At 41.0% G+C, this 144,179-nt stretch overlaps 3 protein-coding genes across 11 annotated transcripts in view; 2 read left to right on the top strand and 1 right to left on the bottom strand.

Moving 5' to 3' along the window:
• PDE7A (phosphodiesterase 7A) overlaps positions 1 to 17,036 on the top strand; it is a 130,905-nt gene extending 113,869 nt beyond the window's left edge. For 3 of the 5 annotated variants that reach the window (XM_034763004.1, XM_034763006.1, XM_034763003.1), the window contains 7 exons: positions 48 to 148; positions 1,227 to 1,358; positions 1,637 to 1,728; positions 2,379 to 2,523; positions 4,688 to 4,784; positions 7,299 to 7,379; positions 15,274 to 17,036. In XM_034763004.1, the coding sequence (XP_034618895.1) occupies positions 48 to 148; positions 1,227 to 1,358; positions 1,637 to 1,728; positions 2,379 to 2,523; positions 4,688 to 4,784; positions 7,299 to 7,379; positions 15,274 to 15,485 (860 nt within the window). In that variant the 3' untranslated portion in view covers positions 15,486 to 17,036. Of the gene's footprint in view, positions 1 to 47; positions 149 to 1,226; positions 1,359 to 1,636; positions 1,729 to 2,378; positions 2,524 to 4,687; positions 4,785 to 7,298; positions 7,380 to 7,583; positions 7,645 to 15,273 lie in introns of all 5 variants that reach the window. The other 2 variants (XM_034763005.1, XM_034763007.1) reach the window with 2 other exon arrangements.
• A 9,720-nt stretch (positions 17,037 to 26,756) lies between these two features.
• MTFR1 (mitochondrial fission regulator 1) lies at positions 26,757 to 62,955 on the bottom strand. Of its 2 annotated transcripts, XM_034762997.1 has the most exons (8): positions 62,735 to 62,955; positions 53,152 to 53,295; positions 50,727 to 50,825; positions 45,879 to 45,997; positions 40,806 to 41,047; positions 38,282 to 38,528; positions 37,919 to 38,087; positions 26,757 to 28,644 (listed from the first exon to the last, which is right to left on the bottom strand). In XM_034762997.1, exons 2-8 carry the CDS (start codon positions 53,215 to 53,217, stop codon positions 28,585 to 28,587), a joined length of 1,002 nt encoding a protein of 333 aa, XP_034618888.1. In that variant the 5' UTR covers positions 53,218 to 53,295; positions 62,735 to 62,955; the 3' UTR covers positions 26,757 to 28,584. The 2 variants fall into 2 exon arrangements, with proteins under 2 accessions (XP_034618888.1, XP_034618889.1); XM_034762998.1 differs by lacking the exons at positions 53,152 to 53,295; positions 62,735 to 62,955 and adding an exon at positions 48,053 to 48,092 and having other exon boundaries at positions 50,727 to 50,815.
• Positions 62,956 to 63,142: 187 nt separating this feature from the next.
• Positions 63,143 to 109,534, top strand: ARMC1 (armadillo repeat containing 1). Of its 4 annotated transcripts, XM_034762999.1 has the most exons (8): positions 63,143 to 63,266; positions 65,512 to 65,669; positions 72,166 to 72,355; positions 78,245 to 78,336; positions 101,775 to 101,964; positions 106,475 to 106,591; positions 106,696 to 106,770; positions 107,336 to 107,527. In XM_034762999.1, the coding sequence occupies exons 2-8, from the start codon at positions 65,647 to 65,649 to the stop codon at positions 107,525 to 107,527; spliced, it is 879 nt and encodes a 292-aa protein (XP_034618890.1). In that variant the 5' UTR covers positions 63,143 to 63,266; positions 65,512 to 65,646. The 4 variants fall into 4 exon arrangements, with proteins under 4 accessions (XP_034618890.1, XP_034618891.1, XP_034618892.1 ...); XM_034763000.1 differs by lacking the exon at positions 63,143 to 63,266 and having other exon boundaries at positions 65,647 to 65,669; positions 107,336 to 109,534; XM_034763001.1 differs by lacking the exons at positions 63,143 to 63,266; positions 65,512 to 65,669 and adding an exon at positions 67,580 to 67,741.
• The last annotated feature ends 34,645 nt before the right edge of the window (positions 109,535 to 144,179 follow it).

The following is a 144,179-nucleotide window of genomic DNA, read 5'->3' as shown; positions in this document are numbered from 1 at the left end:
AAAATTGCCATTTTAATTAAACCCAGATGTTTGTTTTCTTTATATAGTTATGGTTCAAGAAGATTATCATAGTCAAAACCCTTATCATAATGCAGTTCATGCTGCAGATGTGACTCAGGCCATGCACTGTTATTTAGAAGAACCTAAGGTAATTTGTTTTACGTAACGTGTAAAAGTACAACTATAATGTTTGTATTTTTCTTAATGTTCTGTAAAACCATAAAGATTTTAAGCTACTGGGAAAAAAAAACTTTGCTCCAAGAAGTATGCACATCATTGAGTCAGAAGCTGGAGACCCAAATAACTCAGTTTTTCAAAAGCTGATATATCACTTATGCTTAGTTCACCTTGGATACTAATGAACAAATCTCCTCTGCCAGATGCAGGTTGTAGCAATGTACAAGAGTTGTCTGTCCTTTCTTTTTTCTAAAATGCACATTATGAAAGGGAGATATCTAGCAAAGAGAGTTCTACGTTAGGAGCTGAGCAAAGCTAACAGTTGTCAGAGGTGACTTGAATTGCTGGTACTCAGGTATAGGCTACACTCTAAACAGGAAATTTCAGGGGAAAATACAACTTTCTGATTAGATTAGAGAAGATCCATGGTGTACTGTAGCCAGTTGGAAACCAGCTATCTAGTTCAACACTGATTTTTTTATTGGTTTGGTTTATTCTTGTATAGTAATAGTGGTCTACACTACTCTTGCACAAAGTGACAGAGTCCTGTGGCACCTTATAGACTAACAGATGCATTGGAGCATAAGCTTTTGTGGGTGAATACCCACTTTGTCAGATGCAAGGATTTTTAATTTAAACAGGGATTTTGAAATACTCTCTGGTTGGTAATGGAGTAGCTAACAATTTGAGTGACAGTTCTAACTACCATAAATATTTAAATAGTTATTGCATCTATCTAGATATTATTGATAAGGTCAGATTAAATTGATCTTGAGCCTTTAACTCCTGTAGAGTAATTACTCCTGGATTTCCCTGTACCATGGTTGCTATTAAACTTTAAAAAAAAAAAAAGTTCTACTAGTACCCTCACCCCGTTCTCCGCATTCACCTTTCTGTGATGGTGCACTTCCTTCAAAGCACTGTATGAAAGATGAAATTGATTGGTCATTTTTGGGACCTTTTTCCAGGGACTGAAAGCTATGGAAAGCCAATCAGAATATTTTCACCTGTGAATGTTCCCATGAATAATACTGTTACATTTATTACAGCTTTCCAAATCTCTAACTCCATGGGATGTTCTGCTCAGTTTAATTGCAGCTGTCACACATGATTTGGATCATCCAGGTGTTAATCAGCCTTTCCTTATTAAAACAAACCATTACTTAGCAACTTTATATAAGGTAAGTGAAAATATCATACTTATCAGAACCAGGTTTGAGTATCTTTTCAGTATAGAAGAATTATATTAACAGTGAAATTGCTAATGTACTCATTTAATGGTAGACTTGAACCTAGGATGTTTATCCCATTGAGTGAAAACAATAAATACAAGCTATTAACATAATAGAAGTGTTAAAAAGTTTGAAAATCATGAACTTTTTAAGAGGCATATAGACTGTAGTGTAAGACTAATCAAATCTTTTAAAATAACAGCAATAATTTTGTTTCTGTTTTGCAGAATATCTCAGTATTAGAAAACCACCACTGGAGATCAGCAGTGGGGTTGTTGAGAGAGTCTGGTTTATTTGCACATATGTCATTAGAAAACAGGTATGTATTTTTTATACAGAGAGTATACACTATATGAAGTTACACAAAATGTATTATCCATGGCATCAGACAACTTTGTAAACAAGTGTTCTGTTAAAATATTACATAGCAATTCATAATCCTAGCTGAATATTCAGATCATTTAAAGATTTAATGGGTGCTATGAGCCTTGCAGGAACAGTTAATTATTCAGTATACTGCTTGGAAACTAGTATTTATTGTGAACACTGTGTGATGGAAGTGTATTCATTATACAAACATTTGATTAGATTGAAAGAAAATATTGACTGACTAGTAAGAGATAATTGTATTCTGTGACCTAAACAGTAACTCATGTTCTGTATTTTTAAATTGCAGCTCTTTTCATCTTCTTTAACAATAGCTAGAATAATTTAGCTTACAAATATTTGCAGTAGGTTTCTCTCTTCCTGAGAGCTACCTGTGAAATTTCAGAGTATTTTTATAAATATTGTAGTTTTAAAACATTTTATATAAACATTTGAAAGTGCTGCACTTACCGCCGTCATGGCGTACAGTTTATGTATACATTCGTATACAGTTGCTACATTCAACTTAAATGTGTCAATATGATGCCTAATTTTTTTCCTCATATTTTCGTGTCTTTGGGTATTTTATATCACTAATTTCAGGAAGCTGATGGAAAGTCAGATAGGTGCTCTGATTCTTGCCACAGACATAAGTCGGCAAAATGAATACCTATCCCTGTTTAGAACCCATTTGGACAGAGGAGACCTATGTTTAGAGGAGGCAGACCATCGCCACTTCATTTTACAGGTGACTGTTTCGAAAGTTTCAGAAGTAAATTGCTTCAAATATCGTACTTTTTTTTCCTCCCAGGAAAATGGTCTTCATCTGCCATGGGTGACCAGTGAAGAGGGGATGTTTTTATTCTTTAGTTGTGCTTAGTGTGCACAAGGCCTGCTTACACAATGAGATGGAGTACCAGCAAGACCTGCTGAGGCTCCACAAGATCCTCACTCTGTAGAGGGCAAAACTAGCCCTTTCTGCCTGCACATGTTAGAGAGGAGCTTTCTCAATGAAGCAGAGGAAGGAGCAGATGAGTCAGAAGCAGAGGAGGGGGAATTAGAAATGGAGGTTAAGGTTTTCAGTTTGTCACTGATCCCAGCAATCAGAAACTGGGTTAACAAATCTTCCATTGAGGTGCAAGTTTTTTGCTCCTCCCTCTAATGAAAATCCCTAAGAGACTGGTTAAGACTGTTTTAGAGTTAGCTTTGGGTCCCTTGATCAATACTCTAAGGTATATTGTGGGGTACTGCTGTATTGTTATGAAGCCTTGGTTTGTGCTGTAAGATACCTCTTGATAGGGAGGCATACAGAAGGCTAAAACACTTCCTTTGAGAAAGAGGAACATTAAACTGTTAGAGTGCAGAAATCCTGTGATTTCAATTGGTCATCCTGTCTACAAAAGTCAATGAATAGTAAGAACCCAGTGTTTGACCTGTCCTGACCAAGCCATAAACAACAAATTTTCTGTTCAGTGGGGACTTATATTTTGTTTTTCAAGAATAAGTAATGCAAGGAAGTAAACTGAACTATAAAAAGCGACAAAGAGTTCTGTGGCATCTTATAGACTAACAGAAGTATTGGCGCATAAGCTTTTGTGGATGAATACCCACTTTGTCAGATGCAGATAAGGTGCCACAGGACTCTTTGTCGCTTTTTACAGATCCAGACTAGCACGGCTACCCCTCTGATACTAAACTGAACTATATTAACTCAGTCCTACTAGGATCTCTGGCATTGAAACTATGCTATCAGTTAATTCTTTAAAATGTCTTATTGCAGTTATAAAATGGGGTGCGGGGATGTGAAATGGCTTTAAGATAGTGTTTTCCTAACAGATAACTTAATTTTTGGTTAGATTTAATTTAAAATAAATACTGTTTTGTAATTTTATTTTGTATTTAAATGTCTTTATATTGAATGTTCTGCATACAGTGCCCTTGAGAGGTACTTTGTATTTAACTCTCATTCACTTTGTCCAGGATAGACGTCTGTTTGCCTTCAGTTTTACTTAGCTCTGTTCATGACCTCTTATAATTCTCCAAATAGCATTCTGTTAGTGTACTATGGTTAAGGCTAAGATTTTGTCACTGATATTTTTAGTAAAAGTCACAGACAGGTCACGGGCAAAACACAAAAAGTCACGGAAGCCGTAACCTGTCCCTAACTTTTGCTAAAATTATACCTGACAAAATGGGGATCTGCGGATCCCCACACTACTTCAAGTGGGGCAGCTGCAGGGACTAGGAGCTGCCTGTAGCAGCTGGGGGCTGCGGGGTGCCCTGCTACCTGCAGCTCCGGGCGTCCCTCGCTGCCCGCCGGGGCTGGGAGCTTGGGGATTCCCTGCCACCCCCAGTGTCCGGGAGCTCGGGGGTTCCCTGCCATCCCCAGCAGCCAGGAGCTCGGGGGTTCCCCCATAGTGCTGCCCTGGGCGTCAGGTGGTTCCTCCACCACCGCCACCAGTGGCAGAGAGCTCGGGGGTTTCCCCGGTGGCGGCAGGGAGTTCGTGGGGGTCCCCCACTGCTGCTCTCCAGGAGCTCAGGGGGTTCCCCACCATCCCCGGCGGGAGGGAGCTGCAGGGGCCACCACAGGCGGCAGGGGTACCCCACAGCTTCCTGCCCCAGCGGGGGACCCTGCAGCTCCCAACCATCTCAGGCTGAAGTCACGGAGGACGCTGGAATTCACGTATTCTGACTTCGGCGACCTATGTGACTAAATTGCAGCCTTAACTATGGTATATAATTTTAGAGTGAAATGCAAGTGGTTGGGTTTGTTACCCTGATTAGAAAAATGCATGAGACGTTATGGAATACAGTAGTAGCGACTCTAGAAATTATGCTGCTTTTTTGTATTCATGTTTTTGCATGTAGAAAAAAATTGAAAGTAGTGTAACCCAGTATATGTAATTCACTAGATGGCTTTGAAGTGTGCTGATATTTGTAATCCATGCCGGACCTGGGAACTGAGCAAGCAATGGAGTGAAAAAGTAACAGAGGAATTCTTCCATCAAGGCAAGTAAAAGAATAGAAATAGTCTAATCTCATACCAATGAATGTGTAAATGTATCATAAAATGAATATCTGAGAGTCATAGTGACTTTGTGAGATGAAGAGCTATAAATTTAGGCCTAAAGGAGGATTCAAATAATCCTTTTCTTCTGTTGGCTACATTCTTGAAAGAGGCTGCTGCTTCTACTAACAGCTGATGAAGAATCTGCTTTAACTCAGTACACCCAAAAGTTTCAGATTCTAGTTGAAATGTATTCCTCACTATTAAAGATACTTTAAATGAAGGATTGCCTGTTTTGTGTGTGTGTGTGTGTGTGTGTGTGTGTGTGTGTATATATATATATAGGGCTGTCAAGCGATTAAAAAAATTAATCATGATTAATCACATAATTAATCACTCTGTTAATAATGAAATACCATTTATATAAATATTTTTGGATGTTTTCCACATTTTCAAATATATTAATATCAATTACAACACAGAATATAAAGTGTACAGTGCTCACTTTATATTTATTTTTAAATATAAATATTAGCCCTGTAAAAATAAAAGAAATAGTATTTTTAATTCCCTTAATACAAGTACTATTGTGCAGTCTCTTTATCAGGAAAGTTGAACTTATAAATATAGAATTATGTACAAAACATAAATGCATTCAAAAATAAAACAATGTAAAACTTTCGAGCCTACAAGTCGACTCAGTCCTACTTCTTGTTCAGCCAATCACTCAGACAAAGAAGTTTGTTTACATTTGCAGGAGATAATGCTGCCTGCTCCTTGTTTACAATGTCACCTGAAAGTGAGAACAGGCATTCTCATGGCACTGTTGTAGCTGGCGTTGCAAGATATTTATGTGCCGGATGCGCTAAAGATTTATATGTCCCTTCATGCTTCAGCCACCATTCCAGAGGACTTGTGTCCATGCTGATGACTGGTTCTGTTCGATAACAGGCCAAAGCAGAGTGGACTGACATGTTCATTTTCATCATCTCAGTCAGATGCCATCAGCAGAAGGTTGATTTTATTTTTTGGTAGTTCGAGTTCTGTAGTTTCCGCATCAGAGTGTTGCTCTTGTAAGACTTCAAAAGCGTGCTGTACGCCCCGTCCCTCTCAGATTTTGGAAGGCACTTCAGATTCTTAAACCTTGGGTCGAGTGCTGTAGCTATCTTTAAAAATCTCACATTGGCACCTTCTTTGTGTTTTGTCAGATCTGCAGTGAAAGTGTTCTTAAAACGAACAACATGTGCTGGGTCATCATCCGAGACTGCTATAACATGAAATATATGGCAGAATGTGGGTAAAACATAGAGCGGTAGACATACAATTCTCCCCCAAGGAGTTCAGTCACAAATTTAATTAACGCATTATTTTTTTAACAAACATCATCAGCATGGAAGCATGTCCTCTGGAATGGTGGCCAAAGCATGAATGGGCATACGAATATTTAGCATATCTGGCACATAAATACCTTGCAATGCCGGCTACAAAAGTGCCATGCGAACATCTGTTCTCACTTTCAGGTGACATTGTAAATAAGAAGTAGGCATTATATCCCATAAATGTAAACAAATTTGTTTGTCTTAGTGATTGGCTGAACAAGAAGTAGGACTGAGTGGACTTGTAGGCTCTAAAGTAGGGGTCAGCAGCCTTTCAGAAGTGGTGTGCTAAGTCTTCATTTATTCACTCTGATTTAAAGTTTCGCCTGCCAGTAATACATTTTAACATTTTTAGAAGGTCTCTCTCTATAATATATAACTAAACTATTTTTGTATGTAAAGTAAATAAGGTTTTTAAAATGTTTAAGAAGCTTCATTTAAAATTACATTAAAATGCAGAGCCCCCTAGTCCGGTGGCCAGGACTCAGGCAGTGTGAGTGCCACTGAAAATCAGCTCACGTGCTGCCTTTTGCATGCGTGCCATAGGTTGCCGACCCCTGCTCTAAAGTTTTGCATTGTTTTGTTTTTGTGTGCAGTAATGTCACACACAAAAAAATCTACATTTGTGCTTTCACGATAAAGAGATTGCACTTACCGTACTTGTATGAGATGAATTGAAAAATACAATTTATTTTGTTTATCATTTTTACAGTGCAAATATTTGTAATAAAATTATATAAAGCACTGTACACTTTGTATGCTGTATTGTAATTGAAATCAGTCTATTTGAAAATGTAGAAAAACATCTAAAATATTTAATAAATTTAGTATTCAATTGTGTAACAATGCAATTAAAACTGCAATTAATTAATCGTGATTAATTTTTTTGAATTGTGCGAGTTAACTGCAATTAATTGACAGCCCTAATATTTATATCTGCTCTTATATTGGATTATATTTTTGCAGAATGCATTTTAAAAGTAAAGATTCAGTTGTAATACATAGAATCTATTCTCTCAAGGTGACTTGCCTTCCTTGAATGGTTGCCTAAAACAGATTTGGTTGTGTATATTATGAATTAACAATTCCAGAATGCTTACAGTTAAAAATTACTTTTCTAAGTAATTGTTCTCTCTTTAGGAGATGTTGAAAAAAAATATCACTTGGGTGTGAGTCCACTGTGTGATCGACAGTCAGAAACCATTGCCAACATCCAGATTGGTAACTACAAATATATGTATATGAACAGTTTAAAATCTTTCAGTGGTTCCCTTTAATGACAATTTTTAGAGGAAGGAAAGCTATCTTTGCCTATAAATCTTAAAATTTGCACTTTATTTGTCTTCTTTTTTGTGTTCATTTGGCAATGCTCCTTCACCACGAGCAATTTTTTTCTTTGCTTTAAAATTTTTCCTTTGAATTTAGTACTCGTGAAAGGTGCTCGATTGATAGTCCTGGAGACTGAAGTCCTGTATCCATAGAGCAGGTACAGCATAGGCAGCAGCAATGCAGCCTTTCCCATACTACTTCTCCAATGTGCCTTAATCCTAACCTGGAATGACAAACTCCAGAGTTAGAGGACATTTCATTCACCTACCCATTCAGTCCTTGGTGCCTCTAGTGAAGCTGCCAGTTGACTTAGCCTTTTGGAATGTGGACACCTATTCACTGGGAACTGGTTTAAAGATAGTCTTAAAGCACAAAAATTTCATGTAGGCCAATGGACAGCTGTTAGATTATTTTTGATCACTGCCAGCCTGGGCTAGATTTATACCAGGGACAGAAGTGAAAGGATTTTCCCATTAATAAACATTGACTTTTTTCAAAAAAAGTTTTCTTTTCGTATAGATTGAATGGGAATGAATGAAAAATTATGTTCTACTATATTAAGCAGATAAATAAATTTTAACCTCAGTCATAATTTGAATTTTTTTATTTCATATAAAATTGGAAATGTAAAAAAAATTGTGACTTTGGTTCTCACAAATTATACTAAATTACATCAATTATAACCAATCAGATTGCTGAATAGCTGACCATAATTTTGATTTTTTAAAAAATATATATATATTTTTTTAAATAAGGCAAAAGTATAGTTCTTCTTCGAGTGCTTGCTCATATCCATTCCATTAGGTGTGCGCGCGCCGCGTGCACGATCGTCGGAAGATTTTTACCCTAGCAACACCGGCGGGTCGGCTGTGGAGCCCCCTAGAGTGGCGCCTTCATGGCGCTGAATATATACCCCAGCCGACCCGGCGCCCCCTCAGTTCCTTCTTACCGCCCCTGACGGTCGTTGGAACTGTGGAGCACGGCGTAGCTGTTCTCCACTCTCCCTAGCTTACTTGATCATTCAGAGTTATAGTTATAGTTGTAGTTCTAGTGTTTATAGTTAAATAGTTTTTAAAGTTGTTATAGTTGTATTGTAGTTCAGGGGGTTAAGGGGGTCGTCTCCCCCTTTCTCCCCCGGCCGCGGGCCCGGGCTCATGCCCAACGCTCCCGGCTTCAAGCAGTGCGCCTCCTGCGCTAAGCCTATGCCAACGAGCGACCCTCATGACTCCTGTTTGAAGTGCCTGGGAGAGTCCCACCAAACAGACAAATGCAAGATCTGTAAGGCCTTCAAACCAAGAACCAAGAAGGAGCGGGACTTTCGGCTCAGGCAACTCTTAATGGAGGTGGCACTTAGCCCGGACACTCCTTCCACGGGCCAGACTTCGGTGCCTAGCACTTCGGTGCGCAGTGCCCCGGCGGCACCGGCTATGACGACCACACGAGTGGCGTCAGATAAGCCTCCCCGGCACCGGACCTCGTCGGCACCGCAAACACAGCAAGTGCCGCGGCGCCGGTCATTATCCCCAGGGCATAAAAAAGCCCATAAGACGGGGACGTCCGCGCCGAAGACACCGGCTCCCCCAGTGCCGGGGGTAGAGCCGCGTCCGCCGATGGAGCATCGGAAACAGGCTCCTCCAGCACCGTCGACTCCGGCGCCGAGGCCGTCGAGTCCGGTGCAAATAGCGTCTCCACCGAGGCCGGCGGTGATACAGTGTCTCCCGTCGACTCCAGAGACCTTCGCGGCGGCGAGAGACTTGATAGCTCTCACGGAGCCGGCACCGCCTCAACCACCGGCACCGACTGCACCGTTGACTCGCCCGGTACAGTCAAGAGGGAAACCTGCCTTGATGCGCCCTCCATCACAAGGGCTGGAACCTCGGCGCCGATCCAGGTCCCGAAGCAGGTCCCCACGCCGCTCGCAGTCCCGGCACCGAACGTCTCGGCACCGGTCGTACTCGCGGTCAAGATCTTCTTCGCGGCACCGCTCTACGTCTCGGCACCGATATGATCGTCGGCACCGGTCAACGTCGAGACATAGTTCTCGGCACCGCCACGCTCGACGCTCGACGCCGAGGGGCCGATCCCGGCACCGGGCATACTCTAGGTCCTCGTCGAGGTCCAGATCCGATTCCCGGCACCGACGAGGTCATCGGCACCGGTCGCGGTCCCGGCACCGATCGCCGGCACCGCACAGAGATAGATCATCTCCGGACCGGCACCGTGCGGCACCGCAGACCACGGGGATCATTCCATCTTTCACGGCACCGCCATGGCCGTCAAGATCAGCGTCTCGATCCTCAGAGGACCTGTCGAGATCGGCATACCCCCCTCAGGGGCAGGCCGAGGAACGAGACTTGGGCCATTGGCAGGAGAGGGCAGAGGACCACCCTCATGGACCATCTCACTGGTCGTTTTGGACCCCGTGGGCGTACCACCAGGAGCAAGGGGCTCCGTTACCATCGACCTCTCGCTCGGGTCACTCGGTCAGAAGGGCCCCAGAATCCACCATCTCTCGGCCTCCGCCTGGAGGCGTAGAGGCTTCTGTGTCCACACCACCCGACACCGTGGACCCAAGTGCCGGTGATGCTCCGACCCAAGACCAGGGGGACCGGGACCCCCCCTTGGATTCACTACCACCAGAGGCGTCCTCCTCCTCCTCTCCGGATGAGGCAGTGGCGGGCACTTCATGCACGGGTCCCCCTCCGATAGATCTTCGGGCTCATCAAGATCTCCTGCGCAGAATGGCCCGTAACATGGACCTGCAGACGGAGGAGATAGTGGAGGTGCACGACCCGATCGTGAACATCCTTGGATCGGATGCCCCTTCGAGGGTGGCGTTACCCTTGATCCGCACGATCCAAACGAACGCGGATACGATATGGCAGACTCCTGCCTCCATTCCACCCACTGCGAGAGGGGTGGAAAGGAAATACTTTGTCCCATCTAAAGACTATGGGTATTTGTACACACACCCCCAACCGTGCTCACTGGTGGTGGAATCAGTGAATGCACGAGAGCGCCACGGCCAGCAGGCTGCAGCGCCAAAATCAAAAGAGGCTAAGCGGCTTGATCTGTTCGGCCGTAAGGTTTACTCAGCCGGAGGGCTACAACTTAGAGCGGCGAATCAACAAGCGCTACTGAGCCGCTACAATTTCAACTCCTGGAACTCTATGGGGAAGTTTAAGGAGTTGATTCCCCAAGAGTCCAGGGAAGAGTTTGGAGCCATGGTTGAGGAGGGTAAGAAGGTGGCTCGGACCTCCTTACAGGCCTCCCTGGACATAGCGGACTCGGCCGCAAGGACCCTGGCCACAGGTATCGCTATGCGTAGGACCTCCTGGCTCCAAGTTTCGGGTTTGCCCCCTGAATTACAGCAGACCCTACAGGATTTGCCCTTTGAAGGACAGGGGCTGTTCTCGGAGAAGACGGACTCTCGATTACAGAGCCTCAAAGACTCCAGGACAATCATGCGCTCCTTGGGGATGCATGTTGCGGGTCCCCAGCGCAGACCATTTAGGCCCCAGCCTCAACGGTTTTACCCCCCTCCACCTCGTCAGAGACAGGACCCTGCCAGAAGGCGAGGGCGAGGTGGTAGGAGAAGATGGGCTGGCCCTCAACCTGGTCAAAACCAAGGGCCACCAAGACCACCTTCAGGTCCGAGACAGAACTTTTGAAGGTGCGGTCGAGGACGGCGCCCCAGTCATCCCCCAGGATCCAGCTCCCTCCTTTCGGGATCGCCTCTCCCACTTCCACCGTGCTTGGTCCCTTATAACTTCGGACCGTTGGGTCCTCCGCACGGTGGAGAGGGGATACGCTATCCAGTTTTCTTCTATCCCCCCCTCCCACCCCCCTTCCCCGTCCCTCTTCAGGGACCCTTCTCACGAGCAACTTCTTATGCAGGAGGTTTCTACGCTCCTGGCCATGGGGGCTATAGAGGAGGTTCCGATAGAGTTAAGGGGCAGGGGATTTTATTCCCGTTACTTCCTGATCCCCAAGTCCAAAGGAGGTCTGCGGCCCATCTTGGACTTGCGCGGACTCAACAAATTCGTAGTAAAGTTGAAGTTCCGCATGGTCTCTTTGGGGGCCATCATCCCTTCCCTCGATCCTGGAGACTGGTTCGCCGCCCTCGACATGAAAGACGCATACTTTCATATCTCAATTTACCCACCTCACAGACGTTTCCTGCGATTCGTGGTAAACACGGTGCACTACCAATTTACAGTACTTCCCTTCGGCCTATCCTCGGCCCCAAGGGTGTTCACGAAATGTATGGCGGTCGTGGCAGCGTACCTTCGTCGGCAAGGGATACAGGTGTTCCCGTACCTAGACGACTGGCTGGTGCGCGGTCGCACCAAGGAGCAAGTTCAAGCTTACGTCCACAAAATAGTGCACACATTCAGCGAGTTGGGCATCCTACTCAACAAGGACAAATCCACTCTAGAACCTACCCAGAGAATAGAATTCATCGGCGCAGTTCTAGACTCCAGTCGTGCACAAGCCATCCTGCCAGACAATCGCTTTGGCACCATCACGAACCTCATTCAAGGGCTCAAGGCCTTCCCAACTACCACGGTGAGGTCGTGCCTCACCCTGCTGGGTCACATGGCTTCCTGCACGTACGTAACCAGGCATGCCAGACTTCGACTTCGCCCGCTTCAAACTTGGGTGTCATCAATATACCGTCCACATCGGGACAGCCTGAACATGGTGGTCACGGTCCCGAACTCGATCCTGGCCTCCCTCACCTGGTGGCTAGATCACAATGTGGTCTGCGAGGGGATGCCATTTCACGCCCCACAACCCTCCCTGCACCTGGTCACAGACGCGTCATCTCTGGGGTGGGGCGCCCATCTCAACAAACACCATACCCAGGGCCTGTGGACTGCATCCCAGTTAGCCCTACACATCAATGTTCGGGAACTGATGGCGGTACGCCTGGCGTGCCAGGCATTCCTCAGTCTCCTACGTGGCCGCTGTGTGTTAGTTCTCATCGACAACACCACGGCCATGTTCTACATCAACAAACAAGGAGGAGCACGTTCGTCAATTCTATGCCAAGAGGCCATTCGCCTGTGGGACTTCTGCATCGCCCACTCAATCCATCTCACGGCATCGTTCCTCCCTGGAGTCCAGAACACTCTAGCGGACCGGCTCAGCAGGTCCTTCCAAACGCACGAGTGGTCTATCCGTCCGGACATCATACATTCCATCTTCCAGAGGTGGGGGTTTCCCCAGATAGACCTGTTTGCATCTCGAGACAACAGGAAGTGCCACGTGTTCTGCTCCCTACAAGGTCGAGCTCCGGGCTCCCTCTCGGACGCCTTTCTGCTTCCCTGGAAAGACCACCTGTTTTATGCCTTCCCTCCGTTTCCTCTGGTCCACAAGGTACTGCTCAAACTGCGCAGAGACCAGGCACGGGTAATTCTGATCGCTCCTGCGTGGCCGAGACAACATTGGTACACCACACTGTTGGAGCTCTCGGTTCAGACACCGATCCCGCTTCCGTTGGATCCGGATCTCATCTCTCAGGACCACGGCCGGTTGCGTCACCCCGACCTCCAATCACTCCACCTCACGGCGTGGCTGCTCCATGGTTCACCCAGGCAGAGCAGCAATGCTCGCACTCTGTGCAACAGATTCTACTGAGCAGTAGGAAGCCCTCAACACGGACCACGTACCTGGCCAAATGGAAGCGGTTCTCCTGTTGGTGCGAACAACGAGCCACATCCCCGTTGCAGGCACCCATTCCCCTCATTTTGGACTATCTCCTCTCCCTAAAACAACAGGGGTTGGCGATTTCCTCAATTAGAGTTCACCTGGCCGCTATATCGGCCTTTCACCCAGGGGAACTCGCGTCCTCGGTATTCTCTAACCCGATGGTCGTTAGATTCCTCAAGGGCTTAGACCGGACGTACCCTCAACATCGTCAGCCCGTCCCGACGTGGGACCTCAACCTGGTTCTCTCCAAGCTCACAGGTCCTCCATTCGAACCACTAGCCACCTCTTCACTTTTGTACCTATCCTGGAAGACAGCCTTCCTCGTAGCCATCACCTCAGCAAGGCGCGTTTCTGAACTCAGGGCGCTTACATCCGAGCCCCCCTATACAGTTTTCCATAAGGATAAAGTGCAGCTTCGTCCACATCCTGCCTTTCTCCCTAAGGTGGTTTCTCCTTTTCATATCAACCAGGACATATTTCTCCCGGTCTTTTATCCCAAACCACATGCCACTCGCCAGGACCAACGTTTGCATTCCCTGGACGTACGAAGGGCCCTGGCCTTCTATATTGACCGCACAAAGCACTTTAGAAAGACGACGCAACTCTTCGTTGCAGTGGCCGACCGAATGAAAGGCTCACCGGTTTCCTCACAATGCCTATCCTCCTGGATTACGTCTTGCATCCGGACTTGCTATGACCTGGCAGGTGTCTCAGCACCACACCTCACCGCTCACTCCACGAGGGCCCAAGCCTCCTCGACTGCTTTCCTGGCACATGTTCCGATACAGGACATTTGTAGAGCGGCGGTTTGGTCATCAGTCCACACGTTTACAGCTCACTATGCACTAGTGCAGCAGTCCAGGGACGATGCTGCCTTCGGATCAGCGGTTTTGCACACAGCAATGTCTCACTCCGACCCCACCACCTAAGTTGGGCTTGGGAGTCACCTAATGGAATGGATATGAGCAAGCACTCGAAGAAGAAAAGACGGTTACTCACCGTTGTAACTGTTGTTCTTCGAGATGTGTTGCTCATATCCATTCCAAACCCGCCCCCCGTCCCCGCTGTCGGAGTAGCCGGCAAGAAGGAACTGAGGGGGCGCCGGGTCGGCTGGGGTATATATTCAGCGCCATGAAGGCGCCACTCTAGGGGGCTCCACAGCCGACCCGCCGGTGTTGCTAGGGTAAAAATCTTCCGACGATCGTGCACGCGGCGCGCGCACACCTAATGGAATGGATATGAGCAACACATCTCGAAGAACAACAGTTACAACGGTGAGTAACCGTCTTTTCTGGCAACCTTATCTTTAAATTTTTGTTTGCGTATATAGAGCCAGATTTTTAAAGGTATTTAGGCATCTCACAGCCATTGAAATCAATGGGAGTTAGGCACCTGAATACCCTTAAAAATCTTAGACATAGACAAAATACTGTTGTGTGTGTGTGTATATAGGGCAGTTGCTTATTTCAAGCTATCTCATTTGCTGCACAACACTGGGAGCCCTTTAAATTGTGGAGGCCATTAGTGATCGTTGCCTTGAATTAGACACAAATTTGCCTGGTCATACTTCAATACACTTAACTGGTCTAGTGATGCCGAGGGAATTTGAATGTGTATTTTCTTTGTAACACAACTCAACTTGTTTGTAGGATAATTTATTATATATGAGCTTGTGTCTGTTAGACTTTCAGGCTTTTTAGTCTAGTTTATGTGGCTTAATTCAAATCTGATGGTTGATTTCCTCCTTTTTCTCCTCTCCAACAGTTTTTTCCCTTTATTTCTCCACTACCCCAAAAGGGAACAAATGAGATTCATCAGCTACTTCTTAATACGATATTATGCTATCCTTTTGACTGTCAAACCTGTAACATTTCTATAGATTACACTTCTATATTTTAATAAAGTGTCATAGTGTTAGAAATATTGAAAGATGACGCTTTTTAGGTACAAGTTGGAGAAGAGTTGCTAATGCATTGTTAATCTTTTATAGCACTTCCTAAATCCTTTAAAACCTTTACATTAAAAATGCATATTCTTTCCTGTTTTTAATCTAAAGCTTTCTTCTTTAAAGGTTTTATGACCTACTTAGTGGAGCCATTATTTTCAGAGTGGGCCCGGTTTTCAAATACCAGGTTATCACAGACGATGCTTGGTCATCTGGGACTGAATAAAGCTAGTTGGAAGGGACTGCAAAGAGAACAGTCGAGCAGTGGTGATGATACTGATCCTGCATTTGAGGAAATGGACTCAGATGTATTATCTCAGGAAACTCGATTGTCTTGACCCCAGAATCTGCATGACAAAATTGCCTCTTACGTAGGTATCTGCACAAGGGGGTTTGAGGAAAAACTTGTTATGACTGCTCAAGGTTCAGTGTAAATGATGCCAGCATTATTTATTTCCAAGTTTTCCTTTACAGATCACTTGAACCCAATTTTTATTTACAAGATTGGAACATAGAGCAATATGCATATGCCTCAGTTGGCTTTTGTTTGGAACCTTGAATATGCAAAGCACAGCAGTGACTGAATCTTGAAGGAACAATACAAGGTGCCACATGGTTTTTTTTAAAAAGTTTGAAATAAGGTCTTCAGAACTGAGACTTGATATGAACTATTCCATTTTCTTGGGATTTAGCAAGTCTTACATAAACATGTTCAAAGCATACCTTCCATTCAGTCCTTGTTTAAAATATGGAAATGTGAAGTGCCCATCCTCTGCTGCCTCTGGCAAGACTTGATGTTTACAAATGTACTCTGAAACTATTGGTTCCAGACTTATCTTTACGCATGGCTGTGAAAGAACCACTAACTTTGGGTTTTCTTTTAGAAAAAGAAAAGAAAAGGTCAAATTTGAGACTGCAGCATTTTTTCCTTTGGATGCCAGAAAAGACTCCATTTGTCATTATTTTGTTTGTGCACTGGGAACTGAGCGTTCATCATAGAGCACAGCCAGGCTTTACTCCAGTGCTGTATGGGAATGCAGTTTTTGAAAATGCTTCTGAATTTGCAGAGTAGGGGGTGGGTGGGGGGAACACTGTCCCTAACTGTGTTGCAATTCTGCAGTGAAAATGTTGCATGTTGTTTTCACTATTGTACATTTGAACTGCATATGCAAGAAAAAGGTATAATGTCTATAAACACCATATTCAACTCAGGGTATTTGCCAATCTGAAATAAAGTGGGATGGGAACTGTGTCCTTCCGAACAAGGGTACAAATGCCCCTTTCGCTGCAGTGTGTATGTACGTGTGGGTGTGAGAGTGTTTGGGGTTATGTGGGGAGGGAGTGGGAAGGGTTTCAACTGCAACATTTTTTATTTATTCTTTTAGAATGTGACAGTGTAATGAACAGCCACATTGGAGGGAACTGTAACAAATTGCTACAGATGCCTTAAACTATGCACAAAGCTAAGTGACCAAATTTGTTTTTGATTGAAAAAAGTGCATTGTTTACTTATTCCTCCCTCTACTGAAACATTACCCATTTACGGGTTTTTGATGTGAAAAGGAGAAATGTTTTTAAGGATAAAATTTAAGGACTAATTTTAAACTTCAAACATTCCATTTTTGTAATCTGTTTTACATTGTTTTAAGTACAGTAAGCACAACTGTTATAGAGTTTAAGAGAAACCGGTGCTTTCTTTTAGTTCATTTGTATTTCCCGTGTTATTTCTGTAAAAGACTGTTTATTAATTCTGTTTACAGTTTGTTGCAACAGCCATTTTTGGGAGAGAGCTTCAGTGTAAAGCCACTTGTAAAGGCTTTACCATACTCATTTTAATATGTGCTTGTTGCTCTTAACTTTTGATGAATAAAAAATAACTTTTCACATTATGCTCTTGTACATGTGAGTCTGTTATTATGGAGAAGTAGTTAAGCTTGCAATTAACTTCCATTATAAAACCTTATTTTAACCCCATTATATGTATTTTAAAATGTTTGTCCCGCAAATTGTCAAACTTACTCACTTCTGCAACTTTTGCCTGCAGTTAGAACTAGAGCTCACTTAAAAATGATCCTGACTTGTGTGTTTGTCTCCCTCTAGGTTAAAAGTGGCTTGTTATCCCTTCAAATTCTCCACATTTTGTTAAATTTCCCTAAAATCACTGTCCATTTGTAAAAAGAACAGGAGTACTTGTGGCACCTTAGAGACTAACAAATTTATAAATTTATAAATTTGTTAGTCTCTAAGGTGCCACAAGTACTCCTGTTCTTTTTGCGGATACAGACTAACACGGCTGCTACTCTGAAACCTGTCCATTTGTACGCTCCCTTGGACTGGGGAAGAACATGCACAGGTCTTGAATTCTAGAACCACCATTTCTAATGTAAAGCCTTAACAGATCCTCCTGCCAGATCCCACACCGCCACTCTTACAGGGGTTGTTACAGTATCATCCACTAAGGTATGTTGGACATGCTACTGATGGCATTTAACTAAATTGTTAAAGATTGATTTCCTTTTGTCTAAATAACAAACCCACTATAGACCCCACCCCCATCCCTTTTTCTCTCACACACACACACACACACACTCTCACACACACACAAACTTCTTGTTAGTCGCACTTTTCTCATTTTCTCCAGTTGCTACTCAAAATGTTGTTGATTTAAAGCAGTGGTCATCAACTGGTCGATCCTCTAGGATCGAGCAGTGGATTGCGATCTCCGATGGTGCAGTGGGGCAGCTGCTAAGACAGGCTCCCTGCCTGCCCTTGCCCCACGCCGCTCCCGGAAGCGTGGAGTTGTGTCCAATGGGAGCTGTGGAGGCAGTGCTTGTAGAGAGGGGCAGTGGCGCGTTGGCTCCTTCCGGGAGTGGTGTGGGGCCGGGGTAGGCAGAGAGCCTGCCTTAGCCTTGCTGCGCCGCTGACCGGGAGCCGCCGGAGGTAAGTGCTGCCCGGCGGGAGACAGCATCCCAACTCCCAGCCCTGAGCCCCCTCCTGGAGCCGGCACCCCAAGCCCCCTCCTGCACCCCAACCCCCAGCCCTGACCCCTCTTCCCAGAGCCAGCACCCTGTACCCCCTCCTGCACCCCAACACTCTGCCCCAGCCTGGAGCTCCTCCTGCACCCAAACTCCCTCCCAGAGCCCACATCTTGCACCCCTTCCTGCACCCCAACACTCTGCCTCAGCCCGGAGCCCCCTCCTGCACCCAAATTCCCTCCCTGAGCTTGCACCCCGCACCCCATCCCTCTGCCCCCTCCCACACTGCGAACCCCTCGGCCCCAGCCCAGAGCCCACACCTCCTCCCAAACCCCTACCCCAGCCCGGTGAAAGTGAGGGTGGGGGAGAGCGAGTGACAGAGAGAGGCGGGGATGGAGTGAGTGGGGCGGGGCTTTGGGGAAGGGGTGGGGTAGATCCTGGGTTGCCCTTAAATTTAAAAAGTGATCTTGGGCATAAAAAGATTGGAGACCACTGATTTACATTTTGTAAATGGGAAGCAAAATGAACTGTGGCTTGTGTTCAACAACAATCCAGATAAGAATTACCAGGAACTTCGAATGTACTTTAGACAAGTTAAAGTTGGGCCATGGAATATAGTTCAGTGGCACATACCAAAATATATCACCACATCATTTATGACATATTTAATTGTTTCTTGTAATTTGAGTAATGTGAAAGACATAATAATGGCTGATTCATCATGTTGCTTTGTGATGTGCTGTCTAAAAACCAGAGATGTTTAAAAAGGATGTTATAATTAGAGCTGGTCAAGAACTTTTTGAAATGCTTTTAGTTGGAAAATGATGACTTGTCTAAATGAAAATTTTGAGGATATGTATTTTTAAATGAAACTTCCATTGGGAAGGTTTCTTTCACAATGGAATTTCTGATCAATTCCAGAATGAGTATATTCCTACCCCAGAATATCCAATAACACAGTGGTTAGGGCACTTACCAGGGATATGCGGGAGACTCAGGTTTAAGTTCCTGCTCTGCCTGATTTAGATTAGGGACTTGAACATGGGTCTCCCACATCTCTGCTGAGTGCTCTAACCACTGGGCTATGGTTATTACTGGGTGGGATCTATGTTTTTCAATGAAAAACCTCAAAGGGTCTCAGTTTTATTCTGCATCAGACTGAAAACAAATGTCAAAACCAAGTTTTTTGCAAAATGGATTTTTGTTTTCTGGCCACCCTTAGTTATAATAGAATATTTTAGGTTTTCTTAGGCATTTATTTTACTATAGAGTCCAGAAATACTTCAGGTAAGCCTATTAGGCTTGAAGTAAATGTTCACTAAGTGAAATTTGCATGTGGTACTTCAAATACCAATTTTTAGGAAGGTGGTATATGAACCAGTAAAGTTTAGGAACCACTGATTTTCAACATTGAGTGACCTGAAGAGAATTTTTTAATGGCATTGCTGTTTACTTCATGATTAAAAGGGGAATGGAGAGAGTATTTTTTTAACCTAAGGAAGGTCTGTTTTTTCCTGGAGATCTCTGACAATGTGCACTGAAATCTCGCCTTCACATTGTTTCTGCCCACTGTTGATTAGTCATTAGAGTTAAAAAGTGCTTGCGAAAAAGCTATTTGAAAGTGAGACACAACACTGAGCAATTCAAAGGAAGGAAAGCTTACTTACCTTACAGTAACTTGATTTCTTCAAGATGTTTTGTCCCTATGGATGCTCTACCATAGCTTGCATGCACACCCATGTACTCTCTACCGGAGAATGCAGAGCAGTTTCTGCGGGCCTGCAGACACAGCAGCACCTTGTGCCTCCAATGAGGGCATGTAAGGAGGCATGTTGGACCCACCACCACTCAGTTCCTTTTTGACCACGAAGTAGAGCCTCCACAGCAAAGGGGAAAGAGGGCAGGGAGGTGGAACACCCATAGGGACAAAACACCTCAAAGAACTCAAATTACTGTAAGGCAAGTAACCTTTCTGAGTATATGTTCCTATGGGTGCTCCACTGTATGAGACTCCCAGGCAGTAACTCAGTGAGGAGGTTCGACTGTTCAAAGGACTGCCAAAAGTAGTATCATCCCTGGAAGCAGGTAAGATGGCGTAATGCTTGGCAAAGGTAAGGATAAAAGACCTAGTTGCAGTCCTACAGATTTCTGTTATGGGATTGTCTTTTAGTAGAGCTATAGATACGGACTGGGCTCTAATGGAGTGCACTGTTACTCTGAGGAGGGCTATATCCCAGCAGATTTGTAACAGGGTAAAATGCAACCCAAACCCCACTTTGACTGTCTTTGAGTGGAATTGGGTTGTCCCTTCATCCTCTCTGCAAATTATACAAATAATCTAGGAGAGGCCTGGAAGGCCTTAGTTCTGTCAAGGTACATGGTGAGAGTCCTTCTGACATCTAGTGTATGTAGGCTGCCTCCTCTCTGGAGGCGTGAGGCTTTGAGTAAAGTACTTATAGATGGATCTCTTGATTAATATGGAATTACAAAGAGACCTTAGGGAGGAAGCGAGGATGGGGACACAGCATAATCTTGTCTTTATAGAAGGTGGTTAATGGCAAGTCTCCCGTTAGAGCAGGGTCTGTCACTTTTCAAGCTGAAGTGATAGCTGTATGTAACCAAGTCTAAGGGAGAAGTGGAGGAGAAAACAGGCAGTCATTGTTTCAAATGAAGGTTTCTTCAGGCCACTGAAAATCAAATTAAGGTCCCACTGGGTGGCCAGGGGCCATACCGGGGAAACAAGTTGTGTAAGCCCTCGAGGAATTTGGAACTAGTGGGAAGTGCAAAAACTGAGATGCTATCGATAGGCAACTGGAAGGCTGTGATAGCAGCCAAATGTACTCTGACTGAGCTCATTGATAGACTTCGTCTTCAAATTAAACAGGTAAGTACAGGATTCTGGAGAGCAGAATGTCTGATGCTTGAGAATAGTGAAGAGAACACCAGAAATTGAAGCGTTTCCACTTTTGAAGGTAAGTTTCGCAAGTACTAGGTTTCCTGATAGGAGAACTGACTGGATCTTATCCAAACAGGTTAGCGCCATCCTCGAGAATCATCTAGGAACCATGCGCTCAGGTTCAGGAAAAAGGGGTTGGGATGGATCAGGGTCTCAGAGTTCTGTGACAGGAGATCCTTCATGAGATGAACTCAGAGAAGCACTGCCAGAAGGAGGTTTGAGTACACACTTACCTTGGCCAGGAGAGTGCTACAAGGATAATCATTGTTCTTACTTGTCACAGTTTGAGTAAGGTTTTGAGAATCAGAGGTAGAGGTGGGTAAGCATATGGCAGGATATGGGGCTATGGTGTTATCAGGGCATCTCCCAATGAATTGTGACTGTTTCCTCCCTTGGAGCAGAAAAGGCAACATTTTGCATTGCATGGAGAAGCAAAGAGGTATGCCTCTGGGAGACCTCAGGTTTGGCAGATGCGATGGAAGACAGAATTGTTGAACTCACATCTGTGGTCCTGCTGGAAGTTCCTGCTCAGGAGGCCTGGGAGATCTGGAGGCCTTTTGACTCGCTGTCAACTCAACACTGTGGCTATTGGCGCTCTTCACCCTCTCAGTTTTTACCCACCCTTTAACTGCCCAATTCTGGAAGGCCCATTCAACCTGTCGCTCCTCAGTGGGACCTCAATCTAGTCCTTGTGTCATGAATGAACTCTCCCTTTGTGAACCCCTGGCCTCCTGCCCCCTTTCTCTTCTTTCCATAAAATTGCCTTCCTGGTGGCTATCACCTCTGCAAGGAGGGTTGACGAACTGGGAGCCAGGAAGGCAAACCTCCCTTTCACCACATTTCATAAGGATAAAGTTTTGCTGCGCTTCCATCCCATTTCTATTGAATGTGGTTTCTTGCTTCCACCTCAACTAACCCATACATTTGCCAACCTCCTTTCCTAAACGACATGCATCGAATGAGGAAAGGCAGTTTCACTCCCTTGTTGTCCAGAGGGTCTTGACCTTTTACCTACAAAGGAGGAAGCTCTCGCAAAAGTCTTCCAGACTATAGCAGAAAGAATTAAAGAACAGGCCATCTCCACCCAGAGAAGCTCAAAGTGGGCCTCAGGGTCCATTATGCTCTGCTATCAACTATTAGGACGGTTCCCACCAGATGGGATCTGAGCCCATTCCACGAGAGCGCAGGCATTAAGTACCATGGTGTTTCATGACGAGTCCCTAGCAGACATATGTAAGGTGGCCATGTAGAGTTTAGTACACACCTTTTCTGCTCATTATGCTCTAGTGCATGATTCTGTTTGGCACAGCAGTTCTCCCTTCCACAGTTCCATCATCTTCCTTGCACTCTCCTCCTACCTAGGTACTGCTTATTAATCACCCTCAATGAAATACAATAAGGACCATCACTCAAAGAAGCAGGGGCGGTTACTTACCTGTAACTGGAAGTTCTTCAAGACATGTGGTCCCTATCTGTATTCCACTTCCAACCTCCTTCCTCAGTTCAGGAGAAGGAACTGAAGATGCGGTCAGTCCACCCTGCCCTTTGTTGTCTCAGGTGAAAATACGAGGCAATGCAAGGGCGCATGCATGGATCAACAAATGCTACTACTCTGAAAAGCTCTGACTCCGGCACATGGTGCTGGTGCATAGCCCTTGGTGGAATAGAGAGAGAGAGACCATACATCTCAAAGAACCTTCAGTTACAGGCAACCTTCCGTCTCTGTCCCTTCCTCTCTTGCATTCATGGCCTGATCTGGAAGATGTGCTTAGAGCGCACACAAACCAGCACAAAAGATGCTGGAGGAGGTGGTGCACTCTGCCTTTACTTTTATCACAGTGATTAGCATGCTAAGAGGCTGAAGACTGAGGTTCAAATTCCCACCATGTCTGATGTGGAATAGGGTCTCCCACCTTCCAGGAGAGTGCCCTAACTCCTGGGCTCTGGGGTATTCTGGAGCTGGTTTCTGTGTCTCCTGTTGGAGGTGCCCCACTGCATATACTTTGGTCTCTGGCCCAATGAATATTCAGAGTAACTGGTGGTTAGGGTGCTCAGCTGAGACCCCCCTGATTCAATGAATAGTTATTTATACATAGTGGAACGGTTTCACTGACCAATGTGAGCCCAGAATACTTCTCTGCCAAGTACCCTAGCCACTGGACAATGAAGTGGGAGACCCAAGTTCTAATCCGTTCTCTATGGTGCACAGTAGGGGGGGGAACGTCAACCTGGATCTCCCACATGGTGAGTGAGTGAGGGGGACAGTTTACATACTTAACTCCCATAGAGGGTTCATGACTCTGAATACCAAGTGGAGGGAGATGGCTCCCTGTTGCCAAGACTTATGCTTCTAAATCCCTTTGAGTGGTGGGTCTTATGCTACACCCCTCTCCTTGGCATTTCCTAGTATTTGGCTTAGGCAGCTCCTTGCTCAGCAGGCTAGCTTTTGTGAACCCTATTCTTAGCAGCCTAGATCTCCCCATGCATTGTATAAAGAAGCTGGGTGCTTAACTCAAGGATGTGAATGGTAATAGGTGCCAAAAAGGTAAGTAAGTGCTACAACACTTAGTACCTCACTTCCCCTTTCTGAATCCCCTGTTCAGTTTTTATCCTAAGACAGTTTATTTCCAATCTCCCCCCAATTAAGTTGTTAAGTTCCAGTAGTACTAAGGGAAGCTTTTTTCCAACTCTAGAAGGAGTGTAGTCTTTTACCCATTTGAAACTGGAAACAGGCCCAAACAAAACCTTGATTCCAAACTTCCCAATGGGCTAAGCTAATGATTCTCATACTTCAGTGAGCTGCAACCCCCTTCTGACAAAAAAATTACTACATGACCCTGGGTGTGGCAGGCCCCCAAGCCCTGGCACCCTGAGGGGGGAGGGAGTGAGGCAAAGTGCAAGAGGTTCAGCCCTGGGCTGGGGGAAGCACTGTAATCTGAGCCCTGCTGCTGAAGCCTGGACCCCAGCAAGTCTAACGGTGGTCCCAGCAACCCCATTAAAATGGGGTCACAATCCACTTTGGGGTCCCAACCCACAGTTTGAGAACTGCTGGGCTAATGCCAAACACCAGATCCAGTTGCCCCTAAGCTTTGGAAAATTTGCATGTAGAGCTAAATCCAAGCTTTAGATATAAGGCGGTATCTCTGTATGGTGAGGTCCATAGTGAATTTCCTTAATTTGAACTCTCATACTTAATGCTTAGCTCTGACTCTGTCACACTTGCTTGTATATGTATCACTGTGTGAGGGGGAAGGATGTAAAAGCAGGGAATACAAGTCTAGGCTTTGTTAGTTTTGTGCTTGACTCTAGGCATAGAACCCATTTGCTGTTTGATCATAGAGGAAGTCACTTGCCAATGATGCACCTTCCTCAGTTGTAGATGAGTGTGTGAAAAATAGCACCTTACATTTGATTGCAAAAAAAACATGAGTTACGGTTCAGGAGTGGGGGGGCACCTGTAGCTTCCTTTGAAACCACCAGTCCAGCCTTCGATGTAGTGGAAGGACAGCTTTCAGTACTTTGAAAATCCCAGCCTAAAATTTTTATTATAGCCCTCAGTTAACTAATCTAAACAAACAAGTTAACTGGACTTGTTTGGTGGAAGGGAAGGTTCAGAGTTCAGTTTTGACCCCTAAGCCTTGTCTCTGTGCATTACAAGTGCAAAACATTTAAATGCCCTTTTGTAAACTTTCATCATGTTAGTTACATGTGCTATAGGTTGAATAAATTGTGATTACAACTGAAATATCTCATTTGACAATTTGATTCTCATGGGTTATGAAATTAGTAAGGTAGGAACCATGTTACAAACCTTAAGATACTGTTTCCCTAGGCAATGCAAGATGAAGGTAAATATTAACCTGATTTTGGTGGGTGTGAGGAAGCAAAATGCAAGGTTAACAATATGGACTAGCTTCATAATGGGATATAGGCATTACAGTGCCTAACTTGTAGGCACCTAGAAAAACACTGGGATTCCTAAAGTCTAGGTTAGACACCTGGAAGCCACCACGATAGGCAGCTGCCTGCCTGAACTACTCAGTGAGAGATGCTGACTAGAGCTATGTTTCCTAAGCCCTGCCCCGCGCCTGGAGTCAGGCACATTTTTTTGGAGGGGGGGGGGGCGGGAGGGAGAAGGGTGGAAATAAGGAGGATTGCTGCCCACCTTAACTTAACCTAGTTGTCAGAGCATTCCCCCTGTATGTGCAAGGCCTGGGTTGATTCCTGCCTGCAGAGGGAGAAAAGATCTGAGCAGGGGTCTTTCACCTCTCAGTGCCCTAACCATTTGAGAATGACCTAGTCTGCCATGGGTCTTCCTCAAATCTCTGGTTGAAGCTGTTCTACTGTGTATAAATACATACTCACTGGACTAGGGGAACTGGCTCCTGGGTCACCCACCTGGGAGTGTCCTAACCACCAGCATTACTCATTCTCTTCTTTCTCTGGCCCCATGACTTTATACACCCTGGACAGTTTCAACAGGAGAGCATGAGGAAGACCTACATCAGAATAACCCACTTTCTGGAGAGGTTGGAGATAAACTGTTCAAATCCTTCTTTTCCCCATAGCCCCCTCCAATCAGGTAGAGGGGGAAATTGAGCTATACAGTCCTGCAGGAGTGATCTAACTACTGGGCTCACAAGCATGTCCTCCCAGAGTCTGAATGGGCCCTGAACTGCTAGGTGGCCTCAGAGCATGCCTTCTGGATTGGGCCCTGCAGATGAATGCTTATCTTCCCCTGCTTTGTGGATCATGCCAGGGCATAAGTGTCTGGCTGCCTAGAATGAGGCACCAGTGCACATACCCAGATGCAAAAACTTAAGAACTTTTTCAACAAAAATTTAGGCACTGAGTTTAGGTGCCAAAACACACGGGATTTGTGAGTTCCGGGGGCACTTAAGTGCTGGATGGAAGAGATAGAATGATCCATTGAAAGGTACCTTGGATTGTATAGCATTGGTTAGAACCTGCTTACTTGCAAACCTCTACATGTGTCAAGCCAAGAAAAACAGGCTAACCCACCTGAAAGCTTGGTTACTGACGAGTATGAGGGGTCTGGAAGAAAAAAAAGTCTTGTGGAGGAGGAGAAGAAGGAAATGCTAAGCAAGGTTATTGAGGAATGGATCTCTGAACTCCTCTACATAACTAAGAGGAAGGAAGTCTGGAAGAATCCATACTTAGGCACCAAGAGTAAAAATGAAGTATCCTTTGCTCACTTGCTTCCACAACTCCACTGCTTGAACAGAACAAGCACCTGCACTTTAAATTAAAATACTCACACAGCTTTTCCCAGACTATTTCCACCATGCTGCTGTGCAGGAGTAGCGTTTTTCACAACATACACTCTAATGCTGTGACATAGGAGTAAAGTGCAATACTGGAGCTGGATACTTTTAAATATCCTAGGAGGATGCACCTAGACTCCCTTCAGATCTCTACCACTTCTGAATTTGTTTTCAACTGACCATTTTCCCCTCAGCCAGCCAACTAATGCACATGTGATCAAGGCAGACACTGCCAAAGTCAAGTCAGCATTTTGTTTTTTTCTATTTTGTACATCTCAGTGTAGCAGTAAATACAAATAACTCTTTGGAGACCAAGTAATGTGACTTTGGAAAAAAATACTGTTCAAGTATTTAGAAGAACAAAGAGCAATTTTTAGTTAAAACATTTATCCATTTTTTTTTTACTTTAACAGCTTTGTAAATAATACAGCACTTTCAAGTATTACATCAGAAATAAAGTCCTTGTTGATCATACTATTTAAATCTCAATTTGTTAATACTGACTAGCATGCTTTATACATCTTCAATAACTTATATCAAAGTGGCTCTTGGTGGATGGAAAATGCTGCACTTTTCCAGTAGTTGAAGAAAAAAAAAAATGAAGTTTCAAGAACAAGCACTTGCATCACAACTCCAGTAGCCAACTGTTCCTTTAGAATGAGATTGCTGACCCACCTTCTCTACTTGTATTTATCCACATTAAAAAAAAAACTTGCTGTCAGTTTACTTGATATGTAGCCAAGCTAGTTCTGGTGTGTTCCTGCTTGTTAGTCCTGTGAATGCCAGAATGTTTTCTACCCAATTTTTCAACACCTGAGAAAACTGGATTGCATTTGTGTACAAAAAGACTCATATTGTTTCCCCCTGATGATCCACCTTGGTGCTGATCACGCAGGACAAAGCTGCAATATAAAAAGGTGCCTAGAGGATTTCCCTAGGTGATCTTCAGGTGACCCAGCCTGTCTAGGATCTCCTAAACCAGTGCTTCCCTGGAGCTAGTGCAGGGATTGTAGTCAGGATATTCCTGCCTGCTGAAATATTACCTTGGGGCCATGGGCAGTTAAGCACAAATAAGGGTAGCCTTCAGTCTCTTCTGCTTTATGCTGGGGGCTTACCCAGCACAAGACCTCCCCATTAACTGTGTAGAGGGTAAAGACATCTCTCCTGTGTGTCAAGCACTCCCCAGCTGCAACTGAGATCAGGGCCTCCGAAAGCAGTAAGATTTTACTGACAAACACCCTATAGTTCATTTATAAGCACTCCATTTCTTCTCATCTCTACTACTTTGTAACTTCCCAGACTTCCACATTTGCTCACTCAAACACATACCCTGACATTCTGTCTGAAGTACTTTAATCTACACTGCTATTCTACCCTATTTCACACACATTGCTCTACCTGTTGACAGAGAACTGAACCTGAAGCTAGCTGTGGCCAGTTGCTCAAGATGATCAAGTTCACCTTTAAGGCACTATACATATAGGGGGGGACTGGAGGGAGGAAAATGGAACATTCTGCATTGAGAGAAGGGCAGTCTCAGTTGAGAAATCTTGCTCTTTTTGAAATGCTCTATTCCATACCACTCAGCTTCGTAACAAGTAAAATCAGTGAAGCTTATTAGAGATTATCTGTTTCTCCTTCATTATTAACTAAACATACCCCTGCATGAGCTGTTTATGCTTTTCAGGCTAAAACCAGCGAAAGCTGTGTTAAACTAATGAGATCTCATTTGGAACAGAAGTTGCTAGTCTCAAACTAAATGCTGCAGTGCAAGAAACTTGTTACATCAGGTATTACATGAGAGGTAAATGACTGACAGTAACTTGACAGTACTTCATTCCCATTATTATCATTTACACAAACTGTCCGAAGACTGTCAGTCATACATATAAAAACATTTGTACAGATAAATTAGTGTTAAAATAAAACTACCACAGAAAAGTCTTAGTATTTTAGGTATTGAAAGCTAGATTTTAAAGTTTATAGGTTTAAAAACTTGTACGGTCTCTCAACTCAACCCCCTTGTTAAAAGTCACATAAGGACAAATACCTCTAGAATTCAACATGTAAAACAAAGGCACTATGTTTTTATAATTTTAGGTCAGTATTTTTTTTTTGGTTGGTTTTGTAGGAGGGCACTAAATACCAAGAGACACTTACTACATAGAATTGATTTCTAATAAAAGTAGCTGAATAGTCTCTTGTAGTGATATAAAAGTAGTTAAGATTTTTCAATTAAAGTCTTCATTTTTCCTGTAGGCTTCAGCATGTGTGGTCCAAACTGAAAATGAAAAACAAGTATGTTACAATATGTACAGATCCGGAAATTGTAGCATCATTTTATAATCCAAATTCATAAGTGCCCCGGGAACTCAAGCAGAGGCCACCCATCATTTGTCTGCTTTGCCTTGGTGCCATGGATGCAAACTGGATTTGATTTAGATGAATCTTACCCACAAAGTAACTAGAAATTGTCTCACAGGGGAAAACTCATATCAGGAACCAAGTGAAGTTACTCAGATTAACCAGATGACTCCGCTCCCAGAACAAGTCTGCTGACTGAGACTTTTCCTGCACCACAGAATCCACAAAGGCACTCTTGCCATCAGTGCTAACAATCTCATCTGTTGCAAGTCCTCTGTAAATCACGTATAATGAAATGTGAGGACCAGACTTGGGGGGGGGGGGGGGGGAGGGGGGGGGGGGGGGGAAAAGGCTGCCTACGGTTAAAAATGTTATTAGACCACAACTAGTATTTGTCACCACCACAACATTCTCTATCAAAGGCTTCCAGCAACTCTCCGGTTCCATTAGCCTCTGACGTTTACTATCCAATCAAGTCCCTTGCCCCAACAAAAGATGGACCACAATCTCAAAGTGGAAGTAGTAATGAACATTCCATGCCACAAGTCATATATTAACTCATGATTTTCTCTCAAGTCTTGTGAGATTTGTTCTCTTAAAATTCCCAACTTCTGGAGGCAAGTAATCAAGTAAGAATCTCAGCCCTTGTTACAAAAAAATATAGCCCTCATGGTTGTAGTAAAGAACCTGCAAATGTTACCTGAATGCACCCCAAAAACTCAAGCCAGAAAACAAAAAAACAACCTTTAAGTCACCTGATTTTTGAATGCTTATGGTTGGTAATCTAGTTCTTCCCCAATCAGACCCAGAACACATCCAGCTGTATGAGTAAGGTTATTATACTTTCTACCTCTTTTGCTATTTGTCTTCCCAGCTGAGTGAAGTGCAAGAGATTAATCTGATTATTTATTTGTTCTTTTCTGGCCCACAATGCTCAGTGACTGTTTACCAGACTGTAGGCAAAGTTTATTGCCCAGCAAAACTGAATTTCACGGGAATAAAAAGGGGAAACATGAAAGGATTCCTATTCTAAGTTTTGTAACTAGAAATGCTGATAGATGCATTGCATGAACTACTTGAAACTGATCGTGGGAGAAAACCCCTTTTACGTCAATCTTTTTTAAACACAACTTAATGAGTTTTCCCAGCACCATGTTTAAATTTATTTATTTTTAAAATGGAACCCGGTTGCCTTTTAAAGTCTTAGTGATATGTGGAAGCAGAGAAAGAACTGACAGGAAGGGGATTGCAATGCATGACTGTTAGCCTGACTCTTGCTAACAAACTGTAACCCTAATAACGCGAGATTTGTAGAAGCGAGGAGTGTGTGAGGCGAGTGGGAAAGAACTGTGTGAGAAGTTGTTGCGATCTTGTGTAGATAACGTGTAGATAATATGGAATGTAGACTAAGTGAGCAAAACAAGATATCAGAATGACCTATGTATAAACAAAATGCAGTTGTTGCTCATTGTAACCAAAGGTATAAATGTTTGCTGTAATTGTTTACCTGTTGAGAGACCTGTTTAGCTCTCTCCCTCTATGCAATCGATAGAGAGGAAAATAAAGCATCTGACTCGCTGTACCCAATCAAAAAGTGAGAACTCTGTTATTCTCTGACAATTTGGGGGCTCTTCTGGGATGGCAACACCCGCAGAGGCACCGGCAGCTGCTATGGATCATTCCCCTTCGAATCCCATGGCGCCACAATAGAGGTAGGAGACCTTTTGAAATCTCTATTGGGGTGTCGGAGGAGGACTGTCCGTGGGGCCATCAGTCCCTGTTGGGCTCACGCCATCCGAACTTATTGACTGTGCAGCAAGGTCAGATGCAGAGCGGTTCTGGGGAATTGTTTTGCCGCCCCCAATAAGGTAGTTGTATGCGGTTCTGGGGACCTGTTAGTTTGGCCGCCCCCATATGCATAAGAGAGATGCATAGGTATGCACCGGTTCTGAGGGGTTTTTACCGCCTCAAGAGGGGTTGTTACCACCTCATAGTGTAGATGCATCGTGGTACCTGGAAATAGAGACCTTGGTGTGTGTGTGTACACCAGTGTGAATTGAGAGTTACCGGAAGACGCCCAGAGTACTCTGTGAAGTCTTTTGGCTCGTGACCAGAACTACTCTAATGCAAGCCCGGTAACTAGAGGATCTTTTAGGAGATCCGACCCACAGTGGGCTAACTCGGCCTGGCATTGTCCGGCGAGGAAGCTACCTGGGTCTAGGAGTGTGTGAACCCATCTTCCCTCCCCTTTCCCCTCTGTGTGAGCCACTGACAGTCTGATCATCTCACTGGATGCAACGAGAGTAAGCGGCGCCGTCTCTCTGAGACTAGCCGACGCTCTTTGCTGAAGGGAGGTGTAGGAGGGTCGTGGCCATCCTCGTTAGCCTCTCCTGTGTGAGTGCCCTGTAGGGAGAGATCCTTAGTTTATGTGCCGCTAGTGCGGACAGGGCATCCCCCCTGTATGTGTGTGATTGGAAAATGGGTGGGGGACAGTCTAAGCATTCCCTCCCACCCCCTAAGGGTACCCCAGCTTATTTCATGTACGTACATTACGGTCTGACAACCTGCAGGTATTTAGATAATTGGAATCTTTTACACACAAGCGAATCCATCTAAACAATGCCCACTATTGTTTAGTACCTTCAATCTAAATAAGATCATACATCTCAGAGGAGCTTTTAATCACCAAAAAGCCTCTGACACACAATGGGAGCAATTTGTCTATTGAGGAAAGGAACGGGTTAATTTGAAATTCAGCTAAAGAGAAAGTTGATCTGCGTTCAAGATCAAGAATCAACGCAGACCAGGCTAAGTACAAAGAAAAACTGATTTCGGCCCCAGCTGGCTGTGAAAAAAAATAGACAGAGTCAAACCAAAGGCAATACAAGTTACAGTATTGAGATTACATTTGCAAAGCTTAACTGTCCAGTGAGATCCAACAGTCTGCCTTTGTGACTCTGGAGCCGGCGTGGTTTGGGGACACTGAAGAAGCCACAGGCAGCCGGCCTGGACTGGAATCTCTGAAAAGACACCCCAGGAGACCCCAGGGCGTAAAAGAACTGCCCTCCCAAGAGAGGAAGCAAGTTGGAGATTGCACAGCGCCTTCTCTGAACGTTATACACAGACGTGGCCAGTCTGGATGTACGTGTGTGAGTATGAAAGTGCGCCTACTCTCAGATGCAGTAAGTCTGAGAACCGGAGAGGGGTTTAGCATTCCGCTCTCCACCTCGGTTGACCGGGAAGGGTGTCAGGTGGATCTACCCCAGTCGTAGCAGGACTGGACAATAGAGAAGTTGGAGTAATGGGAAGAGTTGTGTACTTGATAACTAGAATTGAGTAATTAAGAGCATAGATCATGAACCAGGCAGCAACTCAAACCTACGCCCAGGGCAAGTTGCAAGCCTTGAGACAGGACTATGCAGAAAAGGAAGCACTGGCTAAGCAAGTACCGGTCCTTCAGGGACTTGTCAAAATTTAATTATTTGTGCTCAATATATGCTGTAACAGCAGCGTGTTTGCCACAAGAGAAAATTTAATAGTTAAACGCCAATGGGCCATGCGTTTTGCCCAAGTGGTAAGCCTCACGAGGGAGGATTTGGGTAGCCTTGTGAGTAAGAATGTTTAAGGACGAGACCAGGAAGGGTGGGGGCTAGTTGAGAAGCCCACCCTCCTAGCTAAACTGGTAGTGGAACAAGCAGCTGCCCATGGAAGGGACGGTTCAGCGAGAAAAGCAGGATCAGGCCCAAGCGGGCAGGCAACAGAGAGATTGGAAAACAGGTTGGAAACTTTGAGGGTATAGTGGAAGAAAAGGAGAGTGAGAAGTTAACTCTGTAGTTGCTAGAGGGAATCAAGCAGTGAAACTTGGTAGGAATGTCTGTAAGTAATCCAGGCAAGAGGTTATTTAAGTGGAATTCAGAGTAACAGCCGTGTTAGTCTGTATCCGCAAAAAGAAGAACAGGAGTACTTGTGGCACCTTAGAGACTAACAAATTTATTAGAGCATAAGCTTTCGTGGACTACAGCCCACTTCTTCGGATGCATATAGAATGGAACATATATTGAGGAGATATATATACACACACATACAGAGAGCATAAACAGGTGGGAGTTGTCTTACCAACTCTGAGAGGCCAATTAATTAAGAGAAAAAAAAAAAAAAAACTTTTGAAGTGATAATCAAGCTAGCCCAGTACAGACAGTTTGATAATAAGTGTGAGAGTACTTACAAGGGGAGATAGAGTCAATGTTTGTAATGGCTCAGCCATTCCCAGTCCTTATTCAAACCGGAGTTGATTGTGTCTAGTTTGCATATCAATTCTAGCTCTGCAGTCTCTCTTTGGAGTCTGTTTTTGAAGTTTTTCTGTTGTAATATAGCCACCCGCAGGTCTGTCACTGAATGACCAGACAGGTTAAAGTGTTCTCCCACTGGTTTTTGAGTATTTTGATTCCTGATGTCAGATTTGTGTCCATTAATTCTTTTGCGTAGAGACTGTCCGGTTTGGCCAATGTACATGGCAGAGGGGCATTGCTGGCACATGATGGCATATATCACATTGGTATATCTCCTCAATATATGTTCCATTCTATATGCATCCGAAGAAGTGGGCTGTAGTCCACGAAAGCTTATGCTCTAATAAATTTGTTAGTCTCTAAGGTGCCACAAGTACTCCTGTTCTTCTTTAAGTGGAATTATTAGACTACGAAAACCTTAGTCTAATTTGCTGAAGAACACTCCTGCTGTGTACAATCTGTGTTTTATAAGTTTGAGATGAATTGGTATTGTTTTAAAGTTGCAAAACTGAGAATACTTTTGCCAGACACAGGAAACTAGTGTTGTTCAAGGTATTTAGCATTTAATCCTTAAGGTGACTTAATGCTTTACAAGATTTAAAATGTTTTAATTAAAAACCAAAGGTTGTGGCTGCAGCAGGGTAGTCAAAGCCAGGAGAATAAAAGATTTGAATTTGTTTTTGGGTAACAAAATAGCAGATAAAAGATCTGGTAGAGAGAAAGAAGGACAGTGCCCCTGACTCTGTATGGTCGAACTGTTTTACTAGGGGTGCATGGAGATTTTGTAAGCACAAAAGAAATTTTTACACCTTGTGTAGAAATTGATGCTGCTAGTGTTGTGGAAATTGAATTGTGGAGAGGATGTGCATTTTCTCCAGAACATATGCAGTGTATATTGTAGTAGAGGTAAAAAATGCAAACCTACCAAAATAGGTTGTGTTGTCTTTTTCAGATCACTGTGTGTTTGAAAACAGGAGTTAAAAGTTAATTGTGTCCTTTTTAAGTAAGAGTCTTTAAGCTGTGGATAGCTTTGGATCCAGAAGCAAGCCAGAAAGCATCTGTACTAATGCAAATTATCTACCTGATAAGTAGATAAACAAATACAAGGAAATATGGGGTAATTCCTCTGTTTTGCCTAAAATCAACAAGAGTATTTGTATATAAAGGAAATATTTTAAGCAATGACTGACTGCCCAGAAGGGGTAGACCTCTGTTCTTTTGTCTTTCAGATCAGAGAAAACAGATGCCAGCTGAACAGCATTCAACATACCATGCATTTACTGGTACAATAGGAATTATTTTTGTGTTCTATGTCCTGTCTTGTGGTGTTTGTCATGTGGCCAGAATTGTTGTGTTTAATGTTTTTATAAGACAGTCTAGTTCAAAATTAAATAGAAGGGTTAAATCAAAAAGCAGATACTTGTTTTATTCAACTTGGAATACAAAATGTTTGGATAAATCAGGAAAATGTGATATACTAAAGTCTAATACATTTGCTTAAGTAAGAAAAAGAAACTTCATTGGCCAGATTTTTTTAATTGAAAAATTGTTGTTAAAATTTGCATACCAACAGTCTTTGGAAGCAAGGACATGGAAGGTTAACCCACTCCCCATATTGCACATGGGATCCTTCTGGCTACCTCAGATTTCTAGCCAGAGGTCTGGGGAGGGAGGAAAGCTATTGGACACCAGAGGTTGTACCAAGTGGACGCCTCAAAAGTGGGTGTGCTTGTCCTGGTTTGTTGCTCCAAAGCTCTGTAATAAAGTTATTTTACTGGAAGGGTGTATATGGCATACATTGAATAAGACTAATGTACTGTATAATGGCAATGTGTATGTGTTCATTGTTGGGAAAAGGTGTGTGAGTGAAGAGTGGAAGTTTCCTTTGTAGGTTAAAAGAAGCCAAGAAGGGAAGAAGGAAAAAGAACAGAACGAGTTAACTGGAAAAAATAGCTAGCAAGCTCAGTCCAAAGATAAGACGCTGGCCCCATCCAAGGACACTGCCCACAGCTAAGACTTGGCTGACAGCCAAGAAAAGGGGGACCTGAATGTGCCCAAGCAACTATGAGATCTGCAAAACACTGCCAGGCATTAATGAAATGTGTTAGGTTTCTTTTCTCATGGATAAAGGAAGTGCTACCAAAAGACCCTAGTAGCCCTGCCATTCATTGAAACCAGGAGACTGAGTCTACGTTAACCACCAACACCACTGTGAAGTGCCAAGGACTGCCTACCTGGACCCATGCTTCGCACTGGAAAAAGACCCCTCCACCTCAGGAGGACTCTCCGACTGATGATAAGCCTATTTCTCCTTCTAGCTCTGCTGTGCCTTCTGGACAGCAGGAAAAAAAGGCAGGGGGGGGACACTGAAGTGCTAGTAACTTCTCCTTTGTATGATGCTGAACCATGACTGTTTCAGGAAAAGAGAAGAAGGAACACTTGCTTCATTGAAACCACAAAAGTCCAGGGATTCCTGACTACAAAAGACATTAAGAACTGACCCTGGTGAAGAAACAAAGCATTACACACTGGCAGAAAGAAACTTGTGGGACCCATGCTTGGGAATGTGGTATTGATTGGATTTTTGGGGTTTATTCTACAGGCTGCGCCCTGTGTTTTGGATAAGTCCTTCAGCATGGATTGCCCTCCCTAATTGGATTTTAAATGATAACTACCAAAGGCACCTTGCCGCCATTGCCCCGCCATCTCCTCCATTACACTATTACCCCTGTAACACATCCAAATACAGACAATGCCATATATTTGATAATGCCATTGGCCAAGGCTTTCACACTTTAGTGATTTATTTAAATATTGTTTGGAAAAAAAAATATTTTTAAAGGTTCAGGATATCCCATATAAGCGAACAATTGAATGGAAAACAAATGGATCAGTGGCGATAGAAATACATGATATCACTACCAGTGAACCCCAAGAATCTGTAATTGCAATTGATGGGTTCTATAGTGAAGTAGATATGATGGCTGTTCCTGGAATTTGCAGTGTATTAAATGAGAGAGGCCCTTATTGTTATTTGGTCACCTAATTAGTGAACAATTAAACGAATACCCAAGGAGTTTGTTTTGCCACTGGACATTTTAACTGCATAGAAATTATTCCAGTGACTAATAATGTGACCTGTACCTTATTGCAAGACACCCCTTCTTATGCCATTAATATCATGCCTCACGGAAATACATAAAGGTGTTCAACCAACAGATGTGGTATAGTACTACACCAAAGAGAGATGTATTAGGATATCAATGGACTGTGATTAACACTATACCAAGGACTGTTAAATTTTATTGCCCTTATCCAGTTTCCAGATCACCTCTACATACCCAAATTGTTCAAAGAGGGCTGCCATTAGATTAACACAACAGAGGGCTTGGGCTATTTCCTCTTAAAAGAAGAGAGACATGACCGGATCCCTTTGGGATGATGCCAATAGTGCAGCAGCAGTTTGGAATATTTTTAAGAACCAAGAACATGATGAGAAATTGGGGCAACTAGAGAAGACCACTAGCCTTATTTCTGGGGCACAGCTAACCCAGGTACAGGCTGGAGTTGGTGAGTTACATGTTATCTCCGCCCTTAGTTCTATGACCCAGAAGTTGCTGACAGAGATGGTATTGAATATCATTGAGGCTGGGACGGCATTAAAGTGGGATCTAGCATATTCAGAAATTCAGGATTTCCTGAATGACCAGGTAATGGCCATTCGGAATGATCTAGAGCATCAGACTTGGCCCACTGCCCTTACAGACACATCAGGAGTACCATCTGATCTGTGGCCATGGAGACATACTTGGAGACTTTCTGGGTGGAAGTGCGGACATTCACAGTGCTCCTTCCAAGCATATGGACCGGTTGGGGGGTTGTGGGCTCCCACATACCGAATCCTGCCAGGTCCATGGGGAGGATGCATGTGGGATTGGGTAATTCACCGAGACATCTGGGAAATTAGACTACCTGGTATGCCCAATCGATTTTTAGTCAGTGCTCCTGGGATTACACCTGACATTTGGATGGGGTTAGGGAGTCAATGGACATTTTGTCCATTAGAACCCCCACAGCTTCAATGTATTCGTAAACTGAAGCCAGGAGAAGTTGTTACTGTTCATGTCTACGTTTGCTGGAAGGATAGGGGACAAGGAACTACCCTGACAAGACACTTACTTTTTTTAAGCTAATGATAGCTGTGTGTATATTAAAACCACCACATTGCAAGACATACATTTTAATCTCATTACCACTGCAGGCAATCATATTATTTACTGGCCTGCAGATAGAATTTTGCAAGTAGCCCTTAGGTTCCAGATACCCTTTAATTGGACTAGTTTAGTGCCTGATCAATTTCAGAATTTGCTTTCACTGTTACCAGAGGTTCAGAGAATCTTTGAAATACAAGGGCAAATTCACATGCTTCAATATATATATTAAATTGTCCACCTATTCCCAATAGGCACATGCAGTATTGCCAACACTAAGCATTCAAAAATCACAAGTCAGGCCCCAAAGTCATTTAACACACACAAACAGAAAAAGCACACAAACATTTCAGGTTGCCTTTGATGTAAATCCTTATGGTTGGTATTTTATGGATTCTCTCTACAACTATGAGGGCTCAAAACTTTCATTTAAAAAAAAAAATGAAGTCTCTCATATAAAGTCCTAGCTCCTGGATACACAAATACTCAGATTTATAATACAAAAGAATGAGAATTGGCTACATTGCCCATGTCTATGTTGCAATTTGTGGCACACCTGGGAATGCTTATTGGGGTTTTGTGGAGATGGAGATGGTCTGACAGCCATCTAAGGTTTCTGAAGAGATATTTACATTGAAGTCAATGTATTTAGGACTGAACCCTATGATGTGTCAAAAATTTCAATACTCACCTGCATCATTTCTGACGTTGCCTTTGTTTCAGACTCTGGAATCTGTTTTTCAGTTTCACTTTGGTTATCACTTCTGTATCGATAAGCAAATTTCTTTTTGAGAGCTTCAGCTATTAGTGCTACGGGATCAGTCGGGTCAGGTGATTTGCATTTTGTGCCTTCCACTGGTCTTCAAAGGGAAAGGGAAACTAACAGTCACACAGCAAGTCTTTAGAATGAAGTTAGAGCATCTTTGCATTCCTGTGTTGCCTTTCAAATGCTAGATCAGCAACAGTCCAAAATTCAAATGTTTCTCCATGAAAACAACTGAGTAAGGCTTTACACTTTGCATTAATAAAATTACACAAGTTATTGTGTACTCACCTTTTCACTGCACGGAGTTTGACACTGTTCATGTCTTTGAGGATCTCTAGCATGTTTGGTATTTCAGGCTTCTTTGGACCATTATCTATCGAAGTCTGCCCTGCATTTATTTTCTTGCCTTTCCGCTCCTTAATGAGATCAATAGCAGACATACTCCGATGTACCCCAGAAGGTGGAAGAGGCGGTGGAGGAGGAGGAGGTGGTGGTGGCGCTGGTGAAGGAGCTGATGCAGTAGGACTTAATCCAGCTAAAACATACCAAGACATTCATTCCCAGTAAGAACTAAATGCCCTTTTAAAGAAAGCTTGGTACATCAAGTGTTTTGAAAAGGAACAGATTTACTGCATATCAATTTATTTTTCCTCAAAAGGTTCTTGTCACAAGACTACTGGCCCGGTTTAAGTCCTAAACCACCTAAAAATGAGAGCATTAAAACCACCTCAGCTAATTACTGTTCCAAAAGGATGTTCAGTTCCCAGTTGAGATACTAACAGCAGATGCACATCCGTGTCAAACCTACAAAACTTGTTCAACACCAGGATCTGTTTCCACCAACTCTGCCCCCTTTTGGGGTCTATCAGTATTTCATGATGCTTGGAGATTGCCTTTCAAACTAAGTTACATTCTTAAGGAAGCCACTGTGCCTGGAAGAAGTCACTGTTTAGAAATAAATTACACACATTAAACAACAGTTTGGCCAGACAACAGCAATGAATGCATCCCAAGTAAAAATTCTAATTATACTTGTCATTTGTCAAGACAAGATTCTAAATGAAATTGCTTATTGACTGTAATCACAACCCCTATATAAGCAGTAGTTATTTGTGCTAATTATTTTCAGAAATGAAAGACTTCTCACATAAGAGTCTTAAACTTGAATGGCAGAGTTCAAAAAGTTGTGTGAATCCCAGTTAAAAAGTCTTCACCTTGTTTCTGTTACCACCCCTGTTTTTCTTTGTTTTTTGAAAGCCTTCCTAAGACTCAAGAGCAGAATCTGGCGACTGTCTGAACCAATTAGTTTGTAACAAAAAGCTTAAATTAAAGCTTCTTGCACACTTTAGGTGAATATTAAGTCAGTATTACAGGAGTCACCAAAGATATTACACTGGTCCTGGCAGAGAGAACTTCACAAATGTTTTGTTTCTAAAAAAAGACTATGGAATTTTCAGTCACTGACTCTGCTCATGCAAATCGGGACCTTATTTTTATTTAACAAAAATCTTCACCCACCCACCCTTAATCTTAAAAGTGAACCAAACCAACTATCTGGGACAGACAGATGTATAACGTTGACATTTAAAGTAGTTGCCATATTCTACCAGAAGAGGGGGGTAGAGGAAAACGCTATTTAAACTGAAATCTAGATTGGAAGCCCTCTAATGAACAGAAGGAAAAATCACACCTACAAAAATATTAATCAAGGACATTTGCTATTTAGGTCATTATTAGCATTTTAGCAATTTGGTATGTTTAGAAGTGTGTTAATTTCAAGCTACTGTTGCTTTCAAAAAGGAGGAATAGAACTGAATTATCTTTCAAACTATTTCAGTGCACTGAGTTAATGGCACATATAGTGGTCACATTATTTCCCTATTCACTCACAGATTTGGATACTGAACTACAACCTCTTCAGGAGAGCCAGCATTCATGATATAATGGTTAAAGCCCAGGAGAGAATCAGTATACCTATTCCCAGCTTTCCCATGCACTTGCTAGGTGACTGCGGCCAAGCCACTTAACCTCCATTGCAGTTTCTCACCCTTCATTCCTATCTGTAAGGGGTACAGAATAGGCCCTACTATCCTTGTGAGCTGCAACAATTCAAGTTTGTAAAGCATGCCAAGTATCTCAGTGGAAGGTGCTATATAATACAAAGTATTGTTGGGGGTCGGAGGGATGCGGACTGAGGTTAGGACATTCACTATCAGAGGCCCTGTATGATTTTTAGCTTCCATCTGAACAGAAATTGGCACCCAAGAGCCTTCCGACCAACATCTGATCCCAAGAATGGCTCCTGTAACAATTCAAGTCTTTCCTCCTGCCCCAAAGCTCTTGTGTGTTATTGCACTGACCAATATGAGCCCATTTTCATGTAGAGGATTTAATTTGTGAACTTCTGCCGCAGAGACAAGGGAGTCAATGGTATTAGAAGCCAATGCTAAGAAATAAGCAGCCACTGTAACAAGTTACAATTCTCTGAAGAGTACCAGGTCTGTTATAAGCTCTGAGAAGATATCACAAGTACTGTGCTTATTTATTCTTAGTCATGTAATAAGCATTGAAGTTTGTTAGAGATTTCTGCTGACAAACATTTCCAGCTACATGTTGTTACTGTTTCATAAGCCATTTGAAATATGTATTGTATTCCAAAAGCATAATTAGTATCTCAGTGACACTAGACCTCATGACATATCATTACTGACCTCACAAAACTGACTTCAGTATACCTACACGTCGGGCAATCAGTTTTAAAGGAGCAGATTCCTTTTAGCTAATTTGATATGAAAGTGAGAGAGTTTAATACCTGCTGGCAGATTCTGCTGTTCTTGCAAGATTACAATTTTGGCTATTTGTGCCCTTAAACTGGCAAGTTCATTTTCTAGAGCATTAATCTTTTGCAGAGCTTCATCATTCTTGGTCACCACAACCTTGGCGGCTGGCTCTTCTTGTAATAGGTTTGGTAAGGATACTTGTCTACTTGGTGGTCTTCCAGAGCAATATGGTTCATGTGGAAGAGGTGGAGCCGATTTTGACCAAACTTCTGATCTGTAACAAAGCAACACAATTGTCACACAGGACTGGTCTGTAGTAAGTGCTTGTACCAAGCAGCTAAGAGGAGAAAGCAAAACAGTTAAGTGTAAGCATTGAGCCAAACATTAAGACTTGACCTTAAAACCAAACTACTTACTTTTGGCCTTTTAAGAAGAAACCAAAAAACCCTTAGGTAAACATCATCTCCCTCTTCCCACAATGGAATACTTGCAAGTAATGTCTGGCAGAATCTGACTCAGATCCCTAAAACCTAAAGTTGAAGTGGCATTGGTTTTTTTTAAGCGGGGAGAAAGGGAATGCTGCCTCAGAAACACTGAGAGCCTAGTAGCACTACAGACATTTATTTACTAGTAATTATGGTATACAAGTTAGATAAGTGACAAAGAGCTTGATATGAACACATTCCACCTTTGGTTTAATAGTGTGATTAAGAGAACAAACATTTAAGCTAAGGCAAGATTCAGGCTAGATATCAGGAAGGGCTTATCATCAAAGTAATTAGTATGTGAATCGACCTAACAAAATAGTAAATACTACTGTTAAAAGGGACACTATCAAGTTAAGTTAGGCCCAAAATTAAGGTTTGGTAAAAGTAAGCTTTTATTAATAAACCAAGAGAGACCTGTTTTATAAAAGCTTTGTGTGATTAAAAAGCTTTCCAATGGAATTTACACATGTTCCCCTGCAGTGTTTACAACCTGATATTGCAGCACTAATGTACTGCACAATAATTTAAGATGAAAAAGCATACTTAGAATACTTTCAGTTAAATCTGAAGTGTTAAATTACGAGCAAGACAAATTTTAGCAACCCCACGGGTTAGACTAAAAAGTTAGAGATAATAGGGTTTTTGACATTCAGTGTATAAAATAATCTTATCTAGTATATTACTCAGCTCTTGGCAGGACAATCTGAAACTCTATAGGTATAAATACACCTCTACCCCGACATAACGTGACCCGATATACCATGGTAAAGCAGTGCTCCGCGGGGGCGGGGCTGCGCACTCCGGTGGATCAAAGCAAGTTCGATATAACGCGGTTAGTTTTTTTGGCTCCCGAGGACAGCGTTCTATCGGGGTAGAGGCGTACTAATTTTTCTAGCTCCAATTTGTTTTTCCTTTAAATGCCGTGTGCCAGCAGTTACTTCTAAGTTTTCACATTTATTTGCTTTGATGTTGGAATGAAGCTTCTTTAAAAACTTGCCCATCACTGACAATTTTAGATTTTTTCCACCTCTGAGAATTCTTTTGTATGCAATTTGTTCCCTTTTGAGATGGAATAGCTTTCCATGGTCTACAAAGTCCACTTTCCACCTATACTGTCCCGCTGCATGGACAACCCTAGTTTGATAGATTCTTCAGATTCTTGTTCTCAAATTGTCAAAGGGCATGAAGCTTTGCAGCAAAGTTTAATGTTACAAAAGCTGTTTAGTAGGAGAATCATGTATCATTATAACAACAACAGGGGAGAAGAGAAGTCTCATGCACTAAAAAATTTTTATATATATGAGTCTCTGCCTTCATGGCATGAAACCAGTAAAGGAATGAAAACACAGACTATGTTTGCTGCATTCCATCTTGTACCTTGCAAAGAAACCCAAAATATTTTAACACCGTGATATTAAAATATAGGAAGTTTCAAGATCTGAAGTTATCAAATAAGCAGGAAAGCTAGATACCAAGGTACCAGAAATGTTGTTCAAGGCCATAGTACAACTAATGCTAATTACTGAGCTAGAGGATTACAAGAATGAACTAAGATACTGTAGCTGCAGAAGAAATACCCATATATTTAACTAACTCCCACTTGAATTCTTACAATTCCTCAAGCATATCAGGATATTGGGTTTCTGTGGCACTGCTTGGGGTCAAACACTGAGGCAAGAATTTTGAATAGAAATATGACTTTTGGAAATACTTCATCTGCAGAATGTGCTTTGAGTTACACAATTCATGGCCCTGGCTTAATCACCATTTCAGTTGTACTCTTATAGTAGTATTGGCTGGCCAACCAATATATCTGCAGCACTTGCTCCTATTTAAATGGAGAGAACCCATACATGAGATTCTTAGGGTCTTTTGAGGTTAAAAGGGGCCCATTAGGATCTTACCTCCTGCGTAACAGGCCATAGAATTTCACCCACCCAGGGATAACAGGCAAACAAGGTGGAAGTTGCAGGCTTTGCAGCTAGTCCATCCTTCATAGAAAAGTAAATTAACTGCAGACAAAAGAATCCCCAATTGCTGTTTATTGCAATATCTGTAATTCATATTATATCTGTATGTTTAATACTATTGAGAAGTGCTGTATTGACAGCAATGGAAACAACATCCACAGAAGACATACTGCCTAGACAGGAGCAGGTGCAGTTTTTTGGGATTCATGGATGTCTGTCCACCCAGAGCTGTACTAAGACAAAACACTCCTCCTTTCATTCAGCATTTGAACTGGTGACCCAGAGGTGGGGAGGTTTCAAATCCTATTACCAGCCATCCGCAAGACCCAGTTCCTGCCTGTTTAATATTATTACTTTGACGTTTGAACTGGGGACCACTACTTTACAGATTGCACATTTTATGTTAATAGTTTTAGGACTGTTCTTATTTTTAAGGTAATGCAAATTAAAATAAATAAATGCTGTATCCTCCCAGGACAGAATGCAGGATTTTCATAGGGTTCCTGGAACCATAAATCCTGGGTAGCAACTTGGATTTATTCCCGAGGACCCTGTCCCCTTGGTTCCCCTCACAGCTTTTAAAGCTTCATTTTGTATTGCAAAAGAACAGTTGAACACTAGCTATGTACAACTGGAATGTGAAGTATTTATTCGACATAATTAATCCATACTGATAAAATATCTGCTTAAGAGTCAACATATCTCAGTGTCGTAGGTGATGAATCTCATTGTCTGGCCTGGGGCTATTATTGCCAAGTTATTTTTACTTCCTTCAGTGCTGACTTAAATCATGCCACTGAATTTTTGAATTAACAGCAGTTTATTCACACAGATTAAATGAGACATTCAATAATACTTCAAATTGATTTGTTTCTTTAAAAAGCTTATTTAAATACTGTTGAAAAGGGGCTTTATATTATAGGTACATTAATGCACAGTAAGTTTATTGAAATGTATTTGTTTCAGTAGAACATTTGGAATTTACCACTTGAAAAATACAGGTCTGAAATGTGACTGTAGCATTCAGTGTACAGGGGAACAAAATGATGTGCAGTTTAGTTCTGCAAGGATGTTAATAAATCTATTTTTGACAGTGTAGATAAAGTTGATCTCATCCTCTGTAAGCGTGTGTATGTATTTGCATAGGCATATAAGCCTGCATAGTGGACTACTTGTTAAGGATTTTATGGGAAGTAGATCTTGCAAATAAATATCTTTATTTATGTGGGCTTCTTGGACCAGGGATTGCCCTTATAGAGTGTTTGAAAGCACCTACTGGACATTACTGTAATTAATGTTAAATATTTCACACATACAAGTAACAAGCCAAATTTAAGACCCTGCCTAATGAAGTAATTTTTAGAACTACCCTGTAAACTCACGGTTTGCTATCCAACTATCAACTTCTGAGTTCAAGGAGAAGACCACTTTACATGATGATCTTAGCGAGTTCTCCCCAAATAGCAATCTTAACTAACAATACCCAAGTCCCACAACAATCTATAGGTGCTTCCTTGAAGCAAAGAGCTAGTCTTCCCATTGACACTATACAGCTGAATGACTGTATAACTCAGCTCTTACACAGGAGTTGAACAGCCACTCCTTGTGCTGGAATGCACCTAATCAAAGGGGATTTAGCTCTGAAAAGTCAAGTTGATGGATTTCTGCTACTCCCTTTTGAGTTACTGAAAACAGTGGCTTGCAACCATATTCCTATTATGCAATATTTCACTATAGCAAGTTGTGTTGGAGGGCACTGAGGTCATCACTAAATGCATGCTTTTAAAATAGGTGTCCTTTGGAGGAACCTACTACATCTGTGAATACCAAAGCCATCAATCAGGGCCCTCATATGCTCCCTACTTAAAGTAAACAGAAACCTTGTCTATTCTAGAAAGCTTATGCCACTGAAGCCTGCACCAGCATAACTAAACCAGTGCAAACTGTAATAATAGACGTCCACATTAGCTATCTCATTCCAGGCGTATTCAGAGCACTATACCCATAAAAACACTCCCTGCCCATTGCAGTAGTACCTGTCCGATAGCTATAGGTGCGGCTCTCTATTCACTGCCTACCCATTTTCATGCTTATAAAAATTAAATACAAAATGCAAGAGAGTGTGTGTGTGTGTTTGTTTTACAAGTAAAAGTGTCTCTGCTCTGCACTGCAGAGCCTTAACCAGAATGGTCAGTAGAGGTAGGTCAGATATTGTGAGACATCACCAGAAGGATCAATTGCCCTAATGCAGCTTGTTTAGCACTGTGATCCCACAGAGACATGGTTCAGGACCAGCAGCGATAACCCCTGCTCAAGCAAGTGCAGCAACAAAAAAAAAAAACAAGAGTGCTGACAATGGTCCCATATCACAGTGAGAATTTGTGTGGGGACACATCAGTGATATGGGCGCCTGCAATGCTAGAATTATCTAGTGCAGAACCTTCCTTCCCTGGATCAAAGTCCCATATCCGCTCTCAAATTTTGGTCCTTTCATTCATAATCCTGTTAACCTGACTTCAGTTCCTTCCCTCCATTTCCTCCACAATACTGAAATGCTTGCACACCTATAGTGTTAAATACGCTAGATAGCAAGTGCTACGATTTGAGGGGAACCTATGATGAAATCAAGGAGATTTAACAAACATACCTGAGCCTTGTAGAGACTTCACCTTCTTCTTGAGCAACCCATCTCACATCTGCAAAAGAGGCTACTGAGTCTTCTCTGAGCTGCTTAGAATGGTTTCCTTCTGCAGAGTGAGAGGTAACCTAGAATTTTAAAGACAAAATTGCATTTTTTAAAAGTTAATAAGGGATTGTTGCTTTTGAAAGCACTCTCCAACCTATTTTACAGTTGTATTTGAAAGAGTACAATAGCTTGATACTGCATGTAGCTATTAAGAATACACACAAGACACTAGGGATCTTAGCATACTTGGCACTATCTAAGATAGTATCCAAAGCCCACTGAAGTCAATAAAAACAAAGAGGAGTTCATGTGGCACCTTAGAGACTAACACATTTATTTGGGCATAAGCTTTCGTGGGCCCACAAAAACTTATGCCCAAATAAATGTGTTAGTCTCTAAGGTGCCACATGAACTCCTCTCTGTTTTTGCTGATACAGAATAACACAGCTACCATTCTGAACCTGTCACTGAAGTCAATGACTTCCATTGGATCACGCCCCTTGTTTTTACAGAGATTATTTTTGCTATTTAAAAGGTTTAAAGGTTTAAAAGGCAAGTTTCCTAGAGTATATAACCAACTTATTTAGCACTATAAAGCCAATGTAAGTTATTTGTTATATAGGAGATAAGCAACAAAGTATTTCACTTGCACAGGTAGTCAAAGTATTCTAAGTCTACAAACAGTCACCACTCAATTAATTATACTAAATCAAACGTTTTAATAGGGTCACTAGAACTTCCTATTTTGATCAGATTTATTTAATGTAATTTATTTTGAAAGTGAAATATTATGGTACTCGCCCCTTCCACCTTTCAAAACTGATGTTCTCTCTGCAAATGTCAGGGCTTGAAAGAAGTTAGTATTTACATGCCCACTGCAGAAATTAGAAAACTGAAAACAACTGGCACAAGTGAACAAGTTACTGATACTTCCCAGTCCAACAAATACAAGTCTTTTCGTACAAGAGGGAGGGAAGAGACGGGAGGGAATGGGGACACGACACTAAGGTTTTAATGAATTGTCTGTCCCTGTGAGCCCCGTACCAAACAAATTCAAACTGCTTATAAAATAGGTTCTGTTGTATTGCCTTATTAAGCTGCGACATTATAGGTTACTCAATATTATGAGCCTCGCATACAAATATGGAAAGTCAACTGCATCTGCCATTACTTGTTTTTTTAATTCCAGTGAAATCATCCGAGACCACTAGAAAGGAAAGCTACTGCAATAGCTAACCCCTAAGACAGGGGTGGGCAAACTTTTTGGCCCGAGGGCCACATCGGTGTTGCGAAACTGTATGGAGGGCCAGGTAGGAAAGGCTGTGCCCCCCGAAACAAACAGCCTGGCCCCTGCCCCCTATCTGCCCCCTCCCACATCCTACCCCCTGACTGCCCACCTCAGAATCCCCCACCCATCCAACCCCCACTGCTCCTTATCTCCTGGCTGCCCCCTCCCAGGATCCCCCACCCCTAACTGCCCCCCCGGGATCCCACCCCCTATCCAACCCCCTGTTCCCTGTCCCCTGACTGCTCCCCCAGAACCTCCACCCCATTCAACTGCCCCCTGTCCCCTGACTGCCCGCCGGAACCTCCTGCCCCTTATCCAACCCACCCACCCCTGCTCCCTTACCATGCTGCTCAGAGCAGCAGGAGCTCACAGCCCCACCGCCCGGCTGGAGCCAGCCATGCCACCCGTGCTGCCCGACAGGAGCGGCGTGCTAAAGCACTGGCAGCACAGCAAGGTGAGGCTGCGGGGGAGGGAGGACAGCAGGGGAGGGGCCAGGGCTAGCCTCCCCGGCCAGGAGTTCAAGGGCCAGGGGGGAACGGTCCTCCAGGCCGGATGTGGCCCGCAGGCTGTAGTTTGCCCACCTCTGCCCTAAGATATTAAACCCTCAAATAAAAATTTAGGCTATGTCAGTCTCTACTGTTTTAAGATTGGTGGAATAAAAGCTTGTCATGTGGTAAAGCACATATGAACAAGGCAGTAACATATCTCCAACCTGTTTATCAGAAGTTCAAGGTGAAATGAAGACTTGTAGAAAATATGGGTTATGGTTCTTAGCTGGAGTTAAGACACACTGATTATAGGCATGCACTAATGGCTGAAGCAATTAATTAAAAAAAAATTAACTTACAGCAGGTTCAGTGCATGTTCCTTTCATACTATAGCTAATGCTAGCAGGAAAGAAAAAAAGGGAGAGAGATATCTATAGGAAAGTTTCAGCATAGCAACAGTCTCAAAGGAAAACAGTCAAGACAGATGCTGAAAAGAACACTCAGAATTCCATCTTTTGAGTCAAACACATAGAAAACATACTTATGCATCTCTAACACGTTGGACAAGAGCAAAAGGCTTGTATACAGTGCTTTAAACAAACAACTTTAATGGGATTTAAGGTTTAATTTGTTGACTAAAGCTCAGGTATTTACAAGATTTCAAAGTCAGTTCACTAGAACAGTTGTGCTTCTACTTCTTCAGATCATCATCTTTCATTCACTGTATTATCACAATCAGATTTATATACTAAAGGTAAATACAAATTTTAAACTTGAGTGACTTTATTCCTGAAGTAGTTTATTCTTCAAAATGTCTGGGAAATGCCAAACACTTCATTAATAATAATGCAAAGTCTAGATTGAGATATTAATATTTGATTCATATAAGAAGCAGGAAAGTCAAGTTAGGGCTCCTACAGGCATAGTGTTATTGTAAGAAGACAATACAAGACACAGGGTTTTCTCTCACGCTACAAGAAATGAAGTTATCTGGCTAATAAAATGGTAAGGAACTTACTTTCTCTTTAATAGCAGAGGGAGATCTTCCTATCAACATCACACATGAAATTAACTCCTATGCTATTAAAGAAAATTAGAGAAGCAAATATACACCTCTACCCCACTATAATGTGACCCAATATAATACAGGTTCGCATATAGCGCGGTAGCAGCTGGGCTCCGGCGGCGCTTTAAACGGTCTGGGGCTCCAGCTGCCGTGGGGAGCCCCGGGCCGTTTAAATCACCACTGGAGCCCTGCCGCTGCTACCCCGGGGCTGCCGCAGCAGGGCTCGGCCGATGATTTAAAGGGCCTGGGGCTCCCCGTGGCCGGAGCCCCGGGCTCTTTAAATGACTGCTGGAGCCCTGCCGCCACTACCCTGATATAATGGGGTTTCACCTATAACGCGGTAGGGATTTTTGGCTCCCCACGACCACGTTATAGCAGGGTAGAGGTGTAATTTAAGTCAGGGGTTCTCAAACTGGAGGTCAGGACCTCTCAGGGGGTCGCGAGGTTATTAAATGGGGGGTCGTGAGCTGTCAGCCTCCACCCCAAACCCCGCTTTGTCTCCAGCATTTATAATGGTGTTAAATATATAAAAACATTTTAATTTATAAGGGGGGATTGCACTCAGAGGCTTGCTATCTGAAAGGAGTCACCAGGCCAAAAGTTTGAGAACCACTGTTTTAAGAAGTGAAAAGCCTACATTTGTTTGCATTACCAAGCCTTAAAATGGACACATTTCCCAATCAGCAAACTTTTTACACAAAGCCTTCTTCCCCTCTTCCCACATCTCTCAAAAAAGATTGATGCGGTTTCTTTCTCAGCTCAAGAATTGCAGCCCCTCCAAATTATCCTATTTGGAAACTTTTCTTTGCTATCCAGAACAGAGTTTTAGAAAGCATGTGTTGCAGTTTCTGTATTTTCCATCTGTTTCAGAAAGACTTGTTACAACACAAGGAGGAGGAAATAACCACCTCTTGTTTATGTCATTACCACCACCCCTAACTTTCTAATCTGTTCACATAAGAAGTGCACAATTCAGAGTGCAGCACAGAATTTGACATTCTTTTACCTACACAGTTCAAGTCTATATTTAAAGACTAAACAAATAGCGAGCTCACACTATCTTGTTTACCGTGTTCACCTTCAGAGAATTTGTATCATGTGCATAAGCAACATGTATTTACTTTCCACTCATTCTTAAGTAACATTGTTTGCACTTCCACTACTCAGGTTTATCAGTTAAAAATGGCGTTGGAAGTTATTTCTGATGTTACTTATTTTTTGTCCACAGCGGAGTTTGCTTTTTCCTTTTGTAACCAAACACGTCTCTTGCCTTGGAAGAAAGCAGTCAAGAATGTCAAGCTGTTAAGTTTTCCTGAAGAGGTTTTTTGTTTTGTTTTTTTAAAAGAGCAACATACAATAAATTGTAGTCTCTTCTGTGGTGAATGCCCCAGACAATAAAGGCATTCAGGAAATTATGAACTTGCCTTTTACATCCTTAGAAGTCAACCCAGAGGACTCCCACTTTTGTGATGAGCTATCATACCCTGCAGTAGCAATTTTACCACAGCTCCACTACCACAGAACATCAGATTGGAGCAGGCCAGTTGAAGTAGGGCTCTTTGAAATACTGCTTAGTTTTAAAAGCAGTGACCATTTTACAGACAAAGCTCTACAAGAGCCACATAGTGCTATTTTACAAATTAACATTCTTACAGGCTGGATGAAGTCTGTTGGAAGTTTCATGGTGTAACAGCAATGTAACATTTGCTGGGGTATCAATAGAAACTGAAGAGACTAGACTTTGGCAAGACATGGGGTAGACAGTGAGGAGGAGGGAGGAAAACTCTCTTTGGTATGAACGAGGGGCCTCTTCTACTCTGCTTATTTGAAGCATCCAAGACAACCTACACATTTAGTTTTAAATGCACCTGCAAATCAACTTTAAAGTCCTCTAACACAAAACAAATGCCATAGAGAAAAATGGAAAAGTATTTTAAGAAGGATTTTAAACTGTGCAGAATTCCTACCTGAAACTGAACTCTTGGGCACTGGATAAGAGAGAGGTTAGTACCAATTTTCCTTACAATACTTCGAGATGAACCATAAGACTTGCCTGACCAGAGCACCTGAAGAAAAAAAATTAGGTGAACTGTTATAGTATTTGTTAGATCATTTACCCAATAATTTTATTGTATCTTAATTGTATATTTTGCTCCATCCAGCAATATTTGTACTGTAAAATGTTTAAGTGTACACATACCAAAATTACATATTCCCCTGCAGCATGGAAGACATGCTATGCACTCAAATTCATACTGGTCACCCACACTATTTTGAAAGTCATATTTTAACTTGCTTGCATCAGCACAAATAATTGATTTTAAGTATTTGCAGCATGTTCAGTGCTATTCAAAGACAGTCTTCTGCCCTAAGGAATTCACATTCTATGTGACAGACCTCAAGTCACAACACATTGAAACACTCAGAACAGAGCTATTTTTACTTTTTTTTTTAAATAGATGAAGGATGTTAACTTGGGGAGGAAAAAGAATTTGAAGTAGGTCAAATACCTTGTTCCAAGACATGGACAAAACCAGAGTTTAATAATTATAAAAAACTCTAGAGTTATCCCTAGCTCTGTTTCCCAGCACATTCTCTTTCTTACCTTAGAATGAAAGCTCTTTGGGCCAGGGACTGCCTTTACTTGTGTATCATATAGCACAAGGCACACTGATGCTGCTAGGATCACTACCAATTAGCAGCAAGTGGCCAAGCAGATTGGCCAAGCAGTTGTGGGATTCCTTTACAGTTTATGAAAAAAAAAATGGCAAGCAGGTGATGGGAAGGGAAGGAGAAAAGACTTCTAGGAAGAGAACAGGATGCTTCCAATCATGACAAGTCTCTCATCATACCTAGTGAACATGAAGGTGTGCATAGTATTTCAGCACATCTGTTCATTTGAACTGCTTTCTGCTGCAGTTTAATCAGGTTTCTTCCTTTTGTATTCTTCCATGGGGACTTTGCATTGGTTTGATTCAACAATATTCTATATTGTTAAAAAAAGAAGATGACCAGACCTTTTAAAATATTCCAAGGAGGTGGAATATTTTCAATTTATAGCAATAAAAGTCCTTATGTCCAAAACCACATGCAGGATTCTGAGCAAACAAAAAGTCACAAGTACAATAAAGCTTTCTGCTTCCCATCAGAGAGTGCAGCTCTGCTGCTCTTGCACATAGCACAGCCTTCAAAAAGAGAAACAGGGACAACAAAATTAGGATCACAGTAGTTTTGAGGTGCTTTGCTGGTGGCTTGGAAATTATGTCAGGAATAAGAATATGTTATAGGCTCCTGGAAGGAGGGAAAGGAGAGAAAGGTTACAATGAAACAGGAAATTTTATGGGGTGTGGAGGAGGGGCAAAGGGGAAAAGTATATGGTGTGGTTGGCTGGCTGGCTGATTGACAGCATGTGCAAAACAAGGTCAAGAATGGTCTCTATCACCATTGCCCCTCCCTTGAGGTGGGGAAAGGTTTTGGGATAGATGAAGCCAGAAGAGTACCACTTCTGCAGCTCTCAGACCTACTAGAATGGGAGAAAGGGATGTTACTGAACAGACTACAGATATGTCTACACGGCAGCAGTGAGTCTGAGCTCAGGTCTACAGACTCAGGCTCATGCTACAGCAGTAAAAAAAATCATGCAGACGTTCTTGCACTCTGAAACCCAACCACTTTCCTGGGCTTCAGAGCCTGAACATCTCACATGGCTATTTTTAGCATCTCAGGGCTTGTCTACACTAGCACTTTACAGTGCTGCAACTTCCTCATTCAGGGGTGTGAAAAAACACCCCCCTGAGCGCTGCAAGTTTCAGTGCTGTAAAGTGCCATTGTAGACAGAGCACCAGCTATTCTCTTCGTGAGGGTGGTTTTTTTACCTCAGAGAGCTCTCCCAGCGCTATGCCGCGACTACAAGCCACGTTAAAGCACGGCTACAGTAGCGCTTTAACATTGCCAGTGAAGACATGCCCTTAGTAAGAGCCTGAGTCTGTAGTCCAGAGCTCAGACTCATTGCTGCAGGTATTTTTTTTTTGACATGTAGACATACCCTCAAAGATCTGCTAAGTACCACTGTGTTTACAAGCATTTCAGGAATTAATTTGTGCACTCTGAATGGCAAGGTTACATTATAAGTTATATATTTTGTCATTAAAGCCAGCAGGAATGCAACAGCCTGTTTTAACTTTTTATATAGCAACTATGATCATATACCCAAGCATTAAGTTTCATAACCTTATGCCAGTCAAGTTAGATCAATTAATGTAAGAATTATACCAACATGGCATAAAATTTTAAATGTAGTCCCATATGCTCTCAGTGTGAACTCTATATTTAAGTGGATTACATTTGAAATATTTGAACTCGATAGAATTTCAGTGAAGCTGAAACACTTACTGATTCCATGTTTAGTCCAACTTGTGCAAAAGCCATCCTAATTACACGTTTAATCCAGCAGATCATCTGGAGTGGCAAAAAGTCTTCACAAACTGGTATTTAAACCTTCCAAACCTCCCGGGCTGCTGAGGTTCCATAGTCCCTCTGAAATAAAAGGCAAACATTGTAAAAGGCTTTCTTGAAGTCCAGTTCCAACGATGATCAGTACAAATTGTCTCTGAATGCAGACTTTTTCAGCAACAACTGTTCCCGGTACTTTCACAATAGCCACTTCTTCTATATAGTTCTAGATTTTAAAAATTATATACATGTCACATTTAAGGTACTAAAACTGCTGTTGCAGAATGCAGTAACCGTTTCCATGGCTTTACTTCAGCAATAAGCAGGAGAAGGTCCTAAACATAATTATCTGATAGTTAGTAAGTGAGCAAGGGTCACTTGGGAACATCTGTAAACAACGAATAGCATTTTGGACACCATCAGCTTAAAAATAACATCTGTCAAATCCCTTCCCTAGTAAGTGTTACAACTAAGATTACAGTAAATAGATTAGAGAAACAAGTATTTATCCTCACAATCTTGTTTACTGTGTTACTCTGTGTTGTTTTAAGTTTGCTTCAAAGGCCAGAGTAGAAGATGAACAAAAGTCCAACCCAAACCTCATTCTTTTATCACAGAAGTGTTTGTGCTGTCACTCAACAATAATTAGTTATCACTGTAGATTCAGGATCATTTTTAGCTTCATCTGACAGTTTATATGCAGAGTCTAAGTCACTGAATCATCCTGAACTGGAATATTGTAGTATGAACTATACATATTGATTTGTTGGAAGCTAGTAAAATTCCTTAGTCACCATCTAAAAAAAATTAAAAAAAAATGCTTAAGTAATGGGAAAGAAATGATATGCAGGAAATATGCTCAAGTCAGAGGATTAGAAGAGACCTGAGAATGCCTGCAAGCATTACAACAGTTAGGACTGCCAGTGTTTCCATTACAAACATGTTTTTTTCCCCAACACAGTTTACAACTCCAATGCCAAGTTTCCATATGGAGTTATTACCAAGAACTCAGCTCTAAAGATTTTTTTAAGGCGAGGTTAAAAAAGCTGGTTTGACTGAGTTCCTCACCACCACCACAAGTAGCTTAGATGTTTAAGATTTTTTTAGCGCTTGGAAAGAAATTAAAGTTTGATAGGTCTGCTGTAGAATAATTGTTCTATTTAGAGAAGTTGGCTATTCATAATTCAGGGTGTAAGCACTTTGGTTTTAAGCAATGTCTAGATCAGTGATACTCAGACCTCAGTGGTTCAGGAGCCACATTAGCGATCAATGTTACTCAAAAGAACCACAGTAGTGTGAATTCATTGTTTTATTTACTATTTTACATATTCATAATTATCACAGCAAAGTGACTGACCAAGTTTTATTAACCAATTGCCATTGATAAAATAACATAGTAAAAGCATGCTGATTAATAGTTAAATCACACAATGTTTTAATATCACATGTTACAAAGAGCCACAGGAGACACATTAAAGAGCCACTTGCAGCACTCAAGCCTCAGTCTGAGTATCACCAGTTTAGATACTTAATAAGGCATTCTAGGGTTGAGGGTACCAATTTCACATCATTTAATTCCCTGCTAAAGAAGGTCTTGATCTGGCTCTCTCAGAAGTTAATGCAAATTGTGCCATTTACATCAACAGAATCAGAACCATTAAAGCATGAAAGTCTGTTTCAGATGTACTGCATGCTAGCATTGAGTATCCCTCTCTAGAACACTACATTAACCCAGAACAGACAGTCTTAATGTTTTCATAATCTCCAATTAAGATGTCATCTAAGACAAAATACTCAAAAAATATTTCACCTTGATGTTTTTATGAGATCCATTTGTTTTCTAGAGTTATCACAACCACCCTAAAGACATTTGTTTTACCTAGATTCTACTGCACTCGACCCTTCTTCATACCATTTATGAAGAAGGGTAGAGTGCAGTAGAATCACAACCCTTCCACAATCTACTTATATCCCAAGAATTAATCCTCAATGAAATTGCTAGACAGCAATAATGGAAATTCCTAGAATGTGTCTCACCTGTACTTTATGTAGCTGCCAAATTTCAGAAGGAGAAATTCAACATTTGTTCATTTTACCAACCCTAGCAAAAATCTTAATTTGAAATATCTTGCTGCTACTTAAAGTATTATCCTAAAGAACAAAAGTTACTTAGCACAGTTTTCTATCTTATCTTTTCTCTTGAATCTACAGACATGGATAATATTTAATGCTGACATACCTATCAGCATGACCAAGTGACAGTCACCTCCTAAATGTAGGTTACAGTTTAGAAACGCCTGCTGCCAAGTGCCTAAGAAATAAAAGTAATACACTGAGAGTCTACTCGACTTACCCTTCATGAGAGGAGAAACTTAAGCAACCTGTTTTTACAGACTTTGGGTGTTCATTTAAAAAGTTTCTAGCTTTTATGTCTGCTCATAGCTTTCTCAAAGAAGTGAAGAGAGACTGGTCAGTCTGACAAAGGGCATTCACAACCTTGGGGACTGCAGATAAACTGACAAGAATCATGTCAATTTTTCCTTTATATTTACAGTAATTCAGAATACTGCAATACCACTGCTGTCAGATGCAGCACTTCATTGGTAGTTATTAATTCAGGTTGTGAATGCTATAAGCAGGTTGTCTCAGAGAAGGAAGACTCTTAACAGAACTGGGAGAGAATTAATGCAGATTAATATCCCACCCCAACTAAGTAAATTTGGAGGGAAAGAGGGAAATTCTCCCCCTCTTCCACACAACAGCAGGAACTCCTCCTTTATAGACACCTGATTAGCCAGAAACTGACACAATGTTCAGTGACCCTATCCTGGAAGGAAATCCAGACACACTTCTACTCCCCAGGGAGGGCTGTATTTTTCACACGAGCCTTGCTATGCGCCGCTTCCCACATTTTTCACATTTGCCTTTATATCAGACACTGATTTATAAGTTAGGGAAATAATACTGATTATTTAATAACAAGCTAGAGGAGTAAATCTAAAAGCACTTTTCAGATTCAAACAGAAAACAATGAACCATGGAGAAAAGTTATAATGAAACACTCAACCAAGCCCTTACAGTGCTACACAGAAATGGAGAGAAGAAAAAAAAATTAAAACAGACACGAACTTGACAGACACATTTATGAAAAAAGTAGCTTCAAGTCTTTTATCTATCCAAGTCTCTGTCCACAGTTGTCATTTTCCACCTTTTAAAGTGAAATAGTCACATTTTCCTTCCTAAAAAATGTTCCCCTCACACCCATTTATGTGAAAGCTATGCAGGAAACAGAAGAAACTGACTACATACAATCAATTTACTGTATTTGTATAAAGTGTTGTCAAATGCACAAATTAAACAAAAAGAAAAAAAATAGAGGAAAACCTCTCTAATCCCTTATAGAGAACAGAGGTGTTACTTGAAGGTATAAGATTAAGAGAAATATGATCTTGAAGAAGGCAGTCTCCCTTTAAAGCAGACACCTTAAAAATCAGGTTTACCCACTTTAGCAGGAATGCATGTCTGCAGTTGTTAATGCTGGCACATGCCCTAACAACATCTGATGAAATGACACCTATAAAAGCAAGTACACCTCTACCCCAATATAACGCAACCCGATATAACATGAATTCAGATATAACGCGGTAAAGCAGTGCTCCGAGGGGGCTGCGTACTCCGGCAGATCAAAGCAAGCTCAATATAATGCGGTTTCTCCTATAACGCAGTAAGATTTTTTGGCTCCCGAGGACAGCGTTATATCGGGGTAGAGGTGTATACCGAGGTCATGTCTACCTCGGGAACTATAGCAGCTTACCTACAGCGCCGTAGCTATGCCACATAACCCCATAAGGCAGACACTGCCTACAGCAGCAGATGGGGTTTTCCTGTAGGAACATCACCTCCCCAAGAGATGATAGCTAGGTCAACAGAAGAATGCTTCCATGAACTTAGCTGTGTCTATACTAGGAGTTAGGTCTGCATAGCTACGGTGCTTGGGGGTATGGATTTTTCCACACTCATGAGCACCGTAGCTACATTTACCTAAATCAGGGGTCGGCAACCTCTGGCACGCGGCTCGCCAGGGTAAGCAAGTTTGGCAGGTTTGGCCGATCGCTGCTCCCACCGGCTGCGGTTTGCCGTCCCAGGCCAATGGGGGTGGCAGGAAGCCACGGTCAGCACATCCCTCACCTGCGCCGCTTCCTTCAGCCCCCATTGGCATGGGATGCCGAACCTGCTGACGCGGCAGGTAAACAAACTGGCCCGGCCCGCCAGGGTGCTTACCCTGGCGAGCCATGTGCCAGAGGTTGCCGACCCCTGACCTAAATTTTAAGCGTAAACCAGGCCTGAGTGTCAAAGAAAGAACAATATTTCAGACAAAAAACTCACTGCAGCAGTAAACTAAAGAGCCATCAAGAATCTTTTAATGTAGGACCAGCTTGAAGACTATCCATTTCCCAAACTAGTGCAGACTAGATATTTATAAAGGGTGACATGACTGGTAGGCAGAGGTTGCACAGTCACTACTAGGATCTATTTATATCTGAGCACCAGAGTAACAGTCTTGGTGTCTACTTATACTCTAGTTTCCAGAGAGATTCCAACCAATAAAAACAAGTGTTCCAATATATTTTAAACAGTAAGATATTTATGTTAAAGTTTTATAAAAGAGAAGCATAACAGTCATGTTAGTGTACCTCAAAGTACAGAAGAATGACAGTGTCATATTTTGCTAGCTACAAAGAGCGATTTAAAGAAAAACCCATATGAATTTAGAAGTTTGACCACTTGTCTTCAGAAGTATCTGCTCATCACAGATCTAAACTTTGCTATCTGATGTTGATAAAGAGACTCCTCCTCTTGCTTTTACACTCAAGTGCATCTGTTTTTTCCAAACACAACAGAACTACAATTCAATTTCTGCAGTTAACTAATGATCTATAAATTACCACCACACCATGTTGCGAGATCATACAAAACATGCCACAATCATTTTCCACTTGCAATAACTTAGTCATTACTTTGAAATCTATATGAACTGGACTGGAATCAAGCTAGTGAAAGCCCTCATATCCTGTTACGAATCTCAAGTCACCTAGCTTCCATATCTGAATTGTGCTAGATGCAGTCACATGTAGTGCTTACATATGGCAAACTGAAATAAAACACTGCTATCTGCATACAAGGTTCCAGATGTCCTCAGACAGGAAAAATGACTGTGCCTGCAACCTCCTACTTTGGAATGCTTTTGTAACATAAGAACGGCCCTACTGGGTCAGACCAAAGGTCCATCTAGCCCAGTGTCCTGTCTTCTGACAGTGGCCAGTGCCAGGTGCCCCAGAGGGAATGAACAGAACAGGTAATCATCAAGTGATCCATCCCCGGTCGCTCATTCCCAGCTTCTGGCAAACAGAGGCTAGGGACACCATTCCTGCCCATCCTGGCTAATAGCCATTGATGGACTGATCCTCCATGAATTTACCTAATTCTTTTTTGAACCCTGTTATGGTCTTGGCCTTCACAACATCCTCTGGCAAGGAGTCCCACAGGTTGATTGTCCCTTGTGTGAAGAAATATTTCCTTTTATTTGTTTTAAACCTGCTGCCTATTAATTTCATTTGGTGATCCCTAGTTCTTTTGTTATGAGTAGTAGTAAACAACACTTCCTTATTTACTTTCTCTACACCAGTCATGATTTTATAGACCTCAATCATATCTCCCCTTAGCCGTCTCTTTTCCAAGCTAAAAAGTCCCAGTCTTATTAATCTCTCCTGATGCAGAAGCTGTTCCATACCCCTAATCATTGTTGTTGCCCTTTTCTGAACCTTTTCTAATTCTAATATATCTTTTTTGAGATGGGGCGACCACATCTGCACTCGGTATTCAAGATGTGAAAGTACCATGGATTTATATAGAGGCAACATGATATTTTCTCTCCTATTATCTATCTCTTTCTTAATTATTCTGCTTTTTTGACTTCCGCTGCAAACTGAGTGGATGTTTTCAGAGAACTAGCCACAATGACTCCAAGATCTCTTTCTTGAGTGGTAACAGCTAATTTAGACCCCATCATTTTATATGTATAGTTAGGATTATGTTTTCCAATGTGCATTACTTTGCATTTATCAACATTAAATTTCATCTGCCATTTTGTTGCCCAGTCACCCAATTTTGAGAGATCATTCTGAGGCTCTTTGCAGTCTGCCTGGGTCTTAACTATCTTTAGTAATTTTGTATCATATGCAAATTTTGCCACCTCACTGTTTACACCTTTTTCCAGATCATTTATGAATATGTTGAATAGGACTGGTCCCAGAACAGACCCCTGCGGGACACCACTATTTACCTCTCTCCATTCTGAAAACTGACCATTTATACCTCCACTTTGTTTCCTATCTTTTAACCAGTTACCAATCCATGAGAGCACCTTCCCTCCTATCCCATGGCAGATTACTTTGCGTAAGAGCCTTTGGTGAGGGACCTTGTCAAAGGCTTTCTGAAAATCCAAGTACACTATATTCACTGGATCCCCTTGGTCAACATGCTTGTTGACCCCCTCAAAGAATTCTAGTAGCTCGGTGAGGCATGATTTCCCTTTACAAAAACCATGTTGACTCTTCCTCAACAAATTATGTTCATCTATATGTCTGACAATATTGTTCTTTATTATAGTTTCAACAGTTTGCTTGGTACATAAGTCAGGGTTACAGGCCTGTAATTGCCAGGATCACATCTGGAGCCCTTTTTAAAAATTGGCGTCACATTAGCTATCCTCCAGTCATCTGGTACAGAAGCTGATGTAAATGATATATGTTACAGACTACAGCAGTTAGTAGTTTTGCAATTTCACATTTTAGTTTCTTCAGAACTCTTGGGTGAATACTCTCTGGTCCTGGTGACTTACTGCTGTTTAATTTATCAATTTGTTCCAAAACCTCCTCTAATGATACCTCAATCTGGAACAGTCCCTCAGATCTGTCACCTAAAAAGAATGACTCAGGTTTGGGAATCTCCTTCACATCCTCAGCCATGAAGACCGATGCAAAGAATTCATTTAGTTTCTCCCCAATGGCCTTATCGTGCTCGAGTGATACTTTAGCACCTCAATCGTCCAGTAGCCCCACTAGTTGTTTAGAAAGCTTCCTGCTTCTGATGTACTTACTTTTTGAGTCTTTGGCTAACTGTTCCTCAAATTCTTTTTTGGCCTTCCTAATTGTATTTTTACACTTCATTTGCCAGTATTTATGCACCTTTCTATTTTCCTAATAAGGATTTAACTTCCATTTTTTAAAGGATGCCTTTTTGCCTCACTGCTTTTTTTACTTTGTTGTTTAGCCACAGTGGCTCGTTTTTGGTTCTCTTACAATGTTTTATTAATTTGGGGTATACATTTAAGTTGAGCCTCTATTATGGTGTCTTTAAAAAGTTTCCATGCAGCTTGCAGAGATTTCACTTTTGGTACTGTACCCTTTAATTTCTGTTTAACTAACCTCCTCATTTTTGTGTAGTTCCCCTTTCTGAAATTAAATGCTACAGGGTTGGGCCGCTGTGGTGTTTTTCCTGTCACAGGTATATTAAATTTAATTATATTATAGTCACTATTACCAAGCGGTCCAGCTATATTCACCTCTTGGACCAGATCCTGTGCTCCACTTAGGACTAAATCAAGAATTGCCTCTCCTCTGGTGGGTTCCAGGACCACTTGCCCCAAGAAGCAGTTATTTAAGATGTCAAGACACTTTGGCCTGGTCTACACTGGGGGGAAGGGGGGGCGAAAGAGGGGAAATTGATCAAAGACACACAACTTCAGTTACGAGAATAGCGTAGCTGAAGTCGACATATCTTAGATCGAATTAAAATTACTTACTTCGCATCCTCACGGCATGGGATTGATGGCTGCGGCTCCCCAGTCGACTTTGCTTCTGCCTCTCGCACTGCTGGAGTTCAGCAGTCGACAGGAATCGATTTATCACGTCTACGCTACATGTGATAAATCGATCCCTGATAGATCGATCGCTACCCACCAATGCGGCGGGTAGTGTAGACATACCCTATATCTCTGCATCCCATCCTGAGGTGACATGTACCCAGTCAATAAGGGGACAATTGAAATCCCACATTATTATTAATTATTATTGAGTTTTTTATTTTAATAGCTTTTCTAATCTCCCTGAGCATTTCACAGTCACTATCACCATCCTGGTCAGGTGGTCGGTAATATATCCCTACCGCTATATTCTTATTAGAGCATGGAATTTCTATCCATAAAGATTCTATGGCACAGTTTGATTCATTTAAAAAAAGAACAGGAGTATTTGTGGCACCTTAGAGACTAACAAATTTGATTCATTTATGATTTTTACTTTATTTGATTCTACGCTTTCTTTCACATATAATGCCTTTCACTTATTTCCCTTCCTTCCTTCAAAGGCCTCCTTAGAACTTGCAGATGTTATTCAAGGTTATTACTTTTTTAAAATATTAACAGTTACCTACAATCTCGTACTTGTATCTGATTTAGATTGCAAGGTCTCTATGGCAGTGACCACATGACCCCGCTCCGCCTACACAGTGACACAGAGCTCTCTGTCAACACTCATGGGATCAGCAAAGTGGGAAGGCAAAGAAGATCCGTAACTCTAGTAAGCAAAGAAGCAATAGGAATTTAGGAAGACAACTGGTGTGTATGCCTGTATTAAACACTGTTCATCCAGGATCGCCTTTAGGTCCCATTCATCCTAAGGCTGGAGCTGTAATAGCAACAGCCATGCTTGAAGCAGGGGCTCCCTAGAGTTGCAGGTGAAGTTCGTTTCTAGTCTGCCGTCCTGACCAGCTGATCAGAAAGGCAAACATCAGGCAGGCTCCAGTGAGCTGAGGCTACACGTGGCTGTTACTAGCACCGATGGGCTCTGCTATGGCTCACACAGGGACGCACTATGGGAGGGCAGAAGCCGCAGACGCTCCCCGTGCTAACAGTTACTGGTAAGGGCGGGGTCCCATGTAAGTGCCGTCAGCCAAGGAGCGCGCCTTGGGCCACGGAAGCGGGGGACCCCCGCGCACATCCTCCGAGGGCCCCTCTGGCTCGGAGTTTACCCTCCCCCCGGTTCGCCTGACCTGAAGGATCCGCCCGCCGGGGGCAGAAAGAGGGGCTTGGGGCGGGAGGTCTGCTCGGACCCAGGCAGGCCAAGGAGCGTGTGGTAGGGGACCAGTGCAGGGGGTACGGACCCGGCTCCCCCCGCCGCTCAGCGGGAGGGAGAGTCTGTGGGGAGGGGATCGGCACTCAGACTGAGCTCCGAACCGAGCTGCCCGCCCTTGCACCAGTACCCGGCTGTACCGCGTCCCCACCACCTCCGTGGCTCCGGGCCCTGATGCCCCGCGGCTGCTTCCCGCGAACGCGCCGCGCCCCCCGGACCATCAGGCTCCCGGCCCCGGCAGCGTGTGCGGACTCTCGGGAGCGGGAGTCACACACCGACCCCGAGAGGTCCCCGCACAGCTGGCCGCGCCCAATAACCCCGCCCAGACTCACCAGCTCCCTAGCCAGGGCCCCTGCGCTCACTCGCCGGTCACCGGCTCCTCGGGTCCAGCGGCTCAGGCTCCACTCAGAGCTCCGCCCTCTCCGCACAGCCAATCCCGAGCCGTACAGGCACAGTACTGACCAATCACCGCCGCGCCTGCGAGAGGCGGGACCTAACCTGCACCTCATTCGTGGGACAGGGCGCCGCGGCCTAACCGGCAGCCGCCGGCCTCGGGTCTGGGTGTGACGAGTTGCCCCCGCCCACGCCCTGTGATTGAAGGGCGCCTGCCAAGAGCCAAATCCGTGACGTCGTCTCCTGGGCGGTCCGGCAAGTCTTGATTGGTTGTTCAGCCTGTGCGCGCGGGCCTGAGATCCTGTACGCAGGGCTGACATGCTGCTGGCCTCGGTGAAGGATTCAAGGGCAAATCACCCATTGGGGGTGGCACCGACACAGAGATCCCTGCGGGCACATGGACCTTGTTGCCTGTTTGGTCCTGTCCCCGCCTGTCGGATCAGCTTCGCTCTGGGACTAGTTCTGCTGCGGGTTGGTCTCCTCCAGCGCTGGGTGCTGTTGTGTTTGGGTTTCCAGCACGGCACAAAAAAAATTATTTTTTAAAAAGTCAGTGAATGGTTTATTCTAAACCCATAACATATTTCTCTTCGTCTTATTATTATTTTAACAAAAGATTAATCTGGGGGCTAAAATTAATCCCTCCCTTTCGCTATTCATGGTTTGCGTGCACAGAAAAGCAAAGCATTTTGTCCGCTCTGTAACTGTATGGCTCATTGGCATGGTGTGACACTGGGTTTGTACCACAGGAAGCCTGGTTGAGCTTATCCTTTTTTCTGACTACTATTGAATACATCCCTGCGTGGGATGATTTATATATCCATTAGTTGGTGAGAAACGGCATGCATGCATGTTTGTTATAAATTAAAGGAGGCTGATCTATATGGGTAGCAAAAAAATCTATTCCTGACCCTTCTAAAAGCTCTTGTGATAGATATTTAACTGCATGTGATATCTTTAGGGACCGTGTTTATGTATGTATCACTGTGAGCATTATATGCAACTGCAGGGCAGGAGGGTGACCACAGCTCCTCTAAGAAATAAAAACAGCAGGGAGTGATTAAATTGAGTCATAGACTCATAGAAGATTAGGGTTGGAAGAGACCTCAGGAGGTCATCTAGTCCAATCCCCTGCTCAAAGCAGGACCAACACCAACTAAATCATCCCAGCCAGGGCTTTGTCAAACCGAGCCTTAAAAACATCTAAGGATGGAGATTCCACCACCTCCCTAGATAACCCATTCCAGTGCTTCACCACCCTCCTAGTGAAATAGTGTTCCCTGATAGCCAACCTAGACCTCCCCCACTGCACCTTGAGACCACTGCTCCTTGTTCTGTCATCTGCCATCACTGAGAACACCCTAGCTCCATCCTCTTTGGAACCCCCCTTCAAGTAGTTGAATGCTGATATCAACTCCCCCCTTACTCTTCTCTTCTGCAGACGAAATAACCCCAGTTCCCTCAGCCTCTCCTCGTAAGTCATGTGCCCCAGCCCCCTAATCATTTTCGTTGCCCTTCACTGGATTCTCCAATTTGTCCACATCCCTTCTATAGTGGGGGGGACCAAAACTGAACACAATACTCCAGATGTGGCCTCACCAGTGCCAAATAGAGAGGAATAATTACTTCCCTCGATCTGCTGGCAATGCTCCTACTAATACAGCCCAATATGCCATTGGCCTTCTTGGCAACAAGGGCACACTGATGACTCATATCCAGTTTCTCATCCACTGTAATCCCCAGGTCCTTTTCTGCAGAACTGCTGCTTAGCCAATCAGTCCCGGCCTGTAGCGGTGCATGGGATTCTTCCTTCCTAAGTGCAGGACTCTGCACTTGTCCTTGTTGAACCTCATCAGGTTTCTTTTGGCCCAATCCTCCAATTTGTCTAGGTCACTCTGGACCCTATCCCTACCCTCCAGCATATCTACCTCTCCCCCCAGCTTAGTGTCATCTGCGAACTTGCTGAAGGTGCAATTCATCCCATCATGTAGATCATTAATAAAGATGTTGAACAAAACTGGCCCCAGGACTGACCCCTGGGGCACTCTGCTTGATACCTGCTACCAACTAGACATCAAGCCATTGATCACTACCCGTTGAGCCTGACAATCTAGCCAGCTTTCTATCCACCTTATAGTCCATTCATCCAATGCACACTTCTTTAACTTGCTGGCAAGAATACTGTGGGAGACCGTATCAAAAGCTTTGGTAAAGTCAAGATATATCACATCCACCACTTTTCCCATATCCACAGAGCCGGTTATCTCATCATAGAAGGCAATCAGGTTGGTCAGGCATGACTTGCCATTGGTGAATCCATGTTGACTGTTCCTGATCACCTTCCTCTCCTCCAAGTGCTTCAATCAAGTGCTTGAGTCACTCAGGTTGAGTCATTAAAGTTGTAAATGCCTCGAGAGAGGTACCGCCATATATTGTTTCAAACTGTGTTTTTTGGCATAAAAAGGTGAGCTTGACCTAGCACAGACAGAATGTTCCTTTCCAAGGAAGGGGAGCAACTCTAGGAGAACAGGGGAAGGATTGGAAAGACTGTGGTCTACTGAGCTCCATAAGACTGATTGATAACTCCTGGTACATTTAATGTGTTTAAATCAGTTTACTGTTTTTTTGTATGTTTTCTCTGTGATGATTTGACTCTAAGAATAAATGTATTGTGCTTTGTGAAGGTTGGCTGGTAACTGGTGTACATACACTGTTGTAGGTCCTGGAGAAAGGTTAACTACAGGTGCTGGGACTTGGTCAGAACTGCTGAGGAAATCACAGTGAGGTGCAGAGGCACTGCAAGCCTAAAGCCCCGGTCCAAGGGAGAGATGTGGGTCTGTGCCTGACAGAAGTGATGGCTGGAGCCGGAAATCTTAAGTAGGTGCCCTGGAGGAAGGTGGGGGTGGGAATCAAAGGTGCAGTTCACCCTGAAACTAGGACAGCTCTCTTGGTCTGCTTTATTTTAATTGAATTGAAAAATGCATCCCTCTTTGTCTCTTCAAATTGGCCTTTTCATAGGTTATTGTGTAAGTTATTCTGTTCTGACACCACTCATAAGACAAAAAAATGCAGTTTAATAGTATTGCTGGACTTCTTAAACCCAACATACTGAGCTGTGAGTAAAGCAAAGTTTTTCAAAGTGTAAGACTTACCACTAGAGAGAGGGCTAATAGGTGCAGGAGGTGCACACACAGATCCCTTACTTGTTCAGAGTCTCAACTGTCATTAAAAAGAATGGTCTCTAGCTGTCAGGGTTTGCAAGGAAAATTTTAAGTGGATATCCATATAATCTTGCAGAGAGTCTTAAGGTGTGAACTGCTCCATTCTTTTCAATAGGTGCTAACTGAAATGCCAGTGATACTTTATATGTCAATATTGCTAACAATTTCACTGCACAAGAAAGCACGTAAGAAAGGAAAGAAGTATCATATTATGAAAATCTACATAAGTTTTTTCCATGAAGTTCTAGCTAGCTGTGAGGGTGCAGATGATGTATACATTAAGATGGGTAGGCCTCTATCATCACAAACCAAGGTTGCAAGAGGGGCATAATTGGTTTCATTTTCCAAAAAGAGGAGAGAGGTTCAGCTTTTCAAAATTTGGAACACACGGACATTGGATTAAACAGTCAATTTAAATTTAGCTGCAAATTTAAATGCTGATAAAACAAGCTTTTATAAAACCTAAAAAAAATTACAAATGTTTCCACAAATAAAAAATCAAACAAAAATGCAAACTTTTGTTTAAAAAAATTAACATTCACCTGCAATGGTTATAGCAGAAAAGAGCCTGATTGTTTCTTGTCAGTTTCAAATTTGAAACTTTTCATTGTACAAGCTGAGAGAAGTGCAGAAGCAAACAAAAAGCTTAAATAGTGCAAACAGGATTTGTAAAATTATTTAACTTTAAAATCTAGAAATACAGGTAAAGATATTTGTCTGCAAAGTTTTGTTTGTTTAGTTGACAGTGGTCTTTAAAGAGGCATTTCAATCAAATTAATTTTCCTTAGATCTGCAAAGTGACGGATCTTAAAATTAGGTAGTTTTGCACATTGCATCTCTGACAGGATTCTAGATTACCGGATCTATTCTAGTTTTGCAGTGCACTCTTTGTGTCAGGATTGGTTCTATGAAACCAGGGATTTTGTTTCATCCTCTGTAGAGCTGAACAAGGGACATTGAATGCTTTCCCCTACTTGGAAGCTGTTCTATGATCACAATTAAGTCACTTTAATGGAAGCACATCCCCTGCCATATATGGAAAGGTTGACTGTATTAAAGCCTTTTGTACCACAAATTGCCCTGCATGACATTTTCAGTAAAAGCAGTAACCTCCCGTGCATATCAGGGTTATCCACAGTAGCCCACTACTGCCTAGATGAAATCCACTTATACAAACTTCAGGGGGTTGAGCATGCAGAGACTACAGGTACTAGCATGCAACGTTCCTGAGGGTTCACAGAGACTGCGGATCCCAGCATGCAATGTTCCAGCTGCATGCAAGTGGTCAGTAAACGACAGGTAGCAAAACGCAAGGCACCGCTGGACCAGAATGGCCAACAAATTACACTGCGGAGCATGCCGTGCTCCTGTTAGAGCCATAGCCCCACTGAGAGTACCTATCCCATCATGCAGTTCTCCAGCGGGAGCCAGAGCGCGCCAGGCACAGGCATTGGAACGTGTAGTTTCCCTGGGCTGACTCTAAGGTACCCACAATGCCCTGGGAGCGGCCAATCAGACAGCGGTGTAACAACGTTTGCTGTGAATGGCGGAGGGGAGCTGTTCGCTTCAGCCAATCGGGGTGCGGTAGGTGGTCCCGGTGGGTGCTGTGTGTGTAGAGGATCTGAATTCCTTCCCCCTTATTGTCCCCCGTTACCAGGCCTCAGCGACGCAAAGCCCGGCCCCGGCACGATGCTGAGCCGCCCGGGCCTGTGAAACCTTCCTGCCCCGGTAAGTGGGCCGAGCTCGCTCCCCCTCTGTCGTGGCTGGGGAAGGCGCCTTGTCCCGGCGGAGCAAGGCAGGAGCTTGGGTCGGGTCCTGAGAAGAGGGTGAAGCAGCTGGAGGGGACATGGGGCAGGGGGCAGGCGCAAGGGGAAGCGAAGTTGCCCAAGGAGCGGGTCGGCTGAGGAGGCAGCTGGAGACGGTGAGGCGGGAGCAGTGGGTCTAAAGGCTGTGGCCCGAGCACACACTTTTCAGGTTGGAAGAGGTGTGGGGAGAGTGATCGCCGCAGGGGTTGGGTTGGCCTTTGTGCAGCATGGTATGGACAGGGGCGCAGAATCTGTAGTTTAAGGCTTGGGTGGGGAGTGCTGAGTTAGCCAACTAGGTCCAGTGGCAAGATCTATACAAATCCTAGAGGGTTTTTTTCGCTCCTTCGAGCAACACTTTCGCCCACTAGCGAAGAGGGAAGAAAGTAACTGGGTTATTCTGGACTAAATCATCTGTTGCTGCTTTTGCAAATTGGGTGCTTATATGCAACAACTTTACTAGTTTCTACATTACTGCATTACGAGGTTTTTTAAAAAAGCGGTGTTGGGGATGGGTTCCTGAAACGGCTGCTTTTCTATGAGTAATAACACTACATTCCAGATGCCCTAACCAAGGATTTCAAAGCACTTCACAAACACTAATGTATTCTCACAAAACCCATGTAAGGTCAGTAAATATCCCCAGTGTACAGATGATGGAGAAACTAAAGCAGAGTGAGATTGCTATTTTCTGAGATCACATAGAAAATCCATGTGAAAATAATGTAGGAGTTATGATGTCCAGTCAATTTGTCTAACTTAATCCCCAAATTCTTGCTATTTCTGGAAAAAAAATTAGAAACATGGCTTTGCCTTTTTTTAATTAAAAACATTGCATAAAAATAACAGAATTATTTGTATGCAGTGTTGTTGTAGCAGCCTTGTTGGTCCCAATAAGTTAGTAAGATAAGGTGGGTGAGGTATTGTCTTTTATTGGATTAGCTTCCGTTGGTGAGAGAAACAAATTTCCGAGCTTACTCAGAGCTCTTCTTCAGGCCTAAGTTAGTTTCTCAGACCTGAAAGAAGAGCTCTGTGTAAGCTCAAAAGTTTGTCTCTATCACAAACAAAAGTTGGTCCAATAAAATAATTATTTGTGTATAATAAAAGGGTATGAATGATCTGATGCATTGAACATGGGATTGGAAATAAAGCACTCTGTTTACAGTCTTAGCTCTGTAATTGACTTGATGTCTGGTTTTAGGTAAGTTACTTAAAGTATCTGTGGCTGTTTTTCCATCTATAAAATAGGAATGATAATAATTACTTGGTTTACAGGGATTTTGTGAAAATTGTGTGCAGAAGGCTTTGCAAACGTAAAATGCTAATTATTATGTGAAATTGTAGCTTCTTATTTGATCTGTATAGATCTTATGGTGTTAATGAAAAATTAACCTTGAGTTTGGTCACTAGCACCAGTTCTTCACTTTAACACTCTGTGTGAAGGAAATATTAGTAACATAAATGGACACCATCACGCTGAAACTCACATTGGTCTGAAAACTTCAGTACCGGGCAAACTGATTGAAACTATCAGAAAGAACAGAATTATCAGACACATAAGTGAACATGATTTGTTGGGGAAGAGTCAACCTGGTTTTTGTAAAGGGAAATCATGCCTCACCAATCTACTAAAATTCTTTGTGAGGGTCAACAAGCCTGTGGACAAGGGGGATCCAGTGGATATAGTGTACTTAGATTTTCAGAAAGCCTTTGACAAGGTCCGTCACCAAAGATTCTCAACCTTTTTCTTTCTGAGGCCTCCCCAACATTCTACAAAAACTCCATGGCGCATCTTTGCCACGACAACTGTTTTTCTGCATATAAAAGCCTGGGCCAGTGTTAGGGGGTGGCAAGCACGGCAGTTGCTTGGGGCCCCGCAAAGCTATGTTGCCCAGGTGGCAGGGCTTTGGCTTTCTGCCCTGGGCTCCAGCAAGTCTAATGCTGGCCCTGTTTGGTGGTCACCCTGAAACCTGCTTGCAGCCCCTCAGGGGGCCCTGGAGCCCTGGTTGAGAAACACTGTTTTAAGCAAAGTAAGCTTAAAGGGGTAAAAGGGAAGGTTAAAACAAACAAAAGGAAGTATTGTTTCACACAACACACAGTCAACCTGTGGAACTCTTTGGCAGAGGATGTTGTGAGGCCAAGTCTATAACAGGGTTCAAAAAAGAACTAGGTAAATTCATGGAGGATAGGTCCATCAATGGCTATTAGCCAGGATGGGCAGGGATGGTGTCCCTAGCCTGTGTTTGCCAGAAGCTGGGAATGGGTGACAGAGGATGGATTACTTGATGATTACCTATTCTGTTCATTCCCTCTGAAGCACCTGGCACTGGCCACTGTCAGAAGACAGGATATTGGCCTAGATTAGTGTTTTCCCAAACTTGGGACACTGCTTGTATAGGGAAAGCCCCTGGCGGGCTGGGCCGGTTTGTTTACCTGCCGCATCTGCAGGTCTGGCCGATCGCGGCTCCCACTGGCTTGCTGCTCCAGGCCAATGGGAGCTGCTGGAAGCGGCGCAGGCCGAGGGATGTACTGAAATATTTCATTTAACTTAGTTAAAAACAATTTTAACAAAAACAAACCTGATTTTAAAAAACTTGAATGTTTAATTAAATTCAAAAATTCATATGCTTGTTTTGTTAAAATATTATATGTTTGCTGTTGACAAAAACCAGAATGCATAATATTGCTGTTTTAGTTAAATAAATCAATTTAAATGTCTGTCTGGTGATGTTCTCCTTGCCTTGCTGTATTAGGAGAAAATCCTCCAAATATTAATGATTAACCTGTTGAATTGGAGATAGTTCACCTCCCAATGACTTCATAAATATCTGCTTCAGTTACCTTTGGTAAATTAAATAACCAAACAATCATTCATTTTCTGATATAGCTATAAAATTAATCTGAAAAGTTTTCAAAATAAATACACTTAAAAATGTATAGTCTATAACTTCTAAAAATGAAACCTACATCTATCTCTGAGTTGGGAAGAATATATATTAAGGTTATAACAACCAACAAGAACTTTTACGTAGAAATCCATGATTAAATCAAGTCTTCCTGACTTGTGATTTAAATCATGATTTTAATCAATTTGATTTAAATCAAATCCACCCTGATATGAACAGTTTCACTTTTTCCTCCACATTTTTTTTTTTTTTTTCTGAAAAGGTCTTTATAAACTTCAAGATGAGAGCAGAAGAAACTTTATACAATTTTTTTAACATATATTTTTTTAAAAAAACAGGACATACTGTTTAAAGAGTGATCTGTTAGAAACTTGGATTTTTTTTTTTGGTATAAAAAAATCAATCCATTTAAAAAGAAAAGTCAAGTTGACAATGTTGCTTTAATCATATTCATGAGCATTAAAGTTAAGTACTTGAGTTAGTGCTGGCAGAATCAGGTCCGCTGTCTGTACTCTACTTACCAGTCTCAGAACAATTGAGGATCTGTCTTTTGATCTTAACTAACTTTTTGCCCCAAGATATGGTTCCTCCACTATTGAGGGGCATCCTGTAGGGAAATTTGTGCTGTTGCTATCCAGGATGTAACTGTTCTCTCTTTAGGCAGCTTTAGAGTCCAGTGCTGTCCACCCAACAACCCAACATCTGCTTCATTTGAAATCAAACTGGTTCCCCTTGTCTTTGGTAGGAGCAAAATGAAGCCCACACCTTATTTATGTATTTTAAGACAGAGAATACCAAAAATATTCATTAGAGAGAGAATACCAAAGATACTTTGTAAGGGGCTTGAATTTGTGCTGGGTTATACATATTTGATATGTAATTCCAGAATGAAGTAAAACGTTAGAAGTGCCTGATGACATGGATACAAATTTTGGTTTGCTTTTTTGGTACACTTTTGTTGTGTGTAAGAGATTAATATGAAAGCTGAAACTTGCAGTTTAAAACATTTATTATGGAAACATGGATTGTATGTTTCTTTACAGATTTACTTTAGATATAATACAGAATTGGGATTATATGTTTTAGGTTTCCATAGGCAGTGTCATCATTAATAAACTGTTGGTTCTTCATCTATGACCATAATTGGTCTATGCACTATTTGACAATACTTTTATCAGTTATTGTCTATGTATCTTCTGTAAAGGTTGTCAGGCCAAAAAAATATACATGAAGATTGAACCAGTAAACAGTTAACAAAAATTTTCATTCTCTATATATGGACTCTTAAATTTCCAGTTTCACAGGTATAGAGCCCACATCTTGTGAGTTCTATTTGTCTGTATTCCCCTAAGAACAAGACAAAGTGTTGCAGTCTATATTGACTACAGTTTAATCAGATATTCATTAATAATGAAGTGTTACTAATACAGAATTTTTTTAACAGGTGTTGGCATAGGAAAATGAATTCCACTATGAGTGAGGAGCCTGATGCGCTAGCAGTAGTTAACCAACTGCGAGACCTAGCAGCTGACCCCTTAAATAGACGAGCCATCGTTCAGGATCAGGGATGTCTGCCAGGCCTTATTTTGTTTATGGATCACCCCAGCCCTCCAGTTGTTCACTCAGCGTTACTAGTAAGTAATCTTTTTTTTTTTTTTTTTTTTAGATCAATGGGCTTTTTATTTGCTCTGTTTGCTGCTTGTACCTCATGTCAAATTATTGTCATTGTCGTGCTTAATTTTCTGCCACTCCCATTTCAACAATTAATGAGTGACAAAATCATTCTGAAATTGGAGAACAAGTTTTTATAGCTTAATTTACTCTGTGTGGGTCTGTGTGTTTTAGAAGATAGCCCTTTAACTTTGGGTATGCAGAGGGAAAAACTATAATGTAGCTTGTCACATGTAACTGTATGCATGCTTCTCTTCAGACTTTGCTTGTACGTGATGAATGTGGACAATGTGACTCTTAAAATCTAAGTACTACACTGACATAATGCCTTTTCTCTTGATTGGAAGTGAGTGAATAAAAATCAAGATTTTTTTTTTTAAATCATAAATTTTTTATTTAAATAGTTTTTTAAATTTTACTTCATATTATATTATGTATATAGTGCTAGCTTTTTCCTGTCTTCCCATTTTATAGTTTTAAATTCCTAAAATGGATGGGTTTTTTTAGTTTTGTTTCTTCTTTGTTTCTTTTGTTTAGATTGTTTCTTTAGTTTTCCTAATTGTTGTTAAGAGTTTCAGATTTTACAATAGATTTCTTTTCCTACTAAGAAGTTCCATACTTTAAAAGCTCATCTGTGCTGAAAAGGAGAACTCCATGGCCTTATTATAAAAACAAAACAAACTTAAACACCAAATTCATAAACATAGATAAATATAGTCTGTGCTGCATTTGCAACAAACTTCACCCTCAAATATAGTGAACTTCCACAAGTCAAGAAACCTGAAATGCTTCCACCTGCTATGCTTCTCCATCAAGGTTTGCAATTTGAAGTCAGATGACTTAGGACCACAAGTCCCATTAAGTGCTTTTGAAAATTCCACCTGCAGGTGCCATCATAATGTCTTTGGAGAATAAGTTTGGGTTCCTGTTTCTTCAAAAATTTGGCCTGCATGTATTTAAAAAAATCACTCTAACTGTATTAAAAGTCTAAAGAACTTTTCATTGTTAACACTGAAGCAATTTCTATTTGAAGTCACAAAGATTTTATGTCACTAAGTTTTTAATACAATCTTAGCTCCTGATGTTGAAAACACTGCCAAAAGGGGGGGGATTATAGTTACTTCATAGGAGTATTGTATCTATTAATGTGTGTTAATATCTGTAAAGTGACTTGATATCCTCAGATGGAAGAAGCTGTATAAATGTGGATGTTATTGAAATACAGCAACCCAAGAGTGAAGAGCTTAAAATGAGCGATATCTTGAGTCTCTTCTTCAGGGGTCGGCAATGTTCGGCACGCGGCTCGCCAGGGTAAGCACCCTGGCGGGCTGGGCCAGTTTTATTTACCTGCTGACGCAGCAGGTTCGGCCGATCGCGGCCCCCAGTGGCTGCGGTTCACCGTCCCAGCCAATGGGGGGCGGCGAGAAGTGGCGTGGGCAAGCGCTGTGGGCTTTGGATCAGGCCCTAAATGATCTAATTTTTGAAAGTACTGACTGAACATCCAGCAGCTCCCATTTGTATCAAATTATGTAGTATTATAGAAGGTGTGCTTTGAACTAAAAATCTGTGATATTGATAGTGAGCCAAAGGAGAGGTTAATATAAGCAAAACAATTAATCTATTGCTTTGCGAATAGATGGTTTTTTCTCAACATGGAAATACTGTGCTCAGATCTTTAATTCCAATGACAGTTTAGATAGACTTCTAGAAGTGTTTGAATGGCGGTGCAGGAAAACTCAGACGATTAGTAGAGTATGATAAAAGTATATGAGTCTCTACACCTTGACAGCAAAGGTGTAATTAAACTGTCATAAATGTAGAACCAGAGACTTTACAGGACTTTAGATTACTCAGATGGCAATAAAATGGCCTTGCATTCTAACTATAAAACATGCCAAAAATAAAGGTAGGATTTAAGAATAAATGTTAGAAATACATCTTTGGAAAGAACAATATATAGCTACCATAAAAATGAGAAAGGGACTAGGCACACTGTTGTGAGGTGTTCATTGAGCAACAGACCTGTTGTCTGATTCCATTTAGGGAATGAGTAAACTTTCATAATTTATTATCACAAAAGCAATTATGTAACACACTGAGTACTAGTGCAAGGTCCTTAGCTACCTGGGTATATCTCAGGTGTCAGTATATCATGTGCAGTCCTGGAATGCAGGTAGATAAGCAGTGTATAGAAGAAACCCTTCAAGCACAATACTATATTGACCTTGGGAACCACGTCCCTTCCCTCCTCCCCCACCCCAAAAAAGGTAACACTGGAAATACAATACATCTCATCAACTGAGAAATTTGAGATTTTAACCAAGAAAGTGGTGTTGCAAACAAAGCAGTGCCAATATTCAATTCCTGGAAACCCCTAGTCATCAGTATCAAATTTTGCAGAAAACTTCATCTGTAAAGACAAGAAAACAAAACCGTGGGCAGCAAACAAGTCCATATCACAGGCTTGGGGAACAGCAATCTCGAGGCTCTACTTGGATAAAAATAAATTAAAACTATCAAATCATTAGCTGTAAGGTTCTTCTGAAGCTTTGCCGCAGTCGTCGTCTTAAAAACTTTTTTCAGATTTTTCTTTTTTTCTTGTTGTAGGAGAGTAATTAGCAATCTGCCCTCTAGGTAGTTTAATAAAATGAAATTGCTGTTAAAGTTATGGCATCGTGAACAATGATTCCAAACACATCAGGTGAACATTACATATAATATCCAGGAATCCCAGGAACAAGATACATCTTTCACTTTCTAGCTGTTGGCCAAAAAAATGGAGAAACTATGTAATACAAATAGATTGAGACTTGGAGGCTGAAAAATCAGAGTTCTTTTGTCTGGTATTTCCATCCCACTTCAGTACTCCTCTTTTTGCTTCAACAGCTTTTTGATAAAAGAGCAATATCTATTCTGTACATTGTGGCACATTTTACTGCTCTTCTTTTGATTTATTTCTTCAGTTTGAGGCTGCAAGATCTAAACATCCTCTTTGTGGCAGGCACAAAATCTTACAAAATCACTCTTTATTGGAAGTGGATCCCTGGCAACAGCAATGATTAAGGCTACTCAAGGATTTCCTTGATAAATCTATGTTTGGAGTCAAACTATTATTCTGAAATATTGGTTCTTTTTTTGAAGTATGAGTATAAACAGTAGAGCTGCTGTTGAGTGTTCAGAAAGTAGATACATAAACTACTTTCTCTCATTAAGAGTTTTTTCTTTAAATATGGCTTTTTTATGGCTGTAATGGTGAAGTGACTGAGGGCAGAAGCTTATTAGGGAAGAAGCCCCTTTGAGTTTTCTGGTGAAAGTTGTTTATGTTTTCATTGAGTTTTGAGCCTTAAAAGTTGCACACTGCACTTGGGCAGTAGATTAATATTCTAGTAATATTTCTTACAGCAGTTCTCTAGTATGGAGGATAGGCTGCCTTGTGCATATATTGTAGTTAATTTGGTTGTGTTCTAAAAGTTCAAATTTAGTTGAAGCTTTCACGTTGAATGAGGCAGAGATCCTGTGGTGCCCTGCCATGTTCAAAGTGTTTTGGCTTGCACAGCTGAAAAGTGTGGGCGGTGCATCACATCCATATTTCTACAACACTGAAAATTTTGCTTTTTATATTGCAATGGCACAAGATGTAGGCTCCCAAGAAGGGTTCCACAGGTACCCGTATCTTGCTGTTCAAGGAACACATTAAACAAGGTGGAGATCCCCCTTGCCAAACAATTCCAGATTATACTTTTTTTTTTAAGAGAAAATAACAAATCTATAAGGAATGCCATAAATACTGTAGCATATCCTTAACAGAATTTAATCAAAATACAGTTCTGTGGGTAAGTTTGCACAAGTGAGGAAATGCCTGAGTTAAGGTGTTGCACATGCAGTCTTACAACAAGCCCCTGTGAAATACTTAAGCTGTGTTGTCATTTATAAAATGGAAATAAGGACAGAGAAACCAAGTGACTTTACCAATGTTTCTTCCATAGAACCCTGTGAGCCTTGATTCCTAATCCCCTGCACCAACAGGCACATTTTTCCAATAGATATACTAGGGGGGTCACACACTTCTTTGGGGGGGGAGCTTATAGCATACACCAGGGGCTCATTGCACTCCTCCATGCCCCCATAAGCTCCTTGTGTGCCACCCTTCCATCCCCCTTTATTTCAGGGGGTCCCTGAAACTCCTCCCTCTCTTGTAATAGGGGTTCAGTGTGCCCCCATTCCTCCCTTCCACCTGTACCAAGTTTCCCTAATTTCCTCCCACCAGCGAGTCTGTATCCTTCATTTCACCCCTCCACCATTATTACAGTTATTTATCATTTGTATTATCATAGCAGCCAGGAGTCCCAGGCATGAACTAGGACCCTATAATACAGAACGCTGTACAAATACAGAACAAAAAGACAATCCCTACCCCAAAGAGCTTGCAATCTAATTGTATGATAAGGGATAACAGCTGGGTACAGCCAGATTGGGGAATACAACAAAGCAATGAGACAGTATTGGTCAGTGTGATAACTGGTGGTCAAAGTTTATGTAGGCCTCTGAGCAAACTGGAGTTTAAAGGATGGCTTTGAAGGAGAATAATGAGTTAATTTTGCAAATATCTATGGGGAGCTTTTCCAAAGCATGAAGGGCAGCATGGGTCTCCCATTTTCCCTGTCAAACCAGGGTTTCTATGTGCATCCCTTTCCCTGCTTCCTCTCTCCTTCCATATCATGGTCCCCCATTCTGCCCCAATTGCAGGGTCTCTGTGCCCCCCATTCCTAGTTCTCTCTCCATGGTAGGATCTCTGTGTGTCCCCCATTTCCCTATTCACCTGTATGCTAGGGACTCTGGGTGCCACCCTCCCCACATATCAGAGTACCCTAACTTCCCCTCTCACTTCCAGGGATTCTGTGTGCCCCCCCATTTCTCCATTCTCCCTCTCCCCCATGCTAGAGTCTGTGCACACACTCACATTCCTCTTCCTCTCCCCACCATTATTATTTGTCTGAGAGAGAACTCATTCAGGGCATCAATATGTTAAACTCTATTGGGGGTAGGCAGAAATGAGATGCGGTATTGTTATACCTGAAGGTTTTAATGGCTGCTGTCAACCAATTGATAGATCTATAGACAGTTTCAGAGGTGCTTTAAAGCTGTAGCTGTGCTAAACAGATGATCATGTGTTCACCAGTTTCTCTCCCCCCGCCCCCCACCCCATCCCCCAAAAAAACAAACAAACAGGGCTCTGGACACTAATGCCTAGAACGTTCTCTGAAATTTTGGAATTGATTGGATCCGGTGTTCAAAAATACATACGAACAACTAGAGATGCCATTGAGTTAGCTTAAGGTTTTCACGAGTTCAGCCAACTGTTTCCGTATTCCATGAAAGAGGAGACCCATGGGAATAATCAGTATAAGAACTCTTAAATGCAAACTTTGAGTGTCTCAGAAAGATTTTCTTTTCTTGGGACCCCGCTTCCAGAATGGGTATTGCATTTGTGAATCTCAGGGTATATTTCAACTATTTCTTTGTATTTATTAACGATGTTCAGACTTTCCCTAATACTCACAAAAGAGGGTGGTAGCGGTGGCAATCTTCTATTCCAGGTACTGTCTGAATATTCTAAAGAGGCATCTTGTGCCTGTAATTGCTGCTGCTTTTTTGCACCTGGCACGATGTGGTAAATGTCTTTGAGGTGGAGCTGGAGCACTGAAATTGCATATTCTAACTATCCAACACCTTTTTCTTTTTTAGAAACTATGAATTGTTAAATAGTTAATTATTTGAGACATCAGAAATAGAAAATAATGATGAAATAACAGAAGCAGCTTCTGATGGCTATTGTCCTTCTTTTCTTTTAGGCTCTCCGGTATTTGGCAGAATGCCGGGCCAACAGAGAAAAGATGAAAAGTGAACTGGGTATGATGCTGAGCTTACAAACTGTAATACAAAGGTAAGTCTGTAGAGGCTGCCAGATCTGAAAACAGACAGGCCATATTCTTTTGTGTAATAACAAGTTAATATCAAATAAAACTCTACTACCTGAATTTATGTAATGAATTTCATGACCGTATAGTATGCATTTGTTCCTCTTTTGATTTTATGGTTTAAAGCTATTACTAGTTTGAATTTTATTCAGTATAGCAGATCAATTAAATGTTAGTACACTACAAATGCCGAGTTGAAAGGAGCTTGCCTATTGAGGGAGGTTTCAGCTGCTCAGAGTTCTGTTCTATACAGTATAGGTTCTTGTATCGCTTTCATCACTGTAGCATCCAAGTGCCTTCCAGTAGTGAATTAAATGACTTGACTAACATGTGTCACTTGTGGTTCATTCTTTCCCTCGTAGCCTCCCCAGAGGGAGACTTGTGTGTGCAGTGTCATGTTTTGTTTGAGTGGGTTTTTGTGTACCTGCTGTTATGTTCTTGAGAAATCAAGGTTGAAATGTGCCTTGCACTTGAAGCAGAAGGTGGTGAAATTTGTGATAGTCCTTAATTTCTGTGGGAGTTAGTTCGTGGTCTTGGACCAACCTGTGGGATGGCTGTGTCTCCTGTACCGATTAGCTTTACCCTTATGGCAGAAAGTTCCATTGTGCCTCAGGAGCAGAGTTGTTGACCACTGTATTCATCCTAGAACTTTAGAGAATCTGTTAGATATGCTGGACCCATTGAAAGTTAATTTGTGCTGCAGAATTTGAACAGTCCTTATTTAAAAAGAAAAGAAATCAGAATAACCTTTAAGTTGTACAGGTGTCAAATCTCTCTCTTTTTGTGTGGAGGTGGGGGCGATTCTTTTATTATTAACAAGAATACTTCTATCTAGTTACTAAATCTCATTGTTGAGATATTTAGTAGTAGTCATCCACCTATTTCAGGAATACATTTGTAATCAGTGTAGTGAGTGAGTGTTCCCTCATATTCCCATATACCATTGTTATTTGCCTGGGAAGATATGATGCTATCTTAGTTGTTCAGAATGACATAGTTGAGCAGGACACCTTAATGTGATACTTTTGTGTCATATCAGAGTTATAAATATTAATATAAATGTTGAAGTTGTCAACAGTGATAATTCAGAAAGAGCTAGTGAAACATTTCCAGAAACTCTTGGAGAAAAATATTTGAGCCAACTGGTTGCATTTGTTTGAGAATATTCTAAATCTAAATTTCACTAAAATGAGCGACTCACAAGGTTGAATAATGGTTAGCTGAAACCACCCAGTTTTTTTCATATAAACCATTGGAAGTCTGTTATTAATACTCAACTGGTAAAATAGTCAAATGAATTATTTAGGCTTTAAACCAGTCTTGAGCTGTTAGGGATAGGATGAGAGAGACCTTTTTGCAGGGCAGGTTATGTCATATCTGCCTACTGTAGGGTATTTGCACCTTCCTCTGAAGCATCTGGCGCTGGCCACCATTGGACACAGGATACCGGACTAGATGAATTACAGGTCTGATCCATTATGACAATTTCCATGTTTTTGTAGTGGTAGTGTTCTTGGTTTTTGGTAGTATCATTACATGGGACAGATGCTGTACAAGACTCATACCATTTCCAAAATTGGTTGATCTTCAGCTCTAGAATTATATGAAATAACTGTATGAAGCTCATGGAGAAGGACTTTTCTGTAAAGGATGGAAAAATCATCTAATTAGTTAAGCTTTCAAAGTCCTGTCCTCATGAAGATCAGATTATTCCAGTTATAGTGAGGTATGTTACCTATCCCAAAAGAGAATAAAGGGTGTATTACTTTTTTCGAATTGGACCTTGTGCTGCCAGATTACAGCAAACTAACTTTTTATCAAAGTATAGAACAAACTGTAATATAGAGATTTTCAACGTGTCTCGTCCTGGGTCTGTGCATTGCATAGTACACCAAAGTTGTTGACATTTATTTATAAGGTTTAGGAACTTTGTCTGATGTGACCTCTTGTGGCATTAGTGAAATTATTAAGATCCAATTCTTTGTTGCTATTTAATAATTAGAAGAATTCACCACAAAGGAGTAACTGCAGTTCATATCCATAGGGACAGGAGTTGAGGAGTGTGGGGGAGAAGCATACAAAAAGGAACCAAGCAGGGAAAGAGAATTTTCAGTTTGTCTGGAAAATGTATGCTGGATGCTAAAACAATAAAAGTAAGAGAATGCCTACTGTTGTGTTTGATCTTCTTGTAATCTTAAAAATCAAATTTGGTATCTAAATAGTGGAAAATATGCAGATGTATGTGGAGTAGACTGTGTATATGTGGATCTACCAATTGAGAAATGTCAACAAACAGAACAAAAAAGGTCATGACTAAAAAAATTAATTTGGGGGAAAAATCTACTTTGAGGGGCAATCACTGATGAATAAGGCTAAGATTTTTTTCCTGATTATTTTTAGTAAAAATCACAAACAGGTCACAGGCAATCACAATAAATCTTGGATCCCGTGATTTGTCCGTTACTTTACTACAAATAACCAGGGGCAGATTTTTTTTTTTCTGGGTAGCCCTGTGGCAAGGCAAGGAAAATGATTTGGATCATTATAGCATTTGGAAATTGTATTATCATGAAAATTGAAATACAGAGCATCTTCAAACAAGGTTGCCTGTCATTGTCTCTCTCTTGTCAGGAATTGAAACTATAGTGTTGACACACAATGCTGAAGCCAAAGGTTTTTTTTTTCTATTGCCTGGAGAAATGTGGAGAAAGATAGTAGATGAAACATTATTTTGTCACCAAACTATGGTAGGCTTAGATGTAGGAAGAAAGGCCTAAAGAGGAAATAGATGGGTCTCTATCTTCTGCAGCTTTTACTTGGTGATATTGAGACTGTAACTCTGGGTATGTTTTCAGTTTCTTGGAAATTCTTTCTAATTTAAGGAAGTTCTCCCATCCTGCTAACAGCTGAAAATTTTAAAAAGTGAAAGAGATTACCTTGATCCCAGTGGCACAGGTGCTCCTTCATGAATTGGGTCAGAACGCCGCTAGAACTCTACATATTCCTTCCCCTAATCTCAGACCACTTGTTTCTGTGCACTCTCCTGCATCCAAATCTGCCTCTTCTTTCCTGCCCCCTCACTAAAGCTGTCAGATTGACTTGTGAATAGAAATATGCTAAACCAGAATTGGGTACCCCAGATAAGGGTCTTTCCATACTCCTTTTCAAAAATAAGACTTTTGTAGCATGCAATACAATCTTGACAGAATTCATGTCATGTCACAGCAACTGAGAACAATAATGTGCCATCCCAAATAGTCTGGAAATTCTGCAGGTAGGACTGAATGAAAGTTTTGATATCAGTATCCTTCAGGTTCAGGTATTTGTAGGCAGTGCCCCTTTGGCTTCTCATCACTGACATAAGGTTAGGCCCTCAATGTTGGGAGCCTGAACCTAATTCACTTTTTCATCTAAAAAAAGATTTGTAATTTCTCACCTACTGCCTTTTTACTTTCTCCTTTCCCCTAAATAACTCCCAACCCTCCCCTTTCAGTTTCCCAGTCTACCAGATTGCATCATTGGCAGAGCCAGGGGGCCAGGTTTGTTTTTTGTTTTGTTGTTTATTTAAAAGCAGCCACAAGGCTGCACACTCATTCTGCAGTTATAAATCCAACGGGTCTTGTTGGATGTGATATTTGTTCAGTGACCTGTGACCAATCTATTACTCTGATCAATACAAAGGTGTAGTCAGACTTCCAGCTCTCTTCTGCTTTCAGATGAATTGACACTCAGGTGCATGTGAGTTTTTTAGTTGTCTGAGTGACTACTACTCTGAAATTTGCATCAGAGACATCCAGACCACAGAAACACATTTCCTCATCATCTTCTGTTCCACGATCCCTCCACAACTCAGCAAATTAGTGTGTTCTGCAAACTTCCAAATCATTAATATCAATGGTTAAACATTTCTGAGTTCATAGATCATAGATTATCAGAGTTGGAAGGGACCTCAGGAGGTCATCTAGTCCAACCCCCTGTTCAAAGCAGGACCAACTAAATCCCCAAATCGCCCCTGAACTCACAACCCTGGGTTTAGCAGGCCAATGCTCAAACCACTGAGCTATCCCTCCAGTGGTTGGTTATTTATTTATATTGTAGTAACGCCTAGGAGCCCCCTTGTGTAGGTGCAAACATGGAACAAAAAGATGGTCACTTGTCCCAAAGAATTGACAATCTAAATAAGAGTTCATTTCAAGCTAGGGAAGTGCTCATCTGAAGAGAAACAGGAAATCTAACTCCTAGGAACTCTGAGAGGGCAAGAGAAATCTTGATTAGGATTGTACAGTCTACATTGGTATCAGTGGATCACAGAAAATGGGTAGAAAATATTTTTGCATGTGTGCACCCATGTGTGCTTGTGAGACATCCAAGTTTGCTTACTGTCATTCTTAGAAGTCTGTTTTATGCTTCACTTCACAAATTACGGGGCCCATAGAATTCTCTGCTCAGATTTTGAAGGTGTTTTTTTTTTTAATAATAGCCATTACATCTCAATTGTTAAGGTTATTCCACTGCTTAAACTGGCTAGTGTACTGATTCACTATTAATATTACGTCACAATTAAGGAACTGAAAAGGTGTTTTAGGTTCGCTATTATTTTGTTTTGCACTGTACATAATTGCTAGTCTCTTGCTAGCATAGAAATAATAGTAAATGTTGGGAACTAGAGTCATTCAGCTCTAGAGTCCTATGTCAGCAGAAACCCGAAATGTCAACTCAGTGGAATAGTAAAGACATGTTTGGGGTTTATTAGGTTCTTTCAGACTTACCTTGATTTGGAATATGTTTTATAAAGCTTTCTGGGATATTTCATAAGAAGTTTGTTATAAAATACTGCTTGTTGCAATAGCATATGGGAAATCCAGGTTAAACCTGCATGTTTTCGTAGAAAACTTTGAAGAACCATTGTATTTAGAAACACTTCTGTCTACATGTCCCATATTTTCTACATTCTTCTGTATTAGTAAGATTTGTATGAAAACAATATTTTAGCTCCTCTATTCCTGCTGATTGTTCTGTACTGTGGCTTGATTTTTCCACTCCCTTATGCTTGTGTAAATCAAGAGTAACTTCATTTTAATGGACTTAAATTAGCATAGTGAGATGAGAATCCAGCCCTTGTAGCCCTAATTCTTTGTGATGTTGTTCTTTCCTCAGCAACCAGTTGTGTTAACCAATTGGAAATCGAGGTCTTTTCAGGTGATGAATAAGCAGCTGGAGCAAACACTTTTAAATGAAAATCTTGTTTCCATTCAGTTTGTTTATTCTTTGTAGTGGTAGTGTCCTCAGCAGGACCAGGGCCCCCTTGTATAGCACATTATGCATATACATAGGAAGACATGATTCCTGTCCTGGAAAGCTTTAGCAATCTCTACCAAGTAGAGAGAGAGAGTGAGAGTGTGTGTATGTGTTTAAAATAATAACAATAATTAAAAAGAGGGGGAATGGAGAATTGTCTCAAAACAAAGTGTTTCAGAATTTTCCAGGAGGCATCAGCAGCTCTTTAATGTTACATACTGATGTAGTCATTGGCTTCATGGTGTGGGGAACTTAAGGTGTCTACTTGGACTTTATAAAAATGTTATTAGTAACTTCTAGAATTAATTAGGATTTATAGCCTACAAGAAAATATACTCATTTTGTGTTCAGAATAAAAGTAACTCTTGATGGACAGTAAAGATTAAAGGTCACAATTATTTCATAATCTTTATGAGCATCATAATGGTACTCTTTCAATATAACTGACGTATTTAAAAAAAAATACTGATGGGGAATCAATATACCAAATAGCTCTTATTACAGAATGGCAAATTGCTGAGAGTAAAATTCCAATTACTTAGCTAAAAGAGCTTTTCAAGATAGTCTTCCTTTGCCAGGGTCTCAGGTTTAACAAGCTGAACTAAATCCAGGGTATTAATCAGCTCTTCCAATTTATTACTTGCCTAAGACGATTAGGGCAATTAATATGTGTTTAATTACACAGAGCCCCTTGCAGATATGGTGAAATGCATGCACTTTTGTAATTCCTGACTTCTTATTCGATTTTAATTTTGGGTAGTCTTAATTACCTATAGTTTTTGAAAATTTAATTACTCTCTGGAACTGGCAAAGCTTAGATGTATTCTGTTTAGCTTAAAAAAAAAAGTAATTCACGTAATATTTGCTGCAACGGATACAGTAAGAGATGCAGAATCGCATCGGTTTTATTTATGTTCATTGTATAATGTCTTCCTCTTGATTTTGTGAGAAGGGGAGAACACTTGGGGGTAGGGAGGGAACACAGAGTAAAGTCCAAATACTAGTTGGTGATAAAGCAAAACTGTGCAGTGTTTGTGGGCATATACTAACAAACTGTTGCATTTTCTGTGTGGGAGCTTGCATGTTTGTAAATCTCCATCTTCAGTATTCTTGTGAATATAGAAATTGATGAAGCACCTGCTCTCTGAAATGCTTGACGCTGAAGTTTGGTAATTACAACATATCACCTTGCACAAGCATAATGTAGATGTGCAAACCCTATTCCAGGGGTTCTCAAACTGGGAGGTTGGGACCCCCCGGGGAATCATGAGGTTATTACATGGGGGATAACGAGTTGTCAGCCTCCACCCTAAACCCCGCTTTGCCTCCAGCATTTATAATGGTGTTAAATATATTAAAAAGTGTTTTTAATTTATAAGGGGCATCGCACTCAGAGGCTTGCTATATGAAAGGGGTCACCAGTACAAAAGTTTGAGAACCACTGCCCTATTCGTATTACTCTGCTTTTCTTGGTCCACACCCTAACCTGTTTGTTTGTCTCATCCACCTATTTGGGACAGAGATGATCATTTTCCACAATGGGAGACCCTGTCTAGTAGGCCTTTAGGTACTATCGCAACATAACTGTTAATATTAGTTGGTCAAAGCAAGGAGCTGGAAAGACACTCTGTATACTTGTTTGATCTTTAATTGGAACCAACTCTAGTAAGTCAAATTTTAGGCCTACTGATTACGGCAGGTATTGGATTAAAAAGAGTGTTTTTCAAGACTTAAAATGTAGTAGTGTTCCAAGCTAGTTGGCTCTCAGGCTGTCTGGGCATCATAGAGGACAGCAAACATGTTAGGCATTTCTGTGATGATCTGTCTCATAAACTGGCTCATTACGAGATTGTACTTGTAGATTGTTTTCAGGGAACAGGTGTGTGGTGATGTCTTCCAACCATCATGTTTTAGGTCTTCTGGCATGTCTTTTTCCATCATGCTTTCATTGGGTCAAAGTCAAAGATGATTCTTGCATGGAAGTTGGTAGACTTTCCAAGCAAATGATCTTACCACATTAGAGAACCTTGGGCGACTGAGAGCTGGACCTCTTTAGTTAGAAGATGGATCTCTTCATGTGGCTTAAATTTGAACCACGCAATGTTTTAAATCACTCAGAGATGCTTCATCTGAATAATGTCCAACTTCTTTTCGATCTTGACCACCGAAGCCTTTGTATTATTCTCAATTTTGTCCTCTGCTTATAAAAATCTTTAGTTTGCAAAGACGCTGTTGATGAAATGTCTGTTAACAAGGCTTTTGCAGTGCAGCTTTCAATTCTTTCTCGGTGTTATCCGTAACAGAGCTGAGGTAGGTGAAATTACCGGCACTCTCAACTGTGTGGTCACATGTTCAAAATTGCTGACCAAAAGAATTGTGGTTTTGCCCTAATTCATTTTCAGGCTGACTTTTGCTCATAGGCTTTTCACATGGTAAAGTGCCACAACCAGCTTGTCCATTGCTTCAACAACTAGCACTACATCATTGGCAAAATCAATGAGGGTAAGGCTCTTGTCATCCAGGGGTATGCCTAAAACGCATTTACTTAATGTCTAGTCAGGTATTCCCAGGATGCTGCTATTACTAGTCTCTGACCATAAGCAGAGTAACCTCATAAGACCTGAATTGAACAACTGTTTTGAAGAGTGAATCAAATACTTCTGTTTTTGTCAGCATTGTAGAGTAGATTTTATAGCTGGGCTGGTAAATAATAACAGTTTTGCAAAGCTAAAGTTCAGTTGCAAAATCACATGTTCTCTGTGATCAAAGCCCAGTGAAATGTCATGCAATATATGTGACATCAGTTTGTTCAGTATCTCTCATTGGAGACATAGGGAGTGTTTGTGTAATATTTCTTGTCAGTGTGCTATGTCTCTGCATTCAGTGCTCCTGCAGAACATACAAAAAATCACACTCTCTGCCGTAGCACATTTACAATTCAAGCAGACACATGACAGGACTAAAATTATATATGTAAAGCACTGAATAGCCAAGCAGTGAAGATTCCTGGTAGTGCAACAGGTGTTATGTTAATCCTAACAGTTCAGGGTTTGATAGCCAACTCTAGTAGGTTTCATGGGAGGAGTGTGGTTTTTGAGGAGGGATTTGAAAAAGAAAAGGATGGATGCATAAAAGGTAGACTGCAAGAGCAATCACATTAAAATGGTAGACGGTTGAAATTTTAGATCTTCATTTAATATCTTCATAAAGATTAAAAGAGGTTTATTTGTATTTGCAAGGATTATTATAACAGATCTGAGTTGCCTTCATTATTGTCCATATCTTGAATTATGCATCTCAAAATAAATGAAAAATTAGCAAGGTTTGAAACTGAGAGGTGATCACTGGGCAAAATCTGAAAATGAAACAGTTTGTGACGATCCCATGCCTATGGTCAAAACAGCTGTTGCTCAACCATTTTATCAAGCTGTATGATGCTAAATGAATAAAGGCTTTTTCTGTGATGGTTGCTGAAGAAAGTGGACATTATTCTTGTATTCACTTATTGGCAGAGAAAGGCTCATATTGTTTAGTTTGAGCTCTGTGCCTTCATATTTAAATGTAAAGAGGACTATAGAATTGCAAAATGGACTAGCAGCTTAAACATAATCCTTGGTCACAATCAAGGAATTTTGTGAAGTGGTTAAATATAATCTCAAAATAGAAAAGTGAGATTTTAAATTTATTGCGAGAGAGTACTAAATCTGAACTGGTATAATAGAAATAAACTTGTTGATGATTTCAATCTGCTGTTTTAGAAACTCGACTGACAAGGGCCAACCAGTAGCATTAATTTAGGGGATCTCCATGTAATTTGGAATTTTCAGTGTGTTCTTCAGCATTTAATCTTTCATTTTACATCACAACAAGTGTCTACCCCTTCTATCTGTGAAGTTTTCTTTCTACATGTAATCAATGTTATACGGTTTTCCCTAATCTTCAGGGACAGACTGAAGAAATAGTTTTGATGTATATGAACAATCCATTCATCTCTTTAATGTAAAAGCTGATACCAAACAATTTAAATAACTCTTTTAATTGCTGATCATATAAGAAACATCTTGCTAATGTGCTGAATTTAATGTCAAGATTCACTTTAAAAGGCATTCCAGGGAAAAGACTTATTTGTATCTCTAAAACCTGCATCCATTCTGTCTGTCTCTGTGGGGAGAAGGAAGGTTGTGCATTCAACATTGGAATGTGGAAGAGAAGGGAAGACTCATATAGATTGGCAGAGAGGAAGGTTTAATGACAGGAACACAGAGTGTCTTTAACACTAATTAAACCTTGCAGTCAGCCAATGTCAAATACATTATAGAAGTACAGTGTCCTTCCTTGGTAGCTGTTCAATTTACAAGACAAAATGCTGAGGCAGGTTCTTCGGCACTATTGCCAACGCAAAAAATCAGGAGTCAGGCTCACCGAAAATCATGAGATTATGTAAAGATAATAGATTTGGTGTTCTTTTTATTTGCCTTCAGCTTTTTGAGCCTTTAGGGTGAAATAGGGTCACATTTTGAAGCTTTCTTCACAGCCACAAGGGCTAAAAACTTATTTTTTCTTTAAGAATGAAGGCTGAAAACATCACATATCCACTTGACTCCAGGAGCTGGGGCTTTAAGAAAAACAATGATTATAATCAAAAACAACAAGGAGTCCTTGTGGCACCTTAGAGACTAACAAATTTATTTGGGCATAAGCTTTCGTGGGCTAAAATCCACTTCATCAGATGCATGGAGTGAAAAATACAGTAAGCAGAAAAAATATAATATATATGTGCCAGCAATCCCCTTCTGCCATATACAATGGCCAAACCAGACAGTCTCTATGCAAAAGAATAAATGGACACAAATCGGACATCAAGAATTTTAACATTCAAAAACCAGTAGGAGAGCACTTCAGTCTCCCTGGACACTCAATAACAGACTTAAAAGTGGCAATTCTTCAACAAAAAAATTTAAAAAACAGACTCCAATGAGAAACTACAGAAATGGAATTAATTTGCAAACTGGACACCATCAAATTAGGCCTGAATAAAGACTGGGAGTGGATAGGTCACTACAAAAAGTAATTTTCCCTCTGCTGATACTCACACCTTGTTGACAACTGTTGGAAATGGGCCACCTTGATTGCATTGGCCTAGTTAGCACTACAAAAGTAATTTTCCCTCCCTTGGTATTCACCCCTTGTAGTCAACTATTGAGAATAGACCACTTCCACCTTAATTGAATTGGCTTGTTAGCACTAACTCCCCACTTGGTAAGGCAACTCCAATCTTTTCATGTGCTATAGTATATATTCTGCTTACTGTATTTTTCACTCCATGCATCTGATGAAGTGGGTTTTAGCCCACGAAAGCTTATGCCCAAATAAATTTGTTAGTCTCTGTGGTGCCACAAGGACTCCTAGTTGTTTTTGCTGATACTGACTAACACGGCTACCACTCTGAAATAATTATCATGAGACTCATGACAAAATCATGAGTTGGCAACACTGCTTCTGTGATATGCTGACTTACAGAACAAAAATTGCCAAGATACTTTTTTAAAAAGGGGCAGCTGTTTTTTTTTTTTTTTTTTTTTTTTAGTGAATTTAGTACCCAGGAAAGGTGCCAGATTGATAGTGTTGGAGACCAAAGTCACTTATCTGTGAAAAAGGAACAACGCAGGCAGTTGGCAGTACAAGTTTCCCCACCCTTCCTTGCAAGTATTGTGCCTCCAACCCTAGCTTGTGAGGAGTATCTCCACATGTGATGCCAGTCTCCATGCCCCATTAATCCTTGGCCCCTTTTGTTGAGATGGCCAACAAAAGTGCCAGTTGTCGTGTTGGTTTTTATGAAGCAGATGCGGGTCCACTAGGAAGTGGACTGAGATCACTAATTTATTGTACACAACCCAGCAAATGATGATAGAAATGTTGTGTAAGGGCTTGTGTACATGGAGAAACAGACCAGAATAGCTATTGTGGTATTCTCGAATAGCTCCCCATGTGGACACTCAAATTATTCCAGAATAAAGTGATTTTTAATGTTGGAATAGAGAGTTTATAGTGAAATAATTATTCCTGAAAGAACACACTTTTATTCCTCAATAATGTGTACACACATTGAAGTATTCTGCAATAGTTATTCCAATCCATTTCCCCATGTAGAGAAGCCCGAAGTAACAACTTTGGACAAATTACAATGGTGACCTATTTTCATGCATTAGGGCCAAAAGGGAACATTGTGATCTTCTAGTCTAACCTCCTGCAGAGCACAGACCGTGGAACTTCCTGAAAATAATTCCTAGAGCATGGCTTTTAGAAAAACAGCCAATCTGAATTTTAAAATTGCCAGTGACACAGATTCCTCCATAACTGTCAGTAAATTGTTCCATTACCGTTCAATCCTCTGAGAATCATCCAGTCCACCGAGGGGTATAGAAGGTTTTTGAAGTTTTGGCTCATGTTCCATTCTCTATATCACTGGTTCTCAACCTGCAGGCTGCATGCGGCCCAATTACCTCACAGCTGTGGCCCAGCTGCGTGCTTAAAAAAATCAAAAATTTGCCTCTTTGGTCTGGCAGGGAGTGGGGCTGGCTTAGGGGGAGACAGCATCTTGCAGCCTGCACCAGTGCTCCTGCCATCAGAGGGCTGGTGAGTGCCATAGGGAGGACAGGGAGTGGAAGAGTGGGTCTGTGGGAAGGTTTCGGGGGCGCTGGGAGCTAAGGGTTTTCCAGGGTGTAACAGCACCCCCAGATTTTAGGTGAGGCTCTGCTCCTGGCCCCCCTTCTCGGATCCAGGCTGCTGGCCTGTGCCGGGTGCTCCGCTCTTGGCCTGGTGCCAGGGGTCCTGGCTGCCCCTCTGTGCACCGCAGCACTTGAGTCCCGGCTGCCCATCCCTGCATGGCAGGGTCCGGGGCCGGCTGCTGCCCAGCACCGCACAGCGGATTCCGGCCACTGGCTGGTGCTGCGCGCCGGGGTTCGGGGTCTGGCCGCCTGGCCCGTGCCCAGGGCTCCGTTCATGGCCCCACTCTGGGCGGGGGTGCTAGGCATAGGGGACTGTGGGCGGTTTTGGGTGGGGGAGGAGGGCGCTGTGGTTCTCAACCTGCAACCCACGTAACACATTGTGGACCACATATGCGGCCCACAATGATAAACAGGCTGAGAACCGCTGCTCTAGATCCATTCCCTTAGTCTTTTTGGCCAACCGTGAAGCTGGTAATGTGAGGTTTATCATAAAAGTACACATTGTGGTATCAATGTGGAAGTAGTTCTAGGAGCACTGAAACAGGAAATAATATTATTACCTAAACAATCTTCATTTTCAAGTACATTCTGTATATTGCATATCGGGGGGAGGGATAGCTCAGTGGTTTGAGCATTGGCCTGCTAAACCCAGGGTTGTGAGCTCAATCCTTGAAGGGGCCACTTAGGGATCTGGGGCAAAAATTAGTACTTGGTCCTGCTTAGTGAAGGCAGGGGGCTGGACTTGATGACCTTTCAGGGTCCCCTCTAGTTCTGTGAGGTGTGTGTGTGTGTGTGTATATGTTAATCATCTACCCATTTGAAAGTTTTCTAGATTGTAAAACTATTTGTCTCTCTTGCCTTACCACAAGTTTCTTCTTCTGGTAATTTTAAATTCTATGAGAGCAAGACTTTATTTTGTGGGAACTGAGCTCCAATTCAATGTTCCAGGAGCATGAAAACTTAAATGCGGAATCTGTTTCTGCATTTAACTCTTTCCAGAGTTTTCTACATTGAAAGTCTTTTTGAATAAATCCTAGCTACAGTATTTAGCCTAATAACTCCCAACATAAGCAAAAGTTACAACATACACATACAGATTCTAGTCCAGGCCTAAGAAAAGAGTCCAACCCCAGAGTGCCCAAATCTGTTTCATAGCTAAGGTCAGCAATTGGCAATGACATCACTTGTTTGTTAAAGAGTGAACTCTTGAAGGGTTTAAGCACCCAGGTCTAGCCCTTTCGTGAGTATCTTGATCAAATGCTTATGAATGATTGTTACTGTATGGAGGTAGGCATTGCTTATTATGTAGGATTTTTAGACATGTTTAGAGCAATCGTATAGATATCATTTGACCTTTGGATTTAATAAAGTAATTTATGGTTCAACTAGTTTTTGATGATATCCTGTATTGATAATATTAATTCCAGTGTCTGGATTCATATTGGTGACCTACAGGCAAAAGTCTCTGAAGCTCATTAGCAATGCCCAGAGGCATCCAGTGCCCTAATAAGTGCTACTATTACACCTACAGGAGTGAAGTTTTCTGGAAAGAATATTTATTAAATCAAGATCTGACCTTTCCAGAGCTTACCCAGGCAGGGTCTGCACACACCACCACCATCTCCCATACACTGCTTTCAGTCTTCTTCAAACATACCCTTATACATGCCCCCCCACCCTGTTCTTAAAAGCACTGCACTCATTAACCAAAATACACTAAAAACAAATATTAACTCAACATTCAAATATGTTTTGCAATGCAAAATCATTTCAAAAACTACACCGCTACCTCGATATAACACGACCCGATATAACACGAATTCGGATATAACACGGTAAAGCAGTGCTCCGGGGGGGTACCGGCGTCGACGGCGAGCACATCCGGGATCGATTTATCGCGTCTAGACCAGACACGATAAATTGATCCCAGAACATTGATTGCCTGCCGCCAGACCCGGAGGTAAGTGTAGACGTACCCTTAGATTCAACTGTCAGCTACTCCAGACTTGTCTCCAGGCCCTGGCTGGATTTGAATTACCAGATTTCTCAAATAACTGTCTCCATGCAGCGGTTCCAGACAAATCACAATTTTATTTTCTTGGCGAGCCTACTGATTCTGTGGAGGAATAATATGGAGTGTCTCCTATAGGGAATCTCAAACACTAGTAACTTTTGAGTTATGTAATTGCTCTCCAACAAGTGGTCCAGAAATAAATAACTTCTTTGCAGCCTAGCATACCTATTCCACTTGCTAATTCTCTATACAGGCTTCCTCATGGCAAGGTTTGAACAATTCTTTACCCACTGAAATCTTAGTCTTAGGACAAGAATTGAGTAAGATTTTTTTATTTTAATTTTCCCATCATAACTTACTCCTTTTAATTTACTCCCTCTACGCTTCTTAGATTTAATTGACCATGTTGCTGAGATCAACCCTCTTGAAAAGCTGCTCTTTACATTCCTGAGAGGCTCTTTCCCTTTGTAGAGTATCCTGATGGCTTGCAGGATGGCATCCATGTATCCACCTGATTTATTGCTGGGCACATGATAGCTCACCATCATGACTGAAGTCATAACTGGATCATTGATGAGTTGTGCTAAATTTGACGTCATGGCCCTCCCATATAGTGGCAGCCAGTTGTTCAGGGAACTTTTAGACTAGGACCTGAAGAAAATAAAAAGGTGAATAACATGCCTATCACATAGGAAAAGTTGGAAGCTTTCATTTTCAGTTCTTATTTTCATGCCCAGCCAGACTTCAGGTATACCTCCTCTTTTGATATACCAGAAAGAATAAGAAGCTCCTATTCCTATCAGGTCTGCGGTACTGCTTGTGGTGTCAATGTCCATCACCAGTCCTATAAAAAGTCATAAGAACATAAAAACAGCCATACTGGGTCAGCCAAAGGTCCATCTAGCCCAGTATCCTGTCTTCCGACAGTGGCCAATGCCAGGTGCCCCAGAGGGAATGAACAGAACAGGTAATCATCAAGTGATCCATCCCTGTCCCTTATTCCCAGCTTCTGGCAAACAGAGGTTAGGGACACCATTCCTGCCCATCCTGGCTAATAGCCATTGATGGGCATATCTTCCATGAATGTATTTATTTCTTTTTTGAACCCTATTTTAGTCTTGGCCTTCACAACATCCTTTTGACTATTTTAGTATCCTGAGTATACTTCAAATTGAAGACGTGCTTCTTTGCTTTCAACACTAGTGGAGGGTCATTTCTTAAGACAGAAGAGTTGGATCAGTTGTCAAAAGCAGTTACTTCCTGCATCTTTCCCTGCTGTCCTGCTTCCTTGTCTCCTGGAGAAGAAATCCAATATAAAGAGATTATTCAGTACCTGTTCAGCAATAGAGGCAATGATGAGAAACTCTCAGAATCCTGATCAATTTTGTTGATTGAAAAGAGATCTCAGAATGATTGTCCTATCTTACCTGTCTGTACTGGGCTAGCTTGATTATCACTTCAAAAGTTTTTTTTCTCTTACTTAATTGGCCTCTCAGAGTTGGTAAGACAACTCCCACCTGTTCATGCTCTCTGTATGTGTGTGTATATATATATCTCCTCAATATATGTTCCATTCTATATGCATCCGAAGAAGTGGGCTGTAGTCCATGAAAGCTTATGCTCTAATAAATTTGTTAGTCTCTAAGGTGCCACAAGTACTCCTGTTCTTTTTGCGGATACAGACTAACACGGCTGCTACTCTGAAACCTGTCCTATCTTAGAGTTCCATTTGGACCTCAGATGGAGTCCACCAATTCAGTGTCCTTAGCAATTATACCAAATAATATTTTAGCCTCCAAAATGCTTGCTTCCTTTTTACATAATCCCCAAGCTGCAGTAATACCTATGGTTTTGTCTTGCAAGTTGTCTTCAGTATTGTGCTCTGCCTTTTGGATTGTCATCTGTGCTGTAAGTTTTCACCAAGCTAATGTTAGTGACAAATCCATTTCTGGAAACAAGGGTTGGCAACTTTTCCTTATTTAGCTGATTGCCATCAACATGCCCTGGAGTATTCAATCTTGTGCACCTTAGTGCTGATCAAAACGATCCTACTGACTGAAACTATCTTGAACATAAGAATAGTGAAGCTTACGAGAAACTGGCCATCTGAAAATGAATAGGTTGAGAGACTGCTGGGTATACTTGATATACGCCTATATTTAAAGTGTATATAGAAAGATTTGTTATCCTATTATTTTAATAAAACAAAATTATAACCCTTATTTGAAGTGTTGTTTTATACATTTATATACATATATTTAACTGGAGAGTGCCTCTGTCAAGCATATTTATACAGTAGAACTCAGAGTTATGAGCACTAGTTACGACACCCCAATTGGAACCAGAAGTACACAATCAGATAGCTGCAGAGACACCCCCCCCCCGCCCCTACCCCAAAAGCAAATACAGTACTGTGTTAAATGTAAACTATTAAAAAAATAAAGGGAAAGCAGCATTCTTCTTCTGCATAGTAAAGTTTCAAAGCTGTATTATGTCAATATTCAGTTGTAAACTTTTGAAAGAACCCTAACTTTTTTTCAGAATTATGAACATTTCATATGTATGAACAACCTCCATTCCTGAGGTCTCTAATTACTGTATTTCAATATAAAAATACGCATTGTGATCCTCTGGAAATGCTGACTTCTGCCAAAACACACACTTTCCCAAATGTTGTTTGGAAAGACTCGTGAGGTTCATTGTAAGAATGGGTTTCTCCAAATGTATTGAGAGAACGCTTTACTGAGTCCTTTCATATTATATATTTCTTTACTGATTTCAGTTGAAGCATTCAATGATAAAAGGGCAGGTTAAATGTGAGGTTTTTATATCAACGCTTCAGACTTTTCAGTAAGATTCCTCAGACCATATGTAACATGGATTGTAAATCGACCTGTGCAGAAACCACACTTGTTAGCTCTCATTTTAGGGTTAAGACAGTAATTCAGTCGGTTCAGTACTATGAACGTAAACAGCTTCCCTGGGACTGATAGCAGGTGCTGTTTTCCATGAATATATAAACTCATGGAGTAGCAAAGGAGGGGTTACATTAAATGAAACTTACCTTTAAAATGTTAGGATACAGACACTTTCCATTTGGAATAGCTTTGATTACCATAAGTTATCCCATTGACAACAGTGTTTGTAGGATCCGTTACTTGCTCTGTATATCAAATTTACTCACTAACCTCTTAAATATTTGTGTGTGTCATGGGGTAGATACACCCCAATACCAGGTGACAGGTTGCGTGCGACAAATAATGGGTTACAGCTCAAGTGGCTAGAGTAGATACTGCTGTCCTAGCCTATAAAGCAAGGCAGCGTGGCCTCGTGGGCAGAGCCCTTGGGGCTGCCCTGGCCCGCAGGGCTGTGTGGCTTCGTGCCTGCACCCTGAGGTAGCTATGGGGCGGGGTAGGGGGACCCTGGCCCACCCTTCTCCACCAGGTCCTGACCCAGGGCCCTGTGAAACCAGGAGTCTGCAGTTCGGCTCAGTTTCCTATTTTAACAGTTGTGTTCTCATGGTTGCTTCCTACTCTGGGGGTGTCAGCCTTCCGATTCACTCTCATCCTCTAGGGTCTAGTGGTTCCGCCGTTGATCCCAGCAGCTTGACCTCCATGATCTGTAGCCCCTGCAACTCCCTGGCAGGAGCCTGCAGTATGCGTCCACTCTCCTCAGCCAGCCTAGACTGAACTAGACCACTCCCTTTTATATCCTGTCTCCTGATTGAGCATGCCCAGCAGAGGTAAGTGGGTGTGGCCTCTTCGGCCCACAGTGCGGTTAACCCGAGCGGGGTCAGTGCGGGGTAGGTACACCCTGTCACACACCCTATCCCTCAAGCAAGGACCCAGCAAGGGTCCTTCTCCTTCATCCTCCCCTCCCATTCAGGAAAAGCAGTCTGCATTAGCATGAGCTCTACCTATATGGTGTAGTACACTGAACTTGTAGTGCTGGAGGAAGAGGTTGATCACCACATAATCTGGATATTCGAGTCCTTCATGGTGTTGATCCAACGGAAAGGTGCATGGTCTGTGATGAGGCGGAAGGAGCCCCCTACTAGGTAATACCTTAGGGCCTCAATCGCCCACTTCACTGCTAAGCCCTCTTTCTCAATGGTGGCATATTTAGTCTCCCTGGGGAACGGCTTCCGGCTCAGGTAGAGCATGGGGCGTTCCTCCCCATCCAGCTCCTGTGCCAATAAGGCCTCAAACCCCACTTCTGAGGCGTCTGTCTGTAGAATGAATGGCTTTGAAAAATCTGGGTGAAATAGATACACCCCATCACAATGTGAAAGATAAGAACCCTGTGATGAACTGTACAAATTCAGTTGAGCACATACACCAGGGGCGGGCAACCTTTTTGGCCTGACGGCCGCATCAGATTTCTGAAATTGTATGGAGGGCTGGTTAGGGGAGGCTGTACCTCCCCAAACAGCCAGGTGTGGCCCCATCCAACACCCCTGTTCCCTGATGCCCCCCCCCCAAGGACCCCTGCCCCATCCACCCCCCTGCTCTCTGTCCCCTGCCTGCCCCCACCCCCCCGCCCCATCCAACCCCCCCTCTCCTCCCTGACTGCCCGACCAGGACCACTGCCCCATCCAACCACCTCGTCTCCCTGACTGCCCCCAGATCCCCTGCCCCTAACTGCCGCCCATCCCTAACTGCTCCCTTCCACCCTATCCAACCCCTCCTCTCCTTCCTGACTGCCCCCTCAGGACCCCTGCTCCCATTCAACCCCCCTGTTCCCCGCCCTCTGACCGCCCCGACCCCTATCCCCACCTCCGCCCCCTGACCACCACCCTGAACTCCCCTGCCCTCTATCCAACCCCCCTGCTCCCTTACCACGGTGCCTGGAGCACCGATGGCTGGCGGCACAGCTGCACCAGGACAGGCAGCTGTGCCGCACAGCACAGAGCACTGGGTCAGGCCCTAGCTTTGCAGCTGCGCTGCCCCAGGAGCTCGCTGCTCCGCTGCCCAGAGCATTGCGCCGGCCTTGCAGTGAGCTGAGGCTGAGGGGGGAGAGGGAACAGCAGGGGAGGGCCTAGGGGCGAGCCTCCCAGGCCAGGAGCTCAGGGACCAGACAGGACGGTCCACAGGCCGTAGTTTGCCCACCTCTGGCATACACTATCGCTCTGGGGTTTAAAAAAAACTTAGATCCGGTGTACTGTATTTGCAATTATCTCACACGTCCTCTCCTGACATATCACATACTACTTTGATCCAGTGTTGACAGTACTGCTAGAGCTTTGATTTAACTTCATTGTATTTTGTCTTTGCTAGACTGTCTTGCCTGTTTACATTTTACTGTATTTATATTGTGTATTAGTGGTTTACGTTTTTATGTTTTTTATTTTTATTTTTCCAGTAGCACCCACAGTGTGCTAGGCTCCATACAAACACAAAAGAACATAGAAGTTTTAAATATGGTACTGGTTTTACAATATATAGAGTGTATTTCCCTGATCAGGATCAACCTATTTTTCTGCCAAAAAGTGTTTAATTTTGTAATGATTGTATTAGTTTTTCATACTTTCATCCTTAATTAATTATGTGGTGATGTTATATTATTAGTCCCTTTAACTGAATCAGCAACAGGTTGGTGCAAGTCTTAGATTTTACTTTATTTTACCAGCAAATTAGAAACTGTAACGTATTTGGCATAATGCTGTTTTTGTTTGTAACTTAGTTATTGTAAGTATTGGCAGTATTGCATTATATAGATGGATACTTCATATAACTTTACTTTGACTGATATTCCTATTTCTGGTTTGTGTCTCTGATTTTATACTATGGTGGTATCACTTCAGCTTGTCTCTCTTTGACTGTTTGTTTACTTAGTTTCATTTTACTGCTACTGTTATAGGACATACGTGATGTGAGCTGAATCTTGTTGAGCAACTGGCTCCATCGAGTAATACTTATGTTTGCGGGCAACCTGCTACAAACCCTTTACATTTTTAGAAAATTAGTTATCTACAATTTATACTAATAAGCTTTCTTAATGCATTGATTTACAGTTCAGTATTAAAATAGTGTCTAAACTTTTTCTGAAAAATAGTAATTCCTCTTATGTTTTATCATCTTTGTGTGAACAGAGACTCTGATACCCAATCCCAACTGCTATTACCTTGAATGGGAAGATAGTTTGTGTTCCCCTGCAGAGCGATGAGTAGAAGTTGTTAATGATAATAAATTGTCTGAAATTGCAAACCAGACATTTGTTCAATGTTTTTCCATAGCAGTTTTATTACTTTTTAAAAAAGGATTGTTTTGGGGACAACCTAGAGAATACTTTTTTAATGTGTCTTTAAAAAATAGCAGATTTTGCTTTTTACGCTGTCAAATTAGCAGGTTATTTTAATAATGAAGTTATATGAAGATAGCTGGAATTTTACCAGAATTCCTGCCAGCTGTGATATTGGGAGCACTAAACATATATGCAGCTTACTGTTACATTATACATTAAGTCCCATTTCATTATTAGATAGCATACCATTAAACTTTGAATTTTAAGTTTCTGTGCCTTCTTATGGCTAATGTTTTTAGTGGGATTTTTTTTTAATTAACTTTTATTATTATGGTCTCTGTCTTTTCTGAACTGATTATTTTGTGTTCCATGATGTACTCTAAGGCTAAGTTAAGAAACTTGTACAGTAACTCCTCGCTTAACGTTGTAGTTACGTTCTTGAAAAATGCAACTTTAAGCCAAACGATGTTAAGATAATCCAATTTCCCCATAAGAATTAATGTAAATTTGGGGGGGGGGGGGTTAGGTTCCAGGGAAAAATTTTAGCCAGACAAAAGACATTATATACATATACAGTATATATTTTAAACAAACAATTTAATGCTGTACTCAGCAACGATGATTGTGAAGCTTGGTTGAGGTGGTGGAGTCAGAGGGTGAAAGAGGGTGGATTGTCCAGCTGCTCCTCTTGCTGTTCTTTCCAAAGTGCCGGGGGGTGCTCAACCCCCAGCTCTTCCAGCCCCTGCTCCACCCCACCCTGGCTTTTCCCGCCCCTGCTCTACCTCTTCCTCCCAAGCGCGCCACGTTCTCGCTCCTCCCCGCGCCTCCCGCCTGCAGCAATCAGCTGTTTCTGGGCGTTCAGGAGGCTCTAGGGGGGAGGTGGAAGGCTGCGTGCCGCGTCCTTGCTTCTCCCTCCAGAGCCTCCTGAACTCTGCGAAACGGCTGATTGCTGCAGGCGGGAGGCGAGGGGGGAGTTGCTGATCCGCAGGGCTGCTGGCTGGCGGGAGGCACTGGGGGGGGGGTGAGGGGAGCTGCTGGCCCACTCTGGGTCCAAGCCCCCACAGCCAAACAACATTATAAGCAAACATTGTGCAACATTAAATGAGTATGTTCTCTAATTGATCAGCGACGTAACAAGAAAACAACGTTAACTAGGATGACGTTAAGTGAGGAGTTACCGTATTTAGGAAAAAGCTTTTGGAAAAAAGTTATACTGATTGTGAACTGACCAGGGGAAAACAAACTACATTTGAAAGGAAATAGGTATTATAGAAAACTTTGCTTTTGTGTCTTTTAATTTTGGTGAACACAATTTAACATAATAAACGGCTGTTTAGTGTTATGGTGCCCTGTTAAGCTGTCATCTTCTTGAAAGTTAACTTATCGTTCCTTGAGGCATCTGGTCACATGGCACTGCTGTCAAATTTTAGCACCTAAATATAGATGCCATCCTTCAACTTCAAGCTGTAAACCACATGTACACATTTTGTCCAGTGAATTTAAGTATCATGGAAAAAAAAGTATGCATTTTTTATATGACCCCGATTGACTTAAGTATGTGCTTCCCTGTAGAGGGATGGACTTAAGCACGTGCCTAATTTAAAGTTATTGCTTAAATGCTGTACTGATGCAGGCCCCAGTGTCTTGTTTTTTATCATCTTTAGGATAAACCTCACAGTATCACTTTAATTTAAGCGCAGGCGTGCTGAGCATTGTACAGACACTCAAATACGACAGTTCTTCTCTGAAGAGTTTACAGTCTAAAAGACAGTCACAGGGAAGAGAAGACAAGACTCAGTAGGAGACCTAGAGGGAGGGAATTGACTAAGATTTTTGCTCCAACATTATTCTTCTATGATATGAAATTGGGATGGAGGTGATGTTTGACCCAGGCTAGTTATTGGGATGAAATAGTAAGGAAGAAAGCTTCAAAGGCAAAATGTAGCTATTTACTCCAGTATATTTATGCCTACAAGCAAAACTATGATTGGCCACCGTAAGATGAATTGTATGATGTTGCTGTAGTGTTGCTTTTATTCATTCCAAATATTATAGTTTATTAATGATGAGTCAAATCCTGCCCTCCATTGAGCTTAGTGAAATTACTTCAATGATGAATTTGGCCCATTAAATTCAGTTGTGATTAAGTATAAGAAAATAATGAAAGATGTCCAGTCTAATATCTAAATCCGTTTCCTTTAAAGGAATACAACCCTATAGTTTATACCACCAATTTTGACCTACTTTTAACTTATTTAATAGGGAATATCTCCACAATGCTATCTTTAAAGATACACAGTCAAGAAGGGGTGTGGAATGGTGGTTAGAGCAGGGACCTGGGACTCTGAACTTGTGGGTTTTAGTCCCTGCTCTGCTGTTGACTTTCTGCATAACTTTCGACCTGTTACTTAATCTCTGCGACTCTATTTAAAATGTAAAACTCCAGGTAAAATGGGAATGGTACCCCACAAGGTAGGTAAGAGATGGGATACTTATCTCTAAGGCATTTTGATATCCTCTTGTGCAAGGATCTACAGAAGATTAAAGGGGCAACTGTTTATGTCATATATACAGCTGCATTTGCTTTCTTGTTGTAGCACCAGCTATGTCAACATAGCTCTGGGAACTGAGATTAATCAATTATGCTATTAAGCAAATAGGGAATTAGAACACAACATGGTTGCATTGTGTATCCTAATCAACATGTTGTGGGGGGAGGGGTATCAAAGTTTGTCAATCAGTTTAATTATTGTGTTTGCAGGTTTCTAAATAGATATGACACATAGCAGAGAGAGAAATAAAAACTAAAAAAGTTCTTGATACATCGTTTAAAAATAAGCTCGCAGGTATAAAATTAACATAGACACAAGGGTTCTGCCTTTAGTTTCAGGCTGGTAATGGCACTGGCATATGGATGATGGAAGTGGTTTTGGTAGACCCTCTCTTTTATTTATTTTTTTTTAATTAAGAAATCTTTTCTTCTAACTGCATATTAGCTATATAAAATGCTTCCGTAGTGTGCTGATCATTCAAGATACTGAGTCATAAATGTGGCAGCTATTTGAAATAACACTGTGAAAATAGATAGTTATAAATCTCAATTTATTATTTTTTCTTTAAGGACTACTACACCAGGAGAGACTAAACTTTTAGCCTCTGAAATCTATGACATCCTTCAAGCTTCCAACATGTCAGACATGGACCGTGTGAATGAAATGAATTCTTGCCGGCGGAAAGCTCAGTTTTTCCTGGGCAGTACAAATAAACGTGCTAAAACAGTGGTTTTACATATAGATGGCCTTGATGATTCAGTAAGTAAATCTTAAGTACTTATGATCATTAGGAATCAGACTGGAAATGATAGGGAAATACTGTGATAATGTGCATGCATGTTATATTCAAACATACTTCGCACCAAAAAAGAAGGGCATTCAAGGAATGCTTGTGTTACTTTCATGTATGCCAGCAACTCCTGTGAATCATATTTTGAAATACTGATATATAATTTAAATTCACCCAAGAGGCTTAATACAAGAAATATTTATGGCTAGTTGCTTTGTAGCTTTGTATTTTTAAATAATTCCATTTCCATCTTTGCCAATTTTGTTTCCTGTTTCAATCACCTTTAGAATAAATGAGGTACTGCCTTTTATCAATCTTGATTCATGATATCTCTCTGTGGTCAGAGCATTGGAATCAAAACCATTCCTTATTTTTCACAATTGCCTGTACAGCACGAGAGTGTCTAGACACTGACTAATCTTCTATTATAACTAATGTAAGGAACGTTGAATTTTGTTAGCTCCCTCTTGCTACATCTTTTTGTAGTCCGTGAGATGTTTTCTACTATAGTGACCAGACTGGCACTTCAGATAGTGAGATCTCACTGCGTCTTTATGTAATGTCAAAATAACTTCTACAGATTTATTCACCATACCCCTGTGTACAACACCCCAGGGCTATGTTTGCCTTTTTACGGCTGCCAAACAGCATGTAGATCGTTTAAGCATGTTCTTCACAAGTGCCCTCAGGTCTCTGTATCTTCAGCTTTGTACCCATTTTAAATGATCAAACCTGATCCTTTGTTTTGTTACTTTATATTTTGCCAAGTAAGCATGTTTTGGAACCTAGTTTATCAATAGCATTCCCTCCTCATATTTTCTTGTGAGTACATTTAGCTCCTTTTGAAATTAGATTGTATGCCAAGTCATTTACATGGGTAGTAAAGAAATTAATACTTACCTTGGAACCCTTCACTTGTTTGTGATATAGACAGGCAAAACTTTATCAGCAACGCTTGCTTTAATATCTTCAAACCAGTTTTTAATCCATTCCAATAGTGTGCTCCTATGAAGTTTACTAACATTGTAGATCATTTGTGCATCAGAGTCTCTAAAGCTTCTCTAAAACCCAGATAAACTCTATCCACTTCTCCTTTGTCTGCCAATTCAAGTACATGCAATCCTGTAAATGGACTGAGGCCAGCAGGTCTGAAGACCATTTATTTGTGTACCCTGACAAATGGAGCTAATGCAGCGCATTGCTGCAATGCTTAAAAAAGTGAAATTGCAAAGATATTCATTGCTATCCTAGTAAAAAGTGTATAACAAAGTATTTAGATGTTTGAATCCAGAGAGCAGAACTTCAGGCTTCTCTGGTTGCCTGGAGTACACCAGCGTGTTTTCTCAGCTCATTATTAAAGGAAAAGAAGAATCTAGCTGTGTGCTGGCTGGATTAGATAATGTACACAGTTCTGAGTTTTATGAGACTATCAAAGAAACCCTAGTGATATTCTAGGTGCCTGGTATAACACAGCAGCAGTAAAACATCCCTACAAAGCAGTTTTAAGTGTTAGAATAAGTTGGGAACTATAAAATGGCAGAGAATGTGAACAATAACTTAACTTTATATAGCACTTACCTCCTTTAAGTGTGTAACTTCATGTATGTGTATGCATATGCATGGCTGGCCTTAGCATTTTTTTCCAGGCCTGTGAAACATTCTTGCTGTCAAATAACTAACTTCATCCCTGCCAAAATTAAAGCAAACAAAACAACTTCTGTCTCCAATACTTCTTCCCTGCCCCCATAATTGATTCTTGATCCATCACCTACCTCTGTTTAGTCACATGAATAAATAGCAAAGTCTGTTTTTCTTTTTAAACTTAAGCACTATCTAATCTATCAAACACATCTGCAGGAATTCAAAGTTTTGAATAGACTTTTCTGATCTTTTGGGGGCCTGCGAATTCATATGTCAGAGTTGACCTACTTAAAGCTCTTGAGCAGTTCATGTTCTGTAGGAGTAATTGGAAATCCTGTAAATCTTTCTTGACTTGTTGGAGACCTCAGGTAGTTCTTGATCAGTTCATTCAAAATAAAGCTACAGTCTATAGAGTTTGATAATGATCTCAGTCAAACAAAAAGAGCAATACAACAGAAGTCCGTTGATTGATCTACTGCAGTCTAATCTTCCCAATAAGATTTCATAGTGGTAACAAATGGGTAGTCCATATAATTTTAGCCAGAGTTGGCAGGATTTTTTGTCAGCTCCAAATAATCAGAATATTTTATTAATTTTTAAGAACACTACACTAGAGGCAACCTTAGCACTTTTGGGGCCAGTTTTTGTTATCCCTCCCACTCTCCCACCAACTGTAAATGACTTGTCTACAATAATTACTTCACAGTACACAGAGTTGGCCTGATGGTTTTGGGAACAGTTGGTAAGATGAGTCTTTGATATGCATCTCAGACTTAACTGATTCATTATGTAGAACATGGATACCTGACTTACCTTTTAGGTTTTGTTTTCCCCAACCCTAGGTTCCATGCTGTGGTAGAAGGATTGCCCAGCTGGGATTTGTTCATACCTGTCAATGCAAAGGACAGGTGTCCAAATAGCTGGAGGTTGCCAAGTCTCCAGCTAGTGAAGGGATTTGTACACACTCTGGTGAGGCTGAGCATTCATGTAGTGTTTTACAACTTAAAGTAGTAAAGTATCTATGGAATAGGTATTACCCCATTTAGGGAAACAGGCACAGATTATATGATTTGACCAAGCTCTCAGAAGGGGAGACTGTATCAGTTGATATATGTATCCATGCAGTCATCCCTTTTTTAGTCTACTAAACCATGTTGCCTCTCACCCTCTTGTGCCTTCCTTCCTTGTGGCCAGAGGTGGTTTTATTTGTCTTTCACTTGTACAATGCCGTTTTCCCTCTCTCTCTCTCTCTCTCTCTCTCTCATACACACTGTTTTGTGTTAAGATATTTAGCTCAGGCCTACTGTATTACTATACTTCTAATTATTAATGTACTTTAATATAGTCAAAAATGTTCTGACATTCATATGTGCATGGAAGTAAGCTGAGTTTTGCCTCTGTGTAGTCTAGCCCAGGGGTGGCCAACCTGAGCGTGAGAAGGAGCCAGAATTTACCAATGTACATTGCCAAAGAGTCACAGTAATATGTCAGCAGCCCCCCATTAGCTCTCCCAGCACCTCCCACTCACCGGCAGTCCTGCTGATCGGCGCATCCCCCTCCCTCCCCGCACCTCCCAATCAGCTGTTTCATGGCATGCAGGAGAATCGGGAGAAGGGGGGGGAGAGGAGCGAGGGCACAGCAGGCTCGGAAGGGGGCGGGAAGGGGTGGAGTGGGCCCCCCCCGGCACATTGGAAAGTTGGCGCCTGTAGTTCCAGCCCTGGAGTCGGTGCCTATACAAGGAGCCGCATATTAACTTCTGAAGAGCCACATGTGGCTCCGGAGCCACAGGTTGGTCACCCCAGTCTAGCTGAAGCAGTTTGTTAGCAGATCGATGAAATGAATATGCTTCTTCCTATATTGAAACCACTATTATCTAAGTATTGAGCAGTAATTACTGTATAATAATAATATTAATATGCTTATATAGTGCCTTTCTTTCAAAGATCTCACAGCACTTTTCAATTAAAATTAAATACTAAGGTATATAGAAATCTGATTTTGAACCTAACACTTGAGTCTATAAGACTGTCAAGGTGTGTGTGTGTGTGTATATAATAAATATATATACACACACACACACACACACACATATATATATATAGTAATCCACTACAATGTAGCTTGTTTGTGGTAGCAATCTCCCAATAGATATTTTACTCTCTTTGTAATAACCGTCTTGTTTTCTAAATATTGAGAAATAAAACATGTTAAGGTAATGTAGAATAGATGCAACCTGTATAGGTCAATATAATGTTATTGCACAGTAGGCATTGTCACTTGCTTTAAACATAACATTCCATTGTTGTTTTTAAGCAAACATTTTTTCCCTTGAAATCAGAGTTAAGATTATGCTGTGCTTTGATGTCCATGAGCTGCCACAGATGAGGTAGCTGAAGGATACAACAGCTGCTTTGATGCATTCAGTCAGTATGGATACAAGGTGTCTGATAAATAGCAACTTAAACACTAACTACACATCAATGAGCACTCCACTCAATCCGGACTTAACCTCAGGGGACTGTTTAGCTTATCATACGGAGAAAAACATTCTTTGCTTTTCAGCACTTTTTCCTGATTATTTACAGTTGATTCTATCCTTGTTTGACGTTTAAAATGTAAGCAAAAATGTTGTAAATTTTGTTATGACAAGATTTGTAGCAATATTAAATGTCAGTATATGTGTATTAAAAATAATTGTAACCTGCACTATTTTTTTTTCTTTTGCAAAATTACCTTATTTACCAGCTGTCTTAAAAGATGCAGGAGTTTGTCATAACATCCATGGTTAATATTTTTATATGGCCTTTGCATGTTAATACTTTTTTTTTTTTTTTTTAGTCTCGAAGGAATCTTTGTGAAGAAGCCTTGCTGAAAATTAAAGGCGTTATTAGCTTTACATTTCAAATGGCGGTTCAAAGATGTGTGGTCCGAATTCGCTCAGACTTAAAAGCAGAAGTAAGTACTTACAACTGTGCTTGCTTTAAGACCTATGCATCTGTTGCAGTTCTATAACACTAAGTGTCTGCCTTTATTTTCCTTGTATTTTCTCCCTCTTGTAGGCTTTGGCATCAGCAATAGCATCAACCAAAGTTATGAAAGCACAGCAAGTTGTGAAAAGTGAAAGTGGAGAGGAGGTGAGATACAGTTCATTCTAAATAGAGGTGGATCTGGCTTGGATCTTTGATACCTGTACTACCATGCCCATCATTTCTGTCCCTAAGGAACAGTACATTGTTGTACTTCTCAGAGATTCATACACAACATAAAGAGGTTAAAATGTATCCTGCCCAAAGATGTGCATCCATATAATAGTATTGCTAGAAATTACTGTTGAACTGTTAGCAAGAGATGTAACCGTACAGGACGGCCATCTCTTTCTGACACTAGAATCTCCTGACCTGGAGAGATGAGTCTGGAAACTGAGATTTGCCTTCTTGACAGAAACCAATGATGTGGTTTTATTTCACAGCTGTAGAGAGAGATGGTCTTTTTGGTTGTATGTTTTTACCTTAAACCTGTACTTTTCTTGCATATGGTCTAAATAAAATGATTGACAATACCTAATATCTACCCTGGCAGTTATTTAGGGAGTGACTCTAAGAGGTGTTCATTGCCTCTCAGGACGAGGCCCTTATTTTTTTTTTTAATTCATTTTGATTCACAACATTGACATTTTCTTGAACTCTTCTATTCAATCAGGTGCTGGTTCCATTCCAAGATACTCCTGTAGAAGTAGAGCAAAATACAGATCTACCTGACTATTTGCCAGAGGATGAAAGCCCTACAAAGGAACAAGACAAAGCAGTATCCCGGGTTGGGTCACACCCAGAAGGTGCAGCCAGCTGGCTCAGCACAGCGGCCAACTTTCTGTCCAGGTCTTTCTACTGGTGACTTGCGTTTGGGGTTAAAGGACTGCATGAACAACCGACAGGGTGGCCAGTTTTCCATTGGTGTGGGGAACTGCCAAGTGCAATTTGCAATAAATTATCACGAAAAGATTTTAGATTACACAAATGTATGCTGCATTTTACATTTTATTGGCCATTTAGCCTGTTAGGCGGGTCAAAGGACAGAGGCCTCAGATCAAGTTGCTTTTGTTTGCTTTCATGTACATTTTATTGTCTCCTTTTTTAAATGGGTCCATTATTAAAAACCAAACATTTATGCTTATGGAGCTTTAAATTTGACTTCACACGAAGCAAGCGATAGGGAGAACCCATTCAACTCAAGTCTCAGGACCTCTGAAAGGAAATTCTTATTACTACTAGTTGTGCATGAATCAGAATGCCTTTTTTGCTTTGCCTTATTTCAGATTTATTTCTTTTGGTTTTCTAGACATTGACTCCAGATGAAAATATACCCTGCCTTTGTTTTGCCTTTTATTTTTGCCAACCATGTTCAGAACCAGCATTTCATATTAATTTTCTGTATTAAAATAAAATTGTTACACATTTGAACTGTATAACCCCTTATGTTTTCTGAAATATTTTTCAGCCCTTAAACCACTGGTGAGCTATGAGATATAAGGGATTAAATGAGCAGAAAGAAATATGATGCATATGTTATACAGTAAACTGCTGTAGGAAAATCATTTCAATGATGGGTGTGAGTGACTTTGTGTATATAGTACCAGATGCTACAGACTGCCATTTAGGCTGGTTAAGAAGATCATAGCCCAACAGCTGTGATCTGCTCAAGTGATGATCTATTGCAGTTTCTTCTGAGATAGAAGGTGGTTTGTTGGCCTTACTCAGTTATCACATAGTGTCCACTATAAGTGAATATAGTGGTAACTGAAACTTTATAAACTTGAAAAATAAAACAAATTGAATGCCTGTTCTGCCACAGTGCCACTCTCATAAATTATGTCTTTAAACTTTTATTGCTTGGCAGAAATCTGATCGGTAGTTGTTGTTTCCTCATATTGCCTTTCATGATTTTCCCACGAAAACGCATCAACTTGGATAAGACAAAAACCATACCTGAACAATTGGCTTTGCCTTGTTGCTTGCAGACAGTGTAAGTTTAAAGGTGTCTTGGTCATTAACATCTTCTCTCTGTTTCGTGACCAGAAAAGATAACAAAATTAGGTAGAATCTATTAAATTAGATATTTGGAATATTAGTAAGCATTTTCCAGTGTTCTGAAAACTACAGTACTGCTTTGTTGCCTCACAGGAATACAGCTAAAAAAATGTAATGCTATTATAAAACTGATGAAAAAATGTGGTTTTTTGTGATGACATCCATGCTATAACATTGGCTACATTTTCAATTTGGAGAGTGAGACAAACGTTTGGTCCATAAAAGTTACTCCCCGGTGTCATGGTCAGGGAATAAAAATCATTCACAGGCTGTCATATTAATGCAACAGTGTACAGGAAAGAATAGTGTAAAATAGCAACAGTAACAAAAGTCAGAGTTGACCCACTCAAATTCAGTGTCATTTGGGGATGAAAAAGCTTACTTGCAGACTAGATGTCTCTGTTTTTTAATGTATCTAGCTCATTTTGATTCAGGTTTACACGCACAGATTGAAAATACAAGCTTTCCAGGGCATGTATTGCTTTAAATATGTAATGTTACTCATATTGCTGTCTAGAATGTTACAATACCAAATGTGTTTCAAAAGCTCTCTGTTCTATAGCCATGAATGCAAAGTTTACTTTTCTCTGTTAACATTTGTTTGCATTTTGCATTACTGCACATCTACTTACTAAATTACTATACCCCTTTGGATATTAATGGTTCAGTACAAGTAGGTATTACAGTTTGTGTGTTCAATCTTTAAGTATGCTATTTTTTGACAGTATTGCAGGTCTTGTAGAACAGTTAAGGCATCTGTACGAGTTTTTGAAATATATTGTAAAATAATAAAGGGTAATATAACTCAACTAAACATACTCCTGCGTCCTGTAGTTTTTGGGATGTAGTAATGACAATTGCCTTCAGTTATGTTCTTGTGTTTTCTACTTCCAAAAGCTCATGCTCTTTATTTTTGGATTTCAAGAGAGAGAAACACAAATGTGTCATCATGATATCAAATGACCCATGCGCAACCATTTCTTTAGTGTATTATGTCCTGCATGTGGCAAATATTTTTAGGATGTGGTTTTATTTAAACAGTATTCTTTGAGTGACTGTGCATATTAACATAGGTTTTCTGCTACCTGGTGCAGCCAAATGGTAGAACCTTCTCCCAGCAGTGCCCATTAGAGTGTATGTACAGCTCAGCAATAGTGCCTGATTCTCAGCGTAAAGAGGAGGAGGAGATACTGTTCAACAAGAGGCGCTATCAGATGGATACAGAGTTTGATCCTGGTTTGGCACATGATGAACATATGGGTATTGCTTCAGTGGCATCTCCTTTTGAGAACATTTTGCAATTCTGTGACCTTATGGATTCTATGGCAGCCACTTTGAATTTACCTTCATTTGTTGCAAAGACGTCACATTTGGTATTCAATGTTTTTGGTGCTATTTTCAGGTGATGAGTGTTACCATCTGTCCTGGATGGTCTTTTTCAGCCTGCTGAGACTATTTGGGCTACCCATGCTTCTTGTCAGCCTGCATCTAGAAAGCTGAAAAGTTGTATCGGATCCCTTATAAGGATTATTGTATTTTCATTCTCACCCTGTGCCAAGCTCTCTAGGGGTTGCTGCTGCCAATAATAGGCTCCAGTCTGGTGAGGCCCATTCAACTGTGGACAAAGAAGGGAAGAAAAGAATATTGATGCCCTGGGGAGGGGAGAGATTTTTGTTCTTCCTCATCTCTTTGAATTAGTGTGGCTAATTACCAGAAGGGTGATAGCCCATTGCCAATTCCATCTGTGGGAGAAGAGGGCACTATTTGTACAGAATCTCTCAGATGATAAGAGGAGCTTGGCAAATGCATTATTAATGGAGGGACAGCATCTACACACTACATCTTCATCACAGTCTCAGCATAAAAAGAAATAACTCCAATCCAGACCTAAAACAAAACAATCTGTTCCTTCCTCTTCATCTTTGCTGAATACAAGGCCTCAAATTTGATGTGAGGATCAACAGTTGTTGACCAATTGGTGAGAATGCATCCCTTTCTTCGTTTGGAGACATGCCAGCTGATTTTATTCATGCATGCTTACTGCATCAGACATGAGGATCCTAAAAGTAATAGAAAAGGTCAATGCAATACAAGTCGAAGTTACCCCCTTTCAATTTCCCTTATCCTTCCCTTTTCAGGGAACCTTCTCATGAGATCATTCTTCTATCAGAATTTCAGAAATTGCTCCTGATAGGTGCTGTTGAGAGGTATTCAAACCTCTGTTGAGTCAAGCGTTTTAGTCAAGGTACTACCTGGTGCAGAAGGAAGATGGGGTGGGTTCCATCCAATTTTAGATTTTAAAAAATTGAATAGGTTTGTTCAGAAGTTTTGGTTTTGAATGCTAACTCTAGCCTCCATAATTCCCTCACTGTCCAGTTATGGATTGGTTTACAACTCTCGATTTAAAGGATGCATATTTCCATATTTCTGTCCAGCCAAATCATCAGAAGTACCTTTTGTTTTGTAATGTCACAAAGATGTTTTCAGTATAAAGTCCTACTATTTTATGTTTCTACAACATTGAGTCTTTACAAAGTGCCTTTCTGTAGTAGAAGCAACACATTTAAGAAAACAGTATCTTTGTTTACCCATATTTGGATGATTGGCTGCTAAAGTCATCTTCACAGGAGGATCTCCTATTTCACATCAAATTTACAATGTCCCTTCTTACGGCTTTGGGACTGTTTCTGAACGTCAAAAGTCAAATCTCTACTTGACTGAGAGAATTCATTGAAAAGGCTGTATACTGGACTCAGTAGCTGGAAGAGTTTTCCTTTGGGAAGAGAGATTTTTTGAAGATAAAACCGCCTTTTTCAAAGATTCAATGTGTTTCACCCAAAAAATTATTTTCTCTTTGGGTCTAATAGGTCTTATGTCAGTGACCACTTACATTACTCTCAGAATGAGAGCATTTGGATGTCACAATTTTACAGACCCCATATGAACAGGCTTCAGATGTTTGTCACCTATGTCTTAGGATGGTCTAAATTTGTTGATATGGTGGACAGACAGATCAGATGTTCTCAGAAGTGTCTTTTCAATCTCTCTTTGCTGTCTGTCACAATAATTTCCAATGTAGCCGGCAAGGGATGCGGGAACTCATCCACATCATTTTACAGTTCAAGGCTACTGGAGGTCTCAAGAAAAGTACTTTACATATAATTTATATATTTTTTAATTAGGAGCCATTTATTTGTCTCTCAGATCTTTTCTTCCTCACCTAAAGGGGAAGGTTGTTCAGATAGCAGTGAACAATACAACTGCTATGTATAACATAAACAAGGAAGGAGATATTTATTCTTCCCTGTTTATGTGCAGAGGCAGTCAACTTATGGCACTGGTGCATTCTTCACAATGTCTCATCTGGTAGCCCTGCATTTAGCAGAGGAGAACAATATGTTAGCTGTCATTTCAGCAGGGACAGTTCTCAGATGCATGAATGGTTCCTGAAGGATTAATTTTTTTCCAGCTGGGGTCAGCCTAATGAAAACTTGGCTGAAACCAGGTTCAATACAAAGTGTCGTCTGCGCTGTTCAAGAGCAGAAAGGGACAATCAGTCCATCTCAGATGTTTTCTTGCTGCATTGGGGAAAGGGCCTTCTGCATGCTTTTCCCTCCTTTTCCATTAGTTTAGAAGGCAGGGAAGAAGATGAATTATGACAGAAAAAGGATTATCCTGATTGCCCCAGATTGGCCAACACAGTAGGAGTACATGGACCTGCTTCAGATGTCAGACAGAGTCTGCAAGTGTCTCACTTTGTCTCCACACCTGATATTTCAGCAGTGAACAGGGTCCTTCATCCAGATCAATAGTCTTTCCATCTGACAGCTTGATCTATCGGACTTTGCCTGATCTTGAATAATCCTGTTCCTTGTTGGTTCAAAATGTATTGCTCAGTTCTAGAAAATAATCTGCAAGAATGTATTATTTGAAATGGACTAAATTTGTTTCTTGGATGTGGGGAAAATCTGATTAACCAGTTAAAGTTTCTGTTCCTGTGTTTTTATAGTACTTAATGATTTTAAAGTCTGAAGGATTATCTAATTCTTCTTAAGAGTTCATTGGGCAGCTCTTTTAGTTTATCATGTTTTAATCTTTGTTTGTGATATAGTTCAAAGGGGTTGATAGTAATGGAGGGGTTGTCTAACATGTATCCCCCTTTGAGGGATCTGGTTCCAAATGGAACCTTAATTTGGTTTTATCTATACTTATGAAGCCACTTTTTGAACCCTAGGCAGAGTGTTCTTTATTATACTTATCTATTAAAACTGTGTTTATTATTGCTGTAACATCAGCCAGAAGGGTGAGCAAATTGCCTTCTTTGATGGTTAATCTGCCATTTACTATTTTCCATACAAACAAGGGGGTTCTTAGACCTGATCCAAGGTTTTTTACCACAAACAGTGTGAGTTTCGTATCAGACTATTAATTTACTGGTATTTTTCCCCAAAGTTGCATACTAATAAATAGGAATCTTTATTTTAGATGCTAGAATGATTCTAGCATGTTGTCTAAATAGAACTAGAATTCTAAGAAATCATCTAAGTTTCTTATGTTAAGAATCATGTGTGTCATAGTATATCCGGTTGCGGTGGTGATGTAGCTGTGTTGGTCCCAAGATATTAGAGAGACAAGGTGTGGGTGAGGTAATATCTTTTATGGGACCAACTTCAGTTGGTGAAAGAGACATGCATTTGAGCTACACAGAGCTCTTCTTCAGGTTTGAGAAGAGTACTCACTGTCACAGCCAAGTACAAGGTAGAACAGATTGTTTACAATAAGTCGTTCACCTTGAATGATCTCTTAAAATATATGTTAAGTGACCCTCTTCAGTTAACACCTCTAGAGCGTTAATGAGTTAGATTCTTATAATAAGCCATAAATCCAGTGTCTTTATTAAGACCATGATTTTTAATGTCTAGCAAATTTATGAATTTAAACTCCCAGGCTTGTCTTTTGAAGAGGGTCCTACACATGCCTGTCACAACATGCAATATACCTCATCCAGTGCACTAAATTCCCCTGCAACAACTATGTGGATGAAACTAGACAATCACTATGCTCTTGAATGAACTCACACAGAAAAATGATAAAAGATCCTATTACCTGTGGGCGAACACTTTTCACAAATTGATGACTCCATATCCAACCTCTCAGTTGTCTTCCTCAAAGGAAACCTGCACAACACTGTCAAAAGACAAGCCTGGGAGCTTAAATGTATAACTTTGCTAGACACTAAATATTGTGATCTTAACAAAGACACTGGTTTTATGGCTTATTACAACAATCTGTAATCCACTAGCCCTCCTTTTTTTTGTCCAATGACTGGAGAGGAGTTAACTGCAGAGGGCCGGCCACTTCACTTTCAATGGTCTCTTAGAAGATGTATTAACTAGTTATGCTAACCAATTTGTTCCACCTGGTATTAGCTGTGACATGGAGTACTTTTCCCTGACCTGAAGAAGAGAGCTCAAAAGCTTCTCTTTCACCACTAGAAATTGGTCCAATAAAAGATATTGCCTCCCTCACTTTGTCTCTATACTGTATCTGGTCAGATTATTTCCAGATGAGTTAAACAAGGTCATTGAATATAACAACTTAGTAGCTGTCCCTGTGCCTACTCTTGTAAGGTCTCGGCAAATAACAGCATGTTCCTACTGGAGAAATCTGTAAGGCTGCTAACTTGGAAGTCAATACACATCTTTACTAAACATTATGCTTTGGATTTACCTTCAAGAGCGGTTGCTAGATTTGGTCAACTGGGGCTTCAGTCATTTAATTAGGACTCTTTCCCTCCTCCTGAGTTTTCAGCACTGCTTGCCGAACTACCCATAAGTGTGAATAGGCAGAGCCACTCAAAGAAGAAATGACATTACTAGTACCAAGAGTTCTCTTGAGATGACTGCATATTCACACTTCCCACCAACTTTCCCCTCTTTCTCAAAGTCCTATTGTGGTTTTTCTGGGTTGGCAGTGAAAGGAGCTGAGGTAGTAGAGTATGCAGTGCCCATAATATAGCCGTGCCTCAGAACATTTGGTGCTGTAACAGGCACTGCTGGAAGTAGGTTCAACCTGTGAGCTGCACCAGGTGGCGCAAAATGCCTAAGTGTGAATATGTAGAGTCCTCTTGAAGAACTCCGGTTACAAGTAAGTAACCTTCCTTTTTGTAAAGAGTAATCAGGCACATGTTAGTGTAAGGACATGGGCTCAAGGAACTCATTTTTGGTTTTAAACCAGGATTTTGATAATGAGGGGAAGCTCAGGAGCAGATACAGGAATTCAGAAAAGAACACATTTAATTCATAAAAGGTTTGGATAATCTTTCCAATCCCTAGTTTTGGCAAAATGCAAGAAATGAGTAAAGGTTGTCAACTTTAGAAGTTATGAGTTGCTCCCTGTATTGCCTAGGTCCTAAATGAGGGATAAGAAAGTCCTTCAAAGCAGGGTTGAGTTAAAATAAAAATAAAAAGCTTGCAAAATCAGGGGCCTCAGAAAAGAATTCAACTTGGGAAAGAAGTATTAAGGAGTATAGGTGTCATGTGCTCCCCTTGGAAAGCACTGCTTACCAAGCAGGCTGCTACCTTCTGTCCTAGTTAAAGAGCCTGGGTTGTCTCAAGGTGTAGCCCTATGCTAGCGTAGTGTAGTAATCACTACCATATTCTTTCATAATGAGAATAAATGCTGATAGGGTAGGTAGAGGCAAAATCAAGACCCATAAATGTGCCTCCATGTAGATAGCTGTCAAATACTGTATAATGTTTACAGCACAATGAAGTACAATATAGGCTGTTGCTTCTCCACTCCCCAAACACCTATGGCTTGTTTTATACAAAAATAGCTGATGTTGCTTAGTTTTGCCATAGGGTATGTAAGCTGAGGAGGAGAGTAGTGTGTGGGGCTAATTCGAAAGTGAACATTGAATACCTGGGCAGATATAAACTGGCAGGTGTGAAATATTCCTATAACTGTGTACACAGGAAAATAAAATGTGGGTTCTCCTTTTTGCCCCTGAACAACTCTCCAGCTGTCAACTAGTGGAGTTTACAAATACATCTAATAAAAATTAGCAGCAGCAGCAGCAGCCTTTGCTATATTTCCCTTGTGGAGGCCTGAATCATGCATCCTCCCCTATTTCTAGTGCCCAGAAATGCAAACACAACAAATTATTAAAACTAAGCATTGAAAACAAATGATGGAGAAGAAAATACACTCCACCCCTTTCACATAGATGATGGCTGTGACTCTCCAGGAATAGTTAAGTGCACATTATTTAGTTGGAGGGTCACTGCTTCAGTGAAGTTCAGCATCTGACTAGGATGAGGGTGAGACTTGTTCAAATCTCTGTTCTAAAACTTAGTGCAATAGCCTTTCATTAAGTTAAAACAAGAATGAAATATATCTGTCCTTATTTCTTACAGTTTACATAGAGCAAACACCACTGATATTATGTCTAATTTACACATAAACTTGTAGCAATCTAATTAAAAGCATGATTTTAAACCTTGTGTGCTGACACTTGTATCAGTTTATATCTGCCTTATATCCATTTAAGGTGCAAGTTATATCTATATAAGCCATGTTTAAACTGTTATGGGTGTCCACACAAGGGTTTGTGTTTCATAAACTAAATCCATTTTAAACAGATTTAAGTTAATCAGTGCAATTCTCTGTGTGTAGACAAGCCCCTTAGTGAGCAGAAGTGAGGCTGAGCCTCTCCGCCAAATAAATCTGAGATCAGCTGAATTAGTGGGGATGGTTGAAGATATACTTTGAAAACAGCTGTGAATGGATATCCAACTTGTACCACATTTCTTTTTGTAAATGCAATGGTACAGGTTGTTTTATTGGGGTAGTTCCCAAAGACTACAATCTGGAGCGAGCAGTGTACAAACAGAAGGAGGGACGTGGTCCCTGCCCAGAATAGTTTTCAATTTGTTAGAGAGTTAAAATGCCTCCACATCTAAATAATTTACAACATTATCCTAATTTTAATATTGGGCTAATGCACATGGCTCTAGCCAATACTTGGTGCTTATGCTAGTATGACATACAATACTTATGGATTTCCAGGGAGTGATAGTGAAAATGGGTCTAGCACCAATTTTAATATATAGAAAGCATTTTTAATATGAGCAATGAATGGTTGAAATGTGCACATGCTACCCAAACGGCTCTTTTAAATGCATGATCTGAAACAAAGCAGAAGTCAATACCGCAAAAACCTTCCATAATACTTCTATGGGGTCACTGCCTTCTTCAGCTGTCACCTTCATCTTGACTAATCTTGTAACCAGGTGCTCAGATAGCATTGTCATAAACATACCATAAATGCCTGGAATAGGGAAGTGGTCCAATATGCAATAATATTTTTTTTATATGTAGCACCTCCCATTTGAGGATCTCCAAGTCCTTTACAATTGTCTTTTTGTATTATCCTCATTTTACTGATGGAGATACTGAGGTACCTAAAGAAATTCACCCAAGATCACACAGTGGGCAGTCTCCCATGTAAAGGGCCTAGGTTTCTTCACTTTCCCCAGAAGACTCGAGCCCAGGGTGAAAAAATTCATTTACTGGTATGCCTGACTACATGTTTCCTACTGAATGATCATTGTATGCTGCATTTCAAAACAGACATTCTCGAAAGCTAGTTTTCTTCTCAAATTAGACACTTGTGCTGTTCAAGCTCTATGAAGGGAAGAATCTGTGGCAACAGCCACTCCACTCTCCATGATTTCCCCTAAATGGTGGTTCTGATCCCTCAGTACCTTTCCATATTCTCTAATTAGGGTATTTCAGACACTTTGGACACCAGCATTTACCTTACCAGCAGTAAATGTAGGTAGAAATTTCAAAGGGCTTTTGATCTCTTCTATTAAGGTTTTTATTCTGTGCCCCATCACCATGGTATCTAAGCACTTTCCAGTGATGCATTAGGCAATGTGACTAGCATATGTAATGTGGTTCTTTCTTCGTTCTTCCTAGGGGGAAAATTGTATATGGATTTTTATTTATTAAGGTCAGCTTGAAGACTTGGAATGAAAAGCGCCAAGGTTTGTGGTGGTCCTTGGATTCTGCAGGAGCAAGTTGTATACTCTTGGACCAGCATTTAAGAGAAAGCACCATTGCCTGTACACATGAGCTTTACCCTTTTAGCAGACTTTGTGCCACAGGAGCCAAGTTAGTTTAATCTTACATAAGAATGGTATAAAGATGATGTTTAATTGGTATTATTACAAGATTTACTTTTGCTAATAAAACATGAACTACCTCAAAACACTGGCTTATAAAAGCCTACACGAACCGTAGTGATTACAAAATTATACTGCAAATGCAAAAATGCCATGATTAACAGTGATATAGTAATCCCTTTACAAATTCTCTACATGCTTATAAAATAAAGAATTTATACATTTTCATGGTGTTATCTCTTTTGTTACAATAAATATATGCTATTATGTTTTAGCAAATAACCATTATTGTTTATATACTGTAATTCAGTGAGACATAGTAAAATGACATTTTAAAAAGTCTATTTCTTGGTGAATAAAGTACCTGTAAAGCTTACTGATAGTGAATAGTGGCTACTACTTAACTCTCAATTGTTGGCTACATTACTGAAACAATGAAGACATATCACTGACTATAAGAGGGAAAAATAGCAGTCATTTAACATAGATGAGCATTTACTATCATTTATGCTACAGAAGCAATCTCATTAAAGTGAATGTAACCAGTTTTGTTTCTGCATATATATAGATGTATTGGTACATAATATGCATTGCTGTTTGTAACAGTAAATTACATGAGCTGCAGGGCTATTTTGCCTGATTGAAATGAAGGTTTATCCAAACCTTCAATTTAGTAAACAAAGATAAAGTTAATAAAGACTATATAGTTGAAACCGCTTTTATTAGTAACAATTTCAATAATGAAGATTCATACCGTCCTGCAAAATTTTGTTCTAAGAAAAAACAGAATTGATTAAATGGTGCTTATACATAGAAACCTTCAGTGAGATAACAAGTAAGTTATTTTCAAATAACTTCTTTCTTAAGATGAGACCTTGCATTATTTATTACAAAATACAGAATGGTACATTTTATCCATTCTAGTGTGCATGCATTGTAGCTTAAACCTGGTAAGGGCTATTCACCAATCTGGAATTCCTGGAAACATACTGACCTTAGTGGCTTGTTTGTGACTTGGGCTAGGTCCACACTACCTGCCTGATTCGGCGGGTAGAGATCGATCTTCTGGAATTGATTTATCGCGTCTCATCTGAACGCGATAAATCGATCCCAGAAGCACGCCCCCGTCAACTGCGGAACTCCTGCTCACCGAGAGGAGGAAGCGCTAGCGACGGGGGATCTTGCCTGCGCCGCGTGGACCCGCAGTAAGTAAACTTAGTTCGATTTAGGAAACGTCAACTTCAGCTACGCTATTCTCGTAGCTGAAGTTGCGTTTCCTAGATCTATCCCCCGCCCCAGTGTGGAGCAAGCCTTAGATTGGTGTGTCCAATGTCAGTCAACCAAGATTCTAATATATTGTGCTATTCTAATTTTTTTTCAACTTATAATGTGTGTGTGTGGCAGGGATGGGATGAGGATCTGAGTGCTTCTTTTATTGCAGTTTTGCATTTCATCAACACATACAGTTGATAAAATGAGTAGTTAACAATGCCACTCTCAACCTATGGAGTAAAATGAGTTTTGAATCGGATATCAGTGCTGCAGCACTGTAATTTCATAGGCAATAAGGAATTGAGCAACAGTTCCTATGTGTAATTGAATGATGAAAATCGTACATCCATTATTATATATATAATTTGACATTTGTAAACTATGAAAAGTGATCTGTGGTTCTCGGAGAGAACACTGAGTGGCTTAAGATTTTTTTAAATAGTAACTGCGATTATAAATATGTTAAAATATATTTTATTGAGCTATTTTGACAAACCTACACTGGGGAAATCATATATTCTAATGATAGGGACCTTTGTGAAGCACTTTGAGGTTTACTGATGAAACGTGTTATATAAGAACTAGGTAGTATTATTGGAGAGGAAAAGATATCTTATATACAGAGCAATGTTAACTGCATTATTTAAGTATATCAAATTAGCAGAGAGAAAAATTCAACAGGAACTGCCTTAAGTCTGTATGACTGATATAACTACATTAGATCCTGCTCTTCTAGGGACCCCATCTCTCACACACAACCTCCTGAAGCAAGCTCGAATGGCTGCCTCAATTTTCTGACCGAAGTCCTATCTAACCCTGATATCAGTTGGGCATGGCATAGAATGAGGCCCTAACTGCATTTCTTATTTGGAAAGCGGTACTTTAGCTCTACTCCTAATTTCCTGGCCGATACAGGTGCGTTACCAGAAGATGCAGAGTCATATATACAAAGGGATAGAGAATTGTCACAGGGTGACTGGAGAGGAGAAAACATAAACAGGAGGGGACAGGCCTAATCCTGTAGACTTTGCTCATGTTCAACTCCCATTGAATGAAGAAGAATGCATTGGTGGGAGCTAGATGGATCATTGCAGACGTTACTTCCACTAGGAATAATATTCTAGCTGTCAACATGGCAGCTTATAAAGTCCATAGTTCAGAAAATGAGCATTTGAGAGTCACCATATGGGCAATCAATATCAAAGCACTAATAGCTGTATTTCTAGTGAAAGAACAATAGCATACCATGGCCAGTTAGGCTAAGCCAAAGTCTCCTGTCAATGGCTGATGTAAAAATATATATGCTACCAGGTGATGTATGAGAGGTGTGTCTCAACCAAAATCCTACAGATGAACAGCCAAAGCTTTGGGAAAATGAAGATCTGGTTTTGAACTTTATGGTTTGAGCCCATTTCTACAATGGCTCAAACTAAAACCCTGGGTTTAAACATCAGTGAACTTTGTTAAGTTTGTATCTGAATCCAGGCATTGTGACTTGAGTCCATCTCTAGTACCTACCTACTTCTAGATAGAAGTGGTAGCTAGCATGAGTTTGGATATCAACTACTGACCCAGTCCAATTTACCTTTACATCATTAATGCAAAATAAGTCTTCCATCTGTATAGAATGCATGTCCTTATTAAACACTAACATTTGCACAGTGTAAAAATTGTCAGTGCTGATGAAAATGTCCACATATAATGCTGTTGCATATAGCAGTGTTGTCCCTTAGCATAACTGTTGGAGTAGAAGTATGCTAATTTATCAATATCCTCCACTGTAATATAAACAAAAGACCCATTGCCATTGAAATACTCTCTGCTGTAGAAATAAATGATGTTCCACTACTAAAAATGATGTATATATTTGGTTAAAAGATAATGCAAATTATGTTGTGGCATTTAGACCTGTACACTAATTTATGAAGCAGGTTTCAAATACAGCACATTAGTTGCTGTGATCCTTTGGTAGCTTACATATATTCAAGTGTCAAAGTCTCAACTGAGATATTTAAGTAATTTTTATATTTTTTCATATTTGTTTTTAATGACCATTGCTTTATTCAGAATGGGCCCAATGTGACTCCTATTTAAATACGTGGGACTGTAACTAGGCATATGATATAATATGAATACTTATAAAAGAAATAAAAACAGTGATTGGAAAACAGACAAAATTAGCTTGCAGTGCTGGAAACCTGAAACATCTTACAAATTGATAAAAATCAGAAAGCAAAACGGACTGGTCTAGTTCCACCATCTGATATGAGTAAAATCCTTAAACAAATGCAATATATGCAACAAATACAATGATGAATATCAAGTTATGTTTTTAAAATGCTTTTCATGTTAATGATATAAAATTGAACAGTAACACAGATAAGGAAATATAAATGTGATCATCTTGATAAATGTTCCTTTTAATTTTTTAGAGTCCACGCCTGTGATCCATTCTTATATTGATTGTTAATAAAATAACACTTTGCAATGCAGTAGTAGTATATAAAAGCAACCACTCCTTTTGTAATCAACCCTCTCTAGCACGGAAGTGCCTTTTGGTAGGAACTTCTTTCCAGCATACCTTTCTGGGACTAGCCCTTTAAATCCTGCAGAGGAAAGCAGCTGTAGCCCTTTAGTAGCCATTTTGTAATTAGTGGCTGCTTGGTGCATTGCCTTTTCATGGAGTCATAGATTGCAAGACCAGAAGGAACCATTGTGATAATCTAATTATACAGATCTCCTGTATAATACAACCATTAGAATTTCCCCAAAATAATTCCTAGAACATATTCTTCTATCACAGTAAGTTTTAACTCCTCTTATGTTTTTCTCTAGTTTTCTCTTTTATCATGGCACATCCCCCCAAAGCCTAGTATAGAGAATATGTGTACCAGAATGACTGGTGTTGAAATAACCATAGTGGGTCCTGTTATCCCCTTAGTAACAGGTTTAACGGCTATTGGCTTTCAGCCCCATGTAAATATGTAGCTACAAACATACTGAAGACTGGGCTCTGTACTTTTAGTTTAGCAGACAAGTTTTTCTCCTGGTTAACCTCTCTTGTCTCTCTAACTTTCTCCTTTCCTCTAGTCTTTACCCTTATTGCCTACTTGCACTTATCTAATAATACTACTACAGAATCCTACATTAAAGGTTCTAACTACTGTAGGATCACTATAGTACTATATAATGTAGAGTTAAAATGAATTTTTCAGAGTCTCTTTTCTTATTCCATTTCCATCTCCTGCTTTCTGTTTACTCTTTGTTCCCATCCCCTGCATTTTCCTCTTGCTCTGTCCTCTCCTTTTTGCCTCTTTTCTCCCCCTCCCCCTGTTTTTCCTGCTATCACCTTCTCCTCCTTTCTGCCCCCTCTAATTTTTCCTCTTTCTTTCACTAAAGTTCTTGGAACCTTTCTCCATGGAGATTCTGCTTGTGGTATGTATGCTTGTGAGATCAGAATCTCTTGACCATCAGTGTTTCTAGGGCTGCACCTATATCTTTTATGCCTTCATCTCCCCATCTGAGAACATCTAGGACAGAGAAGCCCGGTCTCAGTGCTGTCTTCCTGCCTGTGGCAGTGAGAGAGAACTCAGCAGTGTCTACCTTCCCACCAAGTGGTTGAGCTCAAATCTTTGGGCATCAAGCCCTGCCCATCCTGCAATGGTCTGTTCCTTCTCTGGATGGTCATAACTGTTGCCTTTTGTGTTTGGGTGAGGGACATGTTCCAGACCATTGTTTGCTGTGCCAGTCTTCCTCCAACAGAACCCCTCACTCCAGAGATACCTGGCTAAACTGTTTTTCTGTTGGAGCAGTCAGTGAAGGGAGATTTAGAAAGATGTCCCTCTGATTCCCCCAAAGGGACTATCCTCTCAAAAATCCCATTCTTTCAGCACCCCAGTAAGTAGGGACTCTATCCCTAAGAGTCCTTTGGTCAGTGCTGAGAAGGGACCCTCCACCCCTTCAACAAGCTGCCTTTGGTTCCCCAAATCAAGCTCTGCGCTAGTTGGGATCTCAGCTCTGAAGCTTGGTATCACCTCCACTTCACTAAGGCTGAGCTGATCAGAAGGTTGTATCATGGGTGACTGTCAGCATTGACCCTCTTTCTCAGAGCATGAGAAACCAAAGAGGAGGAATAGAGTCATGAATATTCTGACTGTTTTAAATCTCAGCCCCAAAAACCTGATCAATCCACGCTGGTTAGTGAGCCAGACCGTTTGCATCCTTCAGCACTGGCTGAAGCCAAGGCTTGTGCCAAGGCTTGCCAGGGCTGAGCCATGGGAACTCAAGGCTTGGCAGTTCGTAGCCCCAGCCCCTCTGGGCTTGGCATGTCAGTAAAAAGTATGAAAGTAAAAAAATTGCTTGAGCCCCAGCACCTCTTTCATTACAAATTAAGCACTGCCTATTGGCTCTCTCAGAGCAGCTCCACGGAGCTCAGCTCATACTTTTCAAAGCATTATATCCTGGATCTGGCCAAATTTAGCATTGCAGTTCTGCAATCCTTATTTAGTTAGCTACAGAGAGAGGTCTCCTCCACTTCTGTTCCTAGGGGTACTGACAACTAGCCACCACATGTGGGATCTACAAAGACTTGAAGAGGAAGAGAACAGTTTCTTTCCTTCAGGTAACTGTGGTGCTTTGAGATGTTTAGCCTATGTGGATCCTATGCCCAGTCAACCATTCCTGCTACTTCACAGTCCATCAGGAGCCTCCATCAGGCCCATTCTGCCCTATGTATTCTGGAGTGGGGAGACATGAAGAGACACGCAGTGCAGATGCAGCCCCAACAGACTGTGCTGGTCAGAGATTCCAGTCTTGTGTGAGGTGCACACACCCCACAAATGGGATCCACATAGACAAAACATTCAGAAAAATCAGTTACTTGTAAAGTAAATACTTGCTTCCTCCAAGGCACACTCTTTCTTTAGCTCTTTGTACTCCTCCCTCTTGCCTTCTTTTTATTGACTGTCTGATTATGCTGATCTCCTATGGGGTATAAACACACTCTAATTTTAAAGAACAGCTTGGGCCTACCAAGTTTCAGGTTTTTCCACTTCTCCACATTTGTATTTCTCTACACATGGCTCAATCCTATAGCTGTTCCTTGTTTGTATAGTTCTATTGAACTCAGTAGTGGCTGCAGGACTGGACCGTTACAATATCTTTACCTAATACAAGGAACTGACTATAATCAGTTAATAATTATGCACACTTACAGAAAAGAATTTCAGCATTCTTTTAAATATTGTTTTGAAAACTGGGCATGAAGAAATACTAATGAATTTTGTATCAAAATATGGACTTCAATATAACTATTGGCCAAATGAAACGTATACATAATAATTGCTATAGCAGGGAACTTGTAAAGTTGTGTTGTTTGGTGGGCACTGAAAATAAGTCATTTATATGTGGAAAAGGGGGCAGAGAGAGCTTTTCTCCTTATTAGTTTTAGCCAGACACAACAAGCCTGTATTCTTTGAGCAGTGCACTAGATGGCAGCATAGAAATATTATTTCAAGCCCTGTCACAATACTAGAGGATATGGAACTTGACTCTAGAATGGTATAATTTTCCTTTGCATTTTGATATGCCAAAAAAGTGTGGGTGTAGGTGGCAGAGGGGTTATTTTTATGAACTGTTAGACCATTTTTCTCATCTTTAACATAAGGTAGTGGATTACTTTCCATCTTTAACTCCCTTTGATAGTTGCCTTTGCTTAGCTACTAAATCTTGGTGCAATTGTGATTGAATATTCAGTTCCTTTGTTCTTCACTGTTAGATCTCCGTCTTATTTTTTATTTTTTACATGGATAACTTGCATGGGCCAGAGGTAAACTTCATCTAACTTGAGTTTCTCTTTTTAATTACAGAGGTAGTATTTTTAGTTATAAGCAAACTAACTTTCTTTAACCTAAGTTTTGAATCATCTTGTAAATGTAAAAAGCTTGTATATATGTGTGTGTGTGTGTGTGTGGTGGTGGGGGTTCATGCTGTAAATTCCATCTACATTTAGTGGCAGAAGGCCTGATCTGATCTTATTTACACCAATCTAAATGTAAAGTAACTCAGCTGATATTATGGAGTGTCTCTGGATTCACACAGGTGTAACTGAGAGCAGAATTTAGCCCAGGCTCTTTGTAAATAAACACTGAAGTTCTGGATTATCTTGATATTATGAAGATAATGGTACCATACCCTTTGAGCCCTAGACTGATGCTTTGTGTTGAGGTCACAGCTTTGATTGGTGAAGCCCAGTAAGATTGCAACGGTGTTTCAGTTCATATAAATAAGTACCCACAAGTCTGGCTGTCTAATCCATATGTCTTGGGTGTGGAAAATTGAGCTGTAAGTCTTGTGCAATGGCCCTTCTCATGTTATTTCTGGAATTTCCTTCTTCTGGTTGAACAGGAAACATTATACCATGAAAAGAATCTCTCTCTCTTCCTCTCTCTTCAAGTGGTACAGATGGGAACCTGGAAATGAAGCCATTAAAAACAACAACAATGGGATGGGGGATTAAACTTTTCCAAACCTCAACTGAGGTCCAGGTTTTGAGTGTGTACCTATTTTGATAAAGTCACTCGCCTGCATTGGGGGCAGTGTAGGGCTGCTCCCCACCCTGGGGGAGAGCTCTAGGAGGGATTGTGCCTTTGGTACCCAGGGGAGCAGGAGGGTGTGTTCACACACACACAGCATCTTATAGTATTTCTCAGATGAAATCATTTCACCAAGGTTTTGCCTATATACTGGTTTGTATCCTGGTTACATATTAGTATCCTACTGTGGATGCAGTTATGCCAGTATAATCGTGCTTCAACTAGTATACCTTACTCCCTTCCCTATGTGGTGCCAACTATAGCAATACAAGCCTCTTTTATACCAGTGTAACTGCATCCACACTAGGAAGAATCTTACTGCTTTAGCTACACCAGTATAGTTAAAGTGATACAACTTTTTTGTGTAGACAAGCCCTGAGATTGAGATTGCACTGCTGTGTATGTGATGTTCAAAGATTACTTCTCTCTGACAGCACTCAAGAAAAGTGGGTTCCTCAATTATGAAATCAGAGCAAACCAAATTCTTCATTTTCTTTGGCAGTGCATGTTGCAGCAGTCAGTAAGGGATTTTAATTAGCTTTGGCAGTGTATCAGCTAGACCCAGAGTAGATGAGCTGATCTCTGCTTGTCAATATTGTGACGCTGGCAGGCCAGATGCCAGCTCTTACCGAGGCTGCAGACATTAGCTAAGAACTGACAACCTCATAGCTGGAGACCAGACCAGGTCACTTGTAGGTTAGTTTTGCTCAAAATTGGTATAATTCTTGTAAGAATTATATTCAGTGTTTAGACTCTTTGAAATGTTTGTGTGTTGCTGTGTGTATTAATCTCACTTGTAATATCTATATTCCATGTCATAAGTTAATATTTAAGTGCTTGCTCTGAAACTGTAAACCCCACAGTCAGGAGAGAAACATTACCAAGTGTGAAACACTAGTTTGCCCCAAGAGGTGTTATCTCCTGCCCAACAAAAGAAGGTCCATAGACACCAGACAAACCACTGTGGAACATCAGAGGGCAAAAGACTTCATTGATTGCTCCCCACCACTTGTGAAGAGGAGATGTGCATGTGAACTTGTCCCATCATCTTGAATTGTGGGGGAAGGGAACAAAAATCCCTGACAAGAAGAAACTGCATCTTTTTTGGCCGTTTGAACTCTGAAGGGCCAGAGACTCTAAACTGAAGCCAGAGAGCCCCAGGGACTGCCTCCTGGATCTGCCCCGAAAGACAATTTGAATGTACAGATCACTACAGCTTTGTAGATGGTAATTCATTGGTGTGCATATGTTTGCTTTAACCTATAAATAACTCTTATTCCCTTTTCCTAGTTAATACACCTTTAGATAGTTTATTACAGGATTGGCTACAGGTATGTTGTAAGAACTAGGGTACCAGTTGAGCTGGGGTAAGTGATGAGTCTCTTGGGACTGGAAGCAACCTGAATGTGGTGTAATTTTTGGTTTGTCCGGGTGGCAAGATAGACTGGAGAGTCTAAGGGGACTGTCTGTGAATGGTAAGACTATTATAGTGATCCAGAAGTTCACGTTTGTTACTGGTTTGGTGAAATCTAATAGTAGAACACACACCACCAAATTGTCCTGTTTTTGACAGTCTGCTCTGAGGTAGGCACTCAGTCTTGAGCCATTCCACACAGCGTGACAAATATAATATACAAATTCTATGCCAAACAATGAATTCTCCAACACAGAGAAATTAGCTCACCTTATTTATATGCATTTACCTATTGGGGCTTGTACAGGTACCATTTACAATGGGCTTCAGAGAGATCAGTTCTGCAACTTTTACTCAGGGTGCATATGCACACATCTGTGAGAGAGATTTCAGAGAGCTCATCATGATGTCGTCTGGACTTTCCCTGGTTGGTAAAGTACGGTGTACCTGTTTTGTCTCCAAAATATTAAATCCAACATTCTACTCCAGTCTTAACTGATATTTTAGGGTTCTTGTACGTCGTCAGATTGCCACACTTGCAAAGGCTTCAATATTCCATATTAGAACCCAGTGTGTCTTTGTATTATGATCTATCTTTTTCCACTCTGTACTGATGTCATACCTACTGACTGTTAGAGACTACAAATGAATATGCAGGTACACTTGCTGCTGCTGCTGTTGCTTTCACCGGGATCCAATGCTCATCATGGTCCTCCAAAGCACTTCTTTGGAAAAGAAACTTGAGAGAGAAGATTCCCTTACTCAGAAATAGCATTTCTACCATTAAAATGAGAGAGATGTATCTGTTTCTTAGAAGAAAATAAGCCAAAACCACAAAAAGTGTATGAAGATACCATCATTCTATACTGACAGATGCAATAAATGAAAGTTGTGGGTGTTATTGACTGTGCTACCAAATATTTTGATACCAATTACAGTGTAGTGCAGCTAAAGATGTTTTCAGCACCATATGAGACAGAAGTACAAATACTGAGTCAGAGAATGAAAGTCAGGATAAGAGCTTGTGCCACAACAGATGTAGAACAGAAAAGCAGCATGCATAGCAGAACATGATTCCGGAAGGCTGGGCACAGCATTATATATTATGTAGATGTTGGAAGTTCAGGTCTCATGTTTTGGGTTGAGGGATCACAGAAAAGAGACCATCTTCTCCCAAGAGGCAGAGTGAAAAGAGAATTAAACCATAACTTCAAAAAATGCCCCAAATGGCAAGAAGTGCCATTAAATAAAAAATGGCAGTGGTTACCAAAAGGTCAAGAAGTTTGTGATCCAGAGACTTAAATGAAGTTATACAGCCCGATGTTTATGCTTTTGTTCAGTTTTCTTTATTTAACTAGAACAGTAATATATTAGTAAAGTGAAAATCTTATTGTCTTGTTCCCAACAGTCCTTTCAGATATATATGGGTCAAATAAACTCTGGTGGAGATTTTCCAAGGCACAAGTGGCAATTAGGCTACTAAATCCCACTTAAAGTCAATGCCGTGTGTGACTTGGAAAATCTCCCCCCATATGTTCCACTGGATTGTGTATGTATGACTTCACATATGTAGAACTGGGGGGAGGGATAGCTCAGTGGTTTGAGCATTGGCCTGCTAAACCCAGGGTTATGAATTCAATCCTTGCGGGGACCATTTAGGGAACTGGGGTTAAAAAGAAAATCTGTCTGGGGATTGGTCCTGCTTTGAGCAGGGGGTTGGACTAGATGACCCCGTGAGGTCCCTTCCAACCCTGTTATTCTATGAAAGAATTGGTAGGCACACCAACTATAACGGTCCCTTTCCCAACACTAGACAGCAATCAAAGCACAATATAGAAGGTTGGCAAATCCTGGGTGTCTATGTAAAACGTACCCTTGCTGTGTTAATATAGCAAGATCAAGAAGAAGCCATGAGAACTGAGTACAAGCACAATCCACTTTGTCTCCAGAAACACAGGCATTCACTACATCCAGAAGCAAAGGAAGAGATGATAGAAGCAGCTCATACAGTGTGACTTCAGGCAAGTCAATGGGAGTTAGGTGCCTAAATACATTTGAGGATCTGGGCTGAAGTCCCTCTGTGCCTCAGTTGCCCATCCATAAAAGGGGGATAACAGTACATTGCTCTGTCTCAGGGGTGTTGGGGGGGGAGGTAAATACATTTAAAGAAGTTCAGATACTACAGTAATAGTGGCATATGAGTACCTTAGCTAGCTAGTTTAGAGTTAGGTAGCTTTTCCTTTCTCCTAAAGTCCTTATAACTGAACCAGGCCCAAGCTTAATCTACTTTTCCATTTTTTAAAATTTGAGGATGTATCCATATCAGACACTATTTCATTTATTTTTTGAGCACCCAAAATATGTTTAATACACCTCTACCCCGATATAACGCCACCCGATATAACACGAATTCGGATATAATGCAGTAAAGCAGTGCTCCGGGAGAGGGGGGATAGAAGGGGCTGCGCACTCTGGTGGATCAAAGCAAGTTCAATATAACGCAGTTTCACCTATAACATGGTAAGATTTTTTGGCTCCCGAGGACAGCGTTATATTGAGGTAGAGGTGTACCTCAGAAAAGCAAATAAAAATGCAATTCCTGCAGCAGACTCAATTGACAGGACACAAAGGAGGAGAGTAATAAACAGGCAAAAAGAGGGGGGATCAGGACGACACCAGTAAGATCACATAATCACTCAGTTCAGTGAGGCATGTGCACATCGTTGCATTACTTATTTTTTCATCCCTGTGCTTCACGATGCAATGACAGAAGTGAGTTTATAGGAGGGATTTTGATGAGTTCAGGATAAGTGGTTCAGTTGAACGGGATGGAGGGCAGTCCAAATATAAGGGGAGCCTGGGAGAAGGTATAGAGATGGTTGACAGACGATAAATAGTATTAAGACTGACATAATTAGTGGAACAGAAAAGGCCAGGGAATGCCAAAGAAGACCAGCTCAGAGATGTTGACAAGGGCTGTGTGAAGGCCTTGAATATAATAATATTGGGATTTGCCAGATTGTCCTAACAAGTTTTTGCTTAAACTTTTTTTTGTGTTACCCAGGGTTTTCAGAACTCACAGAAGTGGTAACTTACCTGTTTCACTCCAGGCAATGTCAGGAATAAATCAATGGAACACAGCAATTCTGTCTGATAAAAGATTAATGCAAGTAAGCGTGCACTATCTAGAACTGCTATTAGATTTAAGCACACACAGACATAAGCAATAGGTTTAGAACATCCCAAATATTTACCTAAAATCTGGAATGGTATTGAGTAATTAACAACAGGTTTGCAGGGACCAGTTGCTCACCCACCGGGGAGAAAAGATGTCAGGAAAAACATCTCTCAAGATGGCTTCAGAGGACTGCTTCATAGTACGCTATATTAACTAGTCTTTTATAACTTCTACAAAACACACAGGTCATAGTGACCCCCTACTAAATCATTACTTTTTCTAATGTTCAATAAACTACTTATCAACAAACATTCCTAACAATCTTCATCATAATAAACTTCTATATCACATGTGCTTAAATCCAAGGTTTGAATAACTTGGTGGATGAAATCTCAATTGTTGACTTTTCTCCCCCCCCCCTCCTCCAATTCTCATTAGCAGAAATTCCCAACTAGTTTTGACCTATCCTTGAAAAGCCTGCTTTCAAATTACCCATATACCATGTGGTATTCTATTTTTATTAATTCATGGTGGCTGAAGCACATAATATGGTTGCAATTAGCTTGGGGCGCACACACCCCTCAGATACAGGGTAACAAATAAAGAGACATTTAGATCTTCAAGAAATTTGTTCTGTTGATGCAGTTCTATTTAGAAGCTGATAATATCACCAGTAGCACTGATTCTTTGCCTCAATCGCTCTCTGCCTGAAATGACTTCTTATGTAAAAAGCTACTGCCTATAGATTCTTCAAGCAAACCAACCTGACAGTGTGTCAAAATGTTACCAAAGCCAAGGACAAGAAGTTTAAACGTGATGTGTAGTACAATAGGGCTATGTAAACAAAATCTGTGCTGGTCACTCCATGCACAACTACCTTATCACCTCTTTCACTCAACAAAACACACAGAAAACCTTTAGAAACTAGTTTGGAACCAAAGAAATGTGCCTCACTTTGACCCTTACCAATTTATGTTACTTTTTCAAAGTATCTCTTTCAAGATTGGGCTTGAAATCTCTTCCTTTCAGTTTTTTCTCCTTTGTGAGTCCAAATAATGCTACTGATCACATTGGGTGTAATCTCCCCAGATCTCCTGAAGTAAGAACTGCTGGATTTGGACAGTATTTGGGTGGGAAAACTTCAAGGAAAACCTGAAATGGTGAAGGAAACTGTGTGGGACATCTAGTAGGTGATACCCCAGCATGACATTAGGTATGGGGTACTGTATAGTATAGATGAAGACGTTTAGGTATGGTATAAAACTGAAGTTCTGACTACTTGCAACCATGGAAGTTTCTATGGTATCTTTTGCAAGAGCAGAAATAGTGGAGTTAATGTCCTGGTTGACAATGCAGCTTGTGTAATTACAGTGTGTATATCTTAAAACTTCACTTGTAGTTTCAAATGAATATAGTGTTCCTCTCCTGCCCTGAATCACTGGGTATTGTTAAATTGTTGTCATGTTCTTCAAAGTGATATATATAGTGTAGTCTGTGGAGCACTTTGGGATCCTTGGTTGGAGGGTCCCATATACACATCATTATCACATGATTTGAATCCAGCCTGCTGCTTGGAGAGTCGGCAATATGAATATTTTCAAAATTAAACTTTCACAGTTTCCATCTGAAACCTGCATGAAGGCAAAAACTGTTTCCCATTGCCAGTACTACATATTTAAAGACTAAAATGGAAGTTTTCTACATATCTACTAAATCTTCATATCAGCCCTAATTATAACTGAGAGGATTTTTTTGTGAACATCCATATAACAAAATGGATCCTTATTATGGAAACTGTTTAGTTCAGAAGTCTAGTATAGCACTTCTTGATTGGAATATTACACTAGTTTCCTGGCCATTCATAGGGCTAAATCCTGTATTCTGGCAAAAATCCTATTGACCTCAATGGCAGTTGTCTGACTAAATACTATGGTCTTTAGGATTTGACCTATTGATAATATGCTTGGTCAGACATTTATTTCAAGCTGCTTTGGACCTTATAGAAGCTTTTAGTCACTGACTTTGTCCTGATCATCTTTGGGAATGAGGTTGAAAGACTCCAAAAAATAAAATCACAACAAAAATGACTTGGTCTGGCAAATGGAAACATTTGTTTTATACTTAAAAAAAAATGATTTTTTTCCGATCTTTAGTTTCTGTTCACATATTTTTATAGTTTGCAATCTTCAGTAAGAAGATTATTCTCTCCAGAACACTCATCTATTCCCATAGATAGTTGTGAGCAGCATGCCCTCTTCTATGCAAGGTAGAGAACTAATATTGGAAGAGTGCTAGCAATGTGCAATTATTTTATTGTTTAACGTTGTACTTGACTGACAAGGAAGTCTTAGGCGTAATGCAGGCACAGGAGGGGACTACATGTTTGTGTAAGTGGATTTGATTACCACCTCACAGTGGCCATTGGATTCATAGATTCTGATTTTTACGTTCAAAACTAAATTCCTGTGATACACTCATCCCAGTATTTGCGGGGGGAGGGGAGAATGAAGTGAGATATCTTGCTCCATTGCAGCCTCCTTCAACCCCTCCCAGAAAACTGCCCTTAAATGTAGTCCTGTAACCCTGGGATATGCTGCTGGAAGCTATAGCAGGGCTGAATCAAACACAGTGATTTTTGGTGTTCTTGCATGGCTGCAATGCTCTCTGTTCTGTGGATACATAGAAGACTCTAGTCTCCAAAACTGCCAGTCCTGCACCTTTCATATCTCTCCCCTTCTTTTGTGGTTGGACAATGTCATCTCTGTAGCTGGACCCTGTCCGGGGCTTTTCCCCAACTTTGGTGGTCAATAGACCTGCATATTTCACAAGCTTCTAAATATTACACAATCAAAGAGCATAGAGTACAAACCCATATCTAATATCAGAGGGGTACCGTGTTAGTCTGTATCCACAAAAACAACGAGGAGTCCGGTGGCACCTTAAAGACTAACCGATTTATTTGGGCATAAGCTTTCGTGGGTAAAAAACCCACTTCTTCAGATACATGGAGTGAAAATTACAGAAACAGGCATATATTGATACATGAAAAGAAGGGAGTTACCTTACAAATGGAGAACCAATGTCGAGGTCCAATTTAGTCTAGGTGGATGTGGCCCACTCCCAATAACTGATGAGGAGGTGTCAATACCAAGAGAGGGAAAATTGCTTTTGTAGTGAGCCAACTACCCTCAGTCCCTAGTCAAGCCCAAATTGACGGTGTTAAATTTGCAAATGAATTGTAGCTCAGAGTTTCTCTTTGAAGTCTGTTTTTGAAGTTTTTGTTGAAGAATGGCTACTTTTAAATCTGTTATTGAGTGTCCAGGGAAGCGTTCTCCTACTGGCTTTTGTATGTTACCATTCCTGATGTCTGATTTGTGTCCATTTATCCTTTTTACGTAGAGACTGTCCTGTTTGGCCAATGAACATTGCTGGCACATGATGGCATATATCACATTAGTAGATGTGCAGGTGAATGAGCCTCTGATGGTGTGGCTGGTGTGTTTGGGTCCGATGATGGTGTCACTAGAGTAGATATGGGGCAGAGAAGGCAACGGGTTTGTTACAGGGATTGGTTCCTGGGTTAGTATTTCTATGGTGTGGTGTGTAGTTGCTGGTGAGTATTTGCTTCAGGTTGGGGAGCTGTCTGTAAGCAAGGACTGGCCTGCCTCCCAAGACCTGTGAGAGTGAGGGATCGTTTTCCAGGATAGGTTGTAGATTGTTGATGATGTGCTGGAGAGGTTTTAGCTGGGGGCTTTATGTGATGGCCAGTGATGTTCTGTTATTTTCCTTGTTGGGCCTGTCCTGTAGTAGGTGACTTCTGGGAACCCGTCTCGCTCTGTCAATCTGTTTCCTCACTTCCCCAGGTGGGTATTGTAGTTTTAAGAATGCTTGCTTGATAGAGATCTTGTAGGTGTTTGTCTCTGTCTAAGGGATTGGAGCAAATGCGGTTGTATCTTATATCTTAAACCTATATCTGCAGCTTTGGACTCTTTAAAAGTGTGTGTGTTTTTAGTACTTTTGACTCTTACCATAGTCCTCCAGTGAATTTTTTTAAAAATTGCCGTGCCCAAATGTTACCCTATTTATCAGTGACATCAGCGGGGTTGATTCATGTAGATAATGTCTGGTCCACAATTGTGAAAACAGTAGGTGAAAACATTAGTCTGAATTGTCAATGGCTTTTTGGTTCGTCTGAATTCTCAATGGCTTTTTGGTTCAACAGAATTTGTGGCCTGTTAATTGAGACCAACTCACTTTAGTTTGCATGAAAATTTGGAGAATGGCTATTGTTGTCATATGAATACCTGTATTTGCATGTGAAAAAGGCTTTCAGATGCTATGGTGATGAAAGCAATACAAGTACCAAGATGGATATTTGTGCACAAATAAGAGTATTTGGTAGTCACTGCTCATTGTTTGTCATTATTCTCCTGTTTAAAAGATTGTCATCCAATCAGAAAGCAGAAGCAATCCCATGTGATTTAGATGACCAGTCACACACCACAGATAGTAAATAGGCTAAAATATGTTTGCTTAAACTATGCAGTGAATACTTGGAAAAAACAAACACATTCACAGAAATCAGACTCAATTTGTGAATGATTTAACAATTTAGAAAAGGGACTACATTTGTTTTATTTTAATGAAAAATTAGACTAGTTCTATTACAATGCATAAGGACAGAGTAAACACACAACTGGTGTAAAGACAACATCTCTTTCAAATCTTGGCTTTGGTCTTTATTTTCAGAATCAGCCTGAGATGTATTTAATACAAATAATGATCCCCAAGTTGCAATATCTGAACCTACCTTCTGACAAGTGATTTTTGTAGCACTTGAATTTTTTCATCTGCAGCACATTCAAAAAATGGAAATGAAGATATTCTGAGACATGTGTGTTTGTACAACAAAATAGTTTAGCTTTTCATAGAATGCATAGGAATGAAGTCTAATTCTTCTCATTCCCATATTGCCCCTAGGACTCTGAGTGGAGATTTCATAGAGCACTATATAGCCCATCTATTTTCTCCAGTGGGATATTTCACCTGGGTTATTATCACCATTATTTTGCTATGTACAATGAAATTAACAATGATTCCATTTGCTGAAATCATATGGAGACTGCAACTGCACTCTGCCTTAGTACCAAATGAGTACAGTGTGCCCTTCAATAATTCTCTAAACTCTCAAATGCCTTGGAAATAATATGCTGGAATATTACTGAACTGTGACTGAAGCACCATTTGTGCTAAATGTGACAGTACACGAATGATATTCCTCAATAAAAGTTCAAACTACATTAATCTTTCACAGAGGTTCATTGACTGGGAAGATGCCTTAGATACAAAATAAAGATACTGTGGCCGCATTTCAGATTATTTCTAAGCATTTTCCCGGGGTCTGTCTCCTTCAGAAACATGTACATTAATTTCTCTCTTATATATTTAAACCTAACCAATGGGAAAAATGCAATAAATTATAATATCCCTACAACCATATTAGTAAAAATTTTACATCTACATTTGCTGTAGAGAAATCCCCTCTTGGCCATGGTATCATTAAATATAATATGTAATGGTAGGCAATGTAATAATATACTTCTTATTTTCATTCCATAGGGATGACCATGCATAATTCATTTGTCGCTTTGCTTTCCTCAGCTATACTGAGTTACAGCCATTCCTGACGTGAAAAAGGGTTTTACTCTGGCAACAGTCAAACATTCTCTCTCATATTCTCCTTTCAACATCCCAGTATAAGGAGAAAACACAAATGGAGATTCAAATTTTCAGAAGTGTCCAGTCATTTAGGGTGCCTAGATTCCTAAACACCCAATTGTAGATACCTAGGGATTTTGAAAGGCAGTGTGGTTTGGAGCATTGGGGAACAATTAAACAACTGGGCCCTGAATAACTCATAACTGAATAAGCACCTTTAGAAATGCAGGCAAAATTGCTGGCCAGGCTTTCGTGGGGTAACTGAAGAATGATTTAGTAATATAGGTAAGCTTTGAGCAAAAAGTTCCCTGAAAACCCATGTCTGGAAAAGATAAGAATATGCTGACATTAGGTAATGGTGTTTTTAATAACCTTTTTATTCAAATAAGGAAAATAAAAGTTATATTAAATAATTTAGGATGATACACTTGTACTGAACTATAATATTTAAAAAATGGCTGAATGGTAAAAATAGAGGCTAAATATTAGTTTAATGTTAATATTTTGTGAAAATATATGTTGAATGGTAAAAGAATAGATGATGTAATATTAATGATTTATAATAACATAGAATGGAGAATGAAAAATTATTACACTTTGGGAAAATGTATAACTGGGTCTGTGAAAAGATAGATGGTGTAGAAGGACATATTAATGTACAAAAACAACCCAAGTGAACAAGGGCCAAAGTTGGAGAACAGTGGTCCAGAAACTGAGATGACCATCACGAAGTAGCATGCTTTCTGGTATCCCAGAACTCGGTAACTTGGGCCCTACTTGTTCCAACTTATCTGTCTTATTGCCTGTCATATGTATCTGATCAGAAACTATAAATGACAAAGATTCTGTCTAAACATTTATAAATAAAGTTGAAAATTGATTTAGCCTAAATTGGGTGGACTTGTACTTCAGTTTCCCAGCTTACTGAAGGAATGAGCATAGTATAGGGAGTCAGAAGAGTCATTCATAGATTCCAAGGCTAGAGAGGACTGTTGTGAACATCTAGTCTGACTCCCCTGTATAACACAAGGCATAGAACATCCCCAAAGTAATTCCTAGAACATGTCTTTTGAAAAAATATTCAAGCTTTATTTAAACATTGTCAGTGATAACCATCACGACCTTTGGTAAATTGTTCCAATGGTTAACTACACTCACTGTTAAAAAATGTATGCTATATTTGCCATCTGAATTTGTCTAGCAGCAACTTCCAGCGATTAGATTGTGTTATACCTTTCTCTGATAGATTGAAGGGCCAATTATCAAATATTTGTTCCCCAGGTAGGTACTTATAGACTATAATTGAGTCACCTCTTAACCTTTTCTGTAAGCTAAATAGATTGAATTCTTTGAGTCTATAAGGGATGTCTTCTAATCCTTTAATCATTTTCATAGCTCTTCTCTGAACCCTCTCCAATTAATCAATATCCTTCTTGAATTGTGGGCACCAGAATCGGACACAGAATGCCAGCAGCTGTTGCACCAGTGCCAAATACAGAGGTAAAATAACCTCTCTACTCCTAGTCGCGATTCCCCTGTTAATGCATCCAAGGATCGCATTAGGCCTTTTGGCCACCATGCCCCGCTGGGAGCTCACGTTCAGCTGATTACCTACCATGACTCCCAAATCTTTTTCAGAGTCACTGCTTCCCAGGATAGAGTCCCCCATCCTGTAAGTATGGCCTACATTCTCTGTTCCTAGATATACACACTTACATTTAGCCATAAATAAAACACATTATTTGCTTGTACTCAGCTTACCAAGCAATCCAAATCTCTCTATCAGTGACCTGTCAGCTTCATTATTTGCCACTCTCCTGATTTTTGTGTCCTCTGAAAACTTTATCAGTGATGATTTTATGTTTTCTTCCAGGTCATTGATAAAAATATTAAATAGCTCAGGACCAAGAACAGCTGCTTGTGGGAATCTATTAGAAACACATGTATTTGATGAGTCCCCATTTACAATTACATTTTGAGAACTTCCATTGTTTGCAGTGTAATTGTAGCCATGTTGGTCCCAGGATATTAGAGAGACAAGGTGAGTGAGGTAATATCTTTTGTTGGATCAACTTCTGTTGGTGAAAGAGACAAGCTTCAACAAAAGAGCTTATCTCTTTCACCAACAAAAGTTGGTCCAATAAAATATATTACTTCACCCGCCTTATCTTTCTAATTATGAGACATATCAGTTAGCCAGCTTTTACTCCATGTAATGTGTGCCATGATAATGTTATATCTTTCTCGTTTTTTTTTTAATCAAAAGGTGTGGTACCAAGTCAAAAGCCTTACACAAGTCTAAGCACATTATATCAGCACTATTACCTTTTATTACCTACATTTTTAATCTCATTTAAGAAATGAGATATCAAATTAGTTTTTCAGGCTCTATTTTGCATAAATCCATGTTGATAGGCATTAATTATATCATCCTTCTTTAATTCTCTATTAATCAAGTCCTATATCAGCCACTCCATCAACTTGCTCCGGATCAAAGACAGACTGACAGGTCTATAATTATTCAGGTGATCCCATTTACTCTTTTTAAATGTTGACACAACATTAGCTTTCTTGCAGTCTTCTGGAACATCCCATTAACAGTCCAGCATGTTCCTCAGCCAGTTCTTTTAAAACTCTTGGATGTAAGTTATCCATACCTGCTGATTTTAGAAATGCCTAACTTTAGTAACTGCTGTTTAACATCCTCCTGATATACTAATGAAACGTGAAGAGTGTTATCATATGAAAAGACTACATCTGTTTTCCCAAATACTGAACAGAAATACTTATTAAACACTTCTGCCTTTTCTGCATTATTACTGATAATTCTATGATATCCATGTAGTGATGGGCCAATACCATTGTTAGGATTCTTTTTGTTCCTAATATACTTAAAAAATCCTCCTTATAGTCCTTAACTTTGCTAGCTATAGATGTCTCCTTGTGTCCCTTTGCTTCCCTTATTAGTGTTCTGCAATTCCTAGCTTCTGATTTATATTCATTACTATCAATCACCTCTTTCTTCCATTTGTTAATATTTTTTATAGTTGCCTTCACTTTTCCTCTAGCCAGGTCGGGTGTTTTTAGCCTTCTTCCTTGATTGTGGGATTATGGTCTCTAATAAAGTGTTCTTAAACAATTCCTAATTATCATTCACATTTTTCTGATTAAATTCTTCCTAGATGATTTGGCTTATAATTATTTTCAGCTTTGTGAAACTGGCCTTTTAAAAGTGGATATATTACTGGTCTGAACTTCCTTCTGATTGCTCGTTATAAGTGTGATCAAGTCATGATCACATGTACCTAAGCTACCATTAATTTTTACTTCTGCGATCAAGTCCTCTTTATCTGTCAAGACAAGGCCTAAAATAGAATTCTCCCATGTTGGATGCAACACTTCTTGAGTTAAGAAATTGTCATCTATAACATTTAGAATTTCCAAGATGTTTCAGTACTGGCAGCATGAGACCTCTAGCATATGTCGCTCGTATTGAAGTTCCCCATGATTATAGAGCTTTTTTCCTACCCATTATATATAGGTGTGTAAGGAGCCTGTCATTCTGTTCCCTAGTGTGATTTGGTGGTCTGTTGCAGACAGTAATTAATACCCCATCTTGTGCTTTATCTGTTAAAACATTGATTTATAAGCATTCAAGATCACTTTTTTTTTGAGTTTTCAGTGACTTGGAAACAGGTAATGCCATTTTTGACATACTCCCCCTCCCCGTTTGTCAACTTTTTTCCTAAATAGGTTATAATAATTGATTTCAGTATAACCATTGGTTTCAGTAATACCAACTAGATTAAATTTTCCTCCTGTTTGTTACCGAGACTCCTAGGAGGTCCTGGGTTCTAACCCTGGCTCTTTCCCGATTCACTCTGTGGTCTTGAGCACATCCCTTCACCTTTTGTCTCATTTCCCTTCTATAAAATGGGAATAAAAATATTTCCAGACCCTCTCACAAAGGTGTGTGAGCATCACTTAGTTATTATCTGAACAGTGCTTTGAACATATAAAGTGTTATGAAAATGTAAAGTAAGATTTTTCACAAGTCCAGTTGACCTCACTGGGAGTGGCGAGTACTCACCCCTTCTGACAAACATATCCTAGACGCCTCAAGTTTGGGTATCCAAAAACTGAGGCACCCAAAATTGGGTCTAAATTTTCCCACCCAAGTGACTTGCCCAGAGTCATGCAGGAGGTTGTGTTGCAGCCAATGAGTAATAGATTCTGTTCTTCTGACTTGCTGTCCTGTGCTATAAATACAAAACTCGTTTTCCTCCCTATATACATATCATTTGTTTTGCCATATATTATCCAGAACTCTTTTTTTCAATGAAGTTTTGACATTCAAACTTGTCTCAGTGACTTCAGAGGTCAGAATCCATCCTAATGCTGCTTGATGATCCGGCTGTGAGCAGCAGCCTGGACTTGACATCAGCACCTGCTCTTCAAAAATGGAAGATCTGGGTGCTACAATGGTGGAACTGCCCCTTAGATGGTCTATAGAAACCCACCCTCAGTGTTGAATAAAAGTTAATGCACTTTTTTCTACTGTCAGTTTTAAAGTGCCTGCTTGAGCTCTGATCAGCTGATGGTCTGCTGTCACTTAGTTCATGTTGGAGCAAGAACTTAGTGCATGGCAAGAGCTAGCACAGTGTTGGTGCTATAGAAATACAAATTCTGGGATATTTCACTACAAGGCAACATTGGGAATCGGATGAAGGAAATTAACAAAAAGGCAAGAGAATGTAAGTATTTTCTGGAATGCCAGCCCATGTTTGGGTATTTGACTGCTCCTAATACAGCTGAGTCACTTTTTCTTACAGCATTTTTCACCTATGAGGCTCACTCCTGACATTTTACTGGTAAAGAATATCCCTGCCCACACTCTATATCGTCAGCTGTATTTGATGCAACAATGATTAATAAGCTAGTGGGTGATAAGTAAATATTTAACAATATTGTTCTTCGCTTTGCCTTGCATGTAAAAGAGATACATTCGCAGAATATTTGTCTTCCTTAGGTTTGCCATCTCCCTTTGTGTCTTTTCACTTTTGACTTATGGGAGATATGCCCATATGCTCTATATAATAGGGTGATTAGTGAGTTTTTATCATTCACTTATTGCACATTGTTTTTGTGTCAGCTTGAGCTAAAAAACCCTCCTGATGTTTACCCTAAACCTGTCTCTCATCAATTTCCAATTATGGCCACGTGTATGCCAAAATTTTCAAGTGCTTTCTAATTTTGGCTGCCTGTTTTTAGACAGCTTGGGAATGATTTTCAAAGATGCTGAGTGATCACATTTCCTACTGAGGCACCCAAAATTAGAAAGCAATTTAAAAAATGTTGCTCGTGACAACCTCTTCCTGATGAGTCAAATGCAGCGTCTCTTAGATGCTTATTTGACCTCCTTTTGATTTTGAAATACTATAATGATGCACTGCACACACTTAGATACCTTATCTCAGAGCCAAACCTATTCCACTGCTGAAATTCTTGCTCCCTAAATGAGCCTCGTTGCCCTTTGATATACTTGCTTTTAAACCTGAATGTCTGTCTTCAGGGTCAGTGCACTGAACAAATTACTTCACGAGTGGCCTTCTTAAAGGGACTTACTGTAATTTCCTTAGATTTTCAAGTAATTTCTTGGGACTATATTTGTCTTCTTTTTTTCTCTTGCCATTGAAAACTGGGCACCTGTTTTCTGTTACCTCTAGGATCTTTTCCTTCTGAATTTCCTTTAGTAAATTACCACTCAGTCATATTCTGCCTCTTGATTGATTTTTGTTCCATAGACACAGGTTTGCATTTACTGAAATTAAAACTCATAAACTGTATTTTACACCATTACCCTTCTCTGATTAAACTGTCTTCACAATTCCTCATGTTTTCCTTGGTACAGTATTAGTAAATTTTTCTACGTCTCTGCTATTTGCAAACACGGAATTACCTGAAAAAGCTTTAAAAACACGGTGTGAATGGATGGCCCAATAAAGTAAAGCCCACTATTGTTATTGATGACTTGTATACCACATGTCTATAAATATTCAAAGTTCTATTTAATGGCTCACTTTAGAGCATGCAACCCCGAGTACTGAGGTGGCAGGAACACAATTCCTTTCTCTTTAAGACTCTGTCATGAGAGGCCAGTGTGTAAAAACAGTCTGAGTTACAATCCTGTGGTACTGTTAAGAGCGCAGAACTTGAAAATTGGACACTTTGCTCCCCGTAATAAAGCGGAGATCACATGGGCAGGATACAACACTGGCATTATTTCAGACAGACATACTGAAACTAGAGTCACATACTCTTTAGTGATTTAATAAAAGATTTCTTTAATTTCAATCACTGTGAAGGTGCTAGTGATAAGATATGTCAGATCTTGACCAGGAAACTGCTGGCACCATGGACTTTCGTGAGGCCCTGCTTGCAAAAAACATAATTTATATGTTTATTTCTTGACAACAGGCAAACTGCAAAATTCTATTAGGTCAATTTTGGATTAGTGGTGGTTAGTTGGTATTTCTCTTCGCTCAAATGTGAGAGATCTGAATTTATATCTGCACATGTAAAAGGTATTGATGGGATTGAGAATTTACAAACCTATCCATGAGGTATGTATATAGAATCTATTAACCACTCTTCTCACTTTTTTTTCCCAAGAAGTAATTTGAAAAATGTAACAATATGCACGTGGTTAACAGGACACCAATAAATCATAGTAAGTGCAAGATCTATACTAATAACATGTTTATTTGCGGAATGCAGCCTGTCTTCCACTTTTCCTGAGGGAAAACACTCACCGTCTGCTGTGGCTAGACTGCTCATTTGCTTGTGGAATTAAGAACCTATTGCCCCTTCTTTTATTGTTTTCATGTGCTGCCTCCCCACCTCCCATGTCCATTGATCCAGCATAGGAGGCTCTCACATTTCCAAAGTGGCATTTATAGAGCTTATACCACATTCTCTGTAGGTTGGTGGGATGTCTGCTGGAAAATTCACTCTAGGTTACCAGTTTTGCCTGCTATGGTTCCCAATCTTCCTTACCTATGTCAACAGCTGCTTAAAGGGTTCATTATGCTCTGGAGTTTAATACTATAGTGTAACTGGCCAATAGGGGCTACTCAACAGCAACACAAGCTTCCACTGTATGATGGCTTCATCCTGTAAAGCTCTGTCTGAATCTTAACAGCACTTATATCTGTATATTCTGGTTCTTAAAACCTTCAATTGCCAATTATAATCTAGGCAGGGTCAGTTGGATGGACGGATGGATGGATGGATGTACAGATGTGTGGTACAGGACTGGAAATGAAGAGTTCTGGATCCTATACCTAGCTTTGCTAGCAATTTCCTTGTGACTGTCTGCAAGTTGCTTAACCACACTGTGCTTCAGAGTCCTCATCAATAAAATGGGAATCACAACATGTGTCTACCTCACAGAGGATGGAGGGTTAATTTATTAATGTTTGTAAAGGCCTTTGACACCTATTCGGTCTGTAGATAGCTGCGATGGGGTCATTCTACCACTTCTGTGAGTATCTTACTAAATACAAACTGCTTGCAAAACCGCTCACCTATAAAATTTCAATCCCCTCTCTCCACATCCATGTGTATTAATACTGTTTCATAAAAACAAAATTAAAAACTCCCTCCCAATAAAAATAATACAGTTCACCTTATAAAAATGGTGGTCTTTGAAAATAAAATATCTGGAGATTGGCCTGAAAATGCATCGTAAATGTATTGTTCCAATAAAATGAAAAGTAAGTGATAATATATGCCACTTCCTAAAAAATATCATGTGCCAATATTTCCCCACCAATGTTCAAATGGTAGCAGTGAGAAGTATGGAAGTTACATAACCATCTATATATTCCACCTACCTAATTCAAGCACTAGTGTCACACCCACTGCAGTAAGTAGGAACCCTTTCTGTGAATCTGAAGTCCTGTATATTCTTCAGAGCCTTTGGGGTAAAATTCTACCATGAGATACAGCCATGAAACCTCAGTGAGGATTGCATAGGTATAAAGTTAGGAATACTTAAGGCCAGAACTTGGATTAGTGTGCATACTTCCTGA

Source organism: Trachemys scripta, chromosome 2 (assembly GCF_013100865.1).
Source record: "Trachemys scripta elegans isolate TJP31775 chromosome 2, CAS_Tse_1.0, whole genome shotgun sequence".
Taxonomy (NCBI): Eukaryota; Metazoa; Chordata; order Testudines; family Emydidae; genus Trachemys; species Trachemys scripta.
This window is presented reverse-complemented; position numbering and strand designations above follow the sequence as displayed.

Excerpts from the sequence above, each read along its gene's own strand:
- MTFR1 (XM_034762997.1), bottom strand. The coding sequence starts at position 53,217 with ATGATCTGCTGGATTAAACGTGTAATTAGGATGGCTTTTGCACAAGTT. Across the intron at positions 50,826-53,151 it reads TTGGACTAAACATGGAATCA|GTGCTCTGGTCAGGCAAGTC; the intron begins GTAAGTGTTTCA and ends TTTTTTCTTCAG. Across the intron at positions 41,048-45,878 it reads GAAGTCTCTACAAGGCTCAG|ATCAGAAGTTTGGTCAAAAT; the intron begins GTATGTTTGTTA and ends GCTTTGTTACAG.
- ARMC1 (XM_034763000.1), top strand. The coding sequence starts at position 65,647 with ATGGCTGGAGCCGGAAATCTTAA. Across the intron at positions 78,337-101,774 it reads TTACAAACTGTAATACAAAG|GACTACTACACCAGGAGAGA; the intron begins GTAAGTCTGTAG and ends TTTTTCTTTAAG. Across the intron at positions 106,592-106,695 it reads GCTCAGACTTAAAAGCAGAA|GCTTTGGCATCAGCAATAGC; the intron begins GTAAGTACTTAC and ends TCCCTCTTGTAG.